Below are 144179 nucleotides of genomic sequence, written 5' to 3' on the forward strand. Positions count from 1 at the left end.
ATTTAATACAGAGTATGAAATTTGTCTCTCTTCTTCACCTATGATGGTTCTTTGTCCTCTCAGAAGATACTTTCTCTTAATTTCATATTTGGTTTTCCATAGATTTTTTCATTTTAATTAATTTGTGAATAAAATCAGTCATAAATATATTTATATATACACCTTAGTAGTTTTTCTTGTGTCAATGGGCATTTTGTAGGTATTTATCTGCAGGTGTCTGGTGTGTGCATATCAACATAGCTGAACATGTATAGTGCTGTGCATGCTGTGTTTCTTCAAATGTTATTCATAAACATGTTTTTTCCTCATCGATATACAAGATATTCTATTTTCCTTTCTCTTTGGCAGATCCATATAGCTAAAATTGGATAGCTTCAGAGAACCTGATACTTTTTGCTATATTGGCCAGCAAAGTTCCCAAACTAATACCTAATCAAAGTTTAAGCTATTGTACAGTGTTTATTTACATGTGAGACTGTAGACTAAACATACTTAATACTTCTTAGACAGTCATTAAAGTTGTGAATTCAGTAAATTCAGACATTACCTTCTCAAAAACATCTTTGATTTGAATGTCTTAAATTCTCAATTTTGCATTTTACTCCCAGTGTGGTGCAGCTCCTAAAATTTACTTTTACTCAAATTCCATCACTTAACATCGTCACAAACACTCTGGCAAGCATTTAAGTAGACTGATCCCTTTGAATTTCAATTTTAAAACATGCTTAGGTCCTGAGATCTGTATCTCTGTAACATGTTCCAAGACTTTACCATGCTACTGAGCAAGATGATTCAAATCCTGATTTCCAGATAAGACTATGAAGGATTTGTGAACAAGTTTGCCTGTGCCTAGGCTCTAGTAATTTAGATTTGCTCACCATGTGCCTGATGTAGAATGAGAGTGTTCAAGCCAATGACTTGCTAATGCAAAATTCTTCTGTAGTAGTGAGGGGAAAGCCTGGATTCCCCCCACTCAGGCAAGGTTCTCTTGCAGGTGCAGTGCTCATGCTGCTTCTGGCTAGCACACCTTATTTCTGAATCTTACATCATTTACACATTGACTGAAACAGAAGAGTCAAGCAGTGTAGTACAGTCCAGAACTACATTTATTTTGGTGTTTAGCATATGCATTTGCAGAACTTTAAGGTATCATTTGAAACCCCTCAGAATGAAGAAAAATTAGAACTCATCTCTGCTACCTCCTTTGGCCAACAATCTAGACCCTGTATTAGTATGCAAGAGGAAGGCAAAACCTTATTTTTGTCTTAATTTGAAGACAGAAACAGTACTAGTCTGAAAAGAGAAAAACTAGTGCTGAAGGTCATGAAGCTTATCGATATAGCTTACACAAGTATCTATAGATAGATACCAAAGGCTGAGAAAAGGAAAACTTCTTAGACATGTATTTTTCTTTAGTTTTATTTTTTAAACTCAATCATCTCATTAATTGTCAACCTTCTCAGGGCACTGCTGTCACAATTCCATAAACTGAACAGTCTCACTGTAGCTAATCTGCCCAAATAATTTAAGTTTCTGTATTTAACTTTTAACTTTTAGCTCTTGGGTACCATGGTAGTGATAAAGTGCTGTTCCAGTTGCATGCCATGACATAGAGAGCATTGAAACAATTCTCTGTTGATAGCTGATAATAGAACATATTTCAACAAAACATCATTACTTTCTATTTCATCAGAATCTATATGAGAAAAACTTGCTTACACCTGTTTGTTTCATCATTTACCTTTTTTTTTGCAATTATCTATCACAATTGAAAAAATCATCATAAAGTAATTCTGAAATTTTCTTTGGTTCATTATCAAAAAAGCAGTACATATTTCCTCTATTTTGTTCACTTTAACTCCCACTGGGCTTTACACTGATAATGGCTTTACCCAGTAGTGCCTAAAAACTGCAAAGAGAGCGATCCATGCATTATATGTTTTTAAAAGGCTAAAATCTTTTCATCAGCAAATGAAAAGAAAGGGCAAAAGAGAGAGAGAGAGAGAGAGAGGATAGAAAGTGGCAAACAATTAAGCAGATTATGATTTAACAGGAAGATTTAGAAGACCAGATCATTTTTATATGAGATTCAATGGAAGGATCTGAATTCCTTCTGAAAACATGAGATTGTTTCAAAAATAGTCCCTGCTAGTCATCTGACCTCACAAAGCATGGTACAGGGGCTGGGATAAGGTGATGGAAAAAGCCTTTATTCTCTATTTCGAAAGCTGTTCAGAACATGGTGATTTTTTCTTAAAAGCTCTTAGATACTATGGCAAAGTTTCTTAATAAGAGATTATAATTTGGACCACCTAATTTGATATTTCTAATCTTACAATTCTTTTGTTAAAATGGAAAGAATTCATTTTGTGAATAGAACATTAAAACGAGTTAGACATTTTATGTTTGACAACTACTTTGTAAACAGATGCAGAGAAAATTACTGAAAATCTATCAAGACTATTTCTTGCATTTCTTTTTATGTTGTTTGAATATACAAACTTCCAAAAGAACCACAGATACACTCAGCTCGGCCTGATATATTTGACTTTGGCAACTGTGGCAAGATATACTAGGTTTCATTGGGAAGCTGTGATATTCTTCTTGAGTTACTAAATTTCTATATCAAAACCTTCAAGCCCTGAAGTTTTAAGCTTTAAATTATTCATTGTTATTTAAAGAGAATGTTGTAGCTGTTTTGAGAGTGACTCTTACCTACCTGAGATTTAATGAAAGGAGAAATGACTCACTTGCAGAGAGGAGGAAATATTTCAGTGTCAAGTTGTTATCATCTTTTCAACATCATTTATTTTGATCTTAAATTTTAAACAGTAAGTAGCTGCAAAAAATGAATAAATGGGTGGGAAGCGAGGTGAGCTGTTCAAAAGTGTATGAGAAAGTTACTTGAAAACCTTACACTTATTGCATCAAGAGAAAATTATGTATTTATTGTATCAAGACAAATGGAGAGCACCTAATAAATTAGTGGTCAAATTGTAGAAAGAATTTTAAGGCTCAATTTATTTATTTATTTTATTTTATTTTCTGACTGAAAAAGAAGCACATTTTGTTCTCGTTCTAAAAGTATTTCCTGTTTATAAAAAATTGATGCATAAATTTCTCTGGGATTAAAATTGAAAAACAAAAGAATCTTCTGAACTCTAAAAATTAGTCATACCTATCTGAAAAGCATAATTTTCTCAGCAGTGGGTCACAGAAGCACAGAATTTGGCTGGAATTTCATTCATGCATTTCTTCCAGGAAAGCTGAATTATTCTTTCTAAAACAACTACTATTTCATGAACATCTTACATACATGCACTGGGATTTTTATTTTTTTTAGGTAGTTACATTAAATATCAGGGTGCATAACTTGCAAAGAAATTGCCTGACATTCCTGAATTGCATGAAATTGCCTGACTTGGTTATTTCAAAACAGAAGGAAAGAGTGAAAGTTTTGTCTTTTGTATGAGGCAAACATGGAAGTATGTGTTTATAAGGAAGGCCAAACCACATCAGCATGTGTGATAGTGCAGTCTAAACTCTTTCCATAAGATAGAACCTTCAGCTTTTAGAGACACACACTATGCAGGATGCAATAATGGCGTAAAATCTGAAGGTCCATAGTGCAAGATGATAAATTAAAAACATAAATGGAAGTTTACTGTGTTCTTATAGACACTCTTTCATGGGAGAAAACTAGTGAAGTTCATGTTCTCATTTTAAACAGAGTTTCCATTATGATACTGAGAAATACTTATCTGTTTCTGAGAGTTCAAATCACCAGTGTAATTTGCCAGATCTGCAAAATATCTTGTGGTAAAAATTCTTAATGCTGATCTCTCAACAAAATCTAGGTCAATTTCAAATAAGCAAATCTTAAGAGAAATGAACCAATTAACGTTGGTAACAATTAGTGTACTCTGTAATAATTGACATATATGAGAATCTCCTTAAAAATGATTCTGTCTTGGAAGTTGAGAATTTTTTCTCAGTAAGATACCAACAAACACACAGGGGGATACTTGTGAAAGGTACTGGTAATTTCTTTGCAATGGAAAGGAATTAATCAAAACCAACAATTTACTTTATTGGATGTTCATTTTCACACAAAATGAAATAATTTATCCCATTATCCCGATTAAAAAAAGTGAAATGCGCTCTAGAAAATTTAAGATTTAGTATTATATTAGATTTATTTTATTAAGACCTTGTCGTTCTAGAGATCAAATTTTGCCTCATCCATCTACTTAAACATCTGATTTCTTTGCACTTCTGATATTCTCACAATTATGAAGCTGTTGGCAGCTTAGACAATACACAATGTGCAAGTGATTTCTGATATGGAGCAGCACAGCAGAAGTATAGAACCCAGTAGTTGAGGACCCACCAGACTGTGACTTCATTGCAAGAAGCTCCAATTCTTATTGTGAATATTTGATGATTTTTACCATTTCAAACAATCACTGAATTCTATCCGGGTTGTGGGTTGTTCCTCCTTGCTCATCATTGTTCTGTTTCTTTTTCCTGTCATCAAAAGCACATGCACACACACACACACACACAAAACCCATTACAAAAGGGGTAGTCATCAGTTAGGATTTCTTTCCCAGTTCAGTAAGACCAGGTCTACTAAGTTAGATGGGTTTCATCCATAAGTGTTCTTGCTGGTCTTATTCATGCATGTATTTTTAATGTAAAGTCTAAAATTGATATGTACATCAGGAAGGGATAATGATTCCATTTTTTGATACTAATACAGCACATGTCTATTGATGCAGAAAATGTACAGTTAAAGATATTTTGTGATAGAAGTATATTTGAAGCTTTTGACCTGCTGTACTCAAGGTCTATTGTTAGAAAAAATTTCTTTCTCTTTACTATAAAAGGAAGCTGGGAAATAAGCCTGTCATTTTGGCCTTCATTATTTCCAACTGCTTAAGCAAGTCCAGTCACATAACAGGAATGTAAATCCTAGGAAAAGAATGAAGTGGTAGTAATTAATGAGCTTGAAGTTTCATTCACTCAGAAAAAAATACAGTCATCAGTAGGGACTATATTCCCTTACACTGCTTGTCTGAATAGTTGTATTTTAAATATTTAACATATATTTGACCTATTGGTTTTCAGTATGAACTCAAAAAAAGTAGCTTTTTTTTTGGCATTAGGAATGCACTGGAGAATCTCTTGGCAGAGAAGCTGGCAGCCATGGATGACATACTAACCAAATTAAAGGCCAATATTGAATCAATGCATTTGTTAAATCAACACAAAAAATACTGAGAAGGAGAGCAGAGACCAGAGAGTCTGTTAGTAAAAGCAGATAGTCACAATCTATTTACATGACTATATTAGAAAAATATTAAATATTTGTGAATATATATGAGTAAAAAATGGTATGTTTTGAGTCAAAAGGCAGAGTCTGATGTTGATGTAATTTTTCTATTCCCTGGAAATGGTTCACAAAAGAATCAAAAGAAATAACAAAGAATGTATGACTTAACTACAAAGTACTCTTTGTATTTTGCCGTAGCAATGAATTTCAAGTACTGCAGCAAGCCCCACAGTGAAAGTTATCATTTCTTCTTACAAACTTTTAAATACCATATTCCCAGCTGTTGGGATCAAAAGAATATCTTGCATTTCTAATCTTAATATTTTATATTTAAAAACACATTGATTCCCCTTAGACTACTTAAATGAATAACAAAGAGTATCTTCTATCATCTCTTACCATTGCAGTCCATGTCAGCTTTAAACATTCAGTAGTATAACAGAGCTTTTAGAACAAAATTTGGTAATACACAGGAAAAGAAAAAATATAAAGTATAATCCTAGGAAAAACACTTTTTTTTTTTTTTAATATGGAGGCACTATTTTTCTTTGACTAAAAAAAAGATGATAGAAGCAACCACTGATAGTGACTGATCATGAAAAGAAACCCCAGGAGCATAGACACACTATAAAAAGATCTAGGAGGAAGTCATTATGCTGTTGAGGGAATAAGAAATTTAAGTCAGAGTTGTGAAATGTTCTCATTATAGGTCATCTCAGTAATTATCTGACATCTACAGATGGAGTCACTTCTTAATCAAAAGAATGAATCATTACTGATATTGATTCAGACCAAGATGTTTGAAATAATGAGTCCAGTAACTCAAGTATAAATTTCGAGGTAATTTCAGCAACTTCTTAGCAAAAGTTTCAGACTAAATAATAATGAAATATCTTATTATATTGCATAATAACAATAAGAAAATGGCCATAAGAGTGAGAACTAAACTACCCTGTCATAATCTGCATGTTAAGACTTAAACAAAAAAAAAAGAAAAAAAGAGGTCACTGATATTTACCATCCCATGAACACTACAGCTTAATTAGTATCTACAAGAACAGAAGATTCCTTTCTCTTGAGTACAATATCTGTAGCTGGCACTGCTATTAGATTTAAGGATGTGCAAGTATTTACTTTAAAAATCTTTTTCAGCTGTTCATCATTTGACTGTGAAAAGCACCTTGAATAGCATACAATGTCTCAAGAACCATAAAAAGTTCTAAGAATGCACTTAAATATCTAGAATAAAAGTTAAAAAAAAAAAAAGAAGAAACTGCAAGTATTGACAGTGCACATTTTTAGACAAACACTTTATTTCAAAAACCAACTCCTTGGAAGGTGTTGATTTACTATGGTAAAAGCAGTAATGCCAAAACCATTGCTGAATAGACAGGAAGGGAGAGACAGCTTCTTGTCCCCAGAGACAGTCACTTCAGGGCAGCATTGCATTATGTTTAGAGGTTGCAGTTGCCCATCATGTCACTGTTCTGTGAATACACAGAAAACTCTTTCTCATCTCTTGACACGTTTCATGAACCCAGTAATGACATTGGCTGGAATCCATCCTTATCAGTCCTCCAAAGCCTGAAATGTAAGTAGGTACTAGGTCATCAAATTGAGTCCCTCACAAGGGTGCCTATCATTGTCAGTCATCACAGCCAACATGGGAATTCTACTCATGAGTCCCCTAAGACTAAGAAGTTCAAGTTATGTAATAAATGATTTCCCACATACGTGGAGGGCCACTCAGGGATAGTTACAAGTGTAATTAGTGTAATTACTCCCTTTCTAATCTTTGTTTTATTCTACTATCAAGTGTCAATGGATAAATTATCCCTTTTTTTTTTTTCTAAAGCTTTTATTATTATGTAAGTTGCACTCTTATACCACTTAAACTGGCCATAGGCAGATTTAATTTTAGGACTGACTTCTTTATGACATATGGCATTTTGAGTAAGAGGCCAACCTACCTTGGCCTTTACCGAAACTTGTTGCCATTGCTTTGATTCATGGTGTTATTGCCAGGCATGTCTGTTCCTTTAGACAAGTGACATTCAATCCTGTGAATCCTAATGCTAGATACTATTTTTCTAGAATCTAGAAAAGTACTCATTCATACAATATGTATAATCTTGGCTAGGTTGCAGCATTTTGTAATTAAGGGTACATTTGCTGTTAACATACATTGATCTTTTCACTACAGTATTTTACCATTAAAAAAAGTCATGTCTTCTTTCAGAAACAATCTTGCTTAAGTAAACAGCTCTTTTAGTCACAGCGCAGAAGAAAGACACACCCACTTCTCCAAACTGCTCTTATTTAAAAGACAACATACTCTTAAAAAGCTTAGAGTGTAACCTCCAATTTTCTAGAGAAAGCCATGTGAAATCTATGGTGAAAGCTACATTGTGATCAACAATCATAATTAACGTGTTAAAATACAAGTTGGACTGTAAGCACCTGTGTACGTTTGTACAATAAAAACATTCTAATATTCAGAAAGATAGCAAAGGAAGTGGTAATGCTGAAATAAACAAAAGGATGTCATATCTGTTGTGTATTTTTAGTATCATGTTTAGTCTCTCTGAAGAAGGAAAACCAGGATATTGTTTTCAAGTTTGTTGAGATATTCATGCATAGAATATTTTTAAAATACATCATCCATAAAATATGGCATGAAGTTTGAAATTATAGTGACCTGCTAAGTTTGAAAGAATATACGAATTCAAAGCAGAACAGGTTCCTCCTAACTCTGACAGGGAAAAGATACTGCTTTGATTTTCTTCTTGAGATCTCAGGAAAGAAAATACATTAACAGTATGGAAAAGAGAGAAGGTTTCAAGATCACCAAAGCCCTGGTGTGGAAGCAGAGTTGTGCTGCTGCAGTCACATCCCTGCTGGGTGAACTTGGAGGACTAGATTTCTAAGAGCAAGGAATGAGATCCCACCTTGAACAAAGCAGAGGGAGAGGTCATAATGTGAGAGAGGGCAAAGACTAAACCTGCATGGGCAGGCAATGCTGTCAGTCTCATGTCACCCTGCTGCATGAGCATCACTAGTGAAATGTCATTCAGGATGTGATATCTTCAGGATGTGATATCTTCTACAGCAAATACTGAGGCGCTCATTCAGAAATGTAGAGGGGCAGAAATGCAGCCTGACAGAAATGAGAAGTACCCCAAAGAATCTTAAAATTCTCCAGTCATATAGTTTCAATCAAGTATGCTTGGAATTTCTGCTGTCATGTTGCCTTATAAATCTCTTTCCAGTGTCAGGATCATATGCACTTTAAGGTTCATGTGATCTATGTGGATCTAGCATGCTCAGAGTGCATAAGAAAAAATATGTACATGCAGACAGGACACACAAAAGAGAGTATATGGTGTCTAACCTCTTTGTCGCTCTAGAAAAATCTTTTCTCAATTGAAATTCACAGCCTTGAACTTCCTCCCCTTTTAACATTTCCTTTTGTCCATTTTGTTCATTTGTTTCTTAGAGTATGCAGTCCTATCCTGTAAGCAGAGATTTGAGTTGACATTTGTGTTGGGTATAGGAGTCAGGGTGTTTGCAGCAGAGGGGTTCAGGGATGGCCTCTGTGGTAGGAACTCAGGGTTTGTTCTGTGCTGGATATTCAGCCAGCTCCAATTAACCCACCACAGAGCACAGCTGAACCCCTCAGCTGAGATGGTAGTACCTGTGAGAACACATATTTAAGGAAGAGCAAAAACCCCACAAAGGTACACGAAAGGGGGAAGAAAAAGAGTAAGAAACAGAAGAGGTAAAACCAAAGTGAGAAAAGGAGGAGGAGAAAATGGAATTTCATAGGGGAACAGATATCTACACTACAGACTGTGGAGGACCCAATGCCAGAAGAGGTGTTCATTACTGAACAATTGATCCTGATAGAGATCCCATGATAGAGTACAGGAACAGTGAAAGCAAAGAAGCAGCAGAGATGTTATGGACTGACTGCAACTCCCTATTTCCCACTTGTCTTGTGCCACTTAGTGTAAAATAAGGAGTCTAGAGTAGCTGAGGCTGTGAAAGTGGAAGAAAAGATATGGTTTTCATGTTTGGTTTTTGCTTATGATTCTCACTACACAAATTTATTTAAATTGGCAATAAATTAGTTTTCCTCAGATAGTTTGGTTGCCCATAACAATATTTGGCAAGTTATCTCCCTGTCTTTGTTCCTTTTCATGAGCTTTATTATTATTATTTTTTTCCCTATTTTCTCCTATCCATTCCTCTGTGAGGAGGAGTAAGAAAGCAGATGTGGGGCAGCCTCTTAGCCAGATTGGTTAAGAGTCCCAGTTAGGCCTCTTATTACATTGTTGGCTTTTTTAATCATATTAAACTAGTCATTTGGACAGACAGAAGAGTGGTGATTTAGGCCTATATTTAAAGTACTTAGTGAAACAAAGAAGAGGTAGATATCGACCCTTTCTTATACGCCATGTCCTCATGACTGCAGCATTGACCTGGGATCAGATTTGTCAAAAAGACAAGCCAGAATCCTATATCACAGCTAGTTTTTTTCCATGACTAAAGCATTAAGTAAAATGGTCAGTCTTTGCAGCTCCACCTCCTTGATGCCCAAGAGCTAATATAGCCTCTGTTTCACAGCCAAATTCCCTGTTGTGTTTTAACCCCAACCAGCAGCTAAGCACCATATAGCCTCTCTCTCACTGCTCCCCCCAAATATCCCCCTGTGGAGAGGAAGATTGTAAAGAAAAAATAAACCTCATTGGTTGAGAGAAGAACAAGTTAATAATTTAAATGAAATAATAATAAAATTTTAATAATAAACATAATAATTTTGTCTTTACATAAAATTGAGCATTTATTGTGGTCTTTCACATACCTAGAAAGGGAGAAGTCTAGTTTGAAAGCTATTTGAAAATTGAGTGCTCTATCTTTAAAATTAACTATTCTTCTGCAAATGTTCCTAGGGTCCTAGCCATTTCATACAGACCCAGAATGAATAAAAGCTCTTTTTGGTTCAGTTCTTCACAATCTGACTTTATGATAAAATACCATAATGATAACAGCAAACTGAAGAATAAGCATCTTCTTATGTCTTCTGACTCTGTTCTCTTGATTGCTTTGTGTATTTTTGTGAGTAATTTTTTGTGACTGTGCATTTGATGCTTTCTTTCCTCTTTAAGAATGACCTCGTCTTTGATGAGTAGTTTCATATATTTGAGGTTTCACAGTACAAGGAAACAGCATGTGAATTACAATGAAAAGACACACAAGATAGCATACTTCCAGAATCTGTCTAGAATGAATTTATTTCTAATTCAGTTATTTAATTTCTCAAGGTGTGGGCTCTACAGAAATACAAGAAAGGATAATTTATGCCTAAGTTTTCTTGACAAAAGTAGATGGCATTATTCATGTGCTTAAATATAGAAGTCACCCTTGGTACTAAAAGGTTATTGTGATCTTACTTGCTTGTGTAAAGAGGAAAAGAAAAAAGAAAGATAGAATATTCCTTAAATTAGAACATTTGGATTATTTTTGAAAAATTCTTCTTTGTAATGAATGTGTATTAAATGGTGATAACAGTGTGACTGTGGTGATAATATGGTAAATTCTGATGTAAGACTGTCAGAAGTTATTTCTTCAGCCAGTAACAATCATGCCCAAGGCATTGACCAATATAGTTAAAGAATGTGTAGAAGGTGTAAAATGCATAAAGTGCATCCTTAGGGAAGCAGACCTGTGAGGTTTTTCAGAGTGATATTTCCAGAAGAGATTGCACTGTTTTTGCAAGAAAGTGTTAAGAAATCTCAAGAAAATAACTGTTTTGATTTTAGCAATAAAGCACAAACCTGTGACTTTGTGCAATCATTTTAGTGTGACTAGTGAGAAAAGAATATAGGAAAAATAGCAAGTATCAGTCTGATATGACAGTCAACACAGTATAGCTTTCTGATTATATTTTTTTCTAGATATAGTTTAGCTATTCATACTAAAATCCTTACTGAAAGGTAATCACATGCATCTGTAGCTCATATACCAGAAAGGTAGGTGTCTAAAAAGTGTGAAGATATCTGTGATAATGGTCAGATAGTGTTGCTTAAGTGTAGCTGTGGTTGCCAAACCACTCTTGATCATACAGAAAAAAAGTGGCAGTCAGAGAAAGTCCCAAGTGGCTGGAGAAAAGGGAAAGCTCACACCTATTTTTAAGAAAAGTTCACCCTGGCAGAGCAATGAGTCTGTCTTAGCTCTACAGCTGGGAAGATCATGAAGCCCTCCTGAAAGTTGTGTCAAAGTATATGTGAAAGAGAGATGCACAGAGACAGACAACACTGCTGCACCATGGGCACTATGTGCCACAATAATCTGGTGGCCTTCTAATATGGAGTGAGTTCATCTCTGGGAAGATGATGATGGGAAGAGCTGCAGATGCTGTCTATCTGGACTTCTGTAAGTGAATATCAATACAGTCTGGAGACTGAATTCATAGTGAGTCGTCCTGCAGAGATGTACTCGATGATACTGGTGGGTGAAAAATTGGACCTAAGCTGACGATGTGCTCTTGCCACCCAGAAAACCAAACATATTCTGGGCTGCACCAAAAGAAGCCGTGGCCAGCAGGCTGATAGAGGTGATTCTTCCATCTCTCATGAGACCCCACCTGGAGTATTGCATCAAAGTCTGGGCCCGCAATGAAAGAAAGGTGGGGGTCCTGATGGAGTTGATGAAAATGATCAGGGGACTGAAACACCTCTGCTGTGAAGACAGGCTGAGAGAGTTGGGGTTGTTTAACCTGGAGAACAGAAGGCTCCAGGGACACCTTATTGTGACCTTCCAATTTGTAAAGAGGGCTTATAAGTAAGCCAGAGGGAGATTTTATACTAGGGCCTGTAGTGACAGAACAAGGAGCAATGGTTTTATACTGAAAGAGGTCAGGTTTAGTTGGACATAAGCAAAAAGGTTTTTCTGATGAGGTAAGGCAAAACTAGAACAGGTTCTCCTGACAAAAGAATTTATCAATGCATTAAAATCAGGAGCGTTAGGAGTCTGAGCAACCTGATCTAGTGAAAGATGTCCCTTCCTACAGCAGAGGGATTGGACTAGTCAGATATCTTTAAGGTTCCCTCTCAACCCATTCTGATTGCCTGATTTTATAAACCCATGCCTCTTAGGTTATTCAATTGCCAGAAAATTTTCAAAAATTCTCCTGGAAATCTGAGACTGTGGTTGTTTTTATGTGATATGCAACCAGACAGTTCAGTCTTTGATAAAGAGACTTGTGGATTCCCTGGAGTTATGTTATTTCTGTCCAAAAGGCATTGAAGCAATGATGAACCTTGGAAGCACCAATGTTTTCAGAAGTCATTGTTCTATTTACATATAAAGACTTAGTGTTTAGGATGAGTTATGGTATCCAAAAATTTGATGATATTATTTGATGATACCTCAGCCAGAATTTGAGAGGGAGGGGAATTCGGAGAGCAGGATTCCTCACATTTTGGCAGTGACCTTACAGAAACCACTTCAACAGAAAGGTGTGTCAGATATAGGAGCAGTAGTAATTTCAGAATGAAGGGTAAGTCCTTGCATTTTTGAGTCAAACCAAACTAATAATCCATTATGATAGGTTAATAAAAAGCTTCATCATTTTGACCTATCTAGTTTTTGGAAGAACTCAAGGTGAAGTCCAGCATCACTGTCAAAATGGTATTTGCTCATCTGTACCTTCCTTATATTCACTTTGCAAGTATTGGAGTTTTTTTAAATGTACTTTTAACTTCATTTTGCCTTGTGTAACAGTAGGGGTATATGCAATAATTTTAGAAATATTTTTAAAGTATAAATATTAGTGTTTAAAATAAAATAAAATAGCGATTAGCTAATACGTCATAAATCCACAAACTATTATGTTGTCTCTTCTTCATAGCCATTTAATTTTGCATGCACATAACCAATGTTTTACTAACAGTACCAAGGGTTCCATATGTAAGACATTATTCACAGTATGTTTCCTGTTATTTTGCATACCATTATTCTTGGTGAAAATAGTGTTTTGGCCTCAGGAGAAATATTGCAATTGAATGCACAGCAATATGTTTTTGGTATGGGGCCATGGTACTGCGACTTAATTTTTTTTCTTTCCTTTAAAAAAATCTCAGCAGTCAAGACAACACAGCCAGGATACAATGATGTATAGAGGTGTTAAAAAGGACATATTTTCAATGTTTATTTGCAAGTAAAATGTGTTAAGTGAAATGAGAGAAGTAACTGCCCTTTTCTGACCAGCATGGTTACATGGACATTCTATAAATGTTTCTGGAAATGGGATTACATAGCTTTAATATAAGTATTTATTTTTGGAAATACGTGGGCTGAGCTAAAAATTATTGTTATTAAGTTGATTGAAATGTTGAGGATTAGCACAACGAATAAAAATTAAACTAGTTTAAACTATATGCTATATTTTTTGCCAACAGATTATGTCACGACATTGCAAAGGTGTGATTCATCATATTCTATTTCAGTTTTCTCATGTAGCAAAATGAATCATAATTATCACTAATGACAATGTTAAATCTAGCAATTTGAGTGACTGCTAATAGAAAGTATCCAATCCACAGAAATCTATACCATTACCTATTAAAGATTATATATACTAGGCTCATCTAGAATATGATCAAACAAGCAAAGTTTCACATTAAATTGAACCAGAAAAATAGTGTCATTAAGTCTTAAGAAAAGAAAATTAAAAAATTTAATTCCTCAACATGCAATATTGTCATTGTAAGAGTTTAGAGTATATTCTGTGGAACACTGAGTGTCCCAATTCATATAAAATCTGAATCTCCAAGCATTCTCATCCTCAGAACTTAAGCACATCATCATGTTGTTACTTCCTTTTTGGAAGACACGCTCCTTCAGATAATTTCCAATTATTCACCTATGTTAATATTCAGTCTGAATAGAATGCAAATGCTTACCAGTCATATACCAATCATATATATGATTAAACTGCCATTCTGCTAAGTATACTAAACAAGGTTTTCATTGTCTTTCATGCCACTAGCAAATGACCAACCGTCTTTTGCTAAGGCAGCTTGAGTTTGCTGAGTCATTTAATCATGAGATCCTGCTTGGAATGACAGGTAGTAACTGTTTCATAATTATGGACTGTGGGACGAGATCAACTCTTCACTAGAAAATATGCCAAAACCAGCACTAATTGTATGTAGATCTCAGATAACCATTTGACATGAAAAAAAGATTGTGTGCAATTGGTTTGGAAGCATGAGCTCTTACCTCCTGCTACCAATCTTTAAAACCAAACAATTCCTTTCTTCTGTAGTTTCTTCAATAAAATGCTGCATTTATTTTGCCTTTGATGTGGAAAAGATCACTATGTTATTTCACCCCAAAATCTACGTATTGGACTTTAGGCCATTTTCAAATTGGCTACAGAGCTTATGTATGACACCCTTGACTAAACATATCCATCTAGTAAAGTCACTTCATTCAGTGATTGTGAAGTTTACTGGAGTTTCACAGAAAAGATTGGAAACTGCAATGGAATGGTAGAACCATGGAATCATTAAGGCTGAAAAAGATTTCCAAAATCCTTGAGTCCAACTTTTAACCCAGCACCACTGTGCTCACCTCTAAATCATATTCCCATGGGCCACATCCACAAATCTTTTTGTATGCTTCCAGGACTGGTGATTCCACTGCTTCTCTTGGGCAGCCTGTTTGAGGGCCTGACTAACCTTTCAGTGAAGATGTTTTCCTTAATATTCCATCTAAACCTTTCCTGGTGCAAATTGATGCCATTTCCTCTCATCCCATCACTTTTTTCTTGGGAGAAGAAACCAATGACCAACACATCACTACAAGCTCCTTTCAGGTAGCTGTAGACAGTGATAAGATCCCACTGATTCACCTCTTCTCCAGGCTACCAATCCTGGCTCATTCAGCTGGGGTTAAGGAACAAAACTTGAACCCTGAAGACCACCTGAGACAATTGCATTCTTTTTCATATTCTCCCATAGAAATAAGCTGCAACAACAGCACGTCCTGTATTAGATATATTAGCAATATCCAATATAGATAATTCATGTTTATTTTCAGTGTACATCTTGAGAAAATGAATAACTTGCACAGGCAAAACCACAATTTCAAACTTGAAATCAGTGTCAGCTATCTGAACTGCAGGTAGCTAGTTGTAATCAGGATATATGTCTTGGAGCTCAATACAAAGAGAAGTAAGGGCAGAATGATATCCACTTGCTTGAGACTTTTTCTTCTAATCACAACTGTGTCACACACATCCTGCAATCAAATAACCAAAAAGTTTCCTCAAAGGGCAAAATGGAATTTCTATTGAGAAGGAATGCTGAACAACCAAGGATAAACAAATAAATCAGACTGGATAAAATGTTGGAGAACTTTCTGCACAGCTAGAGGAAAGCACAGATTACCGGAAAGTAAAAGCGAATGAATTTAGATGTGAAATATACCGCAGTAATTTAACTTAAACAAAAAATAGGAAATGATTTGGCAAAGGCAGTAAAACCCAGAAGAAAATTTTACTCTGCTTCTTTTTTTTTTCTTATTTTACTGGTTTTTGGTTTCTAGTTAATCCATTTGGTATTAAGTTCTTAAATTATTGCCTTGTACCTTTTTAATACCAAGGAATAAAAGTATGTTAGGGAGTTTTTTCACATCCCATATCATTCGCCTGAAGTATTTGTACAAGAAGTATCTAAAAAAGCTTTGAAATAACTAAAATGAATCCCATATGATTTGTTTAAATATACCAAAAGAGAGCTTTTTTTCCCAATCTAAGAGAACATCTGTACTTTATAATAGTTTTGTGTGTGTGATACTTGGCTGTTTTTCATACAAAATTGTTAGTCCAGCATTATATTGTATATTCTTTAAAAGTAGTAGTGCATTTCAAATTATTTTGTAGAAATTAGCCTTAAATTGATGGCTTTCTTTTTGTTCTTTTTATGTTTGTGTTTAATTTTTTCCAATAATTCTTGAAGATCAGTGTGCATTAATAGCTGCAGGGCATAAAGAGTCTAGAGGAAATTAGCTGTCACCCACAGCCAGTGATTCTGTGTTCTTATAAACATAAAGGGCTAAATTGCCTTTTATGTTGACCATGCATGCAGATCATGTCATTTTCATTAAAAATTAGACATCATGCATATATAGTATTATTGTTGATAGAGATGTTTGAATTACAATGGTTTTAAAACAAAGACTAAACTCCTTTTGGTATTTTTCTATTCAAGTTTTGATTTTATTATTGAAATATGTAGTTGCATATGAATTTAAATTGAATATTCAATGATATATTTTTTCATGTATGTACCATACTTCTGCAAATATTTTAGTGCGCTGTGTTCGCGGTATGAATTAAGTAATTTATAAACTGATAGAGGCTGGTTTTAATAAACTTTGTATTACATTTATTTACTTTGGGTTTATTTGTTACAGTCTGAGTTTTGGCCTTAAATTGACAGTCAAATGTCAATTAAGAGTTTACTAGTGCAGGCATATTAATAAGTTACTGTAATCAGCCATAATTGCCTTAAGCATTCAAGTAAGTGCTATAAGATTATTTTGTTTTTTATCAAATTGCAGTATGATTATATCATTGTCTACACTAGCAGGATGGCACAATGTAATACAGGATTTCCTCCAGCTCCGTTGTCTTCTGTTGATATTGCCACTTTATTTTGTGTCATTCCTCCCCTAGTGTTTTCTTTGCCCAGAAGCTGATTACTTTGCTGGTAGTTGGTCCTTTAGAAACATCTTGTCCAAATTATCATCCTCGTTGTCTTGTGTCTGTCTAGAAAACATCTTTTACACCTCAAGGCATTAAAACATGCTTTCACTGATCAAACATTCTTATCATAGCACAAGAAACCTATATTAGTTGGATTAAGAAAAAAAAAGCAATACTTCACACAGCCCCCAGTACTGACCTTTTTGTTTCTCTGTCCATCTTTCACAATGTAATGTGACTACAGATCTTATTTAAATCTAAGTAAAACTTCAGTTTTTGTAGCAATAGAACTGCTCCAAAATTGCCAGCTCTCAGAAATGATTAAGCCATTCTGTTTCATCCAGAGTTCTGCAATATTCTTGATTACATCCTGCCTTGAGTTTTTGTCAGTCAACACTCAAACAACACAGATATGCATTTATAGAACTATTTTGGGACAACAGAGTGATTTGGAGATTATATGGCAACGCATATACTCACACCATTACATTTATTGTACACTTCTTTCCTAAATTTCACCAGGCATCTGCTTGCTCTTAACACTTTAACAGATTATAGGATAATATTTAATTAAAAATTGTAACGATGCAAATTGTACCATATATATATACATGTATATACGTGAGTGAACAACACATCTACCAAGCTAGTTAAACACTGTCAGGAATTTCTAAATGTTTTCTGAGGCAAGAGTAGTCTGTTGCTCCACTAGCCCTTTTGGCTTCTAGTTTCCCAGTAGGGTTTAATCAATGTCCATCATCCTTACAAGTGGTAAGTGTCCATCATCCTTGCTTGCAGCTGTTGACTTTTACTCAGTAGCATGGAGGCCACCAGATGACCTAAGTCTCTACCTGACATCCATACTGTATTCTAGAGGCAGAAGTTGACTGACTGACTGTCTTCATCAAAGCCAAGTTAGAGAACCTTATTTGGCTCTATCAGTTGCCTTTGCAAAAGCTATTGTACAGAAATTACATATATTTACATATATTTGCATTGGAATGGGATATCTTAACCTAAAATATTTAACATAACAATAAACTAAACCCACCATTTTTTGTTCTATAAAGTACTTTTCAAATAAATATAACTCTTTATGCAGCTAAGGACTGACTTATTCCATAGATTATACATGGCAGGAGGGCAGCCTGACTGTTAACTTTCTAGCCCTCTGAGGGTAGCATCCTGTTTGAATGTTCATTACTGGCTGGCTCTGCCTCCTTTTCACACACTTAAGAGCTGTCTTCTGAATGTACAGAAGGGTATGGTTCAGTTTCTGTTACTGTTGTTTATGCCTAGTCAGGAGTTGGAAGAGACTTGAGTACTAATATTTTTTTACTGTATAGAAAGCTATTGAACTCTTGACCTATATCCCACACTTCTTCCGAGGGGAAAGGTGGGTTGGTAGGTGAAAATATTCCTTCAGGTCTGCAAGTAACAAATACTAGTAGCATAAGAGAGTTCTAGCAATTACAAAGTCATTAAAGTACAGACAATATATTTGTGAGATTCAGATTGAGTTACTAGTGTCTTTTCATGACTAATCTTTGAGATATACAAATTCTGTCATTATGAAATGACCCATTTTCATCAAAGAATCAATCCACAATATGAGACTGATGCAAATAAGGCACCATTTCTGCATTTACATCTGTTTAATAATGAGTTTTCAAGTTTAAGATCATTTTGATACATTAATAACTTAAATTGTAAAAATAGAAGGGGCACCATCATTCTAATTAAATTAGTATCTAATGAGTGTGCTGAAATCAATTTATATTTGGTAGTTCAGAGAAGAGTGTTAGAAAAAATTTTGATAAGGTAATTAGCACAAAAACAGACACCAAATTTTAATTAGCAAAATATTTTGGAGAAATAAATCTTAAATCATATAATGGTTTGGGTTGAAAGGCACTATAAAGCTCATCTAGCTCCAGAACTCCTACCAAAGGCAAGGATGTCACCCATTAGATAACATTCCTCAGGGGCCCACCTAGCCTAGCCCTGAACACTTCCATGAATTGGAAGATTTCAAAATACGTCAAAAAAAATTCTATCCTAAGGAATCTTTAAGAAAATATGAAAACAGGAATGAAAAAAAAGGTAAAGTACGAGTAAAATTATGTGTATGATTAGAAAATTACAGTTTTAATAAGACATGTTCTGGTGCAATATTGGGAGATATTTTCACAGGGAACTGAAGATACTGTAAATCTGAGGTTAGTCTTAAGATATTTCAAATAGTGAAAAGCAGCTAGCCCTATACTGTGTGAAACTGCTATAATTAAGCTCTGGCATACCTCAAACCTAGGTATTGTCATCAAAAGTACTAAAAGGCAAGTTGTCTAAATATGGAATCCATTCAATGTCCACTGGTGATAAACAAATATTAAGAATTTATTTTCCTTTTTATTAAAAAAAATGCACCATATTAACACTTTCCTTTGTGTCTGGGAAAGTTGGAATTAGCAATCAGGTAAAAATCAAAGATCTGCCTCTGAGAGCTTGTCTCTACCACTGACTCTTTACTCACACAGGGCTGGGCTACTTAGGGAGGTGATCCTGACGGGAAGAAAAATAAATATCCACTAATATTTTAAACTACAGAAGTCAGCTATTTTTACCAAAACTATGGATTTAGATATTACTGTCTCTAGAAAAATCTTTCCAAATTTCAAAAATTTACAAACCCCCAAAAAATTAGCACGCATTGTGTCATGGGTGAAAAACATATATGGGAACAGGGAGGAGGCAGGTAATTCCCCAAAATGAACCTTGGCACTTTTGCAGGAGCTTGTCATTCATTAGCTGCCACTGGTAGGCAATGATTTTAAACATTGAAAACAGTGCACCTTGCAAGGTGAAGCAAAAAAGCATGTCCTAAATTTTCCAATTAATACAGAGACATGAGGCATAGCTGTCTGTTAGAAGACTGATCATGCATTGCACATCTGCATGTAGACTATTTAGCCCAGAAAACTCATGGCCTAGGGGTCAAAAAGATGGTCTCAGGAAAGGAAGAACTGGTTGCAGCAAACAAGAAGGGAGGCTGGAACATGAAAAGGCAGGAGAAAAATTAATGGAATTGAGTAAGATCCTGTATTTCAGAGAGATGCATGCAGATGGACATCATGGGACACCAAATCTTTATTGGTAACATCTAAGATTGGAATGATGAGAAGCTTCAGAGCACAAACTGACACAATCAGCATCTTCCTCTCCGTGAGGATGGGAAGTCAAGACCTTGGGATTATAATTGAGCCAGAGTGCATTATCAAGTGTGTAAGACTAACAAAAAGGTATAACAGCTCTAATCAATTTGGTACTTAAGTAAACCCCAGTAACTCCAGTAAGAAAGGAAGTGTTCCCCCATGGCAACAGTAACTGAAACCTGCCATGAGTTTGGTGTTTGCCCTGTTTCTCTCACAAAGATGCTATGGACAAAAAGAAACACCTTCAAGTTGCTATGTAGTGTTAGCCAAATTAAAAAAAACAAGTTTTCAGGTTATCCAAAGTTAGGTATCCCTCATTTCAATGAGGAGAAAACCCTTAGTATGTAATCTACAGTACTGATTAAATGGTGGGTCTGTGTACCATATTTATAGAGTGCAATGCAATGGTAATTGCCTCAAAAATCAGGTTCTGAGGTCTTAAACTGGCCTTCTAAAATTACTATGTATTTCTGGCTTTAATTTCTTTTCCCCAGATTTTCAGATAATTTGGTATATTTATTTTTTACCAAAATAGATGAAGTTACTCAGTAGTGAAATTCTCACGACTTATGATCAGAGGAAACATATTGGCTAACATTTTGAATTAGGTGTATTGAACATTAGCGAGTGGCCACAGAAAAATCTTTGTGGAAGTCAGCCTTTGTGACCACAGAACAGAATGTGGGCAGTGCACATTCAGTAAGGTCTGCTGTCAATAAATAACAGTGAGAATAAAAATGTTGAAGAGGCTCATTGTCAGGGATTGTCTTGGACACAGATAAAATGAGGCCACTGAGAGTGGTTTAAATATGTGATCCTGTCATTTGGATTTGCATGCTATTCCACATATGCACAAGTTACCTAAATTTTCTAAATTTTGGGTATTCTTCAACCTGAACAATATTCTTTTAACATAAGCCTTGACTTTCACATAAATTTTATTTGAAAAGATTGTTAGTTTAAAAGTTACCTGATAGACACTTCACTGCATATTCTGAAATCACCATTCATGCTTTTATAACATTCAAAGGTTATCACTTTACATTACAGGAGTTTTAAATGACAGCCTTATATGTAATTTAGAAGTTTATCTATTTCCTGAGAATACTGGGTACCTCAGTTGTTCTTGCTTTTCTTCTGACAGACCTTCAAGTCTTTTCCACAGTGGATAAATATACAATTATTGTTGCATCTGTGCCATGTGAGAAAGGTTATAATTTATTAAGTATTTATGACTTCACTCTACCTTATCGAACATTTTTTCCAGCTCCATTGCTCTTATAATAGCTTTCTCATCTACCTAAATCAAAATGGTCTAGATTAAGTAATTCATTTAGAAGAATTTACCAGCTGAATTGTGACATAAATATGTGAAGGAAATGTGTGAGCATCTATGAAGATGGTTTTGTCTGACAGCATTCCAGAGCAGCGCCTTTTCCAATGATGCAGCAGCAGCAGAAAGAATGTGCCTGGAGTCTTGGACTACAAATTAAACTGGATTTAGACTTCCTCAGACTGTGTCTATGTAGGGCTTTAAAATAATTTACATTTAGTGAGAAAGCTAGAATCTGAAGAGCAGCTGAGGGACCATTGCATTTGCCTCTGTCTCCTACATCTGGTCAATGTCTTTCAAGTATGCAAGGTGTGCTTTAGATGGTTGTGCCTGCAGACCTAATGGGCAGATCCAATCTTCAGACACAGCAGAAGGCAACAAGCCTCAAGAATCAGGCATGTATTACAGACAATCTGCACCATATTGAGGCTCATGAGCAGAAGGTGTCTTAAGGACCAGAAATATTGCAATTATCTTAGTTATTAGTTTATTCTGAATTCTGTATGTCACCTACCAAATACTTGAATCTTGTCCTGAGTATCAGATCCCACTGAGGTATACTCACCTACACTTTTGAGAGGAAACCATGACAGAAGCTCAAAATCATGAAGTTATGTATAAAGAATGTGATGTCAAAAGTCTGCCTTTTGGTAAGTCTGGTGAACTTGTTCTTTAAGAAGACTTTTTATCAATATTCCATCTTTGTAGTCCTTAGAATTTTAAACTAAAGCTTAAATAATAGGACACAAATAAACCTTAAAAGTTGAAAAAATGTGAACACAGCCAAGTGTTAGGGAGAAATTATCATCTCAACTCCTATGACTGCCATAACTAATCCTTCTCAGGTGGCTCACTCTGAAGTCCTCCCTAACCTCCCATGTGATTTATCCAAGTGCAGGAAGAGATCTGTGTATGTGCAAATGCAGCAAAATATTAATTAGGTCTAGGCAGAATAATAATTTCCGATCCATTCAATTCAGGTCAAGTTTGACCCTTTTTTTAGATGAAGTGAAAGACTATTAAAAGTTCTCAGGAAGGGATGACTTCTGTTATAGTGCTATAACACTAAAAGATCCTCTCCAAGATGTAAGTCTGGAAGCTTCTGCAAACTAACAGCCTATCTGGGAGGAACAGCTCCTGAAAGCAAAAAGAAAATTCAGTGTTCTTTCTCATGTAATCCTTAGCCTTCCCTGCCAAGACTTCCACTACTGTGCCCACAATCACTCCTTGTGATACTGCTACTTATAACACAAGTCACTCAACAGCCGTCAGAGGATAATTATTCTCATGTACACATGACAGATCTGAACTGGCAGCCATGACATGAAATTCACTATCTTGTGTCACCAATCCCCCAAGCAGGCCATTTCTGACTACAGACTAATGACACTACTGAAGAAGGGGGAGAAAAGGTTCTTTATTATTATTTGTGTGGGTTTTTCCTGAAAAACAAATTTCAGTACTTGGCTTATAAACCTCTGAAATCTGAGTTTATCATATGCAAAATAACACTACTACCTCACAGGAGGAAGGTTACTGTTTGTTTGTTTGTTTTTTTTTAATCTATTTCAATTACTGTGAAAGTGTTTATGACCATTTGTTTCTAAAGCACAGCGTCACATAGTAATCATTCTTTCATTAAATTAATTTATATTGTTCTGTGTCTTGGCTGTAATCCACAGGACTCACACATAGTTGACCTGATAAGTCTGATATTGAAAATAATGAAATATATCAGACATTTTTAAGCTACTTGTTTTGAAACCCAGTCCATATAATGCCTCTGTTAATCTGCACCAAAGTCAAAATTATTCTTTTTTACAACACATCAGATCACAGAGCACATATGATATTCCAGGCTTTATACACAGTTCTTACTGAATTATTCTTTTAAGTTTATAAAAGGAAATCCAGTTCTCTAAAATTGATTTATTTCATATGTGGAATCTAGCATAACTTTTCCCCTTTTTGCCATTTATTTGGCTGGGAGATGAGTCTGCTTCCACTAGTGTGTTTTTTTGGTTTTTTTTAACAGAGTTAACATTTTTCAGGCAAAAAGACAAAAATTGAAATTTGGTATACCTCTTTTTCCATCTATTCATGGTAATTATAGCTAATGAAACTGTTAAGTACTACCGAGTTCTTTTTCCCTTGTTTTTTTTTTTTTTTAACTTGTGTGGTCTACTGCAAAATAGGAGTTTATGTTATGCCAAAAATCCCATTTCACTGTTTTGATTGGTTCAGAATCATAATTTTTTTCCAGGGTAGTAAGAAATTCAGCCCAAAAACATGTTAATAATTGTAGTAATAACCAAAAAAAGAAAACTGCTTTATTTCAGCATTAAAATTCATCTTCAGCTGCTTTGTTCTGTAATAACTAGGTCATCAGTTTAGGTGCTCCTGCTTAAAATGCATTTAGCATCCATATGTATTCCCTCACCTAGAGGCTTGATATTTTTAATGAGATTATATCAAGGAATGTGAAGACTGGAGAGCGGTAACATCATTTTCGTGTGTAATTCCCAGAACTCTGATCCATTTCAGGGAGGCAATTAAGACTGCTGACTACAATAAATGATACTAAGAGATTATGGAGGGTTTTTTTTCTGCATGAATGCATAGTTTAAAAAATAATTTAGGTTTATTTAACATAAAAAACACCTCCAGAGGGGGGATTTTTTTTCAATTTCAATAATTGTAGGAAATATCTCTTCCGTCATTTATCTGTAAGGATCCATGGTGTATTCATGCAATAAAGGATAACTTTGAGATGCTTTGACAAAATATGTATATTTTAGTTTTTTTAATAATTTCTTTGTGCTGATCATTTCAAAATATCCATTTAGTACTGGAGAAATTGAGTGTCTGTGGTATGTATTTTGTGGGGGAGGGGTGTGTGTGTTTATTTGTGAAGTTTTTTTGCATTTTATATATTTTTTTTTTATCTGTGGAGGCCAATAATCTGAAGTAGCATTTAGATCAAAAGCTTCATGGGGATTAACCCTTGTCTTGTTACTGCTGACCACAAAAACTACATAAAGAAGAATACAGAAGAATTGCTAAAAACAAATACCCTGGAATCAAAAGTTTGTTGTCTTGAAGAGTTAATTCTGGCGGAGAGGTGACCTTTATCCCTACGTACTCACTCTTTTTTTTTTTTTTTTTATCAAACCTCTCCAAAGGGACTCATCATATGCGGGGCTCTATGAAGAGAAAAAGAAGAGCATTGTCCTTATCACCTCCTTCCAGAAAGTGGCAGAGTAATAGGACTTTGTAAGGCGAAATGAAGCCCAGTCTGATGGCTGCTGATTAAAAATTGACTCTGCCACATCAAAGAAGAGTTGAAGGTGAAAATGATGATCACTTCCCTCTCCCAGGGACCCTGCACCATTTCTTTTATTCAACCTTGAAAGGTTCTTTCTGAATAAGATAATATCCCTCGAGTCCATTCTGGCTAGGCGGCATGGGAAAATGTAGATCAGTATGCCTATTCTCTAAGAAAAAATGGGATTTTGTTAATGACATAGCACTCTAAAGTGATGGCTTGTATATGGTAAATGCTGAGAAATTAATTATAAAATGCCTCTTAGACTATAGATCAAATTAATTGCTAGTATGCATCTACTAAAAAGACCACTGTAAACTCAAACTGCATTTCTCGCCTCATTGCTGGAGATTTCTTTACTTGAAATACATTTTATCCTGCACTGTCTTTTTTGATTTTGCTTATTTTATAGCAAAATTTTTAGTAGAGGGACCATCAGTGAAATACTATCATTGAAATATAAAATTTTATGATGGGTCTGATGCATGTGAATTCCTGTTTTCTGATGTATACAGAAAGAAGGAGACTGTTGCTCAGGTATATGAACTATGCAGAGAATATATAGGCAGAGAGAATAAAAAAATGCAGGTATATACATACATGAATGCTCAGAATGATACATAGCTGTGATATGGTGCATGATACTTTATTTCCACTAGTTAATGTGTCTGGCAGGCAGAAGTAGAAAATTTACGGAGAAGATTATGTGAAAAATACTCCTCTCTATTTTAGGTTTTGGGTTTATACTTTATGCCAGCAATTCTAGAGAAATGCAAACCTTTTAATTCAGGGCACCAACTGATCATGCATATATCTAAGCAGACCAACAAGCTGCTCAATTGACAGCACAGAACCCCTAAATGCATAGCTTGAATAACAGCAACAAGAAAGGTCTTCCATGAAAAAGAACTTGTACAAAAAACAATTTTACACATATGCCCACCCCCTCCCTACACTTCCCTCTGGTCTGCTGCTCTTGAGGATCCACAGAAAATGAGAAGAAGTAATGCTTCAGCCTGAAAAAAGTGGGTTAAAACCTTTACAAAAGTAGAATAACATAGTCCATGCATAAAAAAAGGTTCATTCCATGACTGGCAATGCCCACCATTTTCATGTATACCTAATTATCTACACTTCAGTGTATCTATCTGTCAAATACATTAAAAAAATATTATCTGCAATAGGATGATGCATACATTTAATGCTATAACGTGTAAAAGCTTTACTGTATGTATGTTTGACATGTATGAATTACACAGTGAAACATAAGTTATTTATTCATGCTGATGAATGACACAAATATCATCCTGTTGAGATTGATGCAATTAGAACAAACAAGTGATTATGTCAGAACAATGGAAATAACATGGTAATGACATCAAAACAGTGAGAATAGCAATAACACCCTCCCCTCATCACTGTCATCTGTGTCTTCTGCTGTTTCTTAGAAGAAAAGATTTTCCTAAGACATTGCTTGCTCAGTATTTTTGCTTTTATTTCCTGCTGAAACAATCCAGTTATCTATTGAATACATGGTGAAATGTATAGAAAAAAAAATTAAAATCCTTTTTACTTTCTTTTTCTAGAGGGCTTTATTACAGAGTATATTCAGTTTGAACAACGCAGAAAATCAAATACAGTGGAGAGAATTAATGATTGAGAGATTTTTTATTATGAATGAAATATTCTGTACAAAGATAATGATTTTTACCTTAGTGAGTTCCCAATCTTTTAATAATCTTTAGTGTAATGAATGTGAGCTCATATTCTTAAAAATTCTTTTTCCCCCTTACTAATTTAACCAACATTTTAAAGTGTTCAAATGTCCCAATCACCTAGGGCTACATTATTAGCATGATACTTTAAACAACTTCTCTAAAATGATTGAAGAAAACAATTTATACAAGCGTTAACTCTAATAAGAATAGAAAAGCAAGCATAGCTTGTTTGCCTCATTAAGGCCAACTTTTGATCTTGAAGTTTTATAAATAGAATGTATATCATTCAGTTCAACAGTCTGTCATGTACATGTGAGCCCTACTAATGCATATGTTAGGGGAGAAGGGAGAAACTTATGCATGAGTAATTTATAAAAGCAACAGATATTTAATAAGGCATATGTTAGATCAAGAAAGAAGTAAAAATTTGTATTGGGTTATTATATTTCTATTACATGGCTATGTGTAGTAGTTCCAAAAACCTGGTTTTGCTTAATGAGTATGCCTATGTGTGTGAGCAACTTGATGAGGCCTGGGTTATACAAGATCTGTGAATTTATGAGGGTACATGCAGCCCTCTTTGTCATTGGCAATATAAGAGATAATGTTGATAGATGCACTGAAAAATCTTTTAAGATATCAGCTGGCAGGACCACTTTTATATTCAACCTTTTTTAAATAGAGGCAGTGAAGCAATCTTCTCAAGGAATTGGACTTCAAAAGTTTGACTGTTATAGATGTATACATGGCCACATTTCTTTATTTATTTAAATAAGTTGAATATTAAGAATAAAATATTGAAGGAAGAATTATGACAAAGTAAAAAAAAAATTAGCAACCTCTGGCATACATTTGCCAATTCTTATGTTTTAGGTCTAAGGACATTTCGCTCATACTGGACTACTGCTGTTTTTGAATAAAATGTTCAGTCCACAGTATGCAGTCCTTTGAAGAGATAAAGTCATTCAGCACTTTCCAGAATCAGATCTATTTTCAGGAAGGAAGTTGTTCAATATCCGTGTACAGGAAAGTTTATATTCCTGTATAATTAATCCCTTGAGCTCTGAGGTACAGGGTTGATTTTATTTCTGAGAAGAAGGTAGCCCCCATACTCTCTCGCTTTGGGCATTTTCTTTCCTGGAAAATATATATTTCAAATGTTTCTTTTGAAAATGTATACAAACCACATAAAATTTCAGGCTATGTGAGGTTTTATATTGAGGATTTTCCTGGTTTTGATTGAGGGATAGAGTTAATTATCTTCTTAGTAGCTGGTACAATGTTGTGTTTTGGATTCAAAATGCAAGAAAATTACAGTTATGAGGTTTTGGTATAACTTCAAATTTAGTGGGACGATTCTATTTTTAGTGGCCATGGGATTAGCTGTTAGGAGGCCTGAATGAACTTCCCTTTTATGGGAAGTGGACATATAAATATGGCAACCTCCCTATATCAAAGCAGTGACTGATACATTGGAAAATGCTGCATTTGCCCCTCAGGCTGCAAAAGCAACAACCCAGTAAACCTTTGACAATTTACTTTCTAACTAAAGCCAATTTTTTAAAGGAAAAAAATTTAAGTTTTCCAACTGGTTTAATTTTAATTACCATAACTGTTTTAGGAATCCATCATCATACATCCTGTTCCATCAATATTCCATCACAGCACATTGAGCCACCCACCACATTCCTTCCTCCTCATACTCTCTTCCTTCATTCCAAGGTAAGCAGAAGTCAGAAATGAGAAGTGAGACAAGCTGAGCCAATGTCTAAGATGTTAAACATAAGTTGTTTAATGGACCAGCAAAACCTATGAGTCTTCAGGATGATTGGACCCTTGGGAAACTTGCAAACATATGAAGGGTTAATATTTAAATAGACTACAGAAGTTCAGTGTGTATAACATAATATAATATATAACAAGGCATATTTGCAGGCTTTGCTCCTTTGCAGTTTCATCACAATTGTCTGCCAAGTAGCTTGTCATCCTTGTTTCATCATTAGTTATTAATTTTCATTTTATTTTACTTTTTCCAAATTTCTAAAATTAAATTCTGCTATTTGCTGAAATAATTAATTCTAGATTAAAAGTCATTTAATTCACAGACTATCTTGTTCTCAATTTAAAAAAATCAAACAAAAATACCGTTAAGTAATGTTTTCCTTAAGCACTACTTTATGCCAGGGAATGGTGAGGTTATCATGACTTTCACAGCTTTTTATAAATGCTATCAAATGCCTGTACAGTCTGACTGCACTATGATATCTGCAATACAGACAAAGTGGTTGAGTTTGGTACCTACATTAATACCTTGCTGTGTACCTGTAAGAGCTTTCTTGGTTTGTTGGCTTGTCTACCTGATCATGAGACTGCCAAAGACTATGGAAAGTGTATGCTCCTGAGCATCCACCTCTATGGCCATTCATGGCATATTTTTGTTGAGGATGGGGAAGAGAGGAGATTGGAGGAAGAGCTTTATGAAACAGAGGAAACTCCCACAGATATACATATACATTGAATATGCCTGAACAGACTGAAAAAAAAAATCAGATGTTTAGATATTTTGACTGAATATAGAGAGCAGGGAGGAGTTTAAGGGGTTGGGTTTTTTTCACCTGTACTTTTACATTTATGATTTCATTTTGTTACAAAATACTACTAAATTAGATATAACTAAATTATTAGCTGGATTTCAAAGCTATAACCAACATTGTCTGAAATTTGGCAGGAAATAGAACATCAATAATATCAGTCCAAGGCTGGTAAAATCAATTTATACATGACATTAAAATACACACAACTCTCAACTAAAGCTGTGCAAGTAGGGTTTTATTTTGGTTATCCACAAGAAGAACAATTAGGTTGTTGTCTTTACTGCTACCAAGTGATCTATTGTACATACAGGTAATTTACAGCTATCAGATTTAATACAGTTTGGAACTGAAATGTGGGCTAGGCAAAAGCTCAAGTTTGGTATTCATCTCTCTATAAGACAGCTTTGAATCTGCAGGCTGGAAAATCGCAAAGGTCTGTGCCAGAGCACACAGCTACAGCACAGCTGTCTCACAGCAAGGCTGGAACACTTCTGTCTGTCTGTGGGAATCAGTTGTTGCCATCTCTTGAAATCATAATAACAATCATCCAATGGTGAGGACTGTGCTGTGTTACAGATGTCTCAGCTGTCTTCATTAGAGGTTGGAATTGTGTCTCAGGAAAGCCTTGGAATAACCACATTGCAGAACAAGAAAACTGCAAACTGCCTCCCCCCTCCTCCCCTTCTTGTCTCTCACAGATCACTGTGAACAATGCAAATTCTCTCAACCAGCCACAGACTACTGTAAAACTGCAACTGTATTTGGAAAACATGTCTGCCTTTAGGAAATTATTGTTGTTGTTGCTTGTTGGTTTTGGGTTGTTGTGTTTTTTTCTTTTCTGAGTGTGGGTGCATGTCCCTTGAAGCTGCAACTCTTTTTCAAGGACAGATTTTGATTAATCTCCCTGTTTTCAAAAGCAGTCCACTTTTAATTTTAGAGTAAGAATATTCACTCCAGACAGATAATCCATGCTGTAACAAAATGTTTTGAAAGTATAAGAAAGATGGTGAAAATAAACTCTCTGTAGCTATCATTTTTTACCAGAAAATGTGTTCTTTAATAAATAATCTGCTGTCATGTGGTTTCACCCTTACATAAAAAATTTGTAAGCAAGGACCCCATGCCAGGCAGACATAGCCGTAAAATCTGTGTCTAAACTTGTCTGTATTGTGTTTTCCAGCTTGGTTCCACTGTTCACCCAGGCAGCCTGCACAGCACTGAATACTGTGAATGCATTTAATTACAATCTGACATGTGTATTCCTGAGAAACAAAAGGCTGTGAACTGAGGGTGATGATTAACTGTTCTACCAGATAATTGCTTAAACTACTACTTATATTATGCTGCATTATCTCTTTTGAACAAAGTGATTATTGGCCCTTTGTGTAGCGATTATACAATGTAAGTGCAATCTTGCTGTTTTAAATGTTAGAGTTTATGTTTAATGTACTTATATTTGTAATGAGGGGTGCAACTTCAGATTTTCTAAGGATTATTCTCACAACTGAAAAAAAAATAAAAAAGTGTGCCTCAATTTCTCAGATTGGCCCAAGATTTGAACTTCTCTGAGGAACTTAATGGCACTGAAAAGGGTGACATTCTCTGTTTCTGAGGAAATCCATTGGTAGGCAAATACTGTGAAGTCCAGGAAAATTTCAGTGAAACAGGTAGAGTTTCCATTTCTACAACAAAGAGGGAGGAAAAGGTACAGGAAGAAAATGGTTTTAAGAATACTGGCAGGGAGGAGAGTGAGAGAGAGGTAGAACATTGCAAAAAGTGCAACAACAGTAACAGCTTTGGGTCTTCAAAACAATTGACATATAATTGAAATTGATGAGGGGGTTGAGCCCTCCCCCACCCCCAGTCAGTTTGCAGGTGGCAGCAAGTTAGGTGTGTTGATCTTCTGGCTGCAAGAAGGCTCTGCAGAGGCTTTTGGGCAGGCTGAATTGGTGGGCTGAGGCCAGTTGTATGACGTTCAATAAGACAAAGGACGGATCTTGCACTTGGGTCATAACAATCCCCTGTAGCGCTACAATTGTGGAACAAAGAGGCTGGAAATCTGCCCAGACCTTTCACCCAGAGGGTGCTGGTCAACAGCAGCTGAGCAGGATGCCAACAGGGTGCCCAGGCAGCCAAGAAGGCCAATGGCATCCTGGCCTGTATCAGCATTACTGTGCCCAGCAGGACCAGGGCAGGGATTGTCCCCCTGTACTCAGCACTGGTGAGGCCACACCTCAGATCCAGTGTTCAGTTCTGGGCCTTTCAGTACAAGAGAGATATAGAGGCACCAGAGGGTGTCCAGAGAAGGGCAGCAAAGCTGGGGAACGGTCTAGAGCATAAGTCCTACATGGAGCAGCTGAGGGAACTATGGTTGTCTAGCCTGGAGAAAAAGAGGCTAACGGGGACATTATTGCTCTCTCTACAAGTATCAGAAAAAAAGATTGTAGCCAGCTGGGGATCAGCCTCTTCTCCCAAGTAACAAAAAAGGACTATCTTTTTTTATCTTTTTGCAAGAGAAAATGGCCTCAAGTTGCACCAGGTGGAGGTCAGATTTGATATAAGGAAATGTTTCTTCACCAAAAGGGTGGTCAAAGACTGGAACAACCTGCCCAGAGAAGTCGTGCAATCACCATGTGTGGAGGTATTAAAAAGATGTGTTGATGTGGCTCTTGGGGACATGGTTTAGCAGTGAACTGGGCAGTTCTGGATTAATGCTTGAACTCAACAATATTAAAGGTCTTTTCCAAGATGAACAGTTCTATGAGTCTATGAAAAGATTGAAATACGCTATCTTTTTTCCGATACATAATTTTTATGGAGGAAAAAAACATAATTAAAAAGGGACCTGCACCTTTCCACACTATGGAAGTGAAGAGACCTCTTCATATTAAACATCACCATTGTATCAAAGAAACTTCAAATTACCTGCAATGAGCAAAGATACAAAAAACCAAAAAAACCCACAAAAACAAAAACCCAAACAAACATGGAAAACAGAAATGAGCAACAGTGACCAGGTTTTATTAAGTATGGGGTTTTCTACATTTGCTGAAAGAAAGTGAAGTACTGTTTTTATAAGTTCATAAGCATGAAGAAAAGGAGATCATCCTAGAGCTATGGGGACTGAAGTTTTAGGACTCCTCCCAATGTGCATTGTAACCCTCATATCCTATTTACTTTCTTTTGGAAATAGCCAGATTAGTACTTACTTTTCTGAGAACAGATATTCCTGTCATATCCACCTAGTTTCTATGTGCTCTGAGATCACTAAGATTTTCTGAAAGCTGTGACAAGTGAAAAATTACACTCCTGCTAAAAAACTGTGTGCAAAAGACATAATTTTTTAAGACATTTAGAAGCCTTTTTACTTGCCTTCAGAGATCCTCAGGACCCTCCTGATCATGAAAGGCTAATTGTGTTACTTATGAGAGAAAACAGGTTGGGTGTAGGAATCATCATGGAGACTCAGCTAAATGATAATATCCCTGCCCACAGCAAGCAGTGGCATTTTTTGTACGTATAGTAGCATTCCAGGAAGGAAGAAACATTTCTCAGTATTTAACCACAGCACTTTGAAGCAGAATGGCACTGAGTTCTGGGGAGCCAGGCACTATTTCATATTTGAGAAAAATGTCCTTATTCATTTGCTATCACCCTTTGGTCCAGATGTTCCCAGATGACTGGCAACCATAAGTATGAATGCTTATGAAACTAAACTGTCAACATAAAAGACGTCCTTTGGGAAAAATATGCAATGATGAGACACAATATATAATCCCTATGCAATCAAGGCTGGTGTTAAAAGACATCTCTAAACTTTTCCATCTTGTACCATTCTCCACTCTTACCCTCTTTAACCTGAAAACTCATTTGGTGCATGCCAGGTTACCATCAGTGTGCACAGTCCTAACCTTTCCTGCTTTCTTCCATATTTTGTGACAGACAATATTTTAAGTGAAGTTCCACACCATCTAACTGTTGTACAAATACACACATTTGGCAATTCCCTTCTCTGTCCATCACATTGTGTCTGCCAAAGGAAAATCTAACTTCCTTTCTCCCCCACTATACCTGATGCAGATACTCCCCAAGTCATCATAATCCCTGCAGACCAAAAGGATCCTTACTGTGACCTGATTAGCACAAAATGGGTACTACATGATCCGAGAAAACTGTGTACTGTGCTCTAAGGACACATTATTATATATTGCAATAGAAAGTCAAAGGCTGAAGGCATTATTTCACAATCAAGATACCTTTTTGATCCCATGAGTGGCATGATTACTCAGCTACACACTGGCAGAAAAATCAACCACTACTCATTAATTTTATTACACTTATCTATTATATTTTTCTTAAAATGAGGTTCATAAATCTTACTTGACTGTGCTATATCCTGCCTTGTAGTTTACCATTGAGATACCTATTAATATTTGTTAACACATTAAACAGCAGTAATGAGTACTTCTGGAAAGTACACAGTAAGAGGAAGGAAGATCAGCAAAAGGATTAGAAGTTAGAAGGCAAAAAAAGCGCAGAAAAGAGAGCAATAGCTGCAGCTATAATGAACTGTCCATGACCTTAAACTCTCCAGTTTTCAGATTCTTTTGAGCCTTCGAATTGTGTTACACTCTGGGCTGCTTTTTGTTCTATAGAGAAAATCCAGATGTGTGCCATCAGTTTTGTGCAGTTACTACTATTGAATCTATATAAAACCAATCTGAATCCATTCTTACTCACATTCAAATAATTTTTTCTAAAAATAGAGACATAAATTCTTACAGGAATTAAAGCCTCTCTCTTCCCTGAAGGATTTTTTGTCTTGTTCATGTCTCCTCAAATGTTCCACCCACATCCATACTCCCAACGAGCTTCAAAATTATGATAATCTAGAAGAATTAACCTCACATTACTCTCATTACTCTCTGGTTAATGCTTATCTTCTTTGAATATATCTTTCCAAAAAGTAACTTCAGCTGAATTCAAAAATCTTTGTTGAACAAGGCATTGATGGTTACTATTCTGGCATCAATCAAATAAAAAAAAAAAAAGGAAAAGGAAAGGTATCTATAGAATAGGTTTCATTTTGCCTCAACTAATGCCAAAGTATTATTCCTGAGCTTCATATAAATTCCAGTCTCTAATGAAATTATTTTTTCAAAAAAAATAGAGACTGTAAATGTTATTTACTGCTTCTCAGTATTTATGAGTAAAACTCTTGGGACAGCACAGAAGGAATATTCACGGAACAGACAGGCTTATACATTGTCCTTCAGTCTCTGTTTTTCATTAATTTAATTAAGTATTTGGCTCTGATGATTCCAAGGTAAATCTTCCAAACATGAATTTGGTGAAACCAAGACAGGGATGCATAGCATAGTTTGCCAAGAGCCTGAAAACAACAGTTATGTAAAGTTTAATGTCCTCCTGCACAGCTAGATTAGATGTAGAAAAGATTCACAATAAATTTAAAAGGTCTTGAAAGAAGACCCGAAGAAAGAAGAAATTGACTGATTTTGCTTTCCTAGAGCAGAGACTGACTTCCAAAAATTTTGAAAACAATTCCGTTGATGGTGGTCAGATATTTGCTCATGACAACACATGCTTAATAGAGGAGAGATTGCAAAGAGAAAAAAATACTTTAAAATGGTCTGGATAAGTAAGACTCCTAAACATTTGGATCCAAAGAAAGTGCTGCACTGACAGAAGCACCTTTAAAAAGTCACCAGTAAGAGGCAACTGCTGTCAAAATATAAAAATTTTCATTTTTTTAATGAACTTTGTAAATTGCATAAAGGAAATTACTTTTTTTTTTTTTTAGTGAGATGTGTAAACAGATATATTAACAAAAAACTTCTAATAATTTTGCTTTTTCTGGACTTTGTTATGATTTTAACATTATGGGTAGATTTTGGTATTTTTTAAAATTCAAATATATACCAAGACAGAAAAAAATTATAATTTTTGAGGAAATAATGGCTATCTCTGTCAAAGGTACATTCCTTTATATGATAGAGAAAAGAACATTTACCTGATGGCTCCAACAGATGTACTGTGTTAGATAAATAGTAGGGACTGAAGGCATTACAATAGGTAGCTGTTCTTCCTCCCATCCTACTAGACGTTGCGCTTTGTAGCAGAAGAGATGAAAGAGACATCATTATGTATATGCACCAAAATATGAGGGACAAATATTAGTTACAGAGAAGCAGAGAATCATAGAAGCATAGAATGCTTTAGGTTGGAAGGAGTCCTAAAGATCCTCTAGTTTTAATCTCCCTGCAATGATCAGGGACACCTTTCACTAGACCAGGTAGTTCAGAGCTCCACCCAGCCTGGCCTTGAGCATTTCAAGGGATGGGGATTCTGCACCCTGCCTGCACAGCCTGTTCTAGTGTTTCACCACTCTCTGAGTAAAGACTTTCTTACTAACATCTAATTTAAACTTGCCCTCTTTCAGTTTAAATCCATTGTCCTTTGTCCTGTCACTATCTGCATGTATAAAAAGCCCCTCTCCCTCAATTTTTATCAGTCCTCTACAAGTACTGTAAGACCACAATGAGGGTCTCCCCAAAGCTTTCTTTTCTGTGCTGAACAAGCCCAGTTCTCTCAACATATCATCATAGAAGATATGCTCCAGCCCTCTCATCATCTTTGTGGCACTCCTCTGGACCCCCTCTAACAGGTCCATGTCTTGCTTGTGCTGAGAACCCCACAGCTGCGTGCAGTGCTCCAGGTGGATTTTCACAAGGGCAGAGTAGAGAGACAGGATCACCTCTCTTGACCTTCTGGACAGGCTTCTTTTGATGCAGCCCAGGGTGTGTTTTTGGCCTTCTGAGCTGTGAACTCATGGTAGCTCATTTCCAGTTTTTCATCCACAAGAGCCCCCAAGTCTTTCTGGACAGGGTACCCTCAATGCATTCTTCTCCCAGCCTCTACTCATATCTGAGATTGCTCTGAACCAGGTGGAGCACCTTGAACTTGGGCTTGTTGAACTTCATAAGGCTCATGAGGGCCACTTCTCATGTTTGTCTAGATTCCTCTGCATGGCATCTTGTCATTCTCTTGTGCCACCTGCACTCCTGAGCCTCGTGTCATCTGCAAACTTGCTGAGGGTGTTCTTGATCCCTCTGTGTGTGTTGTTGATGAAGATATTGATGAGCACAGGTCTCCAAACAGAGTCCTGAGGGACTCTACTCATCATGTCTAGGCCTCCACCTAGACATGGGGCCTTTGACCACTGGTCTTTGTCTATGTCCATTCAGCTAATTCCTCATCCACTAAATCCATGACTCTCAAATTTGAAGACAAGGATGTAATACGGGACCATTGAAGGCCTTGCAGAAGACCAGATAGATGGCATCTGTTGGTCTTCCTTTATCAACTATCCGTCTCTGGCTAAGAGCTCAATGGCATTATCTGGATAGGTCCACATCAAGTATTAGACTGCAGGTCTTAAACTTCTTGTTAGGTGCTTGTAGTTCTACAATCAAACTAACCTTTTATTCATTGTGGGAATTGTACATATTTATGTGTATGCCCCTACTATGTCAGAAATCATGGGGACTGGATTTCAAACCATCAGAATGGTGGTTTGGAGTATGAAGAAAACAATCCTTTATGCTTCGCCACTGAGAGTGTGACTTCTGGAGTTCTGAAGTGTTCAGTGCCTGCAGGATATTACTGGGAAAACACATGGGGTGAAGGAGACATAACCTGTTACAGTCTTGTCCCTAGTGTTCATTGGGCATGCACTTTGATGCACATTATCCACAAAAATCATACCCTGGTATTCATTAATTTAGACATTGCAATTTCACATGGGCTATGGTTCTGCCAGGGAGAAACATTTAGAATTGATACGTGCAGGCAAATAAATACTGATCCAACACTTACCATAGAATCACAGAATCATAGAATAAACTGAGTTGGAAGAGACCCATCAGAACAATCAAAACCAACTCCTGGCCCTATGCAGGGCACCCCAAGAATCACATCATGTTTCTGAGAGCATTGTCCAAATGTTTATTGAGCATTGTCTGTCTGGGTGCAGTGACCACTTCCCCAGGGAGACGGTTCCAGTGCTGAAAAACCCTCTGGATGAAAAACAATTTCCTGATATTGAACTTAAACCTCCCCTGACTCACATTAATGTCACTTAAATCCTGCCAATAGTTATGACATTGAAGATCAGTAGCTGTTTCTCCAGTTCTCCTGATGAGCTTGAGCTTTCTTCTTCACAGTGTCACATGTAGCAAAATACGTTGTGTATTGTGTAGCAAATAGATTGTCTGAATTCATGTAGACAGTATGCTCATTTCTCAAGAACTGTTTCTCATCAGAATTTTAAGCTGACATTAAAAACAGGCTTGTAAATTGGAAATCTGATAAGATAGAGAACTATTTGAATATTCTGTAAGATTTTGCTGCTAAATATGAGAGAAATATAAGTCAGAACCCTTAATGACTACAATATAATTTTAATGCCAAAAAGAGTAACTTTTAAAGATAAGACAGTAATTTACTCCCTCCACTCCATACTACGGAGTTTGAGATGCCAAAGAAAAATTATTCCCTGCAAACAATTTGTTTTTCATTAAAAAATTGGAAGTTAGAAAAAGTTAATATTCTGATTATTCTAGTATTCTGTAGGACAATTTGGAAATTTATGAGAAAAGGAAGAAAAAGCTATTTTTCCTTATCTTAAAAAATACCCTTACCTCTAGTATTTCTACTTTTTCATTAAAACCCCCAGCATTTGAAATCTTAAGTGTTTTTATATTTTTTATTTAATATTGCAGCTATGCAAAAATATTTTAATTTTTTTTTATTATATTATTTTAGATGGTTCATAAATGGTTTGACTGAATAATAGATGTGGATATGTTTACTGGTAATAAATGTGGATATGTTTATTCTGAAAACTACTGGAAGCTATGACAAAGCCTTGACAAAGATCTGCATTTTGTATCAAAGAAATTTAGCCAGTGGTTCTGTGAAAAAAAGTTGCTGTTCTGTCTGGAGAAAATCCACTGACTATTTCCTTATTAATAATGAAGATAGCAAAGATTTTTTCAGTGGATCTGAGGAGAACTGCTAAACAAAATCTATCCAAAGAGTTAAATTGTCCTATTTCCCCCCAGTTTAAGATGTCCCTATTGAGAATAGTTTCTAGACCGTGAAACCAACTGAACCATGCTGAAACATTGTCAAAGAGCTCTCAGTGGCCCAGGCCAAAATGATGCCAGGAAATAGACTGGCCATTTAACACTGTGGGGGATCACAGGCTGGGAAGTGGGCCTTTGCTGTTTCGTTTACTTGTATAAGCATGTAGGAAAATAGGTGGGATAAAGTCACAGGGATTAGTCCTCATGAAAAGATCCAATCTTGCAAGAGCTTCAAGAATGCTAAAAGGAGTATGAAGAATACACAGGCTCACTGAACTGCTTTTAATTTTTAATAATGAAGGAATGAAAATAGACTGGGTTACAAAGAGAAAATATGCAAAAGTTAAAACAAAGTAAAATGTGATACAAGGCCCAAAAGAATGGCAAATGATGCGGATGGATAACACGTCTGTGTTACAAAGTTTCCATTGCAGTCTTCTGACAGACAGTATACATTAAACATTCTTGTCCCAAGTGAAAATGTGAAATTCAGGATATCCTTATTTGATGTTTTTTCAGTATATCTAGCTATAAAAACATCAAATGAAGTTAATGTTTCATTTGATGTTTTTAACATTACAGCAATCATTGAGAAATGTTACATCTAGCTTTATTCATTTTATTACTTTATTAATTTATAAAGGGTCCATCTCATGGCAGAATATGTGAGAAAAAGAGCCAAAGTGAGGTCAATGCCTGAAGACACCACAGGAAAAAAAAAAAAAAAAAGCAAAAGCTGTCTAAAAGTTGACTTCTACACAAGGAGATTTTTCAGAAAAAAAGGAAGAGTGAAACTGAATATTGTTCAGTGATTCATATGAAGAAAGCTTGCATTGCATCTTTAAAATATCCAGAGAGTGTTTTTGTCATTCTCTAAATAAAAAGAATTTCCTGAAATGTGAAGAAGCTTAAGTAGAAGCACTTTGGGTGAAAAAAAAATCCCAAACAACCAAAACCAGCTGGCTCATTCCCACTCTTTTTTGAGGAAGATAAAAAATTGTTCAAGAAAAGCATGAAGATTTCCAAAAATAAGTACCTTTATACGCATATACTTCCATTTGTACACATGCACGTGCTTACTTGTGCACAGAGGTACATATCAAGATAAACAATGCTAAAGGACCCAATGATACAGATATGTCAAGCACTCTAAAATGCTGAAACTCAAAGAGAAACTGTGCCCTCTTTTCAGTCTGAAGCTTTGTACTTGTTCATCGCAACATGATTTTTGATTAAGGATTCTGGAAAATGTTTTGTTTTTTCTATTCTTCCTGCCTTACCCCTCTTTTCCGTGTCCATTACAGGTCCAGCAGTGCTTTGTTTGAGAGGTCCTGTGTTACAACTTTTTCTCGGGGTAATGAAGCACTCTGCCATGCATGTGCCCATGTGCCTGGCTAAGTGCAGGAGGGACAGGCAGGCAGACAAGGTGTGCTGGTAAGGGCAGAAGCACACCCCCAGCACTGTGAAATGTGTGTAGGCTCAGGATTAAGCAAACACCACCAAGCAGCCGTAAAGGCTTCCTGGTCAGGAGATGACAATTACACAAGTGATGTAAAAGCGCCAGAACTGGGGGGAAAAGAGTTCTTTTGCAGAAAACTTGAGGTTTGCTTAGATAAAAATGCCTGCCAGACTTCTGTTTGGCTGACTTAATTTATGTATGTATAGTTATATATTTATCAGTACATACATTTCTACGCAATACAGTGCTGAAAGTATTTTCATATATAACTAGATGCTTTCAGATATCAGATGAAGAAAAATTCCTCACTTACACTTCTTAAATGTTGGACTGATCATAAAAGCATTAAAGAAAGGATTACACTAAAATGTATTTGCAAGCACGAGTGAAAAACACCAATATTGATGTAATCTAACACTTAAATTTATAATTGTACATTTAAAACCAGCCATGTACAAATTGGTTCATCTGACATTTTTCTCAGAACAGTACTATTGTTAAAAATATAATTTTAAGATATTTCTACAATTGATGGTTTTACTCTTAATCATGGTCTTAAAAATATCAAATAAGGGATAATTCTTCATTTGGAGATATTAAAAATTGCTATAAGCATAAAAATGTCATTTAAGGATGAGTCTCTTTCAATCTTTTTCTAAATATCTGTACTCTTTTCCTCCTTCTTTAAAACATAGTGAAAATTTTCTTTTAATGAAATTTCAAAGTTCTTAAATTCCCAAGTAAATTTTTATGTGCAGCACTGTCTCAATAAAGGCCACTTATTTTGTATGCCTCATTCAAGGTCCATGATGAAAAAATGTTACAGAAATGCCTGTTAAACTGAACTCCCATCCCTGAAAATTAAATATCACTAGGAGGTTTCAACGAGGACTTCAAAAACCCCAAAGCTGTTAAAGTTATTTGATAATTGTGAAAATCTTCATTTTTGGCATGAACTACAGGGCTGAGGATCCAGCTCCTTTGGTGTGATGGGAAAAGGTTGAGTCCCTCCTGTTAGAGCTATTTCTTTGGTTTACACCAAATTTCTATAAAGGAAAGCAAACCCAGACAGGCAATGAGCCTCCATCCTCCATCCTGGCATGGTGCTGGCCAGTTCCAAGAGCCAAAATTACATTTTAATCCCTTATCACAGCTGTGCTCAGAGCAGGTCTTCACCTTTCTGCAGCTTTCTAAGTAGACATCCATTAGAAGGCAGGAAGAAAGATCAGAAGGACAATCTCAGCTGAACTCTGGCCACCTGGAGAGAGCCAATGCCATAATGTACTGTGTGACCCAGGGCCCAGCAAGCTGACTTTTGGGACAATGTGTGGCAAAAGGTGATTTAACACTTTGTGCATTAAGGAAACGTCTGTCTGTCCTTTCACATGACTCTCTGGCTGCCACCCTCCCAGTGCCAGGGACTTCCACTGCTGGGGCCGAAGCTGCTTCACTGTGGACAGCTCCAGTGAGCCATAAAGGTGCCCTGCTTGACACCCTACAAACCCCACTCTCATGCAGTCTGACCAGCCTTCCTTACTGTTCAACCCCAGGTTTCCCATGGCTGAGTCCCAGATGTCTAAGTTCCATAAAAGCAATTTATTCATGGTACAGTAACACAGAAAGTTTTAGCCAGTGCCTCCAAGAGTTCCTCCCCCAACAAAGGAACTCCTGGGATTTTATACCCTTCCAATGTTTGTAAGCATTGCTCTTCCTCCTGAGTCCACCACTCCTGCTGTGTCTCCCAGTCCGTTCCCTGACTGGGACCACAGGTTTTCCTGCCTGCTGTTAACCAAAGGGGTGTCAGTTCACTGTCTCTTGTCCTGGAATTCTGCCCAGACCTCATTCTGCATTTTGATCTGCACCTTGCAAACTGAGCTACCTGCACCAGATGTATTCCTCAACATGTGCTTACAGTGCAAACTGTAAACAGAGTCAAATGGAGGCTCTTCCCTTTGTCTTACTGAAAAATGCAGATGTTCTATATATTCCTTACATATGTGCAGCCACTCATAAGTGTCAAAAGTGAAATTTCTTGAATTAGGAAATGACATTCATGGCTCTTTCTGTTTCCTTATGTAACTTATTTCATATTTGTATAGGAACACTAATTAATGTTTTAGAAAATTACAGTAGGATATCTGTTGTATTGCAGTATTTCTGGCCCACATGAATACCAAAACAATTCAGTTTTATTCATGTTCCAACAATGAGTACTAAAGAAAATAACAGTAATTATATCACTTTTGACAAAGTGTTGCCAAACATTTAGGACAAGCAGTTCATCAGAACTTGAATAAATTACATCAGACACACACTGCTCAATTAAAACTACAGTGCTAATTAATATAACTCTTATTCACAAAACTTTTATTTAAATCAAATTATGATAGTGTTGATGACATGCTTTAAGTATTCATTGCAAAAAGGAGGATTTATGCGGTTTTGTTTACTGCACACACTAAGGTGTTCTAGGAATAATTTTTGACAAGTTGCACAGATTTCTGCTGACATACTTATGAGAACATCAAAGTTATCTCTGTGAAGCTGTATCACAAGCTGCTAAAATGCAGCTTGAAACAACTTGCTTTATTAAACAAGTCTCGAAAGCCCAATCTGATTTAATTGTCTTTTGGTTCTTTCTTTGTTGGTACATTGAGATTAAGAAGCGCACCTTGAAAGGAACATCTAAAATGAAGGGAAATGTCCATTCTGTGAAGTGGTTAAACTGAAATACTGCAGAATTTAAAAAAGGACAAAAGGGTGGAGGATTTGGGAAAGACCAGAGAAAAATAGAGAACTGATGCCCAGATTAGAAGGAAAAGTACATATGTATTGAAATAAAAGAAAGAATGCCTATTCTAATTCAGCACAGAAAGCCATCCACTGCCCTCAAGTGGTAGAGCCATAATGTTTTAAGGATGAAGGCACTTCTGATTGGAATACAGAAAAACAATGGGAAGAAAGACAGTAAGAAAACTGGAGAATAGAGCAATTGGTACTGGCTTGTGTACCTCTTATTGGTCCTGTTCTTAGAAATACTGGTGAACATTAAATGCATAAGATTTTGTATGACTCCTAGGTCTAAATGAATTTTTATCTTCAAAAGCCCGACTTCATCTTTTGCAATACGGATTTAAAGGTGTTTTGTGAGTATGGGAAAACTTCCTCAAAACTAAATGTACCATTTGCTGCACTCAAACCAGGAGCCAACAGTGTTTATTTGAAATGCAAATGAAGACTTGCCACCCAGAAATGTATGTTACATTTGACATTTGTCTCTAATCAGAAGTTCCTATGAATAATGTAGTTTGATACCAATAGCTTCATTAAGCAAGGTTTCCTTTAATACCCTTTCTGATTGTAATCTCTTCATTATACTACGTTTTCTCATTTCTCCTGACCCTACTCATCATTATCAATATGCTCAGGTCTTCACTAGTGTTGCTAATATGTATTTTATATTGAATAGGCCATTTTAGATGGGAATTATTAGCACTAATGCACAGGTGTTCTTTAACTGTAGGACTTTCTTGTCCCAGCTATGTTTTTTCTTAGGAACTGTAGATATTCTGCCCCTCATGACTAGAGTTTACTAGGCTGGGTCACAAGTGAAAACGAGTTTGTTGATTTCATCCTAGTCCCCATTTGAGCATATGGAGAAATGGTGACACTATTTCACATGATTGCAAATTTCTACCAAAAGGGGCTTTGAGACTAAAATGGTGGAGCTGTTGTGGATCAAGATTGAGGTGCATTGGCCAAGATACACGAGAAATGTCTGCACAATGTCTTTGTGAGCATTTGTGGAGGACCAGGACACCTCATTTGCAAAAACTAAACCGGAGCACAAATTGAAGATACAAAGCAGTGGTTATTATAAATCCTCTACTCTGTCCTGATTTCTGGTAAATACCATGCACCCCTTAAAAAACTGGGGGTATGTTTCAGGAAAATAGTAGGTTTTGCTGTGGGCAAGGCCAATGTCCCAAAGGCAGTGAGTAACAAGAGGTTTCCATTTCAGTTAGGGATCACATTCCATTTATTTTCTTCCTTCATAACCACAGTAGGCATAAAATGTAGAGCTGATCCAGAGATTCCTCCATAAAGTGATGCTGCCAGTTACCAATTTTCAGTAAATCACCATTAAATTGTCCCATAATTTTTCTGCCTTTCCTTTCCCAGCATGCTGATTACTCAAATGTGTTTTCTGTGATTAGAGGAAGAGTTGATCTTTGAATTCCTTAAAGACTAAGTTGAAGGGGCCCTCTTGAAATGTAAAGAGAAACTCTGCTTTCATGGAGTGAAAAACAAAAGTAAGTCACTACCTTTTTTCCCTTTCTAGAAATGAGATAGAAATGTTGTTATAAGCTGACAAGCAAAGTCAAAAGGGACAGATAGCAAAAAACCACCTTGGGCAGGGAGAAAAAGATGGAAAGATCCAAAGATATCACCTACTAAGTATGTCATGTATGGGGATTTTTTACCATAAAATGAGCCTGAGATTCTCAAAAAATCATGTTTCTGCCCCTACCAAATATCTTTCAAGATTTGTGGTAACTCTAAGCTAGGATAAGTTACAGCCATGGAGAGAGTCAGCAACAAACTCCAAAATCACATTAGTATTTCTGCAAACATATGACTGGGATTTTTATAAATACACCACACATCCCACCCAAACCCATTTCCCTGAGGCTGGAATCAAAAAATAATTTCAAGACTCAACTTTCTCTAATAAAAAGTTCAGTGAACAATCAGAGGAGAAAAAAATGTTTAGCATCCCAGAAACAGAAACACATAGGCTTTTTTTCAAAATCTATGGTTAGATCCGGTCATGTGCTTTCCCTAGTACTTCTCAGTCAGTGACTTGGGAAATTTCACCAAGTGAGGCTGCAAAGCCTTCTCTATGGGAGAGGTTCTCAGGACAGTGAACTCCAAGAAAGGATCTGAAGAGCTGTCCAACTGGAATATGTTAGGTCTAGGCAGAGTGGTCATGTACTGTAACGAGCCTTTCCACATGCACAAAGATTTCCAGTGCTTTGTTCATTTTGCTTCTGAGAAACAATCAAATTGGGTATTAATGTGGTGGGTCCTGTAGCTACCAGGAAGGAAGGAAGGAAGGAAGGAAGGAAGGAAGGAAGGCAGGAAGGAAGGCAGGAAGGAAACCATAACAAAATTTTTCACAGAATACCAAGGAGAACTTCAGCAGCTGATGTCCCTGCAAATGGGTATCCTTGGGGAGTGAAGAGAAAGAAAGATGGAGTGTCCTATCAGCTGTGGTGCTCTTGAAGTACTTAAGGGTTGCAAAAACCTGTACCTGAACTGAATCTCTCATGTAATATTACTATGGCAATATTAATCAAAATACTGGGGATTTTTAGAGTAAATTCTTTCCTGGAAAGTCAATGTTCTCCCAGGGTCTGAAAAAATTAAAAAATTATTATCTGTGTTTAGAAAACAGGGAGACAATTTTTCTTCATTTTTATGGCTGTTTCTACTATCATATCCCCAAGAGATTTTTTTTAGATGTGATAAGATAACAGGTTTATTGTTGCATGACTTATGTGATTTATTTAATCACTAAAAAATAATTTACCAAGTATAGGAATGATAGCTATGAATCACATCACTACCGATTATATAGCATTTTGGAAGATTGGTCTATTCTCCTTCCAGTAAGCATCTGTATCTTACATTAGCCTTAATGGAACTTAAATTTGTGCATCAAGTGGAGAAGAAAGCCTTCTGGGTGGTTATAGATGCATGACCTTGAGCCTTGTGACTCACAATGCAATCTGCATGCAGGGATATTAGACAGTATCTGTCAGCATCTGTCAGGTCTGATTGTTTAAACATTACTTTGTCACCCACACATACATGCACAAATTTTATCTGATTTCAAATTAAATATTAAACTGACCTTTTAAAGGGAAACTACTGTAAAATTTAAACAAAGTTTATTGTGCTTCTTCTTACAATTAAAAAATTGTAATGAGAAAAATTAATCTCTGGTATAACTTAACTAGATTCCTCAGTACTGTGTCAGTGACAATTTTTACCAGAATAATTAGAATTTGAAGACCAGATTTCTCTTCACTGAAAATATAATAAGTAATCACCTTGAGCCTACTCTCATGTAATATCACTACAATTCCCATTGCAATAACTGTAATGCAAGTTGCATCAATGTAGCAGGAGAATATTTGACATCTATAGAAGACACATAAATAGATTTTTTTTTAAGGTAAATGTGTTTTCCATGTCAGAATTGAAAAACAAAAATTGTAGTCAGTCAGCTGAGAGTGATATGGTCAGGAGGAGAGATAAGCAGGCAAATTTTGTCATTTTAATACTATGCTAATTAAAAGAACTTCTCAATTCTTCAGATTTTGGGGGTATTTTTTTTTTCCATTAGATATGAGCTAGTTTGTTCTCATTATATCTTTCATTGATAACATTTTGGTATCAATAGGCCCTGTCAGCACCTCTGGTCATGGGCTTGCAGCAGCCAGTACTTCATCCACAGAACTTGAATCTTTAGGGAGATGAAGCAGCACTGCTGCAAAACTAGACTGGGCTCTTCAGCAGGGCCCTGCAGTTGGTGCAAGCTCAGGTGGTCAGATCCACAGCAAAATGCAGGAACTCTTTCCTCCCCAAGCCCTGTTGCCTCTGCTGCCACTTCCGCTCCTGAAGGGAATCCTACAGGTATTAAACTTGCTAATGACATGACTAATTAAATAATCAGTGGAACTAAGCAAAGCTTTACCATGAATAATTTAGCTGACAAATATCCTCTCTCCTTTTCTGAATTTTTCATGACTGATTCATAATTATCTTGATATTTATATATTGTTCAAAAATTTATAGTGGGTTGTTGCTTCAAAAAAATTTATTCTAGATTTATGAAGAATATATTTTTTCATAAAATTGATTTTGTAAATAGCTCATGCTTGACACCTTTTCCCTTGTGTAAGCTAACATTCATGACTTTCATTTAATTTTAAAGAAAAATTATTTTATTTGAAATTTTTCTGATTTCATGGTATTTGTTTTTCTTTGACCTTTGAGTTCGTCCTTTTGTTAACCTAACACAGTACATTGGGGTGTCAGAGGATATACATTTACATTATACAGAGTTGTTTGAGACTGTGTGAATATTATTGTGGAATTCTAACAAATTTTATTTTTATGAGAACATAATGCATATACTTATTCCAACTCTAGTTTTCCATGATGACCCTGCAGAAAATTCTGGCCTCATTTTTTCTGTTGTCATGATAGATCCAAAGGCAACCATAATTTGAAAAAAAATCCTCAGTAACCAGTAAAATGAGTTGTATCATATGCATGAGTTTAACATTCCAATTAATTTGAAAGATATATCCTGTCTACATGGGACCAGGTCTGCTAGCATAGAGGAAATACAGTGGCATAGACACCAGACTGTAGCAATAGTGCTCACAAATTATTATACATGTTCCTGAAGCCCACTGCATCCATGTTTAAAAAGCACAGATTTTATGCATCTTCAGGAGTTTGTGAGTGGGTTTTAAATACCTCAGCTTTCAGTCATAACTTAATCTGTGACCCTGCAGTGAGCTGTGCACAAGCAGGGAGGAACCAATGGGGCTCCACAGGAACCCCATCCTCCTAGACTCATGGCAGGATCAGGCCATAGATTTTAACAATCTGAGATAGAATCTCTGTGTTTTGTGGCTACTTTGTACATTCTGACTACTAGGGGAAATAAATATTAAATGGCTGTACATACATACTGCCTATAGAAAGGAGACAAGGATGATCTGGTCTGTGTACAATGGCTATACTAAGACATGCTCAAAATGTATAGTGGTTTTTGTTACAATATTTGCGTTGCACCCTGAAGGAAAAAAAAAAAGTTATTGAAATCCAGACATTCTGAGTTATAGAAATGAAAAACAAGCTGGTGTTATGACAGTTTTGAAATGGGTCTGCTTTTGCCAGCCAGTTATGTGCTTTAAAGAGCCTTTAGCTGATTTATGCAGTTCTTGTCCCAAAACTGCTGTATTGTATTACTTCAATATTTTATCCCTAACCATTTAAAGAAGGTTTGATCTTACATCAATAGTACTCAAAAAATATTAAAATCAAAGATATTTCTTTCCAAAGAATTTATGCAAAACAAACCCTATATTTTTCCTGATCTTGAAGACTAAAATAAATTTAAAAAAAAGGGGGGGAAAAAGAAAAAAATTACTTCTATAGCAAAAACTCCAGATAGTTATGGTAGCGGTTGCATATTCTAAAAGCTCAGAAGGGAAAAAGAATTTTTTCAAATGCAAACTGCTGAAGTCTTGGAGCTTTCATGACAAAATAGCTTTTGGTCACAGACAAAAAGCAGAAATGAGGATTAGAAGTGCTATCACTTATCTTTTTTTAATGCATTCATGTTAACTGCCACTATTTTGAGTGAGTAAACAGGAAGCTTTTCTCTACAGAGGAACCCTTGAAAGTACAATTTAATAGTTTTGACTAGCATTATGGTATATGCCTCTGTTCTTTTCTTCTCTTTACTTAGCTGTGTGTTACACAAGACTTTTATGAGTTCAATATGTACAGTATCTGTTGACACTTCGTATATAAACAAAAATGATTTCATTTAGAAGCAGGGGAATTAAAGTATCCATAATGAAAAACAATTGTTCTAAAATGCTGTCAATTTGGATTGTGGAAGGAATTTCAACGATTGATCCTAAAAATCCTTAAAATGCAGAGAAACTTCAATTTTTATGGACATCACTGCTTTAGAGAAGCAACTCTTAGATGAAATAATGCTTACTGGTTTTAAGTATATCTTTTAGCTTCCAATTCTGAGGCTCTTTCATGATGCATAAAAATGTTATTTCCTTCTCCAGCTTTGGAGAAGATAAAGGAGAGATAATTGGCTATTTTTAGTCACTAATATAGTGGGTTGAATTATGATAGCAGTCTTCCTACATGCTTGGAGCTTGTACAACCTATGTTACTGTGCTAGGTTGTTCCTGGCTGGATGCCACATGCCATGTACCAAAGCTGCTCTATTACTCTGCTCCTCAGCTGAACAGCGTGAATGAATACAACAAAACGCTCAAGGGTTGTGTGATAAAGGCAGGGAGGATCACTCACCAGACACAGTCATGGGCAAAACAGTCTCAACTTGAATTTATTAGCAATCAAATCAGAGTAGGATAATGAGAAATAAAACCAAATCCTAAAAATCCTTTCCCTCTGCCTCTCCCTTCTTCCTGGGCTTAACAACTCTGGAATTTTGTTCATCTTCTTCCACAGGCACAAGAAATGGGGGTTGTGGTCAGCTCATCACATGTTGTCTTTGGAAGGGGCCCCTCCCATGGGACACAGTCTTTCAGGAACAGACTGCTCCAGCATGGGCTTCCCAGAGTGTCAAAACCGTCTTTGGGCATCCATCTCTTCCAGCGCAGGGTCCTCCACGGGTCGCAGGTGAGTATCTGCTTCACATGGACTGCCATGGGCTGCGGGGGTCTCTGCTCTGGTGCCTGAAGCATTTCCTCTCCCTTGCTTCTTTCACATATCTCACTCTTCTCTTAAATCAGTTAAACACTCCCCTTCTTAAATGTGCTATCCCTGAGGTGCTGCCACAGTCACTCATGCCACCTCACCACTTGGCCAGTGGTGGCTCCATCTTGAAATCAGCTGGCGTTGGCTCTACTGGACATGGGGGAAGCTTGTAACAACTTCTCCCAGAAGAACACACATCACCCCTATTACCTTCCCTGATACCAAAACCTAACCTCATGAACCCAGTGCAGTCATACATGACCATATGTTTTTTTTCGAATCTGTTGGCTCACATAGGTCTGGAACAATTCAGTACAATCCTTACTGTGAAACTACTTGACTTACAACAAAGTTCTCCTTCATTATTGCACTCAATATTTTGATATGAAAAAAATCATTTAGAAGAACATAGACTGCAGGATAATTATTTTCTCTCCATTCATAGTCCATAGCCCCTTGCAACAGTAAAATGCATGTAATTTGGAATGGAGGTACTTACTTCAAATAAATTGTTATGGCAGATGAGAACTGCACTCTCAAACCAAAAATTTATTTCAATTCTATTCAGTTGCCTTGAAACATGAGCTCAAGGCCTTCTTAATTCAGTATCCACGGTTCAATGAAAACTATCCAAAGCTCATCATGGGACCTCTCCAAATGGGAGACAGATGGTCCCTAGTTCTGCTGCTTCTCAAACAAATTTTCTGTCACTCTCCTTCCCTGTGGTAGTTCAGTATTTTTAAAGTATGCCTAATGGAGGAGTTCACACCATTCTGACTACTGCATCTGAGATTCTTGGCCTTGGATATAGATATTATTTACCCTTGAATCTTGCTTTCAGGTGTTTAATTGTATTGAAAAGAGTTGTAAAAACTTAAAAAATAATCCCAAGTCTATAAGCAATTCTCTGATCTTGCCATGTGACTCTGAGAGGTTGACTTATAATGACACAGAGCAATCACATTTTTGAATTTCAGGATAGTTAAATGAAATATTTTCAAAAGGTGAAAGTTACATGCAAAATTAAAAGATAAATTCTCTAAATATATTCACAGTCTGCTGCTTTTAAGAAGTGCCTTCAGATCCTTCTGTCAGGAAAAAAAAAATCTATGTATGGAGAGCAAATGAAAATAAAATAAGGACAAGAAACATAGCTTGTGCAACCATTAATTTTGAAAGATTGCTCCATATGGGAAGAAAGAAACATGATAATATTTTTATAATACTGTTTATGCCAGACCATTAACAGCATTTCACAATGACATTCATTGATATTCACAGTAACAAACATTTCACAAATATAAGCAAGCATTCTCTTCTGTGTTTACATGTGGCACACAGATTCGTTGTTCAACAGTAGCAAAAGCTAGTAGCATAATTGGACCTAAGAACTCAGAATTCTTAGTAGTAAAATCCAGACCATATAATATTGCAGATTTTTTCCTTATTCTGAGAGTGGAGTCAAGAGAGATATAAACACAGGGACCTCCAACATGAGCATTTTCTGTCTTCCTCTCAGATACTACTTGAATGACAATCAATGTGTTCACAGTCTATTAAGGTGCAGCCATGCCCCAAGTATTTATTGGAAAAGTGAATATAGTGCATTTGGCTCTATCCTTGTTTGATGTGTTCTTATCATTTTACCAAGACGATTTGAAATCCTGAGAGGATGTGCATCTGGTTTCTGCATTCACAGAAGGGCATAGGATTCTGGTGTAGGTCTTGCAGGTTAGCCATGAAGCTTTATCAAGTACCATACCCTGAATGGTACAAGATTCATGTCTGGAAAAACATGTGCTAAATTTCTGCCCAGAAGAAATAATTGAGAGTGATAGACCTTGAGTGTGCATAGATGTACAGCATACTCCTTGTGCTTGGATGTCTGTCTGTCCATGTGTAAAATTTCTTTTTCTTCAGCTCATTTAGTTGCCTATAGAATGGAGAAAAGATTATGCTACTCATTACTATAAACTTCTGTGAGGCATGCAGTATTCTCACCTTGTGGTGAAATTAAGGGAAACGAGGATACCTGTGCCTTCAGTCATTTCTAAGTGTCGTCTAGCTTGGGAAAAATTGATAAAGGAATTAGGAGAATAACTGATCCTACTGTTTCTTGGACAAACTTCCAAGTTTTGTTTGCATGCTGATAAAACATGATATCATTTCTAAGTATAACACAAATACAGTAGTTCAGTTTTTACATTAGGTGAAAAATTAACAATTCAGACCAAGCCAGAAAATAAAGAAAGATAATTTTTATTACTTAGTTAGTTAATTTCCCCCTTTTAACACATCTTTCCTACTTTCAGGGTGTTTTGTGAACATCAATCACAATTCTGAGTCAAAATAGCTTTGAAAGAAATTGGGCTTCCTGCTCTGGAGGCTTTTGAATGTATTTGTTTCATAGTTACAGACTCTCTTTTCATTTTCTTGTTGACAATATGCCTGTGTTAAATGCAAAGAATGATCTTAATGAGCTGATCTTTCTTCTTTCTGAAGGGGATTCGGGAAAATGGGGATAGCCATGAGGATGCTGACCTATAATGCAATGTACACATAGAACATTCATTTCACATCATAACAGCAAAAGAATTAATGACTTTGTGATGCATTTGGGTTTCCAAACAGCTCTGAGAGCTAGTGACTACCATTAACTTTTGGATATCTACTCCAGTTTACGTGCTACATTGCAGCACAACTGCTTTTTTGCAGGGCACATCTCTCCCTTGCAACTACTGCACAGAGCTGTGAGCCTCAGCTGCCTTGAATGACAGCTTGCTATGGAGTTGATCCTGCCGGTCTGGGTCCTAGGCTAATTCAGGAAATTGAAAGGCCATATAACAAAATTCTTTAAAACAATTAATGTGAAGTTTTGACTCATCCTGGGAAGTGGGTTGAATAGGGTGCTACATGATGTGTGTTGCTCTTCTATTCCCTCACTGACTTGGCTACCAGTCGCCTTGAGCAGCAAAGATTCAGCAGACATGGCCAAAGTAGGGAAGAGATAAGGTCTAGCCAGTGATCCTGGGAGGTCTGTCAGCTCTGTGATGCAGTCCCATGTAATCTTTCCAGTCTTGACCGTGGCTTTCCAGCAATCTCTGTGTATAATTCCTGCCTGTTTCTGACTCCTATTCCTGCTCTTTCCCAGCACCAGATTTTTGGTCCTGCACTGCTGCACTCCTACATCACTGTTCATCCTGAGCTTACCAAATTATTTATTTTGTGACTAGTCTGTTTTCTGACTATGATTTAACCTAGTCCCTGGGTTTGAGATAACCCTGCATAAGTCAAATGGTTGACTTGATTCTTCTCTTAGTATGGTTCCTTTCTCTAGTACTTTGGGCCTGTTGTCAGCTACTACCTACATTCCAGTTATTTCTTCTAACATCAGCAAATTCACTCCAGATCCATGGAAGAACAAGGACTATATTTTCATCATTTTATCACCCCTAAAAAGATCTTGTTTTGCTATTAAGAAGTGTTTTCCAATATAACATTAGATAATTGTTGGAATGAAATACAGGTCATGAAGGGTTTCTAGAACAGAGAGTACAAATGTCTATATCTAACCCCTATTAGTCTTTCCCCAAAGCAGAGAAATGGACTACCTGTCTTGTAGGAAGTTGCTCCCATACCAACATTTCAGTGATTATTTTCAATATATCATGTTTAACCCTTTTGTACCTGAGGGCACATCTTTCTACATCATTAAGCAGTAATGAAGAAAGGAGACAGTAACATATGAATGGCATCACAAAATTTCCCTATCATCTAAACCTGAAGCAAGTATGCTTTTGGACATATGCTGCTTCTCATATATTTATGAGGACATCAGAACTTATCATTATCTTGCATGCACATTTTTTGAAAGAGTAAAGATTGTGGAGAAACTGTAAAGCACAAGGAGAGGCATGGAAAAGCAAGTGAGTGCTTCATATGCACTCACATGTCTACACATGCCCTTTCCAATGACCATTGTCTCTGGATCTGAGTCAGCTATGGTCTGGAAGCCATTTAGCTGGGTTCCCATCCAACCTGAACTAACATGCCCTTCTGTTGGTGTCATCCTAATGCAACGTGCTTTCCAGAACAGAGCTAGTTTTTATTGCTTGGCCACAATGCTGTGCCAAAGGAATTGGTTTTTTGCACCTAATGAACAGAAATGTGCTCTAAATCACAGTCACTGAATTTTAATACCTCACAAGTTTTGTAATACCTTGAGCCAATTTGATCCTGATTTGCAATATGATGGTCATCCAACAGCTAAGGAGTGTTGGAAAATGAAAAAGTAAAGTCCAGTCTGCAGCTCTCCATCCCACCAGATTTCCTATATGAACAAAGCAAACAGTACATATCTTAATGACATTAGGTTAATTAGTGTTTACAAAATATGTAGAAATAATCAAATGGCTAACACTGTGTGTGAATCGTAACATCATAATAAAGTGCAATTAAAAGTTATCATTATTTCTATGTAAACATATCGAATTTTTCAGTTTCTCAGAAACAAAGAAAAGAGTTTGTTTTCATTTGTATCTGCTGTTTTACTCTTCTGAGGTTTTTTTTAATTCTGAATAGGATACAGAATAATAATTTTGCTATCTCCCAGCTGATTGTGGCAGAAAGGAACTTTTTCCATTAATTGCATATACATGCAGTGTATAAGCAATTCTGTCAACACTTTTAATTAAAAACACCGTATGCAAAAAATGAAAAAAAACCATTCCCCTAAAAAAAAGAAGTCTTTTCTTTCATGGGCAGAATCAGACAAAGGCTCTCTCTTTGAAAAAAATTCATTTTTTAGAAAAATTCATTCAACTTCAACCACAGAAATGTTCCTGAAACAAAAGAGGAAAACAAAAGCAGACATCCCACTCCTGTTGCATAAAAAGATAGCTAAAACTGGAAAGATAAACACTCATAGCCCGAAGTGGAGGCATCTCCAGCAGGTTCTCTCTGGCACCCAGGGATGAGATGGTAACCACAAGCAGGGAGATGCTGATGTCTATATAACCTGATACTGGTGTGATTAGAGGACAGCCAGCATCTTGGCAGGATTATCTGTAATGTATTGTAGGGTGCTTTTTGTTCATCAAAGAGCAGCTGCTAAGAGACGCAGCCTTCAAGAGCACACAGCTGATCCCACCTGCTATATTTCACATCTCTATGTAGTTAATAGCCTAGATGTGCTCTATCTTAGTGAATTTTTATGATTTGTCTTTGCCAGACTCCAAACTGAATGCTTTGCACCCATTTTTATTGAATTTTCAATGAATGCTTACATGGGATTTTACTCTTAAAATACTCAGCACCAAAAATGTGGTCGTGTGTAAAGCAGAAACAATTTTCTCTCACCACAGTCCATTCTTGAAAAGTGTGTTGCAATTACTTGGAGATGCTATGCAGAATTCTCTGTAATGTCTTTCTCCAGAGTTTATCTTCCTTTAAGTTTACTATAGCTGCTCACAGGTTTAAAGGTTTGTTTAATATGCAAAGCATTTTGACGTACAATAATGAATTAATTCATACAATTATATGTAATGTTTTAAAAGAATCCTAAAATTAAATGTGACCACTGCTAAAAGATGTAATGCAGAAGCATAAAATATGTATGAAATTATGTAAATACACTGGAAAACGTCTTCCAGCTAAACATGTCTACCAGTTTTCTGAAGGCTTGCCAAACTTGAAATAAAAGCCACATTGAGCAGAATGTTTAGACATCTGGATACCTTTCCTTTAAATTCCAGGAAAATATTCGGTATCTAGTTTGAACTACAGCTACCTAAGTCACTATTTCCACTACAGTCAAAATAGTTATTCTTTGTAATTTCCTGTTTGTCATATTACTTCTTTTCAGCCAGCTGATCAAAGATACTCTCAATATTTTTGTAACTGTTTTTCCTGTCTAATTTTCTAGTTAGTATTTTAACAGGCTCAAGATTGCAAGCCAACCTTTTTTTTCCTTTGACCTATTCAGGATTTCTGTCTTCAGACTTTGGACTTCACTCCATTGCTAGTGCTGTGCAATTTATTAAAATAATTGAACACTGCAAAAAATATTAACAAAGTTCAGCAGTTCAACAAATTTAATGTTGAAAATTATTTCTGCAGTCATGTTCATGTCACAGGAAATTCCTTGAATACTGCATGTCTCTCAGGCAATTTTAACCAACAATAAAGCTATGAGGCAGGTCTTGTACCACTCTGATATTTCTGTTTTAAAGGTGGCTAAACAAGACGGTGAAAAAAAGAGAAAGTTTAATTCAGATTAATCTCACAACCAATACTTGATCTTATTGCAACTTCATTAAAAGTCTTCCAGACTGAGCTTAGGTTTCATTAACCTTTACTTAATTTACATCAATAAAGCACAAACAAGTATGCTAGTTCAGCACTCCAACTAGATGGTGTCACAGAGTTTTCTTAGGTTCTACACTTCCCACAAATCAGAAAGCACACTTGATGAAAATCAGGGAGATATATTAGCAAGAATATGAAGATTAATGTGGTTTTACCCCTCATACGCTGTTTTCCTACATATCAAAACATCAGCAAGAAATGAACTATAAATTCTTCACTGAATTATAAACAGATTCAAGATAATACAGAAACTAGCTGCATTAACTGCCAGTGCCCCATGTGAAACTTTTCCTAGTAGAGCAGGTTCAGTTTCTCATTTTGAAGCATTGCCTCTTAACAGAGAAGCAAATCCACCACAAAGTATGTGAAATCAAGTGAAAATTTCATTCTAGGTGGAAACTTCTCAAATGAGTAGAGTATTATTTATTGACATATTTGTTAATTTGAATTCACCTTTTACACACCACTCTGTGAGCTGGCAACGTTGCATTACATTTGAAAGTAATACATCAAATTTAATTTTTGCTAAAAAATCACACAGGAAAAAAGGTTACCTTTCCCTTGAACTTGAAGATCTACATTCAAAATTAAATTTGTAAAGGTCTTCACTCTATTGGGCCTGCTTTTCTTGCATAAAAACATATTTGAACTCTGCATGCTAGTGATGTACTTGTGAATTATGCAGCTCAGATCCATTCTAGTGAATATACACTAGTGTATATACACTGTCCTTGGAAGTCCAAAATGATAAGTGATCACCACCCATGGAAAAATCATTCTGACATAAGACAGGTTTCTTTGGACATATTTTTTCTGTGTGAACTGGGCCTTATTAGAGGTCAGCAAGGGTCTCTATTTCACTGCACAGGACATGCTTAAGGATTGTGACACTGCCCCTGGAGTCCTTATAGCTGCCTAATCCTAGTGTGTCCTAGACTTCTGAGAATGACTCACTTGGGGAGGCAGCTCTGTGATGTGGACACACACTTGTTCTAGTTGTGTTGACTCACTCCTACCCAGTCTGAATATGGCAAAAATGGCTCAGCATGGATATAAGCCTTGTTAGAAAAACACTGTCAACAATTCATGTGCAGTACACAGTGCAGGACTACAATGTGATTTTTCATTTTAAAAGTTACTTCACACTAAGAATATAAGAGAATAAAACACACAGAGAATTTTGGACCATAATGATCTCCCCGATGAGATCTGATGGTCTTGATTCACTTACAAACAGGAGGAGCTGATATCTCTTTTATTGCATACAGCAAATTTGCAAATGTGATTGACAAGCTTAGAAAAAAGTACAGCAGTTAGCAACCAAGTACAAATTCTCTTTTTAGTTTGAAACTGTCTATTTAGAAACACTTATCAGATGACAGAAAAAGTAAATTACTTGTGGGTGATAGAGTTGTCTGACCTACCAATTAACAAAGAAAATCAGGTCAGATGTACAGCGTGTAAATTAATTACCTGAATATGACTAGCTGACATTTGACAAAATAGCATGTCACATTGATAGGGAATCCAATCCTGTCACAAGGCTGTAGATGTTAAAAAATTTTTAAAAAGGCAAATAAACAGTAAATGTGAAGACAAGTAGAGACAAGCTGAGAAGGAGGGAGAAATTTGCGTAAGAGCACTACTGTTTCTTTTCTTCTATGGCTTTCCTTGAGCCTAAAGAAAGCAGAATGTATTGTACAGTTGTTGTGGATAACTAATGCCAAAAATACATATCACATGCTAAAAAATAATGCAAGATTTAATGCAACTACAACCAGGGTTCAAGTCAGGGTTCCTCTCCTAGCATTATCTCAGTTGTGTTGCACATATATGTACCTTTTTTTGTCCTCCTTTTCTGATGTCATATATTGGATGAAGGGCAAGGACATCATAGGTTTTACCAGAGGAATAAATTAAAATTTGAAATCTTGATCTGTGTCATTATTATGGAGTTGACTTTGTTGTCTTCTCTATTTGTTAGGTTGGCCAGGGAAGAATCCTTATTTTGTTGTCAGGAATTACAGTGAGAGCTGAAGTGCTTGTTGCACACTCAGAGAAATCTTTAAAACACTTCTGAGTCTGGGGGTTGTCAGGTTTTTTTTCCTCATAGAAACAGATGAAAATGTGTTAATTTCAATGAGCAAGTGACATATGAGTCAAAATGACCTGCTTGAGGTCACAGTAAAAAACTCAAGCAATGTTATTTAAAACAAATTCAAACCACAGCACCAACACTAAAGCCTGAGGTATCTACTTGGGTCAAAATAGGGCCACAATGCTTTGCTCCTGTGGTCACTTATCTATTGATTATGGCAGCTGGTTCTTTTCCTTCTGTTTTCTTCAAAGCCTAGAGGTATGTGCCTTCTCCCTTTCCAAATGCTGCTCAGCTTGAAAAGCAGCACAGTTGATCCCTAAGAATTTCCTCCACAACATTTTGCATATTTGCTTAAGAGGGAAGACCAGAAGATAAAGAGAGCAAAAGAATTTTAAATCCTGGAGAAGCCAAGCTGTTCTTCAGAAGATGCATCACGCTGGCCCTGGGTCACCCTGAATAGCAGCCCTGGCACATGGCAAGGTGGCAGCGAGTACCAGGATATGTTGGCTGATCTGATGCAACAGAGAGAGCCAGCAGAAACAGCTATTCCCCATGATTATGTGTCTGCTTCTGTCAGGAGAAGAGGTGTCAACTGGGTGTCTTTTTTTTAGGTTTGGGATTTTTTTTTCATCCTTTTCCATTATGTTTCAAAGATTTGTTCCAGACTAGTAGCCTATGGGCTGGGGAGATGAGAATTCAGTCAGATACAGAGAACACAAAAAAGTGTGACAAATTGCAATGACAAGGTTGTGTTAGTAGCTTATGATCTAGTGAAATGAAATCCTGAACCAGGGAACACAGACAGTGGTGTGCTATGGGCTATAGGCATCCAAGTTCAGAGAGGGGGGAAGGATTGTGCAGCAGGGGTAGGAGCACTGAGCCAGTAAAATCACTACTGACATTCCTGCCAGCCTGTAACACACTGCTCATCAACAAATTAAGTCATTTTTCTTGCACTCAATATCAAGGAGCAGAGTGATGCAGTTGGTATTTAAACATCATGAAATATGTTATTAGACACGCACAGCTGGAAGTAAAGAAATACAATGTTTTGGTCAGAAGCTTTCAAGCCTGCTGGCTGAAACATTTAACATTTTACTTCCATCTGTGTATGTCTTACAGAGCTGGCTTGAACTTAATACTTCACACTGGAACATGCAAGAACTTTGGGGGAAGCACTCACTTTAAAAAAAATACTCTGTCCATGCTACCCCTCCAGTTAGTCTTTCTGCATGAAAAGTCACAAAGGGAATTTTTCATAATCTTTTCAAAAAGGCTGAGCTAGATTCATAATTTCCTCTTAGCTAGTAACTGCTCTGCTACTAACCTTATTGAGTCTGAGCATCTTAGGGGCTGAGCAGCTCCTTAGATTTTATCCTTGCAACCAGCCAGACGGAGAGCCACTGACCCCATTTTTCAATGGGGAGCTGAGACATGCAGTTGACAAAAAAGCTTGGCAAAGTTCCTTTAGTCTGTGACTGGCCTATGAATAGGATCCATGCTTCTTTCAGTGCTCTCTCACCTAAGATAATCCTCCTAAATTTCCAGGACCTGAGGGAGAAGCAGTTGTGAAGGCCAAACAATCTGAACCACAAAGCATATCCTGCCCAGAAAATGCTTTACAGGGATAGTACTGATCGCTGGTACTTATTGATAATTATATTTTTTTGGCCCAAGAATTTTTCTATGCTGTGCTCATTAACATGAACAAAGGCAAGAATCCTACTTTAACATGCACTTTGCCATTTGTTGATATCCAGTCTATCCACTTCCCAACTTTTACAGACTTCTCAAAAAAGAAATCTTCATAATTCTTTTAATGACCCAATCCCCCAAATTTATCGAATTCTAATAACTTAACTATGAAAAAATCTTTTTTCACTATATTTTTAAGAAATATCTCAAGCCTAACTTCCTGAACTTTGTCTTTTCACATTTGCTGTTTTAATGACTAAATGATCATACTTAACTGAGCAAATTTTCCAATATTTAATGTCACCTCACAAGTATTGATTCTCCTTTTCAAGACTAAATATAGAATAAGGAATCAGTATTGATATTTTGATAAACATACAGGTATGTCCCAATAGAATAGCAAAAACAAGGTAGTAATATCTTACAAAATTTTAAGTACTCTTGCAAAACTTCCTCATTCTGCTTTCTGAATTTATTTCCACATCTGACATTAGAGTATCCCTTAAAATTTTACATTAATAGTTATTTTTCTTATGCTTCCCCTCAGAATTTAAAGTCCATCTATACATATGGCAAAATGGAAGTTATTAGGGGAAATTTTGGCATCTGAATAAAATGCACCTTTGTTGTTTGAATAGTTTGGCAAAAGAACGTAGAACGTATTTTCTTGGCAATAAGGAGGGTATTGAGTTTCTGACTTGAAGAAGCAGATGCAGAAAGAACTCTTATCAAAAAGGATATGAGGACTTGACATGATCAGCTAAATAATTACAGTCCTGGGGAGAAAATGCCATGTAATAGAATACTATAGTCCTGGGCAGTATATGCCAGGTGACAGTGTGTCTTTCAGTTTGGGAGAGAAATATTTTAACCAAACAGGAATCAATAATTGGAAACTGAAGCCACCCACCTCCAAAGTGGAATTAAGGCATAGATTTTAAACAGTAAGAATAACTAGTATTCTCCATCTGTTCATCTTGAGTATTTTGAAACAAGCTGTATTCAGGGAGAAATTAACATACTTTCTATGAGGGTAACTGGGTAGAAATCTGAGACTAGATAAGCTAAAGATTTTTTGCAGGTTGCAAAATCCTCATTAAGGAGGTACTGTGCCTTAATAGTAATATTAACACAAGAAATTAAAGAGCAGCCCAGGGTTTCCAGGACAGTTCTTTTTGTATGGTTAATGCTAAAGGTTCCCTCATCAGTAGTCATGATACTTAAAAAAGAGATTGGGAGGATTACATCCGTCTATCATACACTCATGAAACAAAACCAAATATTTGAGCCTGAAATTAATCCTAACACAGAGAAAGTGAAAATGCAGAGAGATTGTTAACAGGAACCATTTTGGGTAGCTAAAGAATCAGCACATAAATTGTGTTTCATCATTTCCAGCTTTAAACTGCTGAGTATTCATTTAGAAAAAGAAAAAAATCCTCTATCCTTACATTCTAAGGATGAGTTCTCTGTCCATATGGAAAAGGACTGTGCCCTTATAAATATGTTGAAATTGTCTAATCAAAATTCTAGTCAAAAGCTTTCCTAAAATCAGCTCATGTTCTGGGGTTAGATAAAAGCAGAACAAAGAAGTAAATGAAACTTTGACAATTTTCAGGCGTGAGATAGAAATCTGAACTAAGTTACAATAAACCTTCTCCAAGAGTGATAAGGGTGCAGAATGCCAGCTGATTTATTCTGTTTTGATGTAGAGCTAACTTAACCATGTCTGTGGGAAGAGAAAGGGGATCAGAAACTCGAACACAGTAGTTCTGACATTCATAATAGATGTGTATAAACGTGCTCCTGTAAATGAGGTTATAACCACACATTTCTGGCAGATTCTTTATATAAATTTGAAAAGAAACTTTCATGCTAACTGCATTGTGCACATTTTAAAGAGTCCTTCATACTGTCTGATTTACAAGTTGCATTTGGATATCTTTTTCAAGGTAATTCCTTCCTGGAGGAAAAACTTAAGAACATTTTTAATCTTATTTTGATTTAAAATCATGTCAATTATTAAATCACAAAAGTGATTTAATAATTTGTTTCTTAAATATTATTTGTTTAATAATTAGTTAGTTTGCCTTTGACTTAAATATGTTTTTCTGAGTCTCTTGGTGCTTAAGGACTGTGAACACCAACTACACTGAGAAAGACTTGAGGGAGCAGTATGTCTAACAAAGAAGAATGGGAAAGTAGTCAACTGACCAGGGTCAAGGAGGGTCATATAGCAGAATTGTGCACATGTCAGGCCTGCTGATGGGTACAGGGAAAACCTGGGGTATCATAGCCTATAGAGATGCCAAATTGAATGTAGTATCAGATGAGGAGAGAGAAGAGGTAAAATATACTACATAAAGTTGCTTTGTTTGAATTCATACTGACATCAGGAGCCTAATTAATTTTGAAAGGGAAAAGTGTGATATTATTTACTTCAGTTTCTGTTCTGTGAACCCTTTATATCTGCATTTTGGATATATTAGTTGAATAAGTTAGACATATCACATAAAAAGCATCTAGTTCTGTTGAGTTTTGTCTATAAAAGAGGCTTCTTCTTTGGCACAGAGGATGTAAGCAAAATGTTCCCTGGTTTAGGTTTTACAAGAGATCTGGGAAGCATTTTCTCTAGAAAACAACCTTGGAATAAAGTGCTAAAGATTTTTATATTTTTCCACCAAATACCAAGAAATCACTATTAGAGGCTAAAATACCAGGTTTTTACAGTGTTGTATATTAAGTCCTTGACCACATCCTCTTTCTCAGGAAAAAAATATTGTTTTACTATAATTCTGGATCCAAACCTTAGCATCTATTTTCCCCTCTTAATTTTCTACTCTAGCTATTTTGTCATTTTTATTGTCACTGTGTATGAGAGAGCCTGATCCACAAATAAGTTCATTTCTTTCACAGTTGCAAAATCCAGGCACCTTCTATTTGGTGTGAACTAACAGATTTGTCTGCAATAAGAAATTTGTGGTTTCCAGGTATTATTAAATGTCTGCATACAGTCTAATGTGCTTCAGTTTTTATCACAACTAAACAGATAAAATAGTTAACCGTAAAGCAAATTTCACTACTCTCACAGTCTAGATTTCCTTATGTGCAATGAAGAGAATAAGCCAATTTATTATTAATATAATTTACTATTTAATGTACATGGCCTATATATTCCAGTTAATGTTTACCATTACCCTGCTGTAGTTAACAAGTAAAACACTGAACAGAATCAGCTTACTGTATGCTTTTCCAATAAATTATACTAGAGGACTCTTTTTCACTGACCTATGCAGTAGTATAACCACTCAATAATGAAAACATGAAATGTATTCTATAAATGGACTTCTAATGTATAAAAGGATGTCTATTGCCTGAAAAGCTTGGGCATACAGAGAAAGTATCTTTCAAGAATGTGATAAAGTCATTAGAATTAGCTCATAGGCAAAGATGGAGCTACATTTCTTGCAATTCTTCCCATGAAATCCCCTCAAAATGCAATAGCAAAGCTTTGAGACTTTAGTTGCATTTCCAGGCCTTTCTATTTCTTAACCCAGTCTTTAAGTCTGCATATTTTGGACACGTGACATGAGAAGGGAAGAAGTTATGGGACTGGGGCTCTATGGAGGGAGGCAGTCTTGGGAAGGAAGGCAAGGCTACAGTTTCAGGCTGTATCTAGGAAGAGCTCAAATTCAAAGAGCTCTGAGTGCTGCAGCACTAGCAGAGCTCTGGGCGTCAGATGCAACCAGCTGGTGAGCCCATCAGCTGGGCCTGGCCCTGGGCCATGGCATGGCCCTGGGAATGTCTCAGTTGTCAGATGTCTACAGCATGAGATCTGACAGGTCTTCTCCTCCTGTGAGATGATGCTGTTTCATACTTCAGAGATCAATCTTTCATCCACTACTATCTCCATTTATTTATTCACCTATTCATTTATGCATTTGCTGACTCTGAATTCAGCGGAATCAGAGTTGGACACTAATTTCTTATCTGAAGAATTCAAATGAGAACTCCTAAATGTACCTCCTTTTCCACTGTTCAAGTAAAATGTTACTTATCAAGAAACTGGGAATAAATACATCAACAAACAGAACTGCACACGGTAGGAACCCAGAAGGATGGCAGGCTGTCTAGACTCTCTTCCCTCTACTGTCTAAGGCTGCCAAACTCAATAGCCATAAAAATAATACATTAAAATGCTATCACTGACTTAGAAGTACTATCAAACCCATACAGTGCACTCTTTGCACAAACTCATTTTCCACAGACAGGAAAATCAAAGAATCCAATAATAATGGAAAAATCATCTGGGAGAAGGGAGGAAAGGGAGGCACAAAAGAAAAGAAGGTCCTCTGCTAGGAAGCAGAGAGAAGTTGGATTCAGTTGTAAGTAGCCACAGTCCCTTGGTGCAAACAAAGTAGACCAGTCTAATTCTTTCCTCTCCCTGTGCACAGTCAGGCCTGCAGAGACACAAAGGAACCTGAAATAACTTCCTTACCAGAATTTTTAAAAGGTGAAATAGATAAAATTCCCCTGTGTCCTTTGTTGTCCCTGCACTCTTCTTGGTCAAAGTACCATTAAAGAAAATAACTACTTGGTCTGTGGAACAATCACAGTCCACTTGTCTTTTTACAAATTACATGAATAGATAAATGGAGGCAGGGAATGACTAAGACTGTAATTTGCTATTTAGTCATCAGCAACCTGAGACTCTGGACTGCAACAGAGCTTCCTTTTATATTAGAGACTATGCATCATCCTTTTTAGAGGACACAGAAAGCTTGTTAGATTTGGTGTATCTTGCACCTTAAGGGAGGGCAGAGCTGTTGTGGACAGGACTGGAGCTCTGCTGTCCCTCCCATGGTTCATCTACACCATTGCTTCGAAGACACTGTACATAATTTTGCCCATTTTATTTGTCATAATATTAAACTTCTGAGTGTCCTAGTTGTGTTTGTTGAAGCCTATGCTGGTCTTTCTTCATAAAGAACCAGCTGCAGCTCAGAACTCCGATGCTTGCCTTCATGGTGAGAGGGGCAATTGATAAGCTCCTGAGAACATCCAGACATGTCCTACAAATGGCAGCGCAGGCAGGGTGTGCAGGGAGAGTGCTGTGAGAGCAACTGGAATGTATCAAGATCCACCCAGAGAGAATGTATCTTCTCTCTCAACCAAGGAGTTAAGAGCCTAAGGGTAAGAATTAAGGGATAGGCTTACATATGTTACACTGTTGTGAGTGTTTACTAGAGGCCACCCGATCAGGAGGAAGAAGTTGATGAAGCTTTCTCTGGACAGCTGGAAATAGCCACATGGTCACAGGTCCTGGCTCTCCTGGAGGACTTCAACCGCCTTAGTATTTGTTGGAGAGAAAACACAGCTCAGCACACACAGTCCAGGAAGTCCCTGCAGACATTTTTATGTAAGTGGTGGAGAAACCAACAAGGAAAGATATGTTGCTGGACATCATATTAATAAACCAGGAGGGACTGGTTAAAGACATGAGGGTTGGGGACAGCCTTGGCTATAGTGACCATGAGATGGTGGAACTCTGGATCCTGCATGGACAAAGCAAAGCAGTAAACAGAATCAGAACCCTAAACTTCAGGAGAGCTAAAGTTGGGCCTCTCCAAAGATCTGCTTAGGGGAATCCCATGGCTTAGAGTTCCAGAAAAGGGGACCCAAGGTGGCTGGCCAATATTCAAGAATAATTTCGTTCAAACTCAAGACCAGCGTATCCCCATGATCAAGAAATCAGGCAAAGGGGACAGGAAACCTGCATGGATGAGCAGAGAGCTTTGAGTAAATCTCAAATGAAGGAAGGAAATTTATGGGATGTGGAAAAAGGGACAAGCCACATAGGAGGACTATGGGAATATCATCAGAGTATACAGAAAGATGAGTGGGAAGTCCAAGGCCCACGTGGAATTGAGTCTGTCAAGAGATATCGATGAGTGGGAAGTCCAAGGCCCACGTGGAATTGAGTCTGTCAAGAGATATCAAGGACATCAAGAAGGGTTTCTACCAGTGCATCAGCAGCAAAAGTAAGATTGGGGAAAATGTAGGAATGATGCTGGATCAGATAGGTGTCCTGGTGACAGAAGACACAGAGAAAATGAAATTACCTTTACTGAGGCCTTCTTTGCCTTGGTCTGTGCTGCTTTCAGGAGTCCAAGACCCCTGAGGCAAGAGAAGAAGGCTGAAGAAAGGAAGATTTCCCTTTGGTCATAGAGGATTTTGTTAGAGATCAGCTTGACAGACTTAAAACCCATAAATCCATGAGCCCTGATGGGATGTACCCAGAGGTGCTCAGGGAGTTGGCAGACACTATTGCTAAGCCACACTCTGTCATCTTTGAAAAATCAGGAAGGATGGGAGAGATGCCTGTTGACTGGTGGAAGGGCAATGTTACTGCCATCTTCAAAAAGGTCAAGAACAAGGCCCCAGGAAACTAGGATGGGAGTGCAGTCAGCCTCCCATCCATCCCTGGAAAGGTGGAACAGTTCATTCTGGAGATCATCACCAAGCATGTAGAAAAAGGAATGTCACCAGGCATAGTCAGCATTGGTTCACCAATGGGAAATCATGCTTGACCAATCTGGTGACCTTCTATGATGGCAGGATAGATAGACAAGGGGGGAGAAGAGGATGTTGTCTCCTTCAACTCCAGCAAAGTTTTGACACTGTCTCCTATAACATCCTTCTAGGTAAGCTCAGGAAATGTGGGTCAGATGAATGGACAGTGAGGTGGATCAAGAACTGGCTGAATGGCAAAGCTCAGAGCTTCATGATCAGCAAAGCAGAATCCATTTGGAGGTCTGTAGTCAGTGGTGTTCCTCAGGGATCAATACCAGGTCCAGCCTTATCCAACCTGCTTATCAATGAGCTGGACAAAGGTATAGAAGGTACCCTCAGCAGTTTTGCTGATGATATGAAACTGGGGGAGTGCCTGATACACCTGAAGGCTGTGCTGACATTCAGCAGGACCTCAACACCCTGGGGAATTGGGCAGAAGGAAATTCAATGAGGTTCAGCAAGGGCAGGTGTTTGGTGCTGCACCAGGAGAGGAATGACCCCAGGAGCCAGCACAGGCTGGGGGCTCACCTACCAGAGAGCAGCTCTGGGCAGAAGGGCCTGAGAGGCTTGGATGGCGAGTTGGCCATGAGCTGGCAGTGAATCCTTGTGGCCAGGAGGGCCAGTGGGATCCTGGGCTGCCTCAGGAGGAGTGTGGCCAGCAGGCCAAGGGAGGTGACCTGCCCAGCCCTAAGGAGGCCACATCTGGAGTGCTGTGGCCACTTCTGGACTCCTCAGCACAAGGAAGACAAGGAGCTGCTGGAGAGGGTCTGGCAGAGGCCACAGGGGTGATGAGGGGTCTGGAGCTTCTCTTATGAGGTGAGACCGTGGGAGCTGGGCCTATTTAGTCTGGAGACAACTGAGAGGAATCTCATTGACACATATAAATACCTCAAAGGTGGATGTCAAGAGGATGGTGCTGGACTGTTTTCAGTGGTGCCCAGTGACAGAAAGAAGAGTAATGGCTGCAAATTAAAACACAAGAAGTTCCACCTCAACATGAGGATGAACTTCTTAACACTTAGGGAGGCAGAGAACAGGGAACAGGCTGCCTGGGGAGGTCATGGAGTCTCCCTCTCTGGAGACATTCAAAACTCACCTGGATGAGTTCCTGTGTCACCTGTTCCATATGACCCTGCCTTTGCAGGGGGGTTGGACTAGATCTCTAGAAATCCCTTCCAACCCTAACAATTCTACAATTCTGTGATTTTGTTATTTCCTAGGTACGTGTGAGAGGATCTCAAGCTTGATTACCTAATGGAATTAAGAAAAAAGTTAGCTCCCTCAAATCCAAAATTCTCATACTGCATTCAGAAACTTTCCAAACTTTCTCTGATAAGAATGAAAATGTGATAGTGAGCATTGATATCCATATCAAGCTGTTCATTCCAAAAGACCCATTTTTCTGTATAAAGAGAAGAATTAGCTAAATGAAATGAAATACAGCTCCTTCTGCAACGGAGCGCAACAAATGTGCAACGCTACACAATAGTTTAGGATGGGCAGTAAAGAAGGATATTATGCCCAGCTGAAAAAGTGTTCTCTGATTCATGAATATAGTTGTTTTCCCTTTATGTGGCCTTGGTTTCCCTATCCAAGCAGCTGGTGCATGATAGTGAAATTCTGCCTTCACTTTTAATCACAACGTCACTTTAGTTTCAATCAGAAATGCACTTTATTTTTTCAACCAAAAATAAGAAAGCATTGACATTTTCAAAATGCAGCATTTGTATCACAAAAAGGTTGTTTAATCACATACTTTGTTGTCAAAGCACTTTTATTTTTTAAGTGTTTCTAAGAAACTGCTTTAATTTTAGTTTAGGATGCAAGAACATATAAATCTGCAGCCATGGTGGTGCTCAGGGTGAGGTCTAGTACAGGAAGCACCTGCTTTTAGCAGAAGTTCAAGCTGGAGATGAAAAAGTAAAGATCACTCAGGCTTTTAGCAGCTTTTATCCAATCATAGACCAGACTTTTCTTAGACCATGTTAATAATTATTATTTAAGCATGACAACCTCAGTTAATTTTGCTTCCTTGCAGTAAATCTTCCTTGGATCTTGTGATACAGCTGCTCCTGTATCTGGGTCGTTATTCATTGTTATACAGCATAATGCCACTGAAGGATTAAGATGATATTAGCAAATGCATTATGAAGCCACAAGTAATCAAGCTTAATGTAGAGTGAGATTTGGAAGTAGAAAATATTCAGACTAAGATGTTAGCTGTGTGTTATGGAAATAGTTTAATCTCTGGTTATAAGTAGCTAATATATGCTGAATTTTAACATCAGTGTGCAACTTCGATTAGAATCTTCTAAATACATAATCCCCATAGCAATCCTACTAAAAAATGGGAGCTTAATTGTCGCCTTACAGTCTAGTACCTTTCACCTTCACATAATGTTACCATGATGGCTTTTCAAAAACAGCAAGGAGGAGAAGAAGAAAGAGAGAAGAAAACCAACCAGAAGAATTTGTCGGCAAGACACTTTAACATCCATTTCAAAAGTCATAGATTACAATTTAAAATGGAAGTCCCCTTTTGAACAAAGAAGGAAAGGTTATGAGAAAATACGGTTTGAAATTATTGATGTGTAAAGCCATACGTGATTGCATCTGTCCTATAGCTCCCCCAAATGCACCAAATGGATATTGCTGAAGCCTCATGGAAATAAGAGCAAGAGATTTGACTACAGTGATTGTCATTACTGCTTAGAATGCTGGTTGATGTGTCTCAAATGGAATACCTGCTTTTCTCACGCAAGCCGACTTTAGACTGTGTGTCAGATGTGTGGTATGTGTTATGCCCAGATAACCCTGGAAACATGTAACAGTCATGCAAATTATAATTCTAGAAAAAGAAATAAAGTAAATTGACCATTGATAGTTCTTTTTCTTCCTTTATCCTGCTCTCTTATATAAGCATCCAAGTGTAATGATTGTGAACTCAAAGAATTTCTGTTTCAATGCACTTTATCTTTGCAGGCAATGAAGTTAGTGGGTTCAGCTTCTCTATGGGGTTTTGTGTTGTTTTGATGTATTCTTTTTCCCCAGGAAAGGTCATTTAAAAATGGTGCAGTGATTATCTCTTTGCTAGCATCAAAGTTTCTGTCTTTGCAGATATTTACTCAATGTTAACACCAGAGCAGGAAGCAACTGACCAAAAACACTGAAGCAATAAACAAAAGCTTTAACTTGCCTAGAACAGCACTGAAGCACATGAGACACTACAGTTATCATTGCAAACATGCTCATACCTTGGTAAGACATTGTTAATCACAGCAAAACCACTTCTGCAATTTACATGTTGGTCTTATCAGAAAAAAAAAAAAAACAGCTCAATATAACTTCCCACCCCCACTTCAAGGCCTTTTTGGCATCAAACAAATCAACCTCTTTATTAAATTACCTTCTCTGGGATTCTCAGAGAAATATCTTGTGCTTCCTTCATACAGTTTTTCACAGTCAGGGTGCTGATGGCACTCAGAAACCTCTTGCTATCTTTAGAGATTATTCTCCTTTCTTGATTCTGTATGTCAGAATTGATTCTCAAATATATTTATCTACATTTTGTTAATTGTAATTTAAAATCGTATTCTAAAGGGTATACATTTAGACTATAGTAATTTTGAAGGCGAGCAGTTATTTCATTGGGTTGTCACTCCTTCCAGAAATCAAACCCTCCCTGTCATATATAAATAGATTGCTTGATATACATGCAATATCCTGTCGGTGTCATGCACTCTTTTCTTTAATCTGACTGACATAGCACATAATAAAATGCTCACTTCAATATATGTCTGTTGCATTTTGCCTAATTCTGGGCTTAGTTTAATATTAGTCATGAATATTTCCTACAACTGGATATGAATTTGAATATATAAAAGGCACATTTTATGTTCATGCTGCTGCACTTGCTTCTTCCATATATTTTATTGCTTTCCTTCCTTGTGATGAATTAAGCCATCTGAAGAAAAGAAGAACTGGAAGCAACAGGGACATTGAGCCTGTTATCTTTATCCACAAGCCAGGTGTAGCCTGTGTGAGAGAGAATTGCATTCTTTGCACTTTATTTTCCATAAGTAACTCACAGCAGTGAGCTGGAGGGAGCCACATTCTCCAGTGGCCATGGCAAGAGGAAATACAAAATTCCAGCATATTAAATCTCAGACTTTTTTCATATAAAAGTACTTGATCACACTATATCAGCAATTTTATTCCATATAATTTATACGTATTGTTTTCCATGGGAGGCAGAAATTGGATCAACATTTTGTTTCACTTCTGTTCTGCTGCACATCTAAAGAAATATCTTCTTTGTGTAAAAAGCTGTTTTGGATCAGTGTCCCTAGATGCTTAGGTGTTTGTCTGGGTTTCTTTATAAGTGGAAATTACTATAATGAACAGAAAAATGTTGTGCCTTTTTCAATATTCCTGCCAGGAAACACATCCAGATTTTCTTTAAGGAAAATTCAGTTGTGGATAACTAGTGAAGAAATCTTAATTCTTATATAAAACCTGCATTGAACTAATTATGTTTATTGTAATTGAAGAGTCAATGGGGATCCTGAAGATGTCAATTTTTTTTCATTTGTTTGTTTGTGGGTAAGAATTCATTTAACAGGATATCTTAATGAAACTAAAATTATTGAATGTATTTTACTTCTGTTACTCGACTAGATACTTCTGTATCTAATTTTATAGCTGAGAAAGAAGAACTAGACACATTTTTATCAATTTGTGATGTTTTCACCTGTTGGTTATTGGTCAACTGAAACACATTGGTTTGACTATTTGGTCACCTGAAATGTATATGAGCTCAGGTGGTTTTAGCTTCTTGCTTTTTAAAGACCAGGAGATGAATTTTTTGAAAAGAAACAGAAGCACTGACTGTCATTTCTATGCTTCAGCAAGTCAAAAATGTTTCAAATACTATGGCATTTCTGGATTGCTATGCTACCTACAAAGACCTGCATGTAACTTTTTGCTATTGCAAAGTCCATTTCACCATTTGGTAATAGACTGAATTTTTTTCACAATGCTTGAACTGGAATACAGTTTCAGACTCTTTCAGAATGGCCCATGTTACCCCGGTTTTATTTTTCATGCAGAAGTACAGTCTATTCTGTCTACATATTGTGTGACCTTGCCTCCCTATGGATAGAAATGATAGAAAGAATGAACCACTGCCTAAAACAGATTAGATGCCAAACCTAGTTAGATCTTGCCTAATCCTATAAAAGTGTGTCAGTTAGGGACTTACTTGACCTACAGAAAAAAAGATCTGAAAACACTATTCTAGCTGGATACTGATTCAGCTTGATTATACTGCAGCCACAGCTTTATTACAGCAGACAAAGTATGGTCATGCAAATTTAGTCCACTTTCTATCACCCTATGGCATCCACCCAGCACGTTAAAACATACTTTTATTCAACAATGCAACCAACATGAAGCAGATTAATTGCCAGAAAAACACAGTGAAATCCAAACAGAAATTACTCCCTAGTTAGATAAGGCTTTTCAAACAGTGGCCCACATTGTTCTTGCTGAGAGATTCTGACATGCTTGAGGAGTTTTATGGCACTAATGATACTATTACAGTTGTTCTGCAAATCTTGAGTTACTTTTTTTCCTATTGTCTTAATACCAAAGACTTTTTATATATAATTATTTTCAACATGTATCTGTCAAGATAATGAAATAAATTTTAGATCATTCTTTCCTCCTTTCTTTCTTTTAGAAGGCAAATGATCAAATGTGTATGTGCACAGAAAAATACGGAAGAAGCTTTGAAGGAAGGTTTCTCTCACTAGCAGAGTAAACATATTGGATGTTACACACTGGATTCAGTGTTATTTTGGTGAATGTTCTAACAGCCAAATTAGCTAACCCAAAGGGAACGAAAAAGGTGTTTAGAACTAGTGACAGTACTTCAAAAAATGAGGCTGGGTCAAGCACTATACGAGCACTAAAGCGAGTATGGAGTATAATAAAGCAACTTGTTTTTTTTGAATAGCTGGGCACAGTATAGGTAAGCCTATTGTTCCCCAAAGGCTGCTTGCAGTTACTGTTAACGCACTTCTGTGCTTTTACCAGAGCCTTCAGTAGCTGTGACAGTGCTTGCAAATGTGATGCTCATGACAAGTCTGTCTGCTTCTAAAGCATGTGAAGAAAGCCGAACACTTTTAATAATACTAATGGAGAGATTATCTTTAGCTTCTGATTTTTTTTCCTTTTGAAAATAAAAGTGGGAGGTTTGTTTTAACACTCTGCCCTTTTCAGAAAGGTTGTAAGAAGCAATTGAGCCCCCTCTGCAAAAAGCTTCCCTTTTCAAGTTTTCCACTTAATTAAAATACCACATTTTAGCTCACTAGAAGGGAAGTCTTCACCACTACCTTTTAAAAAAATAAAAAAATAAAAAAATAAATAATAATGGCAATCCTCTGTCAGTATAAGAGTGTTTCTGTTAGTTTCTATGCACAAAGGCATAATTATATACTTTAAAAGTCCCCATTAAAGAGCCAAAAACTGTTCTACAGCTTCTTTATTAAAGATATCTGAATACTGCAGATAACATTAAAGGCTACAAAAGTAGCCAATTAGACCGTATTAATATGCAAATTAACGCAGAAAAGAATGTGTAAAATGTTTTGAGATTATTTAGGAGTGTAAAAGAAAGACTGGACTCCTGGGCTACAAAGGTGTTTTTTTGCACATACAGATGCACATATGTAGGTTGCCTCTGAAGCACTAACAACACTCATTTTTGCTACTATATTAAACAAAAAGTGCAATAAAAACCTCATGATTGCTTTTTTTAAAGGATTATAAGTTATCCTGAGAAGAAAGGAATTATTTAAAATTCCAAAATAATAAGGATTTCACAGTGATTCAGTAGATGTGTTATGGATCACATTTTCCAGACATCTCCTAATGCTTTGGTATACCGCTACCCAGTAAAATGCATAACAGACCACGATTACCCACTCCCTCCTATATAATACCAGTCAATTTTCACTTATTCTTCCCTGTATTTTGCATTTCTCTGCAATATTTTAACCTTTATGCATGTTCTGTTTAACCAATTATTTAAAATTTACAACAAATTATAATCAGTCTATCAGATGTAAACCCAAAATTTCCATTTTACTCATTTAACTATGTTGGAAAATAAAATATAAGGATGTTGTACACTTTTTATAGATTTCCATCAAATATTGAAAACCAGTTGTGAATGTGTGCCTGTGTGTCTCTGTCTGTGTGTTTATGCTGCTTCTGTGCTCTTGCCATCGAGTTCAGTACGTTGTTCTTTAAAAGTGAGCCCCACTGGGCTCTGTGCTACACTATGCAACATACAATCCAGCACAACTTATCACGCTGTGACAGCTAATATTTAAAAAACACACGCGTATTTTGAGGTTTGATAACTGCTATCAATCTTGATAATGGGTATGGAATCCAAAATTCTGACAGGTACCTAGTGGAAGGAACATCCACTGTGAACAGCTAATGCTGAAGAAAATGAACAAGAGGCAGATAGTCTGTGTATCTAATTACAGATAAAACAAATAAATAATACAGAAAAAGCAATTATAAGTATCTACTGAGGTTTGCAGATTCAGAAGGGCTGTAAGCCTACCAAGGCCACCTAGCTGGCTTTAATTGGACATTTTGTTATTGAAGGTTTTGGGTCTTGCCTTATAGATTTTTTTTTTATGGTTATATTTTCAGGACTCCCAGTACAATTCCACACAGCACCTTAGTTTCAAAGAAACTGCCAACAAGGAATAGAGCAAAATGTGTAAATGCAGGGCTTTGATGCTTTGGAAAGGCACTCTTAAGAGAGAGTTAATCAAGTTAGAGTGACCTCCAAAAGCAAAATTGCAGCACAAAGCATAATGGGTAATGCTATGTAAATTGCCATGTATGCAATCGGGATGTTATTATAGCAAGACCAAAAGGTGCTAGCTAATGACCTCTACATTTGATCTCTGGTTTTCCTAGGGGCTGACAATGTCTCTGGCTGAGACAATAGCCGCAGCCCGCTGATGAGCATGGAGAAGGGCAGGACACCTGTCTACAGCTGCCTCTGAAGCCTCAGTGGACCAGATCTAGGTGCTGCTAGCTGACAATGGGATCACTGCCATGAAGTCACCCCTTAAATCCACAGCACCTTAAACCAAAATGGCATTTAGTATTATTAACATTATTTTTGTTATTTGCTACTGGGTTACAATTATTCAAAAATTTATATTCTCCTACTAAAAAGATTTATTTTTCCAAATGCATATGAAGATACATAGGATGCTTGGAGAAAAAAAAAAACCTTGACACTTATTTAGTTTTGCTGTTTTGACTTTAATTCCAAAAATTTTGGGATTAACCAGTGACTAATTAAAATAACATAATTTTACATTGAAACAACTGTCCCAGAACTTTGATTTCTTCTGGACATAATGTATTGATTAAGAAAGTAAACATGAAAATATTTCTCATTTTATTTCTTCATTCTTTGAAGAATCCTCTGGATAAAATTTTCTAGGTGATACAAAATGTTTTACATTATTTCCTTCCTATTTGTTTGCTTAACCTCTGTTAATTGAAACATTTAGTCTGATATGAATATTTGACTATATACATATACATGTATATAAATTAGCAGAGATAATTATCAGAAAACAATTAATGTCTTTAGACAAAGAGGAGTTAATAATGTTGATAATTTATCATAAATGAGTTTATTTATTCATAAAAATTGAAGTTCCATTTTATCTACTACAACAGTTTTAGACACAAAAATAATTGCTACATAAGCAAAATAAATTATTATTTAATTTTTGATTTTAAAACAAATAAGACACTACAGGATATTCAGTACATCATATTATTAAAGAAATTTGCTATAATAATGGGGCATTTAGGTTATGCTAGTGATTTTTTTATGCACTATGGCATGAATTTTCTCTTTGAGGAATCTGATGCAAGGGCCCAATTCTGCTTTCATTTAAAGAAATTGCCTCAAAAAGGAACATGATTTGATCTTGTAAGATGTAATATTATAGATGAAGGATTTCATTTTTAGGATCTGTGTTGACTTATATTATGTATGCAAGCCTAGATTTATTTTATACCTCACTATTGGTTTAGCTCATGACAAAATGAATTAAACAACGAATAGGTTACAGATATTTCCCTCGGGATGAGGGTATTTGATCTTTTTCTCTATTTTCTACATAATATTAAAATCAGCATCTCCTGAAACATGACAAATGCATTGTTTGCCTCAATATTTTTATTTTTGAAGAAAAGTAATATGAAACAAGGTAATGCTGAAGATGAAGGCCCTTTAATTAAACATGTTTGCACATTAACATTTCATTTAAGTCATTTTTAGCACATTTTAGGAAATATAACCCATGTGTATTTGTACAGCCTGATAATCCTCCTACACACAGTCAGGGAGAGACTGTAACAAAGGAATAGTAATACAAAACAGAGAACAATTCTGCTTGATTTTCCATTGCAGTCATTTTATCAGGGACAGGGAATATTTTACAGTCGTGTGCAGATGAAGGTTGCATGCATTCCCCAGCATTAAATTGTGGTAGAAAATGAAAAACCTAATAGCATTTTGATGTATTCCAGTTAGGTTTTCCATTAAGAGAAAAAGGTGATATGTTCACACCATTTGTCAGGAAAAGAAGAAATGAAGAAAATGTTGACAATTTCATTACACTCTGGTTATGGGGTGATCTGAACTTACCTATTACAAGATAAAAAAAAAAAGAAAAACTATTCAAGATATTATTAGTCGAAAACCTTACTGTTTATAGTTACTTTAACTTCTACTACAACTGTAGTTGATATAGCAGTATGAGCTGCAGATTTTAAAAGAGAGATTTCATATAATTCACAGCCTTGATAAAAAAATCTTGTATCCTTTTGAATGACATAGTCCCATACTGTTGAACAGTTTTCTGATAAACCTAGTCATTCACAAATGTACCAGACAGTATAAAAAGTGCCTCTAAGTCTATTGCTCTTTTTCAAGCTTGTATTTTTCAATAAGTTCTTTTCTACTAGTTTCCTCTCTTCTCTTCTCTTCTCTTCTCTTCTCTTCTCTTCTCTTCTCTTCTCTTCTCTTCTCTTCTCTTCTCTTCTCTTCTCTTCTCTTCTCTTCTCTTCTCTTCTCTTCTCTTCTCTTCTCATCTCCAGAGGAAACAGTGGCTGGACATTTCATACCAAAGTTAAAAAAAGAAAGTGTATTTGCAGGGTGCAAGGGAGTTAAGCTGTAGCTTCAATCTGCCCAACCAGAAAAAATATCCTAAAAAGTATCTTTAATTAGGTTTTACTGTAAGTTTCACAGAACTTTGTATTACATATAATAAAATTAAGAACAGATAATTGGGTGGAGTAGTGTTTATAGCTGAGCTCTTTGGTATTTCTACAATTATGTATCATAAATTGCTCTTGAAGAAAAATTATTTGGGACACAAGCATATTGCAGAATCAGCACAATGCATTCTGTTATTTCTTACTTGCAAGATACGTAATAAAGACCTATAAACTAAAAAAACAATTAAAAAAGATTAAACATTGAAAATATAAAAATATATTAATTTTTTAAAAAATAAAATAAAAATACATTAAAAATAAAAATAAATTTAAAAATAGGAAAATAAAACTAAAATATTAATTTTTAAAGTAAATAATACGTAAAATAAATTAAAATTAAAAAATAGAATAAAATATAAATAAAAATATTAATTAAAATTATTAAGATAAGAAAAATAAAAATTTGAAATAAATTTAAAATTAAAACCCAAAAAAATTTAAAAATAAAAATATTTTAAATTAGAAAAACCCCCAAATAAATAAAACCTGCCCCTCCCAAACAAATAATAGTCCTGAAGCATCTATAAACCTGCAGATAGTGAGACCCCTGCTGTAGAGGATTCACAGCTCTTTTCTCTGTCTGCTCTACCCTTCTTTGAGAACTAAGTTAGTTTGAGGGAAATTTTTTCTGTGGTTAGAAAAGTATGAGTTTCTCTTACTGCTCTACTAAACTAATATCATGGACAATGCAAAGCCAACCAAAATCAGTGATAATTTCAATGGATCCTGCATTTAAATATAACTTTGTAGTCAAAGATAGCACAAAATAATAAATATAATAACTGTTTCTTTATATTTGTTTATGTGAAGGATCAGAAGATTTACTTTGTTAGCTGTGCATAGAGGATTTGGTCCAAAATCCACAGAAGTCAATGGTGAGTGGAAGGGCCCCATTTTATTTCTTGTGGTTTTTCATCATGTTCTCACAGGAGATAGATAGTTTTGCATGTTAAGCATATGAAGAAAACAGGAGAATTGTATGCTCCTGTATTTCCCCTATTCTTTTGAACAAAGTTAGGGTGTAATTTCATTGCAAGGAATTATTTTCCTGGTGGAAAGCATTTAATTTTTGAGGCAAACTACCAACAATGCAGCATTTGATGAGATAAAATCACTGATTAAAAATTCCTAATAAAATTATTCATCCCTAATATTTACTTGTTCTAATTTCTTGCTACTTACTGGACCTGATTGCACCTGGACACAGCACAAGAGAAAATATGTGCATGAGAAACTGGAAAAGAGAGAAAATTAAGCTGCCCAGTGACTATCCCTCTTTGGTTTGACAAGAAGGTGGGAAGAGGAGTTGCATCTGAAAGCTATGGACCTAGAGGCAGGCATACTTTAACAAAGAAACAGTGGAAAGCACTTGTCATATCATGCTACTAATCCTTAAAGCATTAAATATAGGCTGCTAAAGGAGACAGCAAAAATCTGCATTACTAAAATCTTTCATGTATTTCTACAGATGTAGGTGGAACCAGTTGTAGCAGTCATTGTATAATGAAACAGATGTGATTAATAATGCAAGAAAATAATTTATAGGTAACTCTTGAAACATATGCATATGGATTGACACCCAGTCTATTTGTGAAAAGATTGTGAGTCTTTGGAAAAATAAAAAATATGGAATTATGGTTTCTTCCTTTCCTTTAGTAGACCAAAAATGACACACTAAGGAATTCCAAAAATCAGCACTTCTGTCTTCATAAAATCAATCTGCATTGTAATTTTAAAAAAAGACTTGACCCAAAGTTAAGCAGTTCGTTATAAAAACACCAAGCAACACCAACACGTTTTCCTTCCTAAAAGAACCCTCTAAGATATTAGTAACAAAACCCCTGCATTAAGAAAATAGTACAATCACAGAACCAATAGCTCTCCAATACCAAAGTTAAAGACTTTAATTAGCCTCACAATTGCTTACTCTCTTTTCACAAACAGTCATTGCCTTATTGAGAGATAAGGATTGACCAGGCTTTAGGTATGAATCAAGATTATGTTGTAAGCAAGTATTTAGGAGCCCAGCAGATCTATGGAAGGAGGTTAATAGTGTTTGGTGAAGGCAACTGTGTGTTGCTCCTGGATAATTAGATTCCATTGTCAGCAGTGGGAAGGCTACAGAAGCATGAAATATGTTTCTTCATCTGCAGTCTACATTGTCTGCAAACACCTACAAACTCTCATACAACACTTCCCTCTGCTAACAAACTTTGAGGCTGTAAATGGAAACACATGAAAGACTGGAAATACTGGAAATAGCATTTCATAGGCTAATTTAACTCTGGCATTCTTGTTAACATTATGAGTGTAAAAAACCTATTTGTAATTTTTGGTAAAGAAATGTAATTTCCTGCTACATTTCCAAACAGAAATTTATGTTGTGTTAGCATGCACAGAGTTCATCAGCAGAGAGACCTTTCAGATGACATGAGCACTGTTATCTGCCACTTGACCTAAAGTACATAACCATGAGCAGCAGTATATTATCAGCCTCTGCTTAGTAAAGCGATTCTTGCAGAAAAGTGGCATTTTCTTTGCCATGTTTCACAATGTGGAGATTGAAGTTTGTGGTTCAATGAGCAATTTCTTTCTTCCACTTTCCAGCTCAGAGCTGAATCAGTAGCTCCTTGTTTCTTTCCAGCCTGTCCTCTTTCTGGTTTTGACCATCTTCCCTCCAGCCAGTGCTCATTTCAGGTTCAGTTACCATAGCAGCTCCTGGTTTCAGCAGAGACATCAGTTTGTTATCCCAAACGCTAATGCCAGTGCTCTATGGTTTTCTCTTTCCAGGATTCTTTTCCTCTCTTGGCTGTTCCAATCTTGTGTTGCTCCAACCTTTGCCTTGTGTTATGTTCATTCTCATCCTAAAATCCCCCTACCTCATTTCCTTTTTTTCCTTATTCTTCAACAAACTGTGTTTTGGGTTTTTTTTCCCATTTCTTAGTGAGAATCTTTTCTTTTTCAAATCTCTGGAAATCAAGCAAGGTAGATAGAGAAGAGATGTTGCATTTACTCTTACTTCTGAGTCTCAGTAATGCAGCTTGCAGCAATGTGGAGCAAATTGCCTGGACATTCATTCCATCTTGCAATCACAAGGTAGAGTCTGACCATTACAAATAATATTTCCAAGGAATTTTGCAGAAAAAGTCTAAAAAGTCTTGCTGACCATGTGAAAGTGCCTTCAGAAAAGACATATTGTGGACAGCAAATCCTCCTACACTAAATTTAAATTCTTTTCTCAGAAATACTGAGGTACTACACATATATACAGATCCTTTGTGGAAAAATTGCAGCTTTTAATGTATGAATCTAACATGCTTTGTGCAATTTTATTCTTAACATTAATCAAATAGATTTTGCTGATTGTTTAATAGAATTTGAATTCAAAACTGATGTCTGTAATTAAAAAAATTATCCCGCAGACTTAGTTTGGCAAAGTTCTAAGTGAAAATTGCAGCCTTTAATGTCAGGTTTTTCTTTCACTATCAGTTTGACATATCCTGTACTATCTCTTCCAACTATTCCAACCATGCTCTAAATGTCAGACCACTTTTCTTCTGCCTAGAGTAGAAAGAGGCTTTCTTCAGTGAGTGCAGACTGGCCTGAGCCTCAACAAGGTGTTTTATTAAATGTTTCTTCTCCCCCTTTTGAAGGTTTTGGTTGTCCTTCCCCTCAGCTGAGGTCCTGGGGGCAGGTGTTTTGCTGGAGTGTGTTCATGCCCTCTCTTGGATGATGCTCAAACTGAAAAATAGCCTTGTGGCAATTGCACCGGTAGTTAAAGAATTTAAGATAATTTAATATGCAACTTAATGGATATTAAACACCTCAAAGCACAGAAATTATCAACAATGATATTACAGAAATCATCACATCTAAAGCCATTTTTTAATTCATTAAAACACCTTAGAACATTCTTGTTTTACTCTGTCAGTTCTTACAAAATGAAACCTTTTCTAGTATGTGTGATAGGGTATTAATCCACCGCAGGATTCCACTGTGGTTGTTATGTTTGTTTGCATCCTGAATGCATCTGGCTACCTCAGAGAGAAAATAAATAATGGATTTGTCTTCCTTTGTTTTCTTGAGACTAGCAGGATAACTACCACTCTTTCCTACCTCTGAGCTTTTTCTTCCTCTTTATGTGTTTGTGGGTGATTCCTAGGCTAAAAGGTGATGTGCTGCTGAGCTCAGACCTGAGACGTGGACTGGATAAGCTTTTGATAACTTTGTGATATTTGACTGGAAAGTTATGTAGGAAAGCAGCAGGAAGCAGTCACCACCTTCTCACTTGTAGGATTTAATACCCCTAGCAGACATCATTGAAGCAGGGTATGTGTTCTGGGTTGGGTTTTTCAGGGGAATTTCTTCCCATCTGTCATCTGCAAAAGATGCTGGGAGAAGGGGATGACCAGGAGGATGAATAGGAGGTAATTGAGTTAACAAAATATGTGGTCGAGTGCCTGGGCATACCATTGGAAAGGTTCTGGAAGAGGGGAGAAGCAGGGTGGTTTTGGCAGATTCTTAGCTGGGAGGTGGGCAGTCTTCAACCAGCTTGGAGGGGAGATGATTGTGGAGTTTGGTGCTGGATCTCTCCTGCCCAGGGGCTTCGCTGGGTCAGAGGAGCCTTCCTTGCCATTGGTGGGCTGGCTACTCATGGGAGCAGCTGGTGGACAGGGACCTTTTCATCACCTGCCCCCACCAGGAAAGACCCTTGCCATCTGCATGGGTGCTTAAGGGGAAAACTGGGCCCCCACCTCCTTCCTCTCTCCGGAGGAAGCCCCTCCCAGCTGCTGACCAGAACCTTGGCTGCTGCTGCCATGGCCAGGACACCGCTCTGGACACATGCCAGCCAGGTGACTCCTGCACCCCCTCTCCCCGAGGCTGGCAGCGCTCACTTTGGCCACCCTCTGAGGCTGCCTGAGCCAACAGCATCCCTGCAGCCTCGGGGAAGTCACTGCACCCCCTCTGCCTCCACACAAGCCACCAGCACAGCACGTCTGGCAGTTGTGGTCCTAACTACGCCAAAGGGGAAATTGCTTGAAGGGCCACAAAAGGCTGTCATTGTTTTTTACTGGATTCTTTTTGTTGCTTTTGTTGTTTACTGGATTCTTTTTGTTGTTTGTATATCTTGTTATATATACATATATATATAAAATATCTTCATATCTTTGCCTGAACGCCCCGTAATTTCAAAGCTATAATAATTTGAAGGGAGGGGGTAATGTTTTCAATTCCAGTAAGGTTCTTCCTTGGCAGACACCTATCCTTTTAACTGGGGCTGCATGCTGTGTATATTTTTTTCATATAGTATCATAAGTATCCAGCTTAGGGTCTGGACATATATATGACTTTGACCAGAGACCAAGTCAGTGAAATCCATCATAACACTTCAGATTGATTTCTACATCTGTTGAAGTTCCCTAAGACTTTCAGCTTTAGAAACATCACTTTCTCAATCTGCATCTCAAAGAAATTGCTAGATACTGATCCTTAAATAGATAATTTAATCAGAAAATAAAGCTGTTTTGCCTGGTAATGCAGGAAATATGAAAAATATATGAGGAGAAATTTTATTTCTGCAAAACGTCAAACTAGAATAAACCAGAAAATTTCTTATTCATTCTCCATGACATTTTCTTCTCTTACAAGTAGACCTTTGCAGCTAGAAAGGAAAGAGAATTTCATCTATGTGTATTTTAAGATCCCACATGAAAATGTGAAAAAAATCCCCCACTTAACTGTTATTTATGAAAAATGACTTTGTGGTGTCTTAATGCTTCTTTTTAGGGAACCATTTGGATTATTAACTCATACTTAGTGTTTTATTTGCCATGTACACCTCAGCATCAACTAATCAGACTTTATTCTTGCACACTTTGAATTGCCTGTAGCACTTCATTTCAGCAGGCAAACTGACTCACGCTGACAGGAAACAATATGAGGCTTTCCCCGAAGGGACCATCCCATAATATCAATACGAGTATGCAGTCATTAGCTAGTCAGGGAACATCTAACAATTACATTAGTCAAAGCACTTTACAACATTTAGTTTTGTAGAGAATCTGAGATTCCAGCTCTGAAGCTATGTTAAGCATAACAACCAAACTTAACAACCCTGTTTTGTTGTAAAAAATAATAATTTAGGGAAAATCAGGTTGTTGAACAAGTTAAAAATATTTTTAAATTTTCTTACACATATTTGTCTCAAAAAAAAACCAAACAAACAATTTGTTTTTTTCTCTTTTAATTCTAAGGGGAAAATGGGTTACTAATGACAGAGGAATAACCTGAGTAAGGATGGATAATATTATTTTTTATTTGCATAAAAAAGGATAAAGAGTAACAGGGATCCATAAACCTCTTACTTCACCATAAGAGTACATACTTCCTACAAAAGCCCAGTGAGACAACATTTTTAGACAAAACGGTCTGAGAATATGCATGTATAGAAACAGTAATATTTAAATCTCAATAGCAGCATCTATTATTAAGCATTCCTACTCTTTCTCATAGAAGGCCTTAGAGGCTTCATGCCATTGAAAAAAAAAATAGCATGATCTCAGGCCTTCATTCAGGGACCTGTGCAGCAGCCCCAAAATTTGTCATGACCCAGAAGTCCCTGGAGCCAACCAGGCAGTGCTGAGAGCAACTGAAGGAGGTATAAATGTCTCCGGGGTCCACAAGTGCCCCAGAGGGTGGCACGTCAGTGAGGCTGGGGCACCCAGTTCACAGGCTCCTCTTTGCCCATCCAGGAGGAGCCAATAGAAGCAACAAACTAACCCGGTAGCTGGTAAGAAAGAGCAAAGAGATCTTTTTAGGCCTAGTCTTATTAGTGTACTAGTTTAAGCTTCCTTAGTTGTGGTGTTGACATGCAGTCAAGCTCAGTCCCCTGTAGCTGAGGCAGTCACTGAAGCAGCCAAGACAGAGGCCTCCAGCCAGCCAGCCAGCCAGCCAGACCTGCTGTTGGTAGGCGTATCTCTCTAGGTCACAGGTTGCCAGGAGTGCCTGATGCCTCCTGATGCAAGACTGGGTCAACCGACTTGTTTTGCAGGTGTGCTGTGGTTGAAGAGCTACACTGCCAGGTGAAGGAGCTACAGGAGAAGTCAACAGGCTAAATACAAGCAAATGAGCAAGAGATTAGCAGGTCATTCTCAAGGATGCTACAGTCCCCATCTGGAAATCTGGAGTGCTCTGTTGGATGGCTCTTCAGGAGGGATAGGCAAGGCAGAAGCAGGAGGAAGCATTGTATGTAATAAAAGGGTCAGAATGTATGGAGTTCACAGCTGACACAGTTGGGAGCCTCTGAATAAGAATCAAGTGGCAAACAAATAATATGGATGTCATTGTGAGAGTCTGCTATAGACCTTCTACCCAGGATGATGATGCCGGTTCTTTGAGGAACTAAAGGACAATTTCAAGTCAACTGCTCTTGTCCTTATGGGGGACTTCAATTTACGAGAAATTAACTGGAAGCATCATGCAGTTGGTAAAACCTGGGCCAGAAGATTCCTAAAAAACCTGGATGACAGCTTTATAGAACAGGTCATAAAGGAGCTGACTTGGAAAGATGCCTTCCTTGATCTCCTGCTTTGTAACAGAGATGATCTCATGAGCAAAGTGGAGATTGGCAGCCATCTTGGTCACAGCGACCCTGAAGTGATTGAGTTTAAAATCCCTGTTGACAGGAGGAAAAGTGCCTGCAAAAACTCAGCTCTGGACATGAGGACAGCAGACTTCAGACTGCTCAAGAAATTAGTTAGTAAGGTCCCTTGAGAAAATGTTTTTGCAGATGCTGGTGTCCATCAGCGCTGACGACTTTTTCAACGCCACCTCCTAAGGGCACATGAACAGGCAATTCCCAAATTGGGAAGTTAAGAAGGTGAGGCAGAAAGCCAGCTTGTCAGAGCAGGAATGTTCTCTTTGAAATAGGGCAAGAAAGAACAGTGCATGCCCAGTAAAAGCAAGGTCGGGTGACATGGGAAGAATACAGATGTTCCTTGCTATTGTACTGAGAAAATTCATGCAACCAAAGCTCATCTGGGGTTGAAATGGGCCAGAAATGAGGGTGACAATAAAAAAGAAGGTGTTTTCATTTCTATTAATGGCAATAGACAGTGTAAAAATAACATTGGCTCATTACAGAGTGAGGATGGTCATCTCACAAATGGAGACAGAGACAAGGCAGAGATGTTTAACTCATTCTTTGCCTTTGTTTTCAACGTGAATAAGGGACAAAAGGAGTCTCAGTGTCCTGATCTGGAAGACCATGACTGTGAGAATGGTCAATTCCAAGTCAACATGAGACTGTGCAGAATCTGCTGCTCCAGTTGGATCCCTACAAATCCATGGGGCCTGATGGGATTCATCCAAGAATTCTCAAAGATCTGGCTGATGTCATAGCAAAACAACTTTTGATGAATTTTGAGCAATCTTGGGAATCCAGAGTTCCCACTGACTGGACACTGGTGAATGTTAAATATGAGTCAGCAGTGCCCTGGCAGCCAGGAGGGTCAGCTGTGTCCTGGGGTGCATCAGGCACAGCATCACCAGCTGGGCAAGGGAAGGGATTGTCCTGCTCTGCTCTGCACTGGGGCAGCCTCACCTCAGGTCCTGTGTGCAGTTTTGGGCCCCACAATACAAGAAAGACATAAACTGCAGTTAGAGAGCATCCAAAGGCAATAAAGATGGTGAAAAGCCTTGAGGGGACACCATATGAGGAACAGCTGAGGCCACTGGGTTTATGCAGTCTGGAGGAGACTGAGGGGAGGTCTCATTGCAGTCTACAACTTCTTTGTGAGGACAAGACGAGGGACAAACACTGATCTCTTCTCTGTGGTGACCAATGACAGGACCTGAGAGAATGGTCTGATGATGTGTCAGAGGAGGTTTAGGTTGAATATTGGAAAAAGGTAAGTTCTTCACCCAAAGAGTTATTGGGCATTGGACCAGGCTCCTCAGGGAAGTGGTCACAACACCAAGTCGTACAGAGTTCAAGAAGCGTTTTTCACAAGGCATCAGTTTCAACAACCAACAATCAATAATCTCAGTCACATGGTGTGATTCTTGGGGATGGTCCTGTGCCAGGCCAGGGGCTGGACTTGATCCTTGTGAGTCCCTTACAACTCAACATATTCTGTGATTCTGTAGTACTACTTGGCATGAAGCCATGAACCTTTAGGGGCTTTAACCACTGCAAAATGTTGCAGTACGTCTTGCCAACACCTCTAAAGCTGGTCTCTGCTCTCTACATTGATGTCCCAGATTGTTGAGACAAGGTTAAGGCCTTACTCTTGTTATCTTGGCATATGATGTAGTGAAGACTTTTTAAAGCATTTCAGATAGAGTATTAACTGACCAAAGATATAGCAGTGCCAGCAGCAACATTGCTGAAAGCTGCTCAGGTATTTCCTAATAAAGTCAGCAAGAAAACCTGAAGTGGTTTCTGCTCAACAGAGAGCCATGAATCCCAAAAAAGTAAGCCCTTACAGGTCAAGATCTAAATGCCCTTCTCAACTTTTCACTAAGGTGGTCTGGGAGTCGGATATAAATTATTTGGAAATGCTGAAGGCACACTCTATTACATACTGCCATGCAATAGCATACTGAACCACCTACTGTAATTTGGAATAAACGTAACGCTGGAAAAGAAATCAGATGGCAATGTATTGAACTGACTTAGATATGCACACCAGGAGCAAAATGCCTGGCATTTCTTCTCAGGTAGACATTTCAGCAATTCAGGTTTTGCCAGGAACAACTTACCACTACCATATGCAGTCTTAGAAATGCCTGGCAGGACTTCACTGCTGCTGTTATCTCTTGCCTCCCTGAAGGCTCCCAAACTGGTAAAATAAATGCTCTGCCAAGCTGGTGATGAAGCACTGTAAAACCTATGATGGGTGAGTTGAAATATGTTTTTTGGTTCAGCTGCAAGCTTGCAGTCTGATTTAAACCACATGGAGAATGTATAGATCTATGTATTGTCTGATACACCTTTAAAAGTCTCAACTCCAGCATCTTGTGTATTTCCAAGTTTACTGGGAAATTCTTTAAAACACAAGAGCGGTACTTCAGAGAAGGAATTTTTTTCTTCAGTTTTTTGTTAAACTACTTTGAGTTCTTGCATATGGTATTATCAATATTATCCCCTTCCCTTTTCTTTCTGATAACAATACCATAAATATCTCAAAGGTTAATGATAAGAAATTCCTTAATTTTTCAGATTTTTTCTTATTTTCAAATTAAGAGGAAAGTATTAAATGTTTTAAGTGGAGATTTTTGTTCCCAGAATTAGAAAATAATTTTTTATTATGATTTATCATTTTGCTTCTACTTCTTCAAGGCATCAAGAAGTAAGGGATTGGCAACAGAAGTAAAAGAACTACTGGTTCCTAAAGAATTAGAAAATGTTCTGCTTCATTTTTTTTCAAGATGGTCTGCTATTTTACCAGTTCTGGCTATTCATAGTTATTGCTATGTTAGTACTACTTTAGTGCTACAGGTACCAACAAATGAGGTCTTCCTTCTGTATTTTGTTTCTGGTTGTATTGTAACAAAATATTATATGACAACACTAATTATTAACAGCCAAGGTAAATAATGACCCAAAGTCCTTCACACATTTGCAAATTAATTTCAAATTTGCAGGTTAATTTCAACAACCTGGCAAATTTTTGATACTTACAGAAATACCTCACAGGTCATAAGACAGTCAAATGAGGTTTTAAAAAAGTGCCATTTTCTACAATCTAAGGTAGAAAAGTCATAAAACTTTCCTTTTCTTTTTTTTTAATGCAGGTGCAGGAGAAGTGAATAATATGTGAAAACTGATCTTCAGGATGTCTCATTTTTATCCTCATTTGACAGTCTTTGATTGCATTTATGCTACTTTCTTTTAGCTTCTACGTCTTGCTTGCCTCATTTTATAAACTTGTAATAAGAATGGTGACCAGTCTTTGGCTGAATGTTATATAAGGATTCTCTCCATTTATGTTTTGAATTATTTGAATTTTTCTTCCAGAGAAAACAATATTTCCATTCCTCCTTCTAAAAAAATTAGTAATAAAAAATAATAATGATAAAACCTTTACCACCTCATTCATAAATTTGCTGTTCACAAAAGCTGACTGACTAGAAAAACAATATATGGTGCTTGTTATGAATGCTGAAATTCATCAATACTCTGCTTATATCCAGTATTAATATACTGATGAAGAAAAGTCTGAATTCTCCTCTGTACTACTTTGGTTCTTAAAATTTGCACCATAAAATTGAGCTCCTAGCCTCTCCAGAATATATTTGTTTTGCCGCCATAGTGAAATGTCAGAAGATAGTGATGAGACTAACTTCTCCTGACCAGTGGATTTTTGCTTTTCCCTTTCTCTCAGGGGCTCACATCAACACTATTCAAAGGAGCTGAGGGAATATACTTATTTCTTTTTACAATGAAGACATTCTTTAATTGAATGAACATGTAAAAATAGTTCTTTAAACTCCAAGATACATTCCTTTTTCTGTTCCAGGGAATAATTATTCTCATATCTGTTGTACTTAATGAATACATAGATACTGAGAAAGTTAAAAATGTCTATGCCCCTTCTAATTGTCTAAGTATCACCCCATGTTTTGGATTTAGGGTTTTTTTTATCTGGGTCACAAAGAAAGGACTGCATGCACCCAGGAGAGAAAAAGGATAATGAATCTCATCCAGTATCCAATACTGTACAAAGGAGAAAAAAAATGCACTCAGCAGATTAAAATGAAATATGCAAGAACACCCTGGAAATGATGTGTTCGGTCTTTATGTATGAATTAAAGCCTTCATTTTCTAATAGCTTATTCTAATTTCTCTGTGTGGTTACTACGGTAGACCTTAAGCCCAAGAAATGATTAAGAGAAAAAAAAATTCTCTTTTGCTCTAGGATGTAATCCTTCCATTCGTAGATACCAATAGATCGGTCAAGTGGCAAAGACTAAAGAAGCTATAAAAAGACTAAAGAAGGCTATAAAAAGAGTATGTAGAGGAGTTTCATTTCCCCACAAGCTCGTGACATCATAGCTGTATTTTTAGTGAATTCTTATCATTATTTAATGTCTGGAGCAAATTAACATGTCTCTGTCTGAACATATGACTCTTTTGAAAAGAGATAGCAATATGCCCATGTATCTGAAGCATAGACCACAGACCATGACCATGGTAATCATCACAATTTCAGCAAAGGTAGGATTAAAGAAGAACCACCATTATCTCTTTATAACTGAAGATCTATATTCATGTCAATTATAATATGAAAATGCAACCTATATTATACTACTAATAAAAAGAAATACAAAGGGCATATTACTTTAAACCTAAGTTAAAAGTAGTGTGGTAAAATAAATGAATGGAAACTCAGCTACAATTTTCAGGCAGTGACACCAAAACTTTCCTAGTTGCCTCTCACTTCTGTGTTCAACTTTATTATTATCTAAGAAAGAAAGGTGTTATGAAAATATCCAGAAAGATGCTTGTTCAAACAAGCATGCAAGTGGAAAGCACAGTACCATAACATATGGGAACAGTCAAGAAGATGACAAAACCAACTTAAATGCAGCCTGTTAAAAAACATGTTTACAGTGAGTGTCCTGATGTTATTTACATTAACACTATTCAAAATGTTGTCAATATTACTATTAATGATATTTTTATTAATTCTATAAGAAAACAACATCTAATTCACCACAAGAGCATGTACAATGGCTTCTTTGGGTTTGAGACATCAGAGAGACAATAAAAAAAGAGAGACAGACTTAATGGTCAACTATATTTGCTCTAAACCTACAAAACAACAGCTTTTGAGCTTCTCTGCCTTCCTTTTACCAAGCTCTATCAAAGCATTTACCTTAAAATCACAGCGTTCTTGCATTTACAGCAAGAAATGTTTATACGTTATTTCTTTAAGTTGCAGCGGTTTATATCATTTAGGTCATCTGTGCTTTTAGGCAGTAAAGGCAGGGTGACAAAGATGTGAGGAATTACAAGGCACTGTTTCACGCTGTGATGTTCATTAAGCTAAGCCACAACTTAGATTCATAGATTTCAGGGCCAGAAGAGGCCATTTCTATCGTCAAGCCTGACCTCTTACTATAGCAAAGGGCAAAAAACGTCAGTCTGTAATTTCAAAATCAAACCCATAACTTTGGTTTGAGATATAGTACATCTTCCAAAAAGACATGCAGTCTTAATTTAGAGATTGGAGGTGATAGAAAATCCATTACTTTCACAGGTAAATTGTTCTAATGCTTCATTACTCTCCGTGCTAAAAATGTTCACTTTACTTCTCAGCGGAATTTGCCTATCTTTAAACTACTACCACTAAGAGCAAAAAAAAACCCCAACTTTTTTCTTCTAAATTAAATTTAGTACTACTAAAAAAATTTCTATTTTACTAGGACATTGTCATCAAGATTGGGCTCAATCTTCTTCTGTAAATGTAAATTGGCTAAGTTCTTTTTCTGTTCAACTTAAATCAGTCCAATAATTTTTACTCAACTTTTCTGATATTATCATAGAACAATAACCTAAATAGGATGTTGTTAATTCCATTTGAAAATGTAATGCTGCCTTTTTCTTCACCACATTACCCACATGTCCGTCTCTGTTCACAAGCAACAGGTCCAGTAGTGAACCTTTCCTCATTGTTAAACTCACCAGCTGTGTCAGGAATTTATCTTGAACACACTCCAGGATCCTTCTAGAAAATGTCCTCTCTGGTGTACTCTATTCTCAGCAATTTGGTACATTGAAGTTCCCCATGAGAAGAAGTGCTAGCAATTTTGAGACTTCTCTCAACTGCTTACAGAATGTATTTTCTTTCTCTTCATCACGGTTGTCTGGTCTTAAAAACCTTCCACCGTGATATCTACTTTTTTAGCCTTCCCCCATGTCTCATCCATAAACATTCAACACTAACGTTGCCATCATTAAGTTCTAAAAAACTGAAACTCTCCCTAATACACAGAGCTACCCTACCACCTCTCCTTCTTTGTCTATACCCTCTGAAGAGTTTATAGCCATCCACTGCAGCTGTCCAGCTTCTGTGATATGTCACCCAGTTTCCATGATGTCAGGTATGTTATGGTTTTCCTGCTGTATTATGGCTTCTAGCTCTTTGCTGTTTCCCATGCTGTGTGCATTGGTGTAGTTGTACTTCAGATGGGCTATTAATCCTACCACTTTTTGGGGGGAGTAAGGCCCTAATTCCTTTGGGATCCTTCTCATACACTTCTGTGGTTTCTAACATATCAATAACATTTTGCAGCTCTGCTGCTGCATACATCTCCAAATACATAACAGAGCATTTGTGCTAAACACAGTGATGATAATATAGAGATGTTCTTCATTTTCTGAGATGGGCTGACACAGATCCAAGGCCTTTTCTGCATTTCATACTGCCATGCTGGCAAGGAGTGTGGATTTGCTTGAGATGCTGGGAGAAGACACAGCAAGGACAGGTGACCCAACCTGACCAAAAAGATATTCAGTACAATATGACTTCATGCTCAGTATATAAACCTGGGGAGATAAGGAAGAAGGGGAAGATGTTTAGAGTGATATCATTTGTCCTTTCCAAGTGTGGGGGGCCCTGCTCTCCAGAAGATGGCTGAACAGTTACCTGTCCATGGGAAGCAGTGAATTAATCCCTAGTTTTGCTTTGTTTGTGTGAGTGTCTTTTACTTTCCCCATTAAACTGTCTTCATCTCAACACTTGATTTTTCTACCTTTTACCCTTTTGATTCCATCCCCAGTCCTGCTGATGGGAGAGTGAGCAATTGGCTGTGTGGTATTTGGCTACTGGCTGGGGTTAAAGCACAACACCCTGCTAACTACTGTGCAGGAGTTAACATTTAGGAAATGCATCTAGCTGCATTTCCCCCCTTTGAGACAGGTGTACCCTGTCTGTTGCCAGCAGGTCTGTGTCAAGTATACTGATCTGTGATTGAAACTGCAAAATTCTGATGGTGACACCAGGCTAGGAGCCATGTATTGATATAATGATTCTTACTGTTTCTTCCATTATCATTCTCTACAGCTTGAAGGACAGAAGAGAACATTGTTTGGGCTCCTGATCCCTTGAACACTCACCCCAAGGCCCTGAAGTCTCTCTTGAAAGTCCATGGAACACTTGTTGCTCCCTACCTTAAAAATGAATAATGGACATGCTATATATTGTGACAAGAGTAGTGTATGGTGGTGTCCATCTGTTCACAATTCATTCTTATTACATAAAATGTGATGATTTTCTGCAAACGGTAAAGAAAAGTTGAATTCCAAATTGAGTTAGCTCTTTTTTAGAAGTGGTACAGGTTCAGGGCTCTGTATTCTCATTCTAATGAGATGAGAGAACACAAAACTGCAGTGCTAATACTCAGTTCTGTGTTCAAAATTGAAATCCCAGTCTGATAGGAGAAATGTGGTTCAAAAACAAAAGATCATAGTTAAAGGACATATCTCAGAGACAGGACCTGTCAAAATAATAAGATCTGACCTTGCTGAAGTCACTGCTGAACACCAATGTATACAGCCTACACTGTAGGTCATTGTGCATATGATATTCCTGAATAGGCTTACCAACAAGATCTTTATGTCCAAGAGGTGCAGTGAAGATGAAATTACCTGGTCTGCTCATCTGTAGTGATGTAGTTGCCCACTACAGTTTTGTGTGTTTCAGTTAATTTAGATAAACTCAAAGAGAGCTGAACACCAGGATTCATTTATTTTGTTGTGGAGTCAACACTGTCACAAATTCTCTTTATGGACTACATAGAGCTACTGTGTTAAAAAAAAACCAAACCACACAGTAAAACAAAAAAAAAAAACCAACACAAAATCAAAAAAACCAAAAAACCTTTGTTAAATAAGCTGTTTTGCTGAGTCTTGAGATTGAAAGGTTCAACAGTTTAATGAATATATAATGAGAAAAGTTGATAAAGATGAGGTATTTGCTAGGAGTGGTATAGGTTTCACTAGGGGTGCAATCCTGGAACTGTGGCAGATCACACCAAATGAAATTGTAGTCTTTCCCTTTTTTGCTGTACCAGATCGATTCTGTAAGTGGACCATTTCATATCCATCCTGTAATGACTCCAAGCAGAACGGATCCAGGGAGGATCTAATATTTGCTATATATATTGATTAATTGTTTTGCCAAAGAAAAAGTGAAGGTTCTTAGAAAAACTGTCTCTCTCTCAGGAAAGTATCTATATTAGCTTGAAGGTCAGTGCAGAATAGGAGTACTGAAATTACACAGACTCAACTGTTATCTTAAGGTCTTCAGAGTATCTTGCCTCTCATCATTTTCTATATTTATTTTAGGGGATAGGTAGGGTTGTTTCATGTGACTTGGATTCATTCCTTTGGAGACTGATGCTAAATGAGAATGGTTGGGTCCAGCTGAGTATATTCCTAAAACACTATTCTAGACCTGTTGAATCATGTCTGTACAATAAATAAAGTAGGCTTGTACCAAAGAAATTTATTAATTCTACTATAATTTCTTTTGGTTCTGTCACCATGTCCAAAAAGGTAACAGAATGGAATTCAGGAAAATATTGGAGAGGTAGGGCCATGGCAACCTCTCCCCAGAAGGGAAGCCTCACTTGCAGTGTACATGGAGACATGAAGTTACTTCCTTTCCAAAAAAAATTTAAACATATACTGATAAAATTAACCAGACGTATCTGAAAAAGGGAGTTTTTGAGGTTGGAGGAAGGACAGGAAGGAAAAAACTGCTGCATTTCTGTGAGGGTGCTTCCCTGTAACAAGGTAGTTTCCCAGTTAGGTTTTTGGAGTCCAAAGAACAAGAAAGCAGGACACACCAGTCTCACATACCAGCTGCTTTGAACTCTGGCTAGCACATAAGGTATGAAAATTCTCACTTACACTTTTGTTTCTCATTCCTTTTCTTTCTTAGTGTTGATAGCACTTCACCTATGACCTTACAACACTGTAGGTATGGGTATATATGGTACAGTTTATCTTTATCACTTCAATCTTAGTGCCATTTTGCAGGAAAATGCATTGATAGAAGTCTTTTTCTTCAGTTCTATTATTTTGCTGCCGAAGATAGAAAATTATTATCTAAATTAAAGCACTACTGCATATGTCTCATTCTCACATCTTAAAAAGCAAGAGTGTAGAATATGCATGATGTGGATATTCTTAGTAACCTTTTTAATGATTTGTGTTAAGAGAAACTCTCTTTTCTTCTGTCTGCCTCCAGCTTTCTGACAGGCCTACCTTCTTGCTGTTGAATGTACAATTTTTCTGTCAATGGCTTAGCTTGAATAACATTTATTTAAGAGGACACAATGCTGAGCATGAGTTCCTAGCAAGGTCTAACACCAAGGACTAGATACATCTATACCATAAACCTTAAAGTTTATAGCATATGTAAAATATTTTACCAACAATATTCAACTTTATTTAGAATATTATTATCATTCCCACTGTTACTGCCACTACTATTTTAGAGATAGAAGTAAGAGATTAGTACTTTAGCCAAACCCATGAAGAAATCAGTTTTAGAACAAGTCTCAGAATTAAGGATTCTTGTATCTCAGGTTACTGCTTTTTCCACACCTTGTCCAGCTGACTGACATATTTAAACTGCTTCAGAGATCATTAATTAATGACCCTGGTCTAAAATTTTATACTTATTGACAGTCATTTTTTTAGGCTTTTTCACATAATCATGCTGTAATATTGAGGTCCATAGCGATTTTTTTCTAGTAGTTTTATTCTAAAGTTTTTTATCTTTTTCTGAGAAGACTGGTCATAATCTGGGGTGTTTTAATAATATATTCCAGTGCCTTAGAAAATCAAACAAGTGATTCTTCCTTTTACATCAAGACACAGGCTCAAATCGCTAAGACTGAAAGCAGAGTTCATTGATACAAAACCATGGAGTCCTTGACACTGCACACATCTGGCACAATCCTATCACCAAACATTTGAGGGACTCCCTCTCTTCAAAGTTAAGAAGAAAATAAAGAGGAAAAAAAACCCAGTTATGTGAGCTCATCATGGCTGCATCCTCCTAACTGCACAACCTATATCACATAGTGCCTTGAGGGAGATTTTAATAATAGTGCAGTTTGATTGCCATTTCAGATGATTTACTGCCATGCTGGCAAGGCATTTCCAAGTATTCAGGTAGCTATTCAGCCTGGTGGAAGACAGGAGAAAGCTTCATCACATGGACAACAGGTACCTAAGCCAACAAGCCTTTTCCATAATTGGAACTGGCTGTATCAGTGAGGCTAAATTCTCAGTCAAAGCCAGTGTGAATGTATGGAGGATGGCACAACTTCTAAGAAGTAGAGGGGAGCAGATGGAAATCCTTTTTAAATTTTAGAGCAGGAACTGTGTGATGGTCTATTTTAACTGAGGGATCCTCATGTCCTCTTCCACCTTTACTTGTCCCCCTTAACTAAAAGCAGGGAAATCATTACAGAAAATTTGCTGTTCAAAGACCAGGATAAGCTCAAGTTCTAAAGTCTTCTACGTGGGAGATGAGCAAGTATGGCAAATCAGTCCTAGAATAAACTGATAGATAATCAGATTTCACTAAGGCAGGATGTGAGACAGATCACTGTCATGCTCTTTAAAGGCAAAGCAATGTCTGGAAAAACTGCAGAGGAGCAATGTTTTCTATTGAGACAACACTAAGAAAAATTAAAAATGCAGACAATAGATAAGAAGGATAGCCTTTTGTGAGGAGACACAGTCAGAGATTAGAGATGAAAACACTATTACACTGCTGGTCTAAGACAGCAAAGGGAAGCTATGTGTTTCTTTTAGCTTGTATTGCTATAAAAGCTGTGAACTGATAAAATTCTATATGAGATATTAAATTATTGCCAAGGTCAAAAAAGAGACCTTTTTTTTTTACTGTCAAAACCTGAAGGTATCTGTATTTCTTGTTATTAGGGGTTAATAACATAATTTTATTTAAATGGCTTAGATGTTTAGTGAGTGTGCCAACTCAACCTGCTTCTCTTTGTAGTGTTTCTCTGCTTCTCACGCTGTACAACTGAGACAGGAAAAAAATCCCATAGAAGGTGAACACTTTGAAATATCAATCATTTTGAACCCTTAATGCTTTCTTCACCCAACTGTCAGGAATATAAAACCATAACTGGATGCAAAATGGCTATTTTACTTTCCTCAAAAATATTGAAATTGTGCACTGTAAACTAAACAACTTCACAGAGTCCTTCTGCTTGTGTGATTCTGAAGGTCTCTATGACTTGTTATGGTGCCTTTTCTGTATGTGATCTGCTCCTACTAAGTGAACAGCTAAAGGAGGCACCCCTGTTCCTTCCAGCTAAGTCTGTCATTAGGATTTTGTGGTGATAAATTTAAGACATCCCAAGCTTTAATCAACATTCCATTTTTAATCCCTTCAACTAAATACCCCAAGCGTTAAACACCATTTCAAACAGTTATGTGCTAGCCACTAAACTGTTCTTGAAAGCTGAATTACAGTATTTGCTTTTGCAAATGCAACCAAATTAAATTTTATGGTGACAATAGCTAACATTTTATCTTTTTTAAAGCCTGTTCACAGCAGTCATTCCTATCAAAAGTTTTCCTTCTAAAAAAGTGAAAATGCTTGCAAAAGATTTCAAAGCACAATCCTAACAACACACTCAACAAAATACTGCTTATGCATTTTCAATTTTTTTTTTTTTTATCCAGATGAGGTATTTTTCTCATTCCTCGTCTTATTTTTTTCTTTAAGCTGGAAAATGCAGGCATATGTTTTAAAGTATTTTTTTTCCTAGGAACTATTTTGAGGTTTAAATATAAATTGTTTCCTTTACAGCCATTGTACATTAAAGTAAATTCTACTGCACTTGAAAACGTCAGCTTTATTTTGTACTGGTATTCAGAATCCTCTCTTTTTCACCAATATTGTATAAAGTTCCTCTGGGAAGATAATGTGTATGATTGCAGCTCTGCCTTGTTAAAATCCATGGCTTTTTATGCAGTCATGTTTTCACCCATGAATTATGCATGAAAAAGTATCTCATTACATTTCACTTTCTTTACAGCAGCATCCCCCCTTCTCGACATGCTCAGATTCCCATCAACTGAGCTCTACTCACTCTGCAGCTTGGCTCCATCTTGATGCCTTCATAGCATTTTAGACAAAATGGGTGTGTTTAACTTGTCACCTCAAGCCTGGTATAAATTATTCACCAGAGCTTTGCACAGATTTGTGAGATAACCAGTCTGAACTCAGGAAAACTTCACAGGTTTGACTGTGTATGTTGTATTTGACAGGGACATTAATGGCAATTTCCCCTTATACTAGTTCCAAACAGAGGGATGGGGTTTTTTGTTGGTTTTGTGTTTTGTTTTTTTTAAAGGATCCCAATGCCAGCATTCAGTTTTATTGAAATTTAGTTTCTAAGTCTTGAACTACATACAATTTTTTTTAGCATATCTCACAAATGCCACTAAAAATGCACTGTTCTGTATGATTCCAAGGTGAAACAAGCAGAAAATGTTCTTTCAAATGTTCTGCTTAATGTTAAAGGTGGCTGGAAAACCCTTCAAGAGAAAATGCATATTTAAAACACAGAATTTAACAACAGGGGCCCTTCTCCTACATTTTGAACTAAAAAGGTGGTTCTGTATTTTAAGCAACTCATGTTAGGAGAAGAGGATACCTGAACTGTGAAATTTGCAAAACCAGGGCCTTATGTTTTTGGCATGTGAGTCATACCCATGTCAGAAGAAAATAGCTGTGGTCTACTTCCATATGTAGCCGTGAAACCCCCTCAGATTATTTTTATAAGCTTCAGCCAAGATGTGGGGGTAAAGGCTCAAAGCAAAAGCTGCAGATACTCCTCCCATCCTTCTCCCTAGACATTACTTGGTCCCCTGGGAAGGCAGCATGCTGAGGTCATTGTCTAACACTTTGTGAAACAGTGAGGAGTTAAATACAAATAAAACTGAAAGCAAGGGAGGGCCGAGTCACTGAGATACGAAGACATTTGGAATAAAATTCACAGTTTCATTAGGTCTCAAGTATTTTAGAGCATTCCATAAGACACACTCAAATCAGTAGCATGTTCTGTAACCTTTACAACGGAGGTTCATGCTTTAATAGAGTACAAAAGAAATGCACATTTTGTCAGCAAGGTTTCAGATGGGCCTGCTGTCAGGGGGACAGCACAGCAGCATCTGTGCCACATCCTGGTCAGGTGGGGCTGCAATGGAGCTGTTTTAGGAGGGGGTCAGGAGGCAACAGCCTTGCACAGCACTGGTGGGAGCAAACTGCCCGGCACTCACAGTTCCTGTGCCTACACCACGAGGCTGTCTGGCTGTGAGGGCTGCAACCAGTGCCTCTGGGGCACAGCCCAGGCATGGTGCATGTCCCAGGCAAAGCAGGACATGAGTAGGTGGGGAATACTGTGGCTGCCCCTGAGGCAAGAAAGGACCATCTCCCATGGGTGGATCTCCTACCCATTCCCATCCCCATTGCTCCCAGCAGCTTGCAGTGTTTCCCAGCTCAGGTAAGGGCATGGGGTGTGTTGGTGCACACTCCCCTTCCAGGGCAGCCCAACAGAGCTGACCACAGTGCCTGTACACTTGCATTGCACCCCGCAGCATTGTACCCCCACCTGGCTACCCACCACTGCTCTCCTAGGAAAACATCAGTCTTGAGTTTTTAATGAGGAATCTGACTCTGAGCAAGCAACATTTAGCTTTTAACAACAAAAGCAGAAGCTAAAAGGGTCAAAATTAAAAATATCATCACTCGTGTACTAAACCAAATCAGAACTACTGCAGTATTTCTGGATATATACCCTCAAAGATATTTTTTTCTTCTAATTATTTTAATGATTATTATTTATTCTCCTGTTTATTTGCTTCATTTTGAGACAAATGGAATATTTTTGTGTTTGCAAATAATCTAAATCAACACATAAGGCAGCAGTTTATTAATAACCTTTATTTCCAGTTCAGGTCCAATCACTTTCCACTATGGTTTGTATCACTTGTGAGCTGTAATATTATTGACAACTTGCAGAGACATAAGAAACATTTTCTGGGGGGAGAGGAACATGACACCAAACCAAAATACCAGAAACAGACCCATACACATAAGACCTCAACTATTCAAAGACAGAAATAGAAACAAAGGTCATGATATTTCATCTATGAACCTGATGTATTTCAGCTGGCTGAGGCTTATGACAAAGACAAATATGGAGTGTACTAGGCCCTATACCTAAAGAGATCACAGTGACTTCCATTTCTTTCATGGATTTTTTAATTTGATACAGCCTCATATTGTCTTTTAAGAAATACACAGAGACCTTTGACCTTATATTTAATACATTTTGTACCAGCAAGGTTAAAATAATTGGGGATTCATCAGAAACAGGGCAAAATTAACTATTTCCCCCTACCAGTTTCTAAAAAAGGTTGAACTTATCAGGGATTTAGCCACTTTACATGCATCCCCATAATATCCTATATTATATATGAACTGCTTTGAATCTACTACTAGATACAAGGGATGAGGAAATTTTTTGAGTTGACTATTGCAAAAAATTGTTTTAATTACAGATGAATTTTAAATACAAACCCCAAATATTTCAAATATATTTAATAAGTCAGACTGTTCGAAGGTCTTTCAAAAGTAAGAAATATGACTGAATAAAAATTACTTTTAATTATAGGGAAAAATGTCATTTTTAGTTTCATAGTCCTCATTAAATGGTATGTTCACATCATAATGTCTAGAATTTTTTCTATGCAACTTCCAATTCAGCTAATTAGTACCACGACCTACTGGAGAGTTATAATTTAGGAAAAGAAATGAAGAGAGAAGTCAACCTACCTCAAAGAAAAAAAAATTAGTATTCATATGTTACTACAAGACTATAATAATAATCATAATTAATAATGTCTTCCCAAGAGAGAGACTCTGTGATGTAAAATTTCTGTGCTGGAAGAATCAAGTTCAGCACAACAGCTGTACTGACTTCCTTCCCCTCTCCTTCCAATCATACACATGCTTCTTCTGGGCCAGCAAACAGAAACCATTCAACCAGGATGTCTGAAGAGTTCAGTTCAATGATCCTTGTGGATCCCACACGACTCAGGACGTTGCATCCCATCCTATCCTATCCTATCCTATCCTATCCTATCCTATCCATGTAGCTGGTAATTTTCCCTAGATCGAACTTGGCTTTTTACAAGCACATCAGACATTGGTTTCAGAATTGTCATTATAGGGAGCAAAACCTAAATATTGCATAACTATTTGGGGGCTTTGGTTCACACATATTTTGCCACATGGAAAGCCATGACTGATGGCTAGCTGCTAGAATATGATCTAATTTTTATTCCCCAGACCAGTAACTATCACCCACTGCAAGTGAGATAACAAGAAAAAGTACAAGGTACAGTGGGTAGCTTATTGAACAGTCAAGTCTCTGGAGAGAGAGGAGAGAGAAAGGCATTTTGAGTTTCTACTAGAAATCTTCATTGTTTCTCACAGAGTACTCATGGGAAAAAAATAGCTTTCAGCAGTCACAACTGTGTTACACTTGTTTTGTACAATGTTTTGTATTGTGAAATATAAATTCCATTTGAGGTACTTCGAAAATTTCCTGGTACAGACTCATTTTATTCAATTATCTTAATACGTTTAAAATGCTGAAATGAGAACTTACACATGTTGCTTGTGGTTTAAACAAGACTATAGGAGTTCAGAAAAATGTGGTTGATTTTATGTACACTTCTACTCAAAAATAGCTAAACTTTTCACAACTAATGATTGCAAAAACAGCTGAAGTATACACACAGCACACACATTTAAAGACACACACACAACCTATATAGTTGAAATCCTATTTTATGGTATAAATATGCTTTTCCTATCCCTACATGGCACGAATAACTTTCTATGTCGGCTTATGATATTAATTTTATTATTAATAGCTTGTTTGTGTATTCCAGACAAGTAGCAGTCTGATTTCTATCTGTGATTAAGGCTAGAAACTTACTCAAGTTTTGGAAGTTTTTCTTAATTTTATATTTCTTGCCCTTGTGCAAAAAAACCCCAAAACTAAACAGTCAACAAAGTGTCAATGACATTGAGCATTAGATGGCAATTCAGGTAGCAAGAAAAATAATGTTTTTTTGAAACAGATTATGACTCAGAATGTAAAACTGTGGAAAATAAGTATAAAATAGAAAAAAAAAATTCAAAGGCAGTTTAGCATACTTTAATTTCTCAATAATACATAAATATATAAATATATAAATATATTTCCTTCTTTTCCACTAGGTCTTTGGATCAATAACTTATGTAACTACCACGCTCTGCATTTCCAAAGATCGACATCAACTCACACCCTATTAACAGTACAGACCCCTAAATTATCAGTTTAGGCTAATGTGGCTACTGTCATAGAGAAAACTTACTTATAAAAGCAAAACTATTGCTGGGGATGACCAAGGGCCTCATTAAATAATTTTGGAGAGAGGTATGACTTTATCAAGTGCCACACACAGACACCCTAAGACTAAAAGTAATTTTTAAAACAAGACTAATGAGATCAAAGAGAAAATTTCCTTGGATTCTAAAATTCAAAATGTTGGAAGAGAACACTGGCTCAAGAGCGTGAAGAACATAAGTGAAAGCAAAATAATTCAGATTTAAATGTGTTTTTGTATTGTAAATTAATAAGAATTTAAGTCATTCACCACAAACAATATTTTTATTCTACTAAGGTACTCAGTTTTCCTGTACATTCACACTTGTATCAATACATTTAACAATGTAGATGTTAATATAAAATGAAGTTAAGTTCATTGAATACAAAACCTTGGTAATCATGTTAAACTGGTCACCTCTGAACAAGTGGTAAAGTTATAGACTCATCTAGACTTGTGAATTAGTAATAATTTTAAAATTTTCTCTTTATAAGAAATGGATGTGGTAGATCTGACAGATCTGTTTCCTTTAAAACCATCTCAGGAAGCAAGTGAGATCTACCAAAAGCAGATGGAGGAAGCTGTCAAAACTGCAACTATAATTTTATTTCCCTTATTTGAATATAAAGGTTTCTTCTCATTATCCTGAGTAGCAATATTTTTTGTAATTCTTTACCACTGTTGCATGTTAAGAAACTTCTTCAATTTTGATAGTTTCTGGAGACATTTTTTTCCACAAAAACCTTGCTTGTTGCATTTATAGGTGTCTCCTCATGACCCAGAAATTGAAGAAAGCTCAGTTCTGTCTTTTCTTTGTACTCATACCAACGTACATCCAGATTTGTTCCAGTAACTACTTTATTTTTTGTTTCTTAATGTATTTGCTGCTAGATCATCCTTTACAGTTTGTCTCTACATATTTTAACATCTTCCTTTATGCTTCTCTTTTGTAGATCCATGGCTTTTTCTTTTTTGTTGTTTCTTTTTCCCTTTTTTCTTTTCTTTCTGCTGGTGTTTTGAGTTCTTCTTTCAAGTAAACATTTTTCAATGAGCAACAGGCTTAAAAATGTTTTTTTGCTTTGTTTCAGTCTCTTCCAGCTTCTTCAATTTTTAAAATTTCTTCTCCGTAACATCCCTATTTTTCTCCTTCTTTCATGTATGCAGTGCTCCTGATATATTTTCACAGAATTACCTTTCTCTTCCTGATCTGTTTTTGAGCAAAATTGTTTTGAGATATTGAAAGATGTCTTTCAATTCAAATAGATGACATGATCAACATCCTCTGACTTTAAAACATCATTTCCTGCAGCCATGATCTGCTCACATGGGATTTTTTAAATTCTGGCTATCCAACACCATTGTACATTGCAGATGAAACTTTTCACCTAGATTGAGTTTGAACTTTGTTTTCTGGAACAGCAGTGTGTTCAGAATATATTTCAAACCTAATTTAGGATAACTTTTTAAATATTACATTACCAACTATACTATAACTTGAGCATATCATAATTAATTTATCTGCAAGGGTTTCAAGTTAATCTCAGTTCCTAGACCCGGTACTCATGAAAATGTGGTGGGTTCACATATGATAAGCACCTGCTTTAGTCAGAGTTTGCCAGTCCCCAGTGCTTGACTGATTCTATAACAATGCAAAAATCCCTTTTGATTTTGCTAAAGTCAGACATTGACTCATTGGGAAGTCTTGCCAGGATGCAATCAGAGGCAGTTTAGTTATCATGTCATGCCTGATGTAATGAAATTTAGAGCAACTAGTACAGAGTGACTCCTCCTGAGGGGAGCAGAGGGCTCCATATATCAACCAGACCCATCCCACAGGGAGGTCTGCTGCCTCCCTGGGGCCTGGATACAGGATGCTACAGAGAGACTCCCTGGGCTGATTCAGCCTTCTGATTATTACCCACTGCTGATACTCCAGGTTGTCAGTGATGAGACTGAAAGGAGGAGTGTCAGGGTAGTTAAAAGGTACTTTAGGGCACTGGGTCAAGTGTTTGATAGGGCAGGAGCACAGATAATGTTCTTCTCAGTCCTCTTAGTGATGGAGAAAAATGATGAAAGGTATAGGTGAGCCCACATTATCAACAAGTGGCTCAAAGGTTTGTGTCATCAGCAGAATTTTGGGTTCTTTGATCATGGGGCAACTTCTATGGCACCTGGCCTGCTGGAACTGAATGAGCTGCATCTCTCTATTAAGGATAAAAGAATTTTAGCTCATGAACTGGCAGAACTCATTAAGATGGCTTAAAACTAGGTTTGAAGGGGGTGCAGCTGGGCTGTCTGGAAGCAGGTCCAAGGGTGTTAACTCTGCATTGGGGGTAAAATCAGCAGCTCAGCTGAGGTGCACATATACGGATTCTTACACCAATGCATGCAGCATTGGTAACAAACAAGAAGAACTGGAAGCCATGGTGCAACAACAAAGCTATGATGTAATTACCATCACAGAAATGTGGTGGGATGACTCACATAGCTGGAGCACTGCACTGCACAATGAGATGGCTACAAGCTCTTCAGAAGAGACAGGAAAGGAAGAAGAGATGGAGGGGTGGTCCTTTGTATTAGGGAGACTTTTGATGCCATGGGTATTCAAACTGATGACAATGAAGCTGAATGCCTATGGGAATTAAGGGGAAGGCAAACAAGGCTGACATCCTACTGGGAGTCTGTTATCACCCACCCAACCAGGAAGAAGAGGTGGACAACTTATTCTATAAGCAGTGGAAAAATGTTTCAAGATCACCAGCCCTTGTTTTTGTACCTTGTCTCAACTTTAACCTACCAGGCATTTGCTGGGAGCCTAATACAGCAGAAAAGAGTCAGTCCAGGAAGTTCTTAGAGTGTATGGAGGACAACTTTTTGTCACAGCTGGTGAATGAGCGCACCAGGGGAGGGACTATGTTAGACCTGCTCTTTGCAAATAGAGATGGGCTGCTGGGAGATGTGGCAGCTGGAGGCCACTTGGGGCATTGTGATCATGAAATTTTAGAGTTCTTGATATTTGGTGAACTCAGGAGGAACATCAATAAGATTTTGTATTGAGCTGCCAGAGCGCAGACTTTGGCCTATTTCAGAGACTTATTCAGAGAGTTCCTAGGGAAGTAGTCCTTAAAAACAAAGGTGTTCAGGAAAGGTGGGTGTGCTTCAAAACGGAGATCTTGAGGGCACAGGAACAGACTGTCCCTGTGTGCTGAAAGATGAGTCAGCAAGGCAAATGTCCAGCCTGGATGGACAACGAGGTTTCAAAGGAACTTAGGAATAATAAGAGGAAGTATCATCTTTGGAAGGAGGATCAGATCTCTCAGAAAGTATTTAAGGGAGTTGATAGGGCATGTAGGAAAAAAATTAGGGAGGCCAAAGCTCAGTTCAAACTTTCAAACAACAAATTTGGCAACTTTAATAAAGGACAATAAAAAATGTTTTTACAAATATATAAGCAGCAAAAGGAAGGGTGAGACCAACCTTTTTTCTCTTCTGGATGCGGGAGGGAACTTGGTAACTGCAGGTGAGGAGAAGGCTTAAGTGCTTAACACCTTCTTTGCCTGAGTCTTTAGTGGGCAGATGGCTTGTCCCCAGGACAGCTGTTCTCCTGGACTGGTAGATGGTGTTAGGGAGCAGAATGGTCCCCCTGTTATCAAGGAAGAGGTAGTCAGAGAACTGCTGAGCTTCTTGGATGTTCATAAATCTATGGGACGAGATGTGATCCATCCCACGGCGGTGAGGGAGCTGGCAGATGAGGCTGCGAGGCCACTGTCCATCATTTACCAGAAGTCCTGGATCACTGGTGAGGTTCCACATGACTGGAAGGTGGCCAATATGACACCCATTCACAAAAAGGGTGGGAAGGAGGATCATGGTAATTATAAACCAGTCAGCCTGACCTCAGTACCTGGTAGAGTAATGGAACAGTTTATATTTAACAGTATATATATATATATATATATATATATATATATATATATATATATATATATATATACATAACATACACCACACACACACACTATAGCCATCCTGTAAGTGCTGTAGTGCTGTGTGTCATCACACAGTACTTACAGGTTGGCCAGGGTATCAGACACAGCCAGCATGGGGGTAGGTTGTGTTTGACCAGCCTGGTCTCCTTTTATGACCAACTGATGTGCCTGGTGGATGCAGGAAAGGCTCTGGATGTTGTCTATTTGGACTTCAGCAAGGCCTTTGACACTGTCTCCCATATCACACTCCTGGAAAAGCTGGCAGCCCACAGCCTGGACAAGAGCAGTCTTTGCTGGGTTAGGAACTGGCTGGATGGCTGGGCCCAGAGAGGGGTGGGGAATGGTGCTGCATCCAGCTGGCAGCCAGTCACCAGTGGTGTCGCTCAGGGGTCTGTGCTGGGGCCAGTTCTGTTCAATATTTTTATTGATAACATGGATGATGGTATTGAGTCTTTCATAAGTAAATTTGCAGACAACACTAAGCTAGGATCATGTGTCGATCTGTTGGAGGGTAGGAGGGCTCTGCTCAGAGACCTGGAATGGTTGGATGGACAGGCAGAGTCCAGTAAGATGAAGTTTAATAAGTCCAAGTGATGAGTCCTGCATTTTGGCCACAATAACCCCCTGCAGTGTTATAGCTGGAGACAGTGTGGCTGGACAGTGCCCAGGCAGAAAGGGACCTGGGGGTGCTGGTCAAGAGCCGGCTGAACGTGAGCCAGCAGTGAGCCCTGGTGGCCAAGAAGGCCAAGGGCATCCTGGCCTGCACCAGGAATAGTGTGGCCAGCAGGAGCAGGGACTCCCCTGTACTCAGCACTGGTGAGGCCACACCTTGTGGGCTGTGTCCAGCTCTGGGCCCCTCAGTTTGGGAAGGACATTGAGAGGCTTGAGCGCATCCAGAGGAGGCAGCAAGGCTGGTGAGGGGCCTGGAACACAAACCCTGTGAGGAACGACTGAGGAGGCTGGGGATGCTCAACCTGGAGAAAAGGAGACTCAGGGGTCACCTTACCACCCTCTACAACTGCCTGAAAGATGATTGTAGCCAGATGGGGGTTGGTCTCTTCCTCCAGGCAGCAACTGACAGAACCAGAGGACACAGTCATAAGCTGCAGCAGGGAAATATAATTTAGATATTAGGAAAAAGTTTTTTTATGGATTGAGTGATAAAGTAATGGTCTGCCTGGGGAGGTGGTGGAGTCACCATCCCTGGATGTGTTTAGAAAAAGATTGGATATGGCACTCAGTGCCTGGTATTGTTGAGGTGGACTTGATGATCTTGAAGGTCTCTCCCAACCTAGTGATTCTGTGATTCTATAAACAAATAGGACAATGTCTCATGCAACTTTTATCCTGATGTGCAGGATCTTCAAGGAAAATAGGTAAGTCATTAAATTTTTAAAAGTTTTTTCCAGGTTATTTTTTCTTTACTGGGTAGCCCCCATGATATAACTTCATAGCTGGTTTCATTTTTGCCATGAGAAAAATTCTTGGAGCTGTAACATGTTTCATGGGGTCAGATGGGGGGGCATTTTATACGATAATTCAGGTAGCAGAGTAACAGATTTAACATAAATTGGAAAATCTAACTGCCTCCTGGTGGCTGAAGGACAAGGATGCTTATTTTAATTGCACTTAAGCATATGTGTGTGTGTGTGTGTGTGTGTGTGTGTGTGTGTGTAGCATGTACAGCTTATTTATCTGTCCATCTTGTTTTGTAGTGTCTGCCCTCTTCTGCAGTTCTTTTACTCCTGTTTCTGGAAGGCCTGCAAAGATATCTATGTACACATGTAAGTTTGTGTATTGAGATCAGAATATGAGAAGCCATCCATTTCAGATCTCAAAGCTATCAATTTTCTTACCTATCACAGCTCAGATAACCACTTACTGTTCTGGTGTCAAAATTACTCTGGTTTCCTGAAAAAAAAAAAGAGAGAGAATTTACTCCCCAAATGACACTTGTGGAAGAATCCATTTTTCTGATGGATTATATTAAGATGAAAGCACTAACTGAATGTACTCTGACATTTAAAATTTTAGCCATAATTGGGTCACAGAATCAACAAGAACATAGTGTATAGAAAGAAAATATGTTGCAAACCTCACATAAGACAAATGAACATAAAAGTATCATTCTCTAAGGGATCTTTTTAATTGAATACATTTAAAATTTTCAGAGGCAGTTAAAGCTGACACCTGCTGTTATATAGACTGACATGGTTAGAAGCTATCTAGCTCTTTCCAGTAAGCTGAAGAAGCAAAACATCTAATTAAAACCAAAGCTGTAAAGGCGTTTAGTCAAATTGTTTAAAGTATTCTTTTTTTAAGATATAAAATTGGCTGGGGTTTGTTGGCACAGTGAGTTTATCAAAGCGAATTAGTAAAATTTTAGAAGGCCAAGAAATCTTGAATGTTTGAAGAGACAAAAATTCTGTGGAGCTTCACTTTTTGAAAAGCCTAAACATAGATTAATACAGCATTTAGATAATCTCAAAAGAGAAATAGTTGTACCTTATTCACTAGTACAAGATTTAGGTCTAAGACATAGTAATGGCCTGGAGGCTGAAAGTGTGCCAATTGATAATAAATCTTGTGAATTTATAATACCTTTCTGAAAAATATTAATTTGTGACATTGTTATTTCACATAATATTTGTGGACTTTGTAAAATTAAAAAAGCTACTGCTCACCATATCTGAATCTAAAACCAATGCTGGTATTCTTTGATCCCTTTATGCTGAAAAAAGGATGGTGCTTCTTGAATTTTCTGACGTAGTTGCTCAATCTATTATTAGTAGTATTTTCATGGCATCTTCAGTCCAAATTGCATTATACTGTAAGAGAAGTGCGAGAAAAGTGGCAGTTTCCTCCTCCAAGGAGTTATCATTTAAGGGTCCTATTCAGCACTTCTTACTGTAGCATATCACACACTGACTTCAGAGGGGGCTTTGCCAAAGGAGGGAGTGAATAAGGAGTGCTGAATAGGACTCTACAAAGACACAGCAGGTACAGCTGGTGCAATTCCACACAGACAAAGCATTGTACAATACAATGTAGACAGTTAAAGCAGTGCATTATGTATTATTATGAAAACCATCCATTTTACATATAATTTATAGTATGAAAGTAGTTATCCTCCCTCCAAGTTTTACTCCATTTTTTGAGAGTTTTATCAAACTATTATTGCATGATAAAGACCACTTTCTATGGAAATACTATGATAAAACTTTAAATTCAGTTGAAAAAACAAACAAGCACCAAATCAACTTTTCCATCTAAAAAAAGTAAGATTTTGTTGATGTTGACAGAGAATTCTCTTTAGCATGAGAGCAAGTATTTTTAAAGAAATCCTTATTATTTCTCATTAAAGTCCAAAATCTATTCATTCATTTCAAGGTGCCATATATGCATTAATGAAGGAAGCCTTACAGCATTACTGCAAGGATGCAGTTGTTCTCTTTGCAAAGCAAGGGAAATGGAGATGGAAAGGTAACACTACTTAAAGAGCTGTATTTTTACTGATTATAGTGTTTTAACAGCCCACACAATTGCTTGGAGGGACTGAACTGTATTATCATTAGGGTTGAAACATTAGATTTAGTCCTTCAGCTGAATTACAGTGGCCTGAGACGTTACCATATTGGCAGAACAGAGTGTGCCCCTACCCACAGCAAACACAAGATAAGGCAGTGTAAGCTGGCCTTGTTTGCATTCATGCTGGCGGTGCTCCTGTGTTCTCAGTCACAGCAGCAGCATTACATCATTGCATTCCCAAATAAGAACACTTGGGTTCATGTCCTGTGAGGTATACAGAGAAAGAATTTTGTTTATTTGAACTTACTGGACAGTACAGACTGGAAGGCCATGGCAACAATAACCAGCATGAAGTATACTGCAAGATATATTAATTGTATTAACTTTGCAGCAAATGGAGGGATAAGAAGGATCCTTTTTATACACATTTATGGGGATATTTTTAATGAGCTCCATGTTCCTCACTTGACTAATACATAAACAATACTAGTGAGAAAATAATTTGGGTGTTCTGATTTTAAGCATTACTCCCATAAGCATCATCTCACCCTGTATGTTCATGAGACAATTTGTGTTTAAGAATTGGGTATTCTGGGTTGGATAAAACAATGCCAGAACTGATAAACATAACTGAATATAACTGAAGAATACAAATTTCTTCTTTATACCTCCTTCAGATTTCTAAAAATTATGTGTCAAATAATGTTATTGCATTAAAAGATGATCCAAGTGCCACGTGAAGAAGCAGATTACAGTACTGGCTTGCATCACCAGGGGTGGACCCTCTGCAGACCAGTACCAGAGATGAGAGGGCCAGAGACAGGGATTCCAACTCCTTTGAAATAAGGATGTGCCCTGAATGATTTAGTTGCAATTCTATATAGAGTTTTAATTTCATTAGTCATTAAGTCTGAGTGCAACTTCTTAGCCTCAAAACTACATTGTTCAAACAACATAATTTTTAGAATGTAGCACCGTAAACAGCTTTCACCATATTTGCAGTATAAACAGTGTGTGAAACCAAAGAAAATGAGACAAATATGGTTATTTTGTGATTTTTCTTTTTTGATTCCATGTTTCTCCTTCTACCCACGTATGAGTCATATATTTTGCATAACCACAAAATAATTTTCACTGTTTTCAGTGATGGCTCTTTGTGGAGTTCTGGAATGAAATCTCATTTAAAACATACATTTATTCCTTGTGGTTTATTTGCTCAATCCATATGTAGAAAAAAATTCTAAAATTCATGGAATGGTCTACTTTCTGATAAAGAGCTCAAACCCTACCTTCTCTAGCTTAATAATTTTTTGGTGGACTTTCATAGCAAACGTTAGGAAAAAAAAAAAAAGCTGTTTGAAATTTAAAAAAAAAAAAAAAAAAAAAAATAAAGAGTTCTAGCCAAGCATTGCATCTGCTTAATTTTGAATGTCTTATTTTTCTACTGTTTGAGAGGAGCATGACACAGGACACCATAAAGCCACACATGAGCATTAGAGGCTCTCATGTTAAGGGAGTGTTAGTAGGGAGATAAAGCTACTTGCTTCCCCCTTTTTGTCACTGTAAGAGCACAAACATAATGAACCAGACCAGCATGCATCATTGTGCCAGAAGTCCTTCAAATGATGCCAGGAAATTGAGAGTTAGTGACAGGGCATGGGTTCCTGTCACCTTGAACTGACCGTGAAATTACACACAATGTGTGTGATTTATGGCCCAGACCATATTTCTGAGGCTCAGGAAGTAAAAGTACATTAGCTCACACATGTAGGTGTTCATTCTTAGCATCCTGCCAGTTCAACCTCTCTTACTATATAGGCTATAGGCTTTTTTTACCTCACCTGTGTGTCAGGGAGGAGTGTAAGGATAAACAAGCATTGAACTTCAGCTGATGTTCAGTAATGTGATCATGTATTTGAACCTCTAAGTGGGCAGCATAACCTGGGTATGAACTAAAATCCCAGTGTGGAAAAACTGCACAAAGGAATTCCAGCCCCTCCAAACAGTAAATGGTGGGCCCAGTTTAAATGACTATGCAAAATGTACATAGCCCAAGAGCAGACTTTCAGGGTTCTGCTTAGTAGAGTACCATGGGGTAAAGCTGTGGAGAGAAGGGGGACCCAAGAAACCTTATTAATATTCAGGGCTTTTCTCTTCCAGGCTTAGAAAGCTGAAAAAGAGACAGTGAGGAAGTGAGGGAGGTGATTCTGCCCCTTTATTCTGCTGTTGTAAGACCCACCTGGACCACTGCATCCAGCTCTGGGTGCCCCCAACATAAAAGGGACATGGACGTGTTGGAGCAATTCCAAAGTGTGTCCATGAAGATGCTCAGAGTGCTTGGAGTACCTCTATGAAGACAGGCTGAGGGAGCTGGCAATTGTTCGGCATGGGGAAGAGAAGGCTCCAGGGAGACTTTATAGCAGACTTCCAGTACCTAATGGGAACCTACAAGAAAGATGGAGAAGGACTTTTGGCAAGGGCATCTAGTATAACGAAAAAGGGGTTACAGGTTATGATTTTAAACTGTAATATATTAGGAAGATATGTTTCTTGTGAGAGTGATGAGGCACCGGAGCAAGTTGTCCAGAGAAGTTGTGGATGCCCAACCCCTGGGAGTGTTCAAGGCCAGGCTGGATGTCGCTTTGAGAAACCTGACCTAATGGAAGTTGTCCCTGGCAATGACAGGGGGGTTAGAACTCAATGATATTTAAGGTCCCTTCTGATCCAAACCATCATATGATTCTATGACTCCATAGTCTACAAATTAATCATTGAAGAACATATTTTTTGCATTAAAAAAATGTTCAAAATCCGACCTGCCATAATGTCTATAGGACCTTGATTCAGCTTGGAGAAAAGCAATATCTAATTTTAAATGGCTTTCTTGGTTAGAAACTATTTTTCCAATCACTACTTGTCAAACAACAAGTTAAAAATGAAAAAATATGCTTCAAAGACTATCTTCAATCTAAGGTAGTGATGGTGAACAGAAAGACATTAAAGACATGAAAATTATCAAGCAGAGAACATAAATGATAGAGTAGGTATTTCAGACCACTATGAATACCCCATTATTTAGCAAATTAAAAACTGCAAAAACTTAGGGAAAGATGCATGTAATCTCAAACCAGTCAAGTCTGCATTCAGCTTTTAAAGCTGTTCACACAGTACTCTAGCTTTTACTCCACAAGACAAAAGAAGGTGATACGCACCTGTGTGTAGCTTTGAAAATGCTTCCAAAATAGCTACTTCCAGAAGACACAGGTTCTCTATGGCACATTACTGCAGCAGGGACTTGAACTGGAGCCCTTGCAACTCTTGCTGGATGTACTCCCCAGAAAACAGCAAAGCAGCCTCAGCAGGAGGGCACTTTCTGCTTGTATAGCTCAGGGCTCCAGCAAGGGAATGGCAGAGCTGCACAGAACATACTACACACAGGAAAAGTACCTGCACCTAGCGTTTGTCGTGTTTCAAAAATAAATCAGATTTCCTAATTTAATAGCAATATTTGAGTTAGATTAGTGAAGCAATAACTATTTTTTACTTCATTAGTTAAATGCTGACCATAGTTAAGAAGTTCTTTCTGGCTAATTCCTAAGAGATTTTAGGAGAAAGGGATTATCAAAAGAATGTTTATGGTCTGGGATGAGACAAAGATCATCACTTGTTATATATTGATCAAAATAAATGTCAGCAAGTGCTACAACATAGGAGAAAAGACAACCGATGATCTGGTATACAGTATTTGTGTATTTTTTCATCTTAAATACTTAAAATAGATAAAAAATATGAAATATAATCATTATAACTTCTAAGCCAAAGCTTAAACCAAAAATCTGCCCAGACCATTAAATATTAAAATTGGCAATTTCTTTAATGCCTTCAATAGCACACAGTTTGAAGCACAAAGGTATATTTTGTGAGGGTTTCTTTGGTGATGTTTTGGGGAGTGTGTTTGACATAAATTACTTTATTTGGGTTCCTTCACTCACTTTTCTGGGGACATAACTCTTTGTCCTATTGTTGGCATTTTTTCTAGCTATAGTCAGAGAGACAGTACTGAGAATCTTGGTCTCCTAAAACATTTTTAGAAAGAGAACATTTAGAAACTTATTTAGAAAGAGTTTATGTACACTATTAATACAGTAGAGAGCAGAGAGGAAGATTTATAGGCTTTATAAAATCTCCACACTGTCCCCATATGAAAAGATGATATATAAAAACATTCTGAAATTATTTTAAATAGTCTTTGTGACTTTTAGGTTGACTAATTAGTGCAAATTTAATATAAGTCCACATGTGATTTGTTTTCTTTTACTGAAACCTAAAATTTTCGTATTTCCTTATGTTTTCCCCACTTTTGAAGGAAATGTCATACTCTTGTGCAACTCAATTTATCCCTATTAGACTTGGGATCACACTTCACACAGAGTCTTATTCATCTCCACCGCCACCACTCCAGTGCTCCATGCTATCCTCTCATGACAAGGCAATTATTTTCTTCTTTTCCTTCCATCTCATTCTCAAGCCCACATCCAGCTTCTTCTACAGATTCTTGACATCCTTCCCAGCTACTCTGTATTAGATTTTCTTGTCATTCCACTACCTACTGCCATATCTAAAGTTCCATGACAACTTTAATGTGTGCACATTTCCCCTGGAAAAGATCTCTCTTTGCTCATACTACCTTGTGCCAGAACACCTACACAACAACCTGTCTTCAGCAGTTACCACTATTGGCCTGGGAACCATGCCATTCAGGCTGCCCATGCCACAGCCTCTTAAAGTCTGTTTGGAGGATACAAAGAGAATAGAAAAGCAGACACTTAGCTGTTCTACCCTCAGCTGCAAAGATACTTGGAACTATTATGGTCAATAGATAAGTGCCCTCTACCACCTCGATTTTTTATCTTTTATTTCTGAGTTTACAGTTTTCCATTAAATTAATTAATTGATATATTGAATGTCCCTTAAAATTAATGAGGTATGGTATTCCAAAATTAAAACCATTTTGCACAGGTACAGACAAATGCGGAAATGCCTCTGAGATCAGCACATGACCTCACAGGCTCAAATAATTAAACTTTCGATGATTGAAATATGCTCCAGCAGCAATTAGCCACACTGGATGCATTTTCTTGGCTACTGACACACGCCTTGGATGACTGAGGGTACTCAGCCCCCTCGCCTCATACCTTAAAATACAGTTTAAATAGGCACCAGTAAGGCATGTCCTAGCTCATTGCTCTGTATGTCCTCACGGATATGAGAAATATTTCCTCCCTTGCCAAGAGAATATAACAGTCACCAAAGGGATGTTACATGGATTTATACTCTGATATTTCTTGGAAATTTTTCATGCAAAGACTGAGTTCATTCTAGTTTTGAGGTTACTCAAAGGAATAAGGTCTTGGTCCTTATGTGCAAATATATGTTGTGTGTGATTCAGGGTTCCTTTGCTTGGATGTGTAGAAATGGTGCAACAGCGAATTAGAGAATTAGAGCTGTTCCTAAAGTGTTTTGAGGGGAAAACAATCAATAAAAACCTAGAAAATTGTTGAAAATAATCTTCCCTTTTTTTTTTTCTTTTTTATTAACAGAAAATATTTTTGAGGGACAGCTGAGGTGAAACAGGTCTGGAAAGGAAGAAGAACACTAAAAAGCTATATAGCTATGTTTGGGATATATAAGATGGTACACAGAAACATACAGGGTAAAAAGCCCTACAGCCAAGTTCAGCAGTCTACAGTTTTCATCGGCAAGATGAAAGTAAGCTGCCAAACAGGCCACATGGCTGGCCTGGGAAACCTCTGGAGTTCTGAAAGTTCAAATCCATCCACAAAAGTGAAAAAAAAGTCACAAAGTCAGGGGATGCAGTCAGGTGTGAGCTGATGCCAGTGACTGGAAAGGACCCATCAGCACAAGCACAATGTTGAGGATCTGTTCCCATATGAGCCACAGCATGTAATACATAGTTATAAGGCTGTCAGCCACGAGCTCCACTGTCTTTCTGCCTAAGTCCTCTGCTCAAATACAAAAACAGAACCTGTTGCCCTCTCCTTAGCAGAGAGACTTGGTTTCCTCTGACATTGCAGCTGTGACAAGCTCTTCAAAGAGGGCCTCATGCAGACTCTCATATTCAGTGCAGGGTCATGAGGCTTTTCCCTGTGTTTTGAGAAAAAGAGGAGACAGCACTGAAGTACTGGTCATTTAAGGGAGTGAGTTTTGAAATGAACTGAAGATGAGTTAGAAATCCCACTTTACACACTGTAAGCTCCAACTCTTGTATTCGAGTTAAAATCTAGTATAGATTGAAGATTTGTCCATAACACAAAGAGAGAGCCCCAGGCCTGGTCTACACCAAAAAGAGGTTGTTATTTGAATTGCACTAGAAAATTCTTTGAATTGAGAGATACTTTATATAATCAAAAGATTCCTTTTTAACAGTTACTTCTATACCAGTTTCCAAAAAGAATAGGAGGTAATATTGCAAGGAAAACATCATAGCTGAATCAGTTAGGTAAATTATACTTTTTTTACACCCTGTCAGAGTGGTATCAGTAGCACTTTTAAGTTTAGATTCGCACCAAAAGAGGTGAAGCCCTGTGTCAGAGTTTGAGAATTGTCAGTGCTGGCACCCCACCCCTGAAAGCCTCTGGTTTGTTTCTCTTAATAAAGGACTGGAAACTAAAAAGTCTGCTGCAGAGGTCTAAAACCAGCTTTCACCTAAACTGGGGTGTCTCTCTTCTTGGTGAACGTAATTTTGGAAAAACATTTTTTAAGTGCTAAGAACTAGTTAGTCTTGAAGATGTGACAGACTTCAATTTGAAAAACTATTTGACAAAGCAGGAGACCTTCCTTGCTTAGGTTCAGATTAAAGCTAAAATGCACCTGATGTGTTGTAGTAATAAAAAAATATATAAGTCTTCATGTAAATTTTAAGCTTACTAATTTGTTACTTATTGATAATATTCAGCTTGAAATACATGTTCAAAAACATCTGGGAAAGAGAAATTCAGTATTATTGCTTGCCATTTGCAAATGAATGCTTAGTCTTTAAGAATGTCATTGAATTTCAATATGTATGAGATATTCTGCTGTTTTTATTGGAAAAGCTTACAAAGAATGGCTTACAATGGAAGGCAAAATGTTTGATCTTTCATATGAAAGCTCACTTACTGCTACAACTGTGGTCTTATAAAACATGACTGAAAACAGACCTGGTTTAATATAATCACGTTTATTAATACTTATTACTTATGTAGTATTTTGTATGCGAGGATTTGGCATATTTTATAAATATCAGTTAAACTTCACAACCAGGCTGCAATGCATGCAATACTGTGTCACTAAGCCCATTCTCTACAGGGATAAACTGTGATCCCCAGCCTACATCTATTCTGTGGGCTCAATTACTGAGACATGATTGTCCATACAATTAAACTGCTAACACAGTTCTTGGAATCGTTTTTGGGCTCAGCTAACTGTCTGTCTTCCCCTTAATGCCAGGGTAAGACACCATTTCAAATAGGTCATTTGGACACAGCCACCTTTTTCTGAGGACAAGAGGGCTTGGCTGTATGGATTTAAGCTCTACATTCTGTTGTCTGAGAATGGTCTCTGGCCAAGTCCATCTAGTAGCATAGATGAAAGCATAAGGTCTCTAAGCACACAGCACAATACTGTTCATGGACTCCTGATCTAATCTGGGTTCTGCAAACAGCACACCTCTAGTCCTGATGGAGAAAGGAGCTTAGGATCTTACTATACATCCACCTCCTCAGAACTGTGTTGTCACATCGCTACACTGAGCTTTATGTGGTAAGGCAGGTAGAAAGCACCCATTTTTGCAAAAAGAACAGGATGGGAGAGAAAGGTGTAGAAATATATAAATGGAGTGAATCATTCACCAAGTAGAAGAGTTATTTTGTATGTCCATGCACAGAGGTGGGAAACCTTGTGGAGATACTTGTGGAGACACTTGTGGAGATACTGAGGAGTTGTAGACCTCAGGGCTCAGTGTACTTTGAATGTGTGGCCAGAGTGGTGGGGTGTCCAGCATGCTCAGTTGTTCACCATCTTAAGAAACACTATATTTTATCATTCCAACAGAAAATTATCACAGAAAATGTGCAGCATCACCAAGCCTTGATGCCAGCAGAGAAAAGGAGTTCAGAGCTCCTTGCATTCAGTCCTTTGAAACCAGGATAGAATAAAATACACCAAAAACATTCTTCCTTGGAATTTAATGGGCTAGAAAGAGGCCAATTGAGAGGCAAGTTTTGAATTATGGGGACCAAGTGGGCAATTTTGCTTTTGATACTCAGATTCTCAGTGGGCCTAAGCTAACTAGAAAATATGGAAGTCCGGTGTTTATGAGCCAAAACACTGGCCAAGCCTCTGAACAGTCAAGTTCTTTATAAATATCTATTACTGTAAAGAAAACACGATGTTATCACTTCATACTGTGATAATCACAAAGCAATACTGACAAAGTGTCACTGGACTGGCTCTTTCTTGACTTATTCATACACAAACATGAAGTTGGAGACAATCCCTCAGCAGGAGTTTTCATGTTTCCCCTACCTACCACTATATCTATCTGCTCTGTGAAGAATTTAAGGTAAAGTCAAAAAATAAAAGTGAAAGGGAATGATGATGTTTCCAGCTCTGGAGTAAAACATTTTCTAAAGAAAAAAAATTCTTCAAAGACAAGTGAGCAATCATTAAGAAGTTTGCATATACTGATGAATGAATTTTATCTTGAACCACCCATGCTCTTCTAATCAATCAGTAAAAAATAAAAGAAGCAGGTGAACAGATAAAGGTGAGATTACAAAACAATGCAAAATCAGTAGTAGGACAGAGGACAGTCTTGTCAAGACCATATTTAACCATGAAGTATTAATAATGTAAACCTCTTAACCAAAGGCTAATCTGCAATTTAGTTGGTTTTTTTTTTTATTAGCTAAGGTGAGATTCTTTCTGGACTATTAACTTTTTTTAGTATTTAGATCACAACTACTAAAGACTTAGCTATATTTTGACAGGTACTGACAAAGAGTGCCATGGAATTGTGACTCAATTGTCACCTTCATCGTTTTCAAGCTGAAAAACTCAGGATGAATGCTAGGTACTAATTAGAACTGTTATATTAGGAAAGCAAATACAATGGTGTCTAACATTAAACAAAGCACAGTTCTCATCACAAATGGTTTCTTTTGTGTGCGGGTTAGTCTAAAAACCCATTTTGCATGCTAATGAGACACAAACAATAATTGCCAAAGTAACTAGTTTCATGCAATTACAAAAACCACATAAAAAGCTCTATTGTTTGTTGTCTTATGATTTCTTAATGCTAATTTTGTACTTGATAATTTGGGGATTTCATTTGTACCACAATGTGCAATTTGGGGTTTGTGTGTTTGAAGGTGAAGGCTTCTAATGGGGACTAAAGTGTAAAAGGAAATAAGTCCAAATGTGCAAATGTAAAAGAAGCAGTCACTCTCAGGGAAGAGATTGAACAACCAGAAAAGAGAGGGAGAAAAAAAGCAGTGGAGAAAAGGGGACACTTCCTCTATGAAAAAAAAAGGTAAATCAGAGCTGAGCAGAGGGTGGCTGTAGGAGCTGGGAGATGCACAGGCCAGCTAATGAATATCTCTAAGCTGACACATCCTGTGGCTTGGAATGCATGACAAACTGGAGAGTCACACAAAGATCTGAAGCAGCACAGAAAATTAGAGAGTAAAAAGTCAGGTGGTTAAGTAGTTAAAAATAAAAAGTTTGGGGCCCTGCTCCTCTTTTGAAGGATCTCTCATTACAGCCCATACAAACCATTTATAATCCTGTGAAAGAAAGATTGGACCCCTTCTATTTCAGTGTAGACACAGACTGCTCTGGCTGAAATTTCGCCTGCATTTCTGTGATTTGTAATTTCAGCTTAGCGTGACTTGTCTGCAAAATTAGGTGGAGAAAAACATACCATATAGCATTTTTTTCCTCTGATTCACACCAGCCTTTAGTTTGTTATTTTCTAATTGAATTAAATATTGTATTGTTGAACTGTGATTTTGAATTAGCTTAGAGAAAATGTGCATTGCTTGGAATCTTTACCCTTCTCTGAACCTAAAGGAAATCTACCACTGGAAGTAGAAATACTAATTTAAGGTCAGGATTGAATAAATTTTGCTCTAAAGTACATTCCATACATTGTTATCAGGGCATATTAAATTTAATACTTTTTTTTTCTTAAGAAAATATGATTTTTCTGTCAGATACTCTGAAATTGTATCTACAGCAAGGTCTAATATACAAGTACAAGACTTGAGTGATGGTTAGAATTCGTTTTCCTTTTGTGACAGTCCCTCTCCTTCCATTCACCATGATTTTAAGTATTTCTGCAGAGACATCTCTCTCTTCTTTTTCTCTGTGTGTTATGCTACTAGTTTTGGTACAGGAAATAAATTTGAAATCAATACATGTTGGTATTGTTAGATATTGTAATATGTTGTGGGATTTTTTTTAAATGACATTAATCTTACTGTAACTAGCTGAGCCCAGCACTTTCACCTTTTCATCCTGTATACTCTTTCTTTTTCCGTCACCAGCCTTTTGAATGTATTTTCCATAATAATATATCTCTCTACTATTGTTGATCTCTTCAGCATATTCCTCCCCAACACACACACATATTTTTCCCCCTTCAGATTTTGTTTATGGTTTTTACTTGGAAAAATCATGACGTTTCCAGGAAAATGCTTTTTACGTTTTCTTGCCAGTCTGCAGCATTTCAGAAATATTACCAATTGCTACGTGAATAATTGATTCATGGCTGTCACAGCATGGAGGTGACATTGTACCTTCTTACTTTTCTTCCCCACCCCCTAGAGCTCGTTTAACCTTTTCTTCTTTTCTTATTCTTTGTTGACAAAAGAACCATGTAAATTTGGTCAACAGGGGCCATCTAAAGAAAAATTGGTCAGCACTGGGCTCTACCCGTGCAAAGTAACTGGCAAACAAAGACACAAGAAACCCTATTAGGAAACTTTAGGTAGCGTAGATATTGTTGATTAATTTATTATAAGCACTGTAATAATTGAGAAATATATAATCAACATTGTATTTAATTGGCACAGTACCCTTGCCACGCAAACACTATTTAATTCTCTAGACAATTAAGTGTGTTTATATGAAAACACATTACAGGGAAAAACAAAAGTTTATGCAATATCTATGCATGAAAAAAACCACGTTTTCTTCTTGTTTGAAAGACACACAATATAATACTCAAAGTCTAATTGGCCAACTAACACTGAAGCATTAAATACTAATTATGATTTGCCTTTGCTCTTCTGTTTTATGATGACACTGAAATATGTTTTTTCCTTTTCTCCTTTTTTTTACTAGCTTATTCAGGGCACACATGCATCTAGATAATAGCTTTATTCAGCCAAAATACAGGGAAATTGAGTATAATACTTCATGTTTCTGTGGATAGCATATGTAGATAAGAATTAGACTACTTGATGGCAAGTCTAGGAAAAATGCTGCTTGAGATGAGGATAATATTTTGGAAAACTCAAGGACATTGGGTATAATGTCTTGCTAAATTGGACATTTATATGCAATCACGATCAATCTTAATAAATGTAGGAGATACAAGGAGCCTCAGATTTTTTAAAAAGAAGCCCTAAGACAAATTAAAACAGATTTAATGCATTCTTTCTATTAGGTGGTTGAATAGGTCCTTATAAATAAAAAGAGTTAATGCTAAAGCATTCTTAGGAAACTATTCATGTGAATAATCGAGAAAGGGTGGATCTTAGGCAGAGTGAGAAATAGAAGGGGATACTACTAATAAATAATGTAAGATCAAATAAAGTGTTAAGCAAAAGTTAACACATAGGTTTCTGGGGTACCACAGTTAGAAGAGAGCAATTCACCTTGTAGCTCCATGCCTCAGTTTCCCCAGTCAGGCAGGCTGGAGGAAATCCAGACATGCATATTATGACACAACATGTCAGGTACTCAAGCTTTACTCTTGCATTTGGAAGCACAGGAGGAGTTGCAGTCAGCATGCCTGGCAGGCAGACAGCCCTGCACAAAGTCTGTGCAGGCTGCACCTGGGCAAATGAGGTCTGGTCTGGGGCTGTCACACTTAGATTAACAGGAGTTGAGAGTACCTGTTTGAGATTACCTGTTTGAGTAGGAGCTTTTCACCAGCTCCTACTAGACCCACGGAGGGGACAGCAGGAGTACCTACCTCCCCTTGGCAGCCTGGGGAGCGAGAGCAGTGGGATCACTCATCTCAAAGAGTCTCAGCAAAAAGTCTTAAGCTATGCCAGTCACTAGCATGAGAGGAGGTGAAGAGAGACCAAAGGCTCCTCTTCCAGCTTCTTGGCAAGGCCACAGACTTCCTAACTTTTAAGCTTTTCAGAGGATTTGAAACCTTTGTTTGTGAGTTTTTAGAATTTCAGGGTAGCCAGGGAACTTCTACATGCCTGATGGATGCCAAGTCCAAGTGCATATATAATCCCCAAGTAAAGAAAAAAAATTTTGTAGGCAATTCTGGGCTCCATTCCCAGAAATACAACACAAGTACCTACATCCGTGTCACCTGGCAATGCACAACCTGATAATCAGATGACTATCACAATGAAGCCCAAGGAAATATAGTTTTATTGCTTTAAATTTGAACACTCTCAGTAAAAACAGTACGTGGTGTGGGGACAGGGATTCAAGGAACACAGTTTGGTTGTCTACATTGAATCTATACAAATTACTCTAGCAATCCTGTTAACTAGTTTAAAATTCCACATGTGTCTAAAAGATATGTCAGGGGATGTATCCACACATACATGAATCATTTCAGACCCACTGATGATACTTGCACCCCTCTTCACTCCATTGTCACATATTATTTCCATTACCTACCACATACTTTGTCTCTTGACTTTCCTTTTTGCAGAAGCAAAATCTAATTTCCAAGGCTGCGGAAAACAGAAGCTCATCAGGATCTCTTATATTTCAATTTTTTCCTCTTTTTTTCACTTTGTTTTGCCCAAGGTAATTATCTTAGGACAAGAAAGACAAGAAGACTCTTCAAAACATGAGTGGTTTCCACAACATGCTTCGGCCAGGAGATGCTAGATTTTCCTTTCCTTTCCTCTTCAATAAATGAGAATATCACTTCATTCTGTGTCCAGCCATCACCAACTTAAGGGTCTTTTACCATAATTTTAACTTCCTAACTGGCCTTCCCAACCAGCATCTCAATACATTGTACATCCAGGATGACTCACGCTACTGTTTTATTTACGATGTAATCAAAGACTGTAGGGAAGTGAGCAGTAACTGCTTTTCCAATGCATAAAATATCCTTATTTCTTTCAGCCCTATATTATATAAATTTGAAAAACTCAATTTTTTCCTCTTCCTATTTCTTGTCCTCTCAGTAAAAGCAGCAGAGGCTAGATAGAAAGTGCAGAATGCAAGTCTCTAATTCATCAATATTTTGAGCAATTTTTGCAAGGTCTATTAGCAGAAAATGTACTTGTAACCTTTAAACAAAATGGTTCTCTTCAAATCTTCCTTATTTGGTAGGTCTGGCAACAAAGACCACTTCCTCTAGCAGAGGAAATATGCATCCACCTGCAGCCTTCAGTAAGGCAAAAAGTGAGAAATAGATTATTTCATCGGTATCACTGACTCAGAATGATACCAGAAACTTTATCTTTCACAGGAGAAGGATGGCTTCAGCAGCTATGAAAGCTCTGATGAAGAGCTTTCAAGAATCACCCAAAACAGGATGCAGATCTTGCCAGTATTGTTAATAAATATTTGCTTATGTGAGTTTCCAGGAAGTGAGAAATGCTTTTCAATTTTTCATGAAATGTAGGCCCCAGGTCTAAGATGCTTATATTTTGAGAACAGAAATTTACCAAGAGGAAGAAAAAAGAAACAATAGCCTACAGTTTACACATAGCTCACAAAGACCAGCTTAGCAAAAAAAAAAGGAAGTAAATAGAAATATGAGAATGCTTGTTCATTTTTTGGAATTATTTTCAATTGTCACAAATTTTTTAGACTGAAATACTAAAAAACAATGACAAGGCACTGAATTTAGCATCAAAATTACCTACCTGGTACCAGAAATGCATTTCCCAACCTGCAGTGCATTAGCTGACTTCATACTGTAATTGTAATGAATCTCTTATTGGACCCTTGCTTCCCTGGACAATGCCATATTGTAAGGACTAAATACATCATCAGTGAGCCTCATTCTCGTGTATTACACTAATATATCATTGGAATGACAACTGCTTCTGATGATATATTAATGCAATACATCAGTAGTGTGGGGCTCCTACGGGGTACTACTCAGGAACAGGGGCCATCTAAAGAAAACAGACCCAGAGTCAAATTCAGTTTAATTACTGAATGAAAGGGCTATCAGGAGCAAGGCTACATGTAAAGCTAACATTCTTACATCATCCAGGAGATTAATTTGCAACCTCATTACATATTAAACTTGCAATTTTAGATAGCAATTGTAGAGTTTGGATTTGCCTGCTGATGTAATTCACAAGCCATAGCCTCCCCAATATTTTATATTGATGCATGAATAATGCAGTTATTTTTTTACTCTGTCCATCTTGCATTCCATGATAGTTAAACAACACATCAAATGTGTAGCTATAAAACCAGATTTAGAAAAACCACACTCTACTTGAAACTATTTGTAGTCACTAGGCACCATATAAATATTTGCACTTACACAGTGCATTCAAAAGAAAGAGACTGGTATTTGCTTTTGCAGTCAATTATGCACCACATTTTCGTGTATCATTTGTCTTAAAGCCATAGTAAAGCATGTACAATTTGCTGGGTTGGAGAGTTTTTGTAGTTTTTATTTATCTTTTTCTTTGTGATGTTTTTGGTTTTTCGATTTGGTTTTTCAGTTGTTTTGGTTTTTTGGTTTGTTTTTTATTTGTTTGTTTTTTGTGGGGTTTTGCTGTTCTTTTTTGTAAGAGAGTTTTTTTCAGAATTTGTCCCAGACAAAAATCGTGCATTCTACTGTTTCATAAGTCGTGAGTTGGATTCTGAAATGCTTTTAGCAAAAAGACTTCCATAACAATATTGCAGTGTCCACTGACATGAAATATATCCACAGTCATCTTCCCTTGGCCCTATTTTCCCCTAATTTTACTGCTACTGTATTATAAGTTATCCAGAGAATCTGTCTATATATTATGAATCAAACAGGCATCAGAGGTGCTATCACTTAAACTCGAGCTTCTGGTTGCCTTTTATTTCATGTTTATTAAGATTATAACCAAAGGCTGCAAAAAAATTCATAGAAAAGCCAAAAGAATTAAGGCAAAAGACATAATGTATATTTGATTTTATAAACATCTTGCTGCGTCTAATCCAGACACTATACTTACTCTTGAATAGACTGTTTTGTTTAATAAGCATTTATCTATTGTTAATGTCTTTGGAGAATTCATCTTGGGGTTTGCACTGAAGATAAATGCAAGCATGTGAGGGTTTATGAAAAATGTCTCAGCAAGTGACAGGAAGCCTGATATGAGTTACCACAGTCCGCTTCACATGTGGGGCAATCTACTACTTGTCTTGCATTTATTGTATTTTCTTCCTAGGCATTTTCTCTTTCTTTTTCTGAGACCCTTTGATACTATATACTTTTAAATACCAAACATTGACAGTAAATCTAAAAAGAATGCATGATGTAGAAAGAGAGACAAAACTACAGATGTAAAATGTAACTACAATAAAATAAAGAACCACAAAGATTTCTTTTTTTTTTTAATGATGTGTGCATGAGAAAAGGGAATCAGAATTTAAAAGGAATTAACTGAACATCAACTGCATGTCCCAGTGATACATGTCATTTTAGCTCACTAGGGTGATGTATGTTTTATTTAGAGAACTGTTCAAAGCTTCAGTTAGAAATTCTCCCAAGAATAAATGAAATTCCCTGAAAACAAAGTGTCATTGTCTTGTGAGGAAAGTAAATTCTTGCATATCTGTCTATATGTAATCTAAACTTTTCTTTGTGTGCCTTATACCTGGAATGATAATAAATAATGTATTGCAGGTGTGGAGAGAGCTTATGGAAGTATAGCAAATTAATGAAAAGCCCCATGTGACCTATCAGCTAAGTTCCCAAGATAGGTTTCTTTCTGTTATTTTCTAATTAGTAGCAACTTCTCCCTTCCTCTGTTGCTTATTTCCCTTAGTCCACAGTCTTAACTAAAGGCATATCTGTTACAAACTCTATTGTAGAATCTTCAGGATGTCAGTAGTAGCTGGAATTAAATTAGATTTAAACCCTTGCAAATTAATGAGTAACCTTGAGGTGTTTGAATGTATTTGGTATGTCAATAACGTAATGTGCAACAGAAAGAGGATGAACTTTGCACATACACCATGTGGAGGCTTTCCCCTGTGAGTTTTATACAGTGAATTATTTACTAGTTATTGAATTAATCAGACAATTTTTACTTTTTGGCGCTTTTAAAATCTGATGTTTAAAATCTGCTTATGTGCTTAATTGAATGGACAGCACATGCAAACCTGCTCCTTGGTGAGCCAGCCCTGCCTGTTTAATGCAAGAATTCAAAAATAAAATTAATTTCCCCCTCAGCATCAGCAGGACAGCCTGGTGAGACAGTGCACTGTGCTGCAGACACCTTGTGAAACCAAAGAGTGTCAGAGCGAGAGTAGAGATGGACTGGACTGCATCAGTCTGTGCTCAGGAGCTGGATGAATTTGAAACCTGACCAAGTCTGAATGGAATAGTGGTCAGAAAGCCAGGAACAATTACTTCAGATTACAAAATGCTTGAACGATTTACTTTGCAAGACAACTGAACAATCTCCTTGTGCTAAAGAGCCATCAATACTATCTTTGGACAAAATTTGATCAGAGGAGGAGGTGGAGGGGTGATGCTGGCATGGGGGTGGGGGGCAGAGAGATTCAAATTGTGTAAGATGAAAGCAATGAAGTATTTAAATAGAAATGTATTCCAGTAACCGAAATCCATGCCCAACATGATCTTTGTTTCAGAAAGTCTGATTAGTTAACATATTCCATCACCTTGGGAAGAAAGCTGAGGTAAGCGGCTTAATTTATAAATGGATGGAACAAACTTATTTAAAAATTCTCACTACGTTATCATGAATCATGTAGGCCTATTAAACTAATTGCTAAGTAAATTTAAGCAGTATTACAGTAGATTTCACTGAATTTATCATCAATCTAAAGAGATCTTTGGTGGTCTCATGCTGCCCCCCACAGATATGTCTCAGAACATTCATTATGCCATAATTACAAAGTCTCTTTGAAGAGGGTAAAAATCCCAAGACTCCTCTCATCAATTATTTTCACCTGTTAATTCATTTTGTGTGAGGTAATAACCTCAGCATAATAACAAATGTGCAAGTACTCCGATTTTGCAATTAAAAGCAGCAGGGCTCCTATTTTGATCATACAGACTGTGACATCCATCATAGAAAACAATTTGGGCCTAGCGGGATGACAGATGCCACACTGATGGCTCTACTAACTAACTGCCTGTCCTGGAAAAAAATGGTCCCGTTTCAGGCTGCAGCTGCAAGCTATCTGATAGCTCCTGGCCAGGCAGCAGGGAAAGCCTGCAGTGACTAAATTACTGAAAGGTAATTTTACTTTGCAAAATGAGGATTTTGGAGCCATATATGTATGCATTCCAGTGGCTGGTGTAATTTGGAAACAAATAGTCCTTTTCATTTGAAAATGACTGGAATTGCTGCCAGTGTTCAGAGAGTATTGTTTCTCAGCCTTTTACATGAGAATACAGTGTAATACTCATTATTTCTCCCCTTTCACATCTTATTAGACACAGAAGGCAAGGTGGTTATCTCTGCTTTCTTTAGCTAAATCCGCAGAAGTAGGATTTCTTCCAACCTCTGGACAGGTGCCTAAATAATAGAAGAGTGCTCATTTTAGCCTTTCAGTTTGTATCAAGGCTGAGTGAGCCCTGTCTGGGGAATGATCCCGCTATCACCGACGAGCGTTAAAGTGATATGCCCTCATCTGAAACTCCACTAAAAACAATGAGTCAAACTGCAAGCGCAGGCAGCTCATTAGCCTCGGAACTGATTCACCAAGGAAACAATTTGATGTAGAATTAATGACAGAAAAGCTGTTGTCCTGACTGGAGCGGGGGTGGGGGGCTAGAGGAAGCAGGGTGCATAGACTAAGAATAGAACCCTAGAAAATGCAGCCAATTTATTTTCCTCACTAAAGTGCATAATGTGCTACCTCAGTATTGGGCCAATTAGGTTAAAACATTTAGTGCTGAAATACTGCATACTCTGAGTAAGCAAGACGACTGATTGAGCCTATAACTTTTTAATAGGAAACACACAATGATTCTGTCAACTAATGTGAAATATGTCAATATGGTTTGGGATTTTTGGATTTGTTCTTGTTTGTCTTTTTTTTGTTGTTGTTGTTTTATCCAGGCAATCTAAAACCTGGTGACTGGGTCAAAGAAGCTGGACTAAGTTCAGTCTGCTAAAAGCAGCAGATGCAAATTATGAAGGGAAACTGCACTGCTGAAAGAAAGGTGGGTAGGTATTGTAAGGATTGTGTTTTCAGATTTCAGCACACTAATGCAGAGCAACAAAAGATCAGCAGAAGGCCAAAGGTTAAGTATAGCATGAACTTTCTCAGTGGCTGTGCACCTTAAGATGAAAAGATAGCCCTGTTTATGACATCTGCAGACTACAATGCTTACCATTTTATACTACCCTCCTACATTCTCTGCAGACAAAGAGCTGTGCTCAGCTTCTTGGGAAAAATCTACTGTTTCTTACTCCATCATATTACACTCATAAACCCTGTCAGCAATAAAGGATGTATGGGTAGACAGAGACAGGGATGTGCAGCTGGTAAATGCCATAATCATAGTAGAAAAATACCAGCATTTCATTCTTTCGATTGGTTCTCTATTCAGGAATCTGTGTCTCATGGAGGTGAGGCTAATTCCCAGGGCTGGGGGCTGCTCCAGCTCATGCCGACAGCATGGCTGAGGTGTTTGTCCAGCATTTCCAGATACAGAAAGCAGCCTTTCCTAAACAGTCACAGGATTTACAAAGCGGAATGTGTGAAAATTTTTGGTAGGATTATACTGCAATAAAGGCAAACAAAAGAGATTAATCAAAACAAGCAAATTAGTATTACCCATTTTAGATGTTCTTTAATGCAAAACCAATAGTTCTTGCCCTTTATGCACATGCTCCTACAGTAACTAATGTACAGTAGCCATCAACAAATTACGACTTGTGACACTTTTGCTGCTGCAATATTAAGCCCAAAGTCCTATGGAGAAAATATATGGTTTTTATTACCAAATTGTTCTTGTTTACAATTCTAATATCCTCTTCATTATCTACTTTTCCAGACATTTTAGGCAGTTCTGAAGACCTGGGGCAGCACTAGTCCTGTCATAAAGAGAAATTAATGTTGTTAAAGATGGCCTAGCTGCCCTCTGGGACAGCTGAAGATGTGAAAATATAAGGTTCTGTTTTAAAGATGAAAATGATTAAAGGCACAGGCACCTTGCTCTTAGTGCAGCCACTAAAACTTTTAATAAAATACTTCAGCAGAAAAAAAACTGCTTTACTTCTTCCACTGTAAGTCTTAAGAAAAAAAATGAGAGAGAGGGGAAGGAAGAGGGGGGGGAGAGAGAGAGAGAGAACTTTGTTCTATAAGAAGAGGCTTGCTTTAAGGACTAATAAGCGTAAAAAGGACCTCATCATTATAAAGAACCTATTCGTCTCAGCAACAGCTCACTTAATAAAGACTGGATGATAGAAAAACCAGTAGAGCTGTCTCCAAATAGCCAGTAAGCTAATTAGGTGCATTGTAACAGGTAGCCCTTACAAAAACTGACAGGCTTAAGCCAGCATGCCGCAAATACTTAAGAACATCGTAGCAGATGTACAGTGGTTATTGTATCCTCTTCAAGGCTGTTGCTGCTGCCACAATTTTATAAGCTTATGCACCTCAAGCCCTCAAAGAAGCTAAGAACGGGTTTCAGTGGAAAAAACGAAAAGGGAAAAAAAAAAACAGAGAGAGAGACAAGAAACACAAACCTGCTGAAGATATTACATGAGCTTTTAGGGGTCCCAGACCAAAGAGACCTTTCAGAAGGAATGGTTCAGCTGCCTGGAAGAAAATGGCAGGCAATACAAAAGAAGAGAGCATAACCTTTGTCCTAACAGGGATGGAAGAATATCTGTCAGAACTTCACCTTCATAATCTTGCCCACCTCAGTCATTTTTTACTGGTTAAATGAAGGTTACAGGATTTGCTCTGAAGACAAAATGTCCCTTTCTCCTTACAAATATTGTTGAAATTAAAAAACAAGTTTACTTCGTCATTTCCCAAAGATTCATATCCAGTGCTCTCCCTTTGGTTTCCTTTTGTTCTCTCTACTTTGGAAAGAGGTCAGGTATTGCAATTGTGTCTCTCATATGCTTTTGATTTTCTAGCAATCATATGATGTAATTGATGGTATACAGAAGCCGTTTGAGGACTTCTAGGTCCCTTAATGACAGCAGCAGTGCTGCAAAAAGAAAAAGCCGCTAGTCTTGGCACTCTGGGAAGTCTAGCTTCCCATGGCTGGAGCTGGGATCGTGGTACTAACTTGCTTTGGGAAAAAGCCCATGGCAACAAGAGGACTGGAAGGAAACAAATTTTTGCTTTCAATAAGCAGTGGCTCTTTGGAAAACAATGGTTTCTGCTGAAAACCATGAAGGACCCAGAGGCTTTAGTATCAGAGGAGCAGAATTATGCGAATACTCCCCCACTCTGGCTGCATTCATGTGGAACAAGTGATTCAAAAAATCTCTGTCAGGATACCTTCTTTCCGATCCGCAAAGCTAACTTTATCATGACACCAAATGTAAATTAATATCTGCCAGCATGTATGTGAAAAAGGTATTTTTCAATACATAGTGTTATCAGCAGATGCTTTAAATCCTTCCCGTCCCCTGGGGTGAATACACTGAATAACACTGTATTTCTGCAAGAGAAATCTAGTACTATATTCAAGTCTGGAGAAAAATACTATGAGCTTTGCAAATCCATAGACAGCTACAGAAGTAACTTTCCATTAGGAAAACATCAGTGTCAAAATGTGGACAACAGGTTCTAGAGCTCCAAACAAGAGTTATTACTTCTGCAGGGGAAAACTATTACACCATATAATTAAAATATATTCCAGCTGTGATATGTACTATGAGACTTAGTAAACAGAGTTAATTTGTAATTATTGATGCTCCTTCAGGGGTGAGTATATAGTACGGTGACCTCAAATAAAAGGGCAGCATCTGTATTAGGATGACCCCATGCTATATTACAGATGCACTTTCTCACACATAAGCTATTATTGGAAAATAAAATTCAAAACTAATAAGGGGCAAAAATTAGGGTTCTTTGTGTAAAATTAATTACCTCATTGTAGCCTATGTGTGCCAATGTGGGTTTTAATTACACAATAAAATTATTTAACTTTTGCAGGAAGTCTGCCTCATTTACTTTTGACATTGTATCTTAATAATTGTAATGAAATGACACTTTTAAAATTCTTCTGTAAGGCCAGATATATTAATATCCTTGTGTATTTTCTGAGGGCATATTCTCTCAAGATATCTGAAGAACTGCTTTCTTTCCATGAAAACCATTTTTGTGAGGCAATTCCACTATTCCCTTTTATGGATTAAGAGCTCAGGATGAAAAAAATTAACATTAATGTTTACTAATTTTGAGTCCCCAGGTGAAGAAAACTGGACACTTGAGTTTTGAAAGAATTTTGGGGATTTTAGATAACTTAATATTTTTTTGCATGGCTCCTGTAACTTCAGTTGCAACTTTAAGTACCCATCACATGTGCAAATCACCATCTTAAGAATGTGCATATTGGATTTATAAAGGACATGTAATATTAGTAGTATAGCTTAGGCAGTTTCCCTAGCAACCTATAGGCTTGTTGTGGCAGAGACAGATACAAGGCCCAGTTCCCCATGCCAGCACTCAACAGTTTAAGATATAAGTATCTCCCTTGTGTTTTTCCAATCTCTTCCCTCATTCACTTCATGATCCCCAGTATGCCCAGTACATGACCTTTCTGCACAAATTTTATTGCTCTCAAGAGCATCTTACAGCTTCTATACCAGAAGTCTGTTGGAAAAATAAAAGTGTGACCTGTAATTAAACTGAGTCTTTGTTTACATATGCACACGAAATCAACGGTATTACTAAAAGTTTTATGTTCTGTTTCCCGTGTAATAAAAAAAAAAAAACAAACATAAACAACAAGGAGTTGGAGTTGCAAACAAAGAAGTATTAACATGCTAGTCCTGCTGAATAGAAGAACATTCATGTAATGGTCACTGAAATGTTTGCCTCTATCTCTATATTATTGTGTTTAAGGATTTGAGTTGGTCAGTTCACAAATGACATCAGCTGTTTACCTTCATCTGTTAAGAGTAAACAGAAAAGGAGAGATGTTCCTGAAATGGAGACAGCAAGGATGCCAATCTAAGATAGCAAGTCCTCCTTCTGTGACAAGAAGTCACAGATGAATCTTGGTGGGGCTTTAGCTATATTCCCTAACCCATTAATTTTTGTGATTTTTCTCAATAAAACTGCTAGTATTTTGAAAAATTTACAAGAAATTGAGAGGAAGACATTCTAGTGGAGACTGCCTTAATAACTAGCAAAACTAACAGCCAGCCTTGCGTAATAGAACTATCACAGTCAACAGGAATCTTTTCCTAATTGCTACAATAATGGTAGATGTGGGACTCTGATGACCTTGATATTGGAAGAAAAGGAGTATTATGACCTCACATGTGGGAAATATAACTAAAGAAAACAACTAACATCAAAATAGGGAGTGTAATATGTCATCTAACCATATTTCAGAAAGTTTCACAAACACTGAACAGCATTGATTAAAATTATAATACCCATCACTGTAATGCCACATGTGCCACTAACCTCTAACATTTGCTCAGTCTCAGTAATAATGGCATGATTTGATCTTTCTTGTCTCCACATACTGTGACGATTGACAAGATGGGGAATTAATGCAATTGGCAGACATTAGGTAAGATCACAAAAATCTGTAAGGTGTGGAATAAAACTTTAGTCACATGAATTGCATCTGTGACTGCTTGCCTCATTCAGATTGCCAAAGTAGTACTGCAGAAAATGAGTTGTCTCAGTCACAGCTTTAGTCGCAGTGCTGTGGACAACTCTCCATACAGGAATACATTTCTTTTCCTACTCTCTCTGAACCTCGGGAAGTGTCTCAGTCAGCATCTACAGCAATAGGACAATGATTTCTGTTTCTTTTTAGTAATTGTCTCCACAGAGGATGTAATTAGTGAGTCTTCCCTTGGCTTTGCAGGGTGTAGGACTTAAAAACTTCAGGAGCTCAGGACATGGTCCATAGCTAATAGAATTTACAAAAGAGTTGTGAATTTATATTTAAAGTTATCAAAAAACCTGCCCAAAACACACTAAAGCAAGAGAAAAAAACCCCAAACTAACAGAAGAATGAACCCAGAAAACAACACCACCACTTGAACCAAACCAAACCAACTCCCCACAAAACCAATCCAATCCAAACCAAACCAAATACAGAAGAAAAGTCTTGTATCTTAAGACATCATTACAACTCACATTTCTTAAATACCTATGTAAGAGGGTGGCATAAAAAATAGCATATATACATAATACAAGCCATTAATATCATATTGACCAATTAAACCAAAATGATCCAAGAATGAGAAATTCTTAAATGATATTTACATTTTCTTGAAACTATAAATGGGTAAATATGTTTCAGAATTAAGCTAATCATTATATCTTCTCAATATAGAAGAATTGTGAAAAAATAATGGCTATAACAGTTTATTAATTCTTTATAACTGAAAATTTCAACTTTAAAGCAAATTAAAGCGAAAAACTCAAAAAAGAGGAGGTGATGTGTGATGCAGACAATAAAAACCCCTTTGTGATGTAAAAGAGCAGCAATGACAGTAGTGGCTCAGAAGTCAAACAAATAAAAAAAGAAATCAATTAAATAAATGTAATTCACAAAGCTCCACAGTCAGTATAAACATCAAGCAAGCAACGTCTCTTGTCAGTCCATGAAAGGAGAACTTTCTGGCCTCAACAAACACATGCTGAGATTTCTAGATCTCATGCATTTATTATAGAAATAGAACACTAAGAGATAACAGTATGAACTTACTAACCACTAATAAAATTCTTCAGGATACTATGAAGCATAAAACTACTGAAGCCCTTTCAAAGTGTAACTTAAAATGATGAAAAATGTGCATACTTTTCCAGCACATTTTTACATAAAAATAGCATATTTTACTAGTTCTCACATCTGTATAAACAGAAAATCTATCAGTAGCTGTACCAATAGTGGAGTGTGAGGATTAAGAAAAGCATAATGAATTGTCTCAAACACTGTCAAAGGAGGAAGTTCCCACAAGATAAGCTACCACAACAGGAACTTAAGATAACCACAGATGGAAAACAGGAAGGTGTTAATTTCTGGCATACACAAAGGTGAAAGGTTTAGAATTAGCATACTGGACAAGATTCCACAGTAGGGACTGTGGGAGAAGTGTAGACAGCCACCATAGGAAGATGCCAAGCCTGATGAGGCAGATCTTGGTAACCCATCCAGATAAAATTCCCACCATGACAAATGGTGAGAAAGGAAGCAGCCGTTACACACATGCAATATCTTGGGGGAACAGCAAGAATGTATACCCCATGGATTCAGGGACTTGAGCTACATAAAAGAGGTACCGACAGAAGAACACTTTGGGACCCCCACCAGCGAGCAAACTGGGGTGAAGAAGGACTAGCAGGATGTGTAGGATTGCACAGGGTGGTGATGTCTCTGCTTGATAGCTCTCTCTCTGTCTCTCTACCCCTTCCCCTTCCCTCCATTTCTATCCCTCTATCTCATATTTACTGTTAAATAAAATAGATACTACTGACTTTGGCTTACAGTCTTGTTTGCCCCTAAAGTCGGGCAGAAGCATCTCTTAATAATCAGATCCTAACACAGAGGTAAACTGCAGGCCCACATCATCCCATGTGAAAGAAAAAAGTATTCTTGATTTTGTGTGCAAGTTGAATAATATATAGGAGTCATTTGCCCTGTAAGATTAATCTTGAACTTCTGCAATTACTACTTTTGGACCATGGCCTAAAGGTTTCTGTTATGCAAATATATTTGGGGTTTTTTCTTATGCGTTTTTGGAGTTTTGGGGTTTTTTTAAAAACAAAGACAGGTTTCCACGTCAGAGAAGTTTTTGATACTTAGATGTTCCTCAGATTCAAGAAACTGTCAATGTCTATGGTAAACTGAACAAAATTCTGTCTCAGTTTTGATTCCTTTCCAGTCCCTTTCCACAGACAAGAAATGTGAAATTCTCTTAATTTTGAATAGCGCATAGTCTTGGGCCGTTCCAGAGAATACAGTAGCATTTTGACAAACCTGCATATCTACAGATTGTGAAAACACAGTCTGCTCTTCTTGGATGCAGCACAAGGCAATTTTACTCGCTAATTTAAACCACAATTAAAGAAAATTTCCCAGTCTGAAAGACAGGTAGAAGTAGACATGAGCATGAGAAAAAGGCAGGGAAGGAACCCATCCCAAACCCTTTGGTTAGCCTAATATTCATCGTCTCATCGTCTCATATCCCTGTGGGTTTGAGCATGTTTGTCCTCAAACCTCACTGTGCAAAGGGGAAGTGCTAATCTTCAGTTTATTCCCTTCCATTCTGTCATGCAAAACTGGGCAGAGGGATCCTGAGTCCTGACCTATACCACAGAAGTGTGCCTCATTTCTCACTTTTATCCTTGTATGATAATCTAGCTCCAAATTAAAAATCAAGACATAGAAATTAGATAACCTGTTCTCTTTCTGAAATCTGAGTTTGTCTTTTTGATTTTTTTTTTTTTTTTTAGGAGGGTGGTTATGATCTTCCACTAGAATTGTAATACAGATCAGGTCTAGTCTATAAATTCCATCACCAAACTCCTTCATCATAGGCAGACTCATTTTTTGTGTTGTTGATGTTGCTCTCCAAGGCTGGAACAAGTGTCTGGTCAATTACTTGCAGAATGAAGAAATATCTAAACTGAAAGAGTGATGACAGAATTTCTGCACTAGGATGTTAGATGTCTTTCAATCTTCTTGGTCTGCCTGTCGGTCTGTCTTTTTTTTTCAATTTTCTTTCTTTAGTTTTTTTTAACAATGTTTTTGTACACAAATTTGAAACTAATTTAGCTGTTTCATTCACCTTCTCACTCTCAGATTTCTTGCATTTAGACACTGCATCCCAGGTGTGTTAGATCATATTAAATGCCTTCCTTCTGCTCTTTGTCCTAATATGTGCTGTTTCAGCTGTAAAAGGTACTGCATAGCAATAGCACTTTGAGTCAAAAGGTCAAAGAGCTTCCTGAATTAGCGATGGTCACTGCTGGTCTAGATACAGACTTATTTGTTGTTTGGATACACCTGAAGTTTGCAATTTGCTTGGCTGTTTTAGGAATTGTATTCAAAGGATTATTTGAAATGGTTTGTATCATTCAATCTCTTGTTAAAAGACCAAAATCTGAAGGTAAACCTGCTCTGCAGCTTTCTAACTTGTCTGACTTTAATTGTAAAGACAAACCCTTTGTAAGGGATTGCAGAGGGGCATTCAAACGTTGAAAGTTTGGTTCTATTGTATTTGAGGACTTAGGTCTTATTCAAGATGAGAAGGGAAAGGAGGATTAAAAGCTTAAAGCAAAGATAAAAATAAGTTTGAAACAAGCTTACTGGAAGAAAGAGAAACAAGCTTGTTGTGACCTTGCCACAGGGAAGAGAACAGGTTTACCAGGGCTTTCCAAGAAGGCTAAGACAAAGGCCATCTTGAAATTGTGAACCATTTGCTACTTTAACCTGCCCCAATTTTAAATGAGTCAGCTGTGGTTAAAGCATTTAGGAAAGGTGAAGTTTGATCTCTTCTTAAAAGCGCTGTCAATTCTTCTTTTGTAAAAACAAAAGCAGCCTGTCAGTAGATTGATTTAATATAGTTATGTTTTATCAAAAGAACATGCCAAGCTTTGAAACAACCACAGTGGCACAGATTTGTGACGTATAGTAAAAAAGAAAATCCCATATTTCTGCAATAGGAGAATTCCATAAAAAGGGAGGAGGTATAAGGGTAAACAACAACAATTTCTTCTCATTTTATCCATGGTACTGGGTGATTTTTCTTTGGACTTGAATTAATCAGCTACAGTTGTTGCATAGAAGCCAAAGGGGAGAGAAAAATCTCTACCTAGACTTTCCTCTGCATTTCTGATAACCTTAGAAGGCTGCCTTGCCAGCAAGAGAAACATATAAAGTTCAGTTTCTTTCCACAGTGAGATAAGAGGATCTCAACCAGTGACTGTGAGCACTCAGTTTCCTATTTCACGCTTAGTGCATAAAACTTTGGTTAACTCTCTCCGTATGTCATGGGCTCTTTAACATGAAAGCTGCTACTACTCCCAGCTCTGGAAATCTAATTCTTTTCGGATATTTCTTTTTTACTTTTTATAGGAAACTAAAATATTTTTTTCCAGTAAGGTGGAACTTACCTTTTTTCTTTTTTTTTTCCTTTCCATATGTTAATATCTGCAGATGCACTTATTATATGTGCAGATTCTAGCCTTCTAGCTCTCTTATCTCCAAGCTTTCCTGGATTTAAAATTGTCATCCAGAGTAATATGAAAATATTTTCTGACAAAAAAAAAAAAATTCAACAGTCTGTGACTGAGAACTGAGTACTGGTTTCATGTGTAATTTGGCATCAGGCAGCTTCCTCACTCTTCCAGGTTCTCCCTGTTTCTGCTACCAACAAGTTTCTATGCTTCTTACATAGAAACTCATTACATTTTCCTTAGAGGTGATACCTCTTGGTTCCAGGCCATATTCCCTTCTTGGCAACATTCTTGTTTTTCTTTCCTTGGGCTAGCTTGGATAGCAGAAAATATTTGAATATAGGTGGCATTAAAAAAAAAGACATTTTGAAAATGTTAAAAAGGCAAATAACAAGCCCTATATGGGTAAGATTTAAGGCTCTTTTTTGACGTATTGCTCTGGTGAAATGAAATCCTAGTCCAAATAAATCAGACACAAAACTCTGTTTTTTTCAGATTTCTGCTCTCTGGCTTTTGCTTGCAGATATCAATGATGATAAACAAGATGTAAATAATTGTCCCAGTATATGTACCTCATTTTACTGCTTTAGAGCTATTCCCTCCTTCTCATCTCATGCTCCCCTTTGTGCTTCTTCAATATCATCTAAATGGCTAGTGTCGTCTTGTAAAAGCCTGATCCTGAAGGAAAAAGCTTTGACTATCAAAGCTAATCTATTTAAAGACACTTCATCCATTTCTATCTATAACTATTATTCCCTTATAGCCATATAATCTCAATAGCTATACATCAGCTGTGAATACAAAATAGGTAGATACAAATGAGCTGTATTTTGCATGGCTAAACCACCTGGGTCCTCTGGTCAAGGCTGAACTGGGCTCAATGGTTATACTGTCTCTTGTAATAAATTAGCAGTGCTTTTGAGCTGTGCCTCTAGCTGTAATAAGGATATATGCATTATGGGTGTCACCCTGTCTCTAAGGACAATTTTAATATAGCTTAGACAATAGCCTAGCTAAATAAACAATGAACCAATCATGATATAGAAAAACACCGCAAGCTCCAGGATACAGACCTTTGCAAGGGAAAAGAAAGAAGCAAACAAAACATTAGAAAGATTAGGAAGAAACTGATGCCTTAAGTTTTTAGCTCTTATATTTTTCAGATTCTGTATTGCATTAGTGTATAACTCTGAACTCTGCATAGAATGCTAGTTAGCTTTCTTCACATTTTGGTCAGACTAAACGATCCTTCTGGGCCTGGGAACCAAGGTCACACCATTTGCCTCAGGCCCCAGAAAGTATAAACAAAATATGAATCGGGAAGAGCAGCAAACTGGGATAATGTGACTTCATTACCTGAAGCTTTAATTGGACAATTAACCTCTGATATGCAAATAGACAAAAATTATATCAGTCTGAGAAAACTCATGACTGTCGTCCATTGTGGATGCCCGGGGTTCCACTAGTCCCTCTTGGGTGCAGCCTCCTCCAGGTTTTCAAATTGCTCAAGATGTATCCTTTGAAGGCCTTTTCATAAATACCTGCTTCATTCTCTAACTCTGTCTAGCCTCTGTTCTAGGTAGCCTCTGCAGGCATCACAGCAGAAAGACACTTATAATACCCTAGATATCCTAGGATAGTTATTTTATATCACTGTTTAGGATCTGATTCAGCAAAGCATCTAAATATAAACCCAAGCTAAGGTTAACTGCTTGCTTTCCTTTTATGAATCAGTTTTTAATAAAAGAAATGTGCTAAAAGTTAAAGTAATTTTTGAATGTTTGATAATTCAAGGCCTAGAACTTCAAAGTATAACCCTAATGAGCAGAGTGATGTTAACAAACTAAAGCAGCACTCTTATCACCCTTGTGTCAATACTCAACTAAAGCTATGGTCAACGGCATGACAAGAGGAAATCTAGAATGGATGAAAATTAGAGTAAAGGTCCTGACCAGACTATTTAGACCTGTATACATTTTGATTTTGACAGTGAGAATGAAACTTACCCAGATAACTTCTATCTTTCACTTCCCCATGATTTAGTCCTTGTTTCACCTTCAGTCCTAGAACTTCAGTGTAATCTCCAACTTCCTCTATGACTTCTGGTGAGTCTGTTTTCTGAGGATGCTGGATGCAATGTACTTTTGCATGTCTAGAAGTCCTTTAAAAGTCTCATTTAACACAAACTCTTCTATGATATTCTGCTGGTCAGCTAACCAAAAATAAGTACCAGTAAAAAAATCAGAGAATCATACAATGGTTTGGATTTAATAGGACCCAATTTATTGCCTTAGCCCTTTTCCTCTCCCAAAACATCTTCTTTGTCTCTGACCAAATGAAAATAATTTAATGGACTGGGAGAGGAGAATATGATAGGTCTGGATCAATATACAAAGTTTTGCAATTCACTTTACCAAGGTGTCTCATTGGCTAAGTCTTTTGTTCATTCAGATTGTCTTTGTACCTCCAAGGACTGTGAGACACCAAACTTATCTGTAGCCTGTCACTAAACCAGAATTGAGTAGAGAATTATGAACTTTGCTATGAAACATTAATTTCTTAATGAAATTCATTTCTTATTAAATGTTTTCCTTATTTTTCACCAGTGTTTCACAAATCTAATGTAACTGAGCTTTAAAAATACTTGCATGTAGTGGTACTTTTTTTTATCCTTTTTTACAAAAAATTAAACTAAACAATAGAAGATTTAGTTTAAGGAGTCAACTGTCCATGAATTTCAGGTTCCAGAATGAGGTGTTTAGATCCCAGTTTCACAGAAAATTTACTATTTTATATCACTTTTCTTACTTTTTGCCATGTCAGCTATGGCTTTAAAATCAGAAAATTATGTTTATAATTTTCTGATTTTAAAGACCAAACAATTCTACAAATGTGAAAGCTATCAAGTAGATTACACGCAAAATTAAGAGTATACTCAGCAGTCAGCTGTAAAAAGTTGAAGTGACTTCTCTAGCCCCATATAGGCATTCTGGTAGGAAGCAATTTTCCAAAGGGTCTTCTAAGTGCCTTAACAATAAAACAGTCTTTTCCTTTCTTGAAATCCTTGCCTCTTTTTTGCATGCCTTCAGGTTTCTTCAGCAAGTTCATTTTCTTGCCTCACCTCTACATAAGAAAAAAATACTTTTTAAATGTAATTTGTGGTTTTCACTAAGAACCAAGCACATTCTTGGGATAGTGAGGCAGGCAGAATAGACAGCTATAGATGGCTAAACACTGCAGCAGGAAATGGTGTGTGCTGGCAATGCTTATGTCTGTGCTTGCAGAAGGGTGAATGGGGTGTCAAGGGGCAAACCCCAGAGCCACAGAGCATCCAAAGGCAAAGGAAACCTAAGAGGGGCCTCACTGAGGCATGGCACTTCAAGGGGAACCTTGCTGGTGGCACTGGGAGGTGTCCAAGGCCCCAGGTGTGTCTGGGAGCCTGGTGGTTGCATTTAGCTTCTCTTTGAGGTCAGGCAGGACACTGGCGAGGCTCTGAGTGTACCTGCTGGGTCAGTGGCCTCTTTCCTTCTCCAAGACATTGGGCTGCCTGAGCTCAGATCAGCTCCCACGCCTTGGTCAAAGCTGGGAGGGGGAAGTGCTGCAAGTCAAACTCTCCCCACTGTGCCTGGAAGTCCTTGCCTGAGCTGCACCACAACCATGTACCTCCTGATTCCAAGAGTGACTGTGATCCTCGGGCTGAGGCTGACCTCACACCCCACCACTGGCCCTGTCCTGCTCTCTTGGTCAGGCCAGTGGCGTGGCACTGACCTGCCAGTGGCACTGACCTGGCTGTCATCCATGGCACCCCCATTGGCTGCCCCCACGGAGAGCCCTCTCTGCCTCGGTGGCCATGGCTGACACTGGTCTCACACCTTTTGCTCCCACTGGGAAGGGAACCAAATGAGTGAGCCAAACAGGAGCCACATTTTACTCCAAAGAGATCCCATAGACAGGCAACTGAAATACCAGATATCCAAAAGGCCTGCCATACCATCAAAGTTGTCTACATTGCCCAGTATGATTGTATTTAGTGCACAAACTACTTTTTCCTGACTTCCCATTGCTCTATTTACCAGTAGTCAAAGGACATCTCGTTGCGCTGAAGATTCTTGGTGAGCAAAACAGTATATTTCTTTTCTTAACTTGTTTTTTGGAAAGAACTGTACCTTTTGCATATGAAATGTTCCCAAAACACAAAACCTAAGACAGCTGTTTGGCATAAGAAACTTCTCTTCATCCTGAACAGTTTAAGTCCAACAGTATAATAAGCAAGAATATTATCATAGAGATTGTTAGTCAGTCTTAAGTATAGGCATTATTTGCTGCATAACCAATAATAACAGGTTAATAATAAAGGCTGCTGAAGAAAAAGATTGCACATGTTATAGCATCACCTGTTCCAAGAACTGTGAATCAGTCTCTTAGATATAAATGTAGTAAAAAATAGCTTATAAATGACAGCATCAGATTGCAAACTTAGACCTCTTCCAGGAGACTTTCTGTACTGAGTTGGAGGGATCTAGCTTATGGCATAAATAATCAAATGCCATTACATCAGGGAAATATTATCAATACCTCCAGAAATTCACCCAGTGTTTACCTCTTAGAAATTCTGCCGTACTTCCTGCATAAAAACAGCACGTCTTCATGGATATTTTGATATGTTGCATTGACATTACACATAAAATGCCTTAGTGAGGTGAATTAATATATTATTAAAAGGTAGATCATGAGTCACACATGACTTTCAGATTTTATATGAAAGACAAGGAGGCTATTTCTTCCTTGCTCTCAGGAAAGAATTAGCTTTTAAAACTAAAATCAAAGGTGTGAACACAGGCAATAGCAGTAATGCTAATTCGTTTTGTTGTATACACATCTATGAACACTGCTTTTACTTCATGCAAAGAATTTTTATAAGATCGCACGGTACAGTCATAGAAAGTTTTGTGATGACTTCTGAAAGAGGAGTTGCAGCACTCTGGCAATGTATTTACAGTTTATGGAATTATACCTGCTTTTATCTGGAACTTAAAGAGAATATGTGAAAAAGAGAATTAGGGAAACAAAGGCAGATCACTGCTACCTTGTAATAAGTAAGGATCCTGTTTTATTTGTCTGACATCAGTGTTAGAGGAAAGCTCACTGCTTCAAATTCATTCTGTTGGTTAGCATGAAAGCTGACATGAAATGGGAAAGTATTTGCTTTAATAACTGACAAAGTGAGCTGTGGTCAGCACTGAAATGCTTTCACACTCAAAGGCCAAGCCTTTAAGAGGACAGAGGGATCATGTGCTACCCCTAGCACAACCTAGCACAGCCAGTTCAGCAGATCCTTCAGTCCAGTCAGAGTCCACACTTAAAGGCAAGGAGAATGGAGGGACACAACTATGCTCAGTGTTACCACAAAGGCAGCTGAACAGCTGCTACAATGCACATGCATTACAGTCAGACACCCAGAAAAATGAGTCATGCAGTCTTCTTCCAATATGAAAGAATTATGCAGCTTCCTCCTTTTCTAACTGGGGGAGAGAGTGAGAGGAGACAGGCTCTGTGCCAGAACTTGACAAACCACTGCTGCAACCTGTGAATCTCTTTCCTTTTATGAAAGGTCTATCACAGATGTGTGAAAGAATGGCGAAAATGGTGCATTTTGTCACACCAAGGCACCAAAAGCATCTCTGTGAAGCATGGATTAGCACTGGAAAGAAGTAGATGTGAAACCTGCAAGTGACATAATTCTAACAAAATAATGCTGCTCCTAGGCTAATTAGTCTGAACTTATTAGTGCAGAGTTAGCTTGTTCATCCCTGCATATATCCCATCATAAAACTGAGGAAAACAGTAACTGGGAGATAACATGGCAAGGATGGAATGCAATCCTGAGGAGAGCAGCTCTAAAGACACAGGCTGGGTCATGTACATTCAAACAGACACAGATGTATACATTTGTGGGCCAGAGTACTCCTGGCAAGCTTTTTAGCAGAGATAACTGATGAATGAATTTCCTGGTCCTCTGCAGTTTGTGGGTAGCAATGACTCATTCATGCCCAGTTCTGAATTATGAATAAACCCAGTTCTTTAGGGAATAAAAAATTTTATGAAATTTTATGAGGAACTATCCAGGCAGTCTTTTCTGAATAAACCACTCTTCTTTCAGGTGAAAGAAGAAAAAATATTGCTGTTTGCAATCTACTTAAACACCTGCTCCCTTGCCCACCCTACACCACTAATAGCAGCACTGTCAGATTGAACGGTGTAAAAATCATGGTTTGTGCCCCCAAATCCTGAGATTAGTTTATGTGTCATTATATTTCTTTTTAAAGTTTTGGAGTCAAATCTCTTTGCCTTCCAGGATCTGAGCCATTAGGGCAGCTGAACAAGTAACAGTTTCTGAATATTCCGATAGTATTTTCTGAATAATTTCATAACACGTTGTGAAATTGCCAGCTTGCTGATGAATTCAGTGTGTTTGAAAAATGAGGCAACTTCTCCAGAGAACCCAATAGCTGTTTCCCCATATAGTGCTTTGGCTGACGGAAAATAAAATAAAAGGTGAACTGGAACCCAGAGTCATCTTAGTAGATTAGTGTTTTATTGTCTATCACTTTTATGAAACAACATTTTTTGAAGTCAGATATCATAAATCATTATTGATTTTCTCAGAGAAAATTTTACTCAGGCCTTTGTCCATGACCTCCAAATGCATTGGAGATGAGAACAGAAAGCACATATTTTCCTGGACTGAAAACTCAACAGCAGAAAGGAGCTACGCTGTTACAGCCATGGAAGCTGTACTGTTTGCTAGTGTGAATGCTGTCTAAGCAAGGACTGCAGGACAAAGACTTTTATTACTCTATACCAATGATATTAACTATTTAAATTAAATATAAATATATAGTACTGACAATAAATATATTTAGAGGACCACATAGTTGTCTTCTTAATTAAGGTAAGCTATATTCCCCTGCAAAAAATCTCTTAAATGTAGGAAGAAGGGATTCACACAGAAGTCACTCAGGCTTTTAACACACATTCAGGGAACCTTAGTTTTCCTGTAGAAAGGGAAACCACTCCAGAACTTCCTGTTCTGGGGTTAACTTGCTCAAGGAAAGAAATATTTCACTTGTATTGTGCAGTTCTACCAAATGTAAATTCATAAATACAATAGGATGCAGTTATCATGAGTGGTGTAGAGTGTATGAAAAAATTCCTTTTCAGTGTCTAAACAGCTCAATATATAACCCTGCAAAAGGGAAAGAATTTATTGTTTTTAAAGGTGAGATGCATGAAAGCTTCTATTGTACTTGATTTCCTCCACCTCTTCTTTTTCACAACATAGAGTTAGAGAGTGGAAAAATATAATTAATAGTTTGGCATTTCTGGAAACCTTACAAAAAAATCTTGCACAAACTAGCTTGTGTCCATCCATAAAAATTAAATTTCAGAGGAACCTAAAGGAAGATTTAAACCTTTCATTATGGGAAACAATAAGCACTATTGAAATGTTTGTCTTGCCACAAATAAATGATCTAATATATCACTTGGTTAGAAATGGATGATTACACTGCTTCAGAATCTGACAAGCTCTTCCCAAATTCAGGTCTTCTTAAGAGGTTACAAAAAATACTTATATAAAACAGATAATAAAAAGTGAAAGGAAATACTTTTTAGATAGCTCATGCAATTAACCAAGGGAAATCATTGTCAAAGAACATTATTGAAGTCAATTGATTATTGGATCTGTAA

This window comes from Molothrus aeneus, chromosome 1, assembly GCF_037042795.1.
Source record: "Molothrus aeneus isolate 106 chromosome 1, BPBGC_Maene_1.0, whole genome shotgun sequence".
In the NCBI taxonomy this organism is placed as follows: Eukaryota; Metazoa; Chordata; class Aves; order Passeriformes; family Icteridae; genus Molothrus; species Molothrus aeneus.